A 143261-nucleotide genomic window follows, 5' to 3' on the forward strand; every position below is an offset into this window, starting at 1 on the left:
AATTCATAGAAAATTACAAACGCAATACTATTATACTCATTTGATTAGTGGTGTTTAACTTTAAACTATCTTAATCTTTTAATAAATCGATCTCAAATAGCGTATGGAAAATAAAACTTGTTAACTACAACCGGACTTGTATGTCACCCTCACACTATTTAATTTTATGTAATACTTAGGACCATGCAATATTTAAACAGGGTACCCATTTCATATCATCGAATATGAATCATTAAAACAATTTAAAAATATCAAGATATTATAAGAACATATGCATGCATGCATTATTGACAATTTGAAATTATTATACATGACAACAAGTTTTACTTGATTTCGAAAATAAAAACTTAATTACTCTTATCATTCCGATTAAAATGATGTAACATTGGTTCCGATAACAACTCGCCCGCACCCAAACAAACTTAGTCCGACCCAAAGACAAAACATAACGTGTGACATTCATGACACGCATAATTCAATATGTGCAATATGCACGTAGGCCTGTAAACGAACCGAACGTTCGGTGAACTGTTCGTGAATTGTTCGGCTGAAAGTTCGTTTATGTTTGTTTATTTAATAAACAAACGAACATGAACCAAAAGTTTGTGTTCGTTTAATTAAACGAATGAACATGAACACATGTTCTGTTCGTTCATTTATGTTCATGATCATTCGTTTATGTTCGATTTTGTCTGCTTATTTATGTTTGTTTATGTATTAATAAAAAAATAATTAAATATTATTTGGATAATTCATCTACTTAAAGTTTTATATTTGTTAATTTGTGTTCATTTATGTTTATTTATGTTTGTTTGTGTTCATATACTGTCACACCCTCAAAATCCACTAACGGAGTTTTACCGTCAGAGGGTGTGAACTAACAGGATCGGAATCATTAGTTATAATCAAACCATAAAACAAAATTTCAAAACCATGAAAACGTTTACGAGTAATTTAATGCGGAAGCGTAAAACCATAGCAAACAATGTTACGTCACGCAGGACGACTTAAAACCCAATGATAATAGTTTAAAATAAGTTTTTCATAATTAAAAATGTTTCAAGCAATGCATGTTCCTAAACCGCGCGCCCGCCTCGGCTACATGAGAATAACATACTAAAAGTGTCAACACAAGGTTGGTGAGTTCACAAGTTATATAAAAATAAAGCGTTTAGCGTTTGCGTTCAGCGGTTTGCGTTAAGCGTTTTGCGTTACAGCGTTTTGCGTTACCAGATAGTGTTATGTCAATTATATATCTATAGGTAGCTAGCCTATAAAACAAGTATCACTAAGTGTTCGACACCGAAGCTGACTGTTTATCATTTACCTTGCCACCAGGTCATCCAGACCATGGTATGTGTTTAGCCAAGATTACACCCACTCGACCTCCAGTCGAGTTTAGCGTTGGGTGGGGTTTGTCAAACCCAGTAGTACTACTCAACAGTGACTCGCTATTATCCAAATATTAACCGGTTCGATGTTATGAAGGACTTTAGTTATTGCGTTTGCCACTTAGTCTTTACAAGTGATATATAATCTATATTAACAAAATCTTAAATGCGTTCCGGAGTATGTTATCTCCCCCAAGTGAAAAGCGTTTAAAAAGTTTAAAAGAGGAAAGTGAAACTCACTGTTTGCGAAGAAATTCCCAAATTAAATCACCAAGATGCGCGTCACAGAAAAACTCTCTCTAGCGTTCTAAAACAACAAAGAGATTTCGCTAAGTGTCGGAATATTATCGAGTCTCTAGACCCGGCACATAATACCTATGCACATAACATGTTTCGTGTTTCGTTTGTGAATCGTGTGTGACTTTAACAAATGTATTTGTGATACGTTACATGTGTAAGCAATTATTTACGTGTCATGTATTCATAAAGTACATCACTAGCAATTACTCCCCGTAAGGGCAATTTGGTCAACACATAACAATTAACTAGCCATTATTCCCCATGAGGGCAATTTGGTCAAATCATGACAATTAACTAGCCATTATTCCCCGCAAGGGCAATTTGGTCAAAACATAACAATTATATAGCAAGTATCATGTATCATGCATTTTCACAAAACTCAGCAGTTAGTTTCACCGAGACAGAAATTCTACTTGAAAGATTGTACTATTCCACCGATCATAGCATCTCAATTAATTTACCAAAAATCATCACAAAAGAACATATGTCTTAGGTTTTCAGAACATATTTTATTATATTTTTATTCCACATAGGTTTCTCACAATCATCAAATCATTACAGCAAACTTATAACAGTCAAATTCATGCGCAACAGAATGTTATTTGAAATTCCCGTTAAACGAAAAATCCAATAAATGCAAGACCACTTGGGTTAGGTTCCTAACTCAATAAGTCAACTTCCAGAAGTGGAACCAACCCAATTGGTCTCGTAGTTCATGAGATATAACATTTACAAAACAACCTAACAGCAGGTCTAACAGCTCAGCTTTGCACAACGTTTTTGTAAAATCATAAAAGTTAACCTTTACTTGTCCAAAAATTACAAGTTTATATTCTTTAGAAACTAGACTCAACCTAGTTTACTGTAGTATCAATAATCTCAACCAATTTTCACATTTACACTTCGTTACAGTCAATTAAACATCAATAACACAATCTGTCCAGAAACTGTTTGCATCCAAACTCAACATATTAACTATCTATGAACCATAATTCATTCATATAACACTCTAGACTCCATAATCACTATCCATGCACATCAATTACACATTACATACATGATTAGGGTTTTTGTTTGAACTCAAATCAAAGACACAAGCAATTAACATGTAACAATATCCAATCTAGTTATCAAATCATCATCCAATCAACAACAATCATATTAACTACATATACACATAAAATCGGCTTTTAGAGTTTTCAATTAACCCATTAAACATCAAAATCAAGTATAAAGGATGCATAGGATAGTCGATTATACCTTCCTAGCACCTTAATCTTCAATCAAGAGCTTGAGATTGAGTGTATGTATGTGTGTGTATGTCGACGACAGCCAAGGAGCCAAGGGGAAAGTTCCGATCGGGATTTTGGAAGAGAAAGAAATAATGAGTTAGGGTTTTAGGTTTAGTATTATTTATAATAATATATGTTACACTCAAGTCCCTCAACTTTCAATTGTTGTTTTTCTAGCTTAATTAACTAGTTCTAGTACATTGAGTTAACGTTTATAACAACGTTATCACATAACACATAAGTCTAACACATAATTATCACATAATTACTGTTTTGACGTTTTTCGTTTATTCACCAATCGTTTGCGTCAACTCGTTTGCGTTTCGGTGCAATTCCCGAAAGACTACACATGTAGTAAGTGTTAAGCGTCATTTAAACCCTAGTTTAAATGTAACGAAGTGTGCGTTATAGATTCAGTGATCTTAAGTTTGAATTGACGGAGTTGAGTTAACGGAGTTAACCTGAAATTGACGATTGTCACATATATGTTCATTTATCTTTATTCAGTTATATTCGTGTCGATTTTAAACAAACGAACACAAATGTTCATTTTTTAAATAAACGAGCATGAACATAAATATTTGTTCGATTAAGTGTCCGTGTTCGTTTAAAGTTAAATGAACGAACATGAACATGCCCTTGTTCGTGTTCGTTCAATTCGCTTACATGCTTTCATTGTTCACATTAATAAATACATCAGTCTTAATCTCTAGGCTCTGCCGATTTTATTAGTGTTCGTGAACACATTAATTTCCTTAATGAACGAATACGAACATAAAATCTCATTCGGTAAGTGTTCGTGAACCGTTCGTGAACACATTATTTCCTTAATGAACGAACATGAACACGAACAAAGTCTTGTTTGTGTTCGTTCGGTTCGTTTACAGCCCTATATACGCGTATTTGTTATATTGCTATGTACATTCCTTCATTACTACTTGACAAAGCCATTATATGAGATGGAGGATTGTTCTCAATCCTTAAACTTAGCATAAACACATGCAATTTGAACCAATGAATGGGTCAAACAAAGTATTCCATAGAAACTTCAAACTACAACAAGTCCAAAAATAATAATGTAACACGGTTAGCATTTCTTCCTTAAATCCTGCACTAGCTTCACAACAATCTTCTACCAAATCAAATATGGTTCTACTATCGATCATCTCAATATTCATCATCATAATGTTCCTCATATTGGTCTACGTCGTCTCCAAACACTGTCGGCCATATGCGCGCCAGGAATCCAACAACCATGTCAATGAGCAAGGGGGCATGGACCGTACATTCTTGCAAACCATAAGGGTGGTACGGTTTGATCCTGGAAGGTTTAAAGACGGGTTACAATGTGCGGTTTGTTTGTGTGAGGTGAAGGAAGGAGAGAAAACTCGAGTTTTGCCCCAATGTGGCTATGGGTTTCACATGGAATGTATTGATATGTGGTTTTATTCGCACTCGACTTGTCCGATTTGTAGAAATCCCATGGTTGATCAGTTGGAAGGAGATGAAGGTGATAATATTCATCATAAGGGCTCAACTTCTGAACTAGATGTCTAGTACAAAGTTTAATCCCTTGAGTAAATGTATCGTTTTAGTATCATGTTATCCTAAAAAAGATAGTTTATTGGAATACTAACTAGTCAGTAATAGTTTTTAAGTGTCAAGTTATTCTATAAAGGGGAGCAAAAATGATAAGACTGAAAGATTGTAGTCACACAAAAAAAAAACCCTTAAAAAATTAAAAAAAAACTAATAAAAAAAATATAACTCAAAATTAAATAAAAAAACGAAAAAAGTAAAAACACAAAAATGTATTCACCGTCTTTATCGTTCTAAAAAAAGACACAAAGACACAATGGTGAGTGAAAAAGATCATTGTGTCATTTTGTTTATTCAAGTATTCTGTGTTTATTTTCATAATTGATTATGTCTTTTTTCCTTAATATTGTTTCTTTTTTTTCTTAATATTGTGTTATATTATTTAACATTGTGTTATATTTTGTTCGGCATTGTGTTATATTTTGCGATCTATTGTGTCTTTTTTAGTTATAATTGCGTCTCTTTTTAGTTATAATTGTGTCTTTTGTTCATTTTCGTCATTGTGTCTTTTCGTCAATTTTTTTTAAACGGGAATGACAAGGAAAACATTTTAGTTTTTAAAATTTTTTCGTTTTTTATTTATATTTTGAGTTATGATTTTTTTTAATTATTTTTTTGAATTTATTTTTAAAGGGTTTTTTATATAATCACACATCCTTCTAACATTTCTTATTTTTGTCTCTCTTTATATTTGAACTTTACCCTAGCTTTTAATAAGGACATACTCCTTGTGTCGACTAAATAGTGGTAACATCCTTGTACTTTTTGTTAATCTATGTTAAAAGTGTGTAAAGTGTTCATAAAATGATTATTCTACCGACTACTATTAAGCTTGAAAACACAAATTATACACTAAAATATAAATACCAAAGAAAATGTAGGCCAAAGATACAAGGACGATGAGTAAGTTGAGTAATTTCCTAATGATTAGTGAGTTCAAGTTTCATTGTAAATAAAATTATTTATGTAAAATTGTAAATTTTAAAGTAGATTAGAATTGTATAAGTTTGCTATTTAAAAGGAATTGAAAATATAAAAACTCAGCTATCCCACCCCACTCCTCTGCATTTCTTCTCCATCACACCTTTCCCGGTCACACCCTCCATTGTATTGGTAATTATGTTATTGACTCGTGCACAACACATGTATTTATTCTATAGTTTTCCTACATGGGACATACAGTCGCAACTGGATTCTCTCTTTTCTTTTAGGGCATTTGTAGCTGAGGGCTCAAGCAAAACGCCATTTTTCTCATGTCACCTCATTGTCACATAGGCAATAGTGTTTTTTTCCATTTTACCTCGTAGTGGCATGAAGCTTTTGTAATTATTACATAATACTTATTTTTTTTAACATTTATCTTTTTTTCAACTATAGAAACTAAAGTAATAAAATGACATTAAAATAAACTTATTAAAACGAAAATACAAAGAAACATAAGTAAGATTCGAATTGAATATATTTTGAGGGTTATTTGGACTGTTTTGTGGGTTATAGAATGGGTTGCTTGGGTTGTTTGGATTCATTGAACCACTTGCGAGATCAAAATACAATAAAGTTAGAGTGTAAAAAGTTGTTTATTAATAAAGAAAAAAAATAAATAAACTAAAATGTTTAAGTTAAATAAAAATAATATAAATATAAACATGAATTATTGTGATAGGTTTTAACTTTTAAGCCGGGTATTGGACATACTATTAGACTTGAATTAGGGGTGAGCAAATTAACCGTCATAACCACAAACTGAACCATAACCGAACCGATTTTAACCGATAACCAATATAACCAGTGGGTCAGTTTAATGAATTTTGAAAACTGCCAAATGTGCGGTTTTGGTTAATGTTAATTCCAAACCTGCCATAACCGAACCGCCCCATTTATGTAACTAGTAATCGATAAATAAGGGTTTGGAAATTAGAATTAGTGCATGAGTCAGATATTTTTACACTTATTGTCGTTATATATTAAAAATTATCCACACCAACTAGGATTTAGGTCAACAATATTGGTGATATTGGTTACCATATTCATTCCAATATTCCATAATTGTCAATTTCCATGATTCCATCCAAACTGCCATTTCAAATATTTAATATGTCAATTAGATATGTATATTCCATAAATTGCAGTAAAAAAGAGCATATATTTGAATTCCACAATATAGTTAGCGACTATTCAGTGTATCCAATCATATGAAAGGATTATTTATTGTTGTCACGGTTAACCGACCCATAACCGAGTCGTTATAACCGTTAAAACCAATTAACCGTAACCGCCATGACGGATCGATTATGGTTATGGTTATCTATTAACCGCTATATCGGTTACGGTTATGGTTTTGGCAAAAAAACCGCCACAAACCGACCCATGCACACCCCTAACTTGAATTATTGTCACCACATAAATAATCATAGTATTCACTATGATATTTAAAGAATAATACATCATAAAATCATTATGATATTTGAATAATAATACATCATAAAATCAGGAATAATAAAAAAGGAAGGTTCAACAATTTTTTACTAATTAGTAAAACTGGAGATGATTTATTCCTAATACATACAAGATTTTAATATTTGATAATAGACTGGAATTACCTAAACCCGTCCAATTACCATCCCACCATGACGGTGACATACAAGCCCAGTTGTAATAGAGTATATGAAATTATAAATTTAGCATCAACCATGCAATTTGGACCAACGAATGGGTCAAACAAAGTATACCATTCAAACTACCAAAAGTCTAAAAGAAAATGTAACAAAGTGAAGACCATAAACGACTATATATGATTCAAGTCCACAAGCTTCAACTAATCTTCTACCAAATCAAGTATGGCTCTGATGTTAATCTCGATATTCATCATAATAATCTTCCTCTTGTCGGTCTATGTCGCGTCCAAAAACTGTCGGCCACATGCTCGCCAAGACTCCAACAACAATGCCAGTGAGCAACGAGGCCAAGACCGTACATTCTTGCAAACCATAAGGGTGGTACGGTTTGATCCTGAAAGGTTTAAAGACGGGTTACAATGTGCGGTTTGTTTGTGTGAGGTAAAGGAAGGGGAGAAAACTCGAGTGTTGCCCGAATGTGAGCATGGGTTTCACATGGAATGTATTGATATGTGGTTTCATTCGCACTCGACTTGTCCCGTGTGTAGAAACCCCATGGTTGATCAGAAAGGAGATGAAGCCAGCCAACAAGTATCGACGTAAGTGTTCGATTTCTGTACTGGCTTCATCATCATCTTGAGAATACTGAATGGTTGTACTTGTACAAAGTTAAATACCTTTGAGGCTTGAGTCATGGCATTAGTAAAGTGTAGTTATTTTTAGTATCACATGTTATCCTAAAATAAGAAATTTGTTTATTGGAATATTAATTTGTTGTACATATGTTTAGACTAAATTATTGGCAAATTGGATTTTAATAATATTAATTTAATGTAGTTGGTCGATAATAATATCAACTGTAAAAATAGTTGTTACTGGTTTCAACTTTAAAAATAGTTGTTTTACTTTTAATTGAACCTCTGTTAAAAAAAACTTAATGGCGTTAAGTTTTTTTCAAATTTCAAACTAATATTTTAAGGATTTTGAGTGCAATGAAGATACGAGTTAACTGATGTAAAACTTACCTCCAAACGGTGGTCCAAACGACTGAAGGATGTTTCAATTCCGGTGTTTAAACTTTTACTTAGCAAAAATCAAGTTGTTTGAAGCGTCGTTTTCAGTTAGGTTTTATATTAATCAATTCGTATTCTCATTCCGGTCAAAAGCCCTAAAACATCAATTTGAAATTTGGAAAAAAACTTAACGTTGTTAAGTTTTTTTAACGGAGGTCTAATGAAAACAAATAGTGTGAAAGTTGAGACCAGTGATAATTATTTCAAAGTTAAGATTATTATCGGCCAACTAATTAAGTTAGGATTATTAAATCCAATTTCCTAAATTATAGGATGATTCTTGTGTTTACTCGATAGTGATAATTTTTGTTTCTTTTATTGACGTATGTTAAAAGGGTGCTAGTTTTTATAAAATGATAATTATATATTCCATTAAAATTAAAAAGCACAATATTCATTAAAATATAAAAACCGAAGAGGTTGTAGCCTAATGATATGAACGTGTTGAAAAAGTGTGGTTCTTTCCTCGCAAGTGGCGAGAAGTCAAGTCAACAAAAGTGTATAAATTTAGGAGTAGATTTAGGATTATGAGTTTATCGTTTAAAATAATAAAAATTGTATATAAATTAATTAATAAATAATAAACTAGAGCTAAAGTCGATTAATCGAGAGTATCAAGTCCATGCAAGGTACTGTTGTACACTAAAAAGTTAAATCATACAACTCACATGACCTCTTTTTTTATCACTTCTTACACTGTGTGACTGTGTGTGTTACTATGAGAATGTAACCATATTCCTTCAATGCACTTGGCCTTCTATTCCAATTGCATGGTGATTATAGTTAAAGCCTTGGGATCTTAAGGTCCAAGTTTGAAAATGGTGATCTCCTCTTTGATGGTGTTTTTGAACACTGGCGAAGTTTGGACGAAAACGTCGGGTACTTAAAATTTCAACCGGAAAATTTACATTACGTATAGAATTTTCGGGTGAAAAATGGGTTAATCTACACTATTGAGCAAAAAAGAAAGGAGGCGGGGCCACCCCTGACCCTCACTTCTCTTCGTTTATATTTTTGAGTGAATCAAGCCAAAAACGTTAAAATCAATATTGACCGTCAATAAACTTACCTAGATATTAGTGGTGGACTTACAACCAGTGTTTTGAAACCCGCCCGGCCGGTCGGACCGGTCCAACCGGACCCGGTCTCTGAATTGGACCGGGTCAGGGTATTTGGGTCGTTTTCTAGAACCCTGGCCGGGTTTTGCGGGTGGCGGTTCGCCCGGACGACCTGGCGGGTCAACCGGGAAACCCCATTTTTTCATTAAATCCAAAAGGACATGTGCATGACGAGATTCAAACTTGGGTTATTTCCTAGATACAAGCTTTAATAATTATTTATGAGCCAACCAACCAAGCTTCATTGATATCATTATTGATCAAATATAAATCTTATATATTCAAAAAACAATATATAAACCATAAATAAACATTAAAGTTTGTTACTATTATTATTTTGGTTATTATTATTTTCTATATGTATATGTTATATATATATATATATATTTAAATTAGTTATGACGTTATCCGTGTCAAACACCGGTCCATCGTTTCGGGTCAGTCAGACCTTTGACCCGGTAAAACGTTTGGATCAACGTCCGGACCGGGTCTAAAAACATCGGTTACAACAACTTAAAAAAACGTATTCCTTAGAATAAAATTAAAAGATAATATAGAATGGTGCCTCTATTCTTCCACACCAGTCTAGAAGAATGCCAGGTTCATCCAGAACATACTCTCAAAACCTTAAAACATTTCGTATAAATAAACACCCACAAATCTATTCAAACCATCAACCATTCTACAAAATCAAATTCTATAAAACCTTCATTGAGTGTTCCACTAATCAATGATGAACGATTTGTTTATCAGAAAACACTCCAAACACCACGTTCCACGTCATCAAAGACCAACTCCAAAACACGTACCAGTCCACTTCGTGTCACACGAACAACAACTAAAACATTCAGCAGCAGTCAAGATCCAAAAGGTGTTTAGAGGGTATACGGTGAGAAAGAATGTGAAGAAGATCGTTTCAGTTAGAACCGAGGTTTGTGAAGTCGAACGTAGGATTGAGGATGCCGAGGTTGTTGAGTTGATACGTAGGGATAGTAAGGAGAGATTGCGGGTTAATGAGACATTAATGTCTTTGCTTTTGAAGTTGGATTCGGTTCGTGGTGTTGAATTTGGAGTTAAGGAGTTGAGGAAGGTGGTGACTTGGAGAGTTATTGCTTTACAAGAGAAGGTGGACTCAATTGGTCAATAGTTTGTTTTTAAACGGTTACGTTATTGCGCTCTTTAATTTTGGAGAGTCTCGTTTGCTCAACTATAACCGGACTATATTTTAAAATGTAATTGTACTAGTGAGATCATTTTGTTTTGTGTAAATTATGATTTGGAATATTTGATAATAAGATTTTTTTTGGAAGTTTAGTAGTAAATTGTAAAGCATGGATGTTAAAGATAGGGCTAAATTTGTTACTTAATTTTTATCAAACCATAGTGACAATTTAAATTTAAATAACTTACTTTAAATGAATTATGCACGCGTTGTGTTAGGCTAGTAGTCGTATTCTGTTAATTTAGGTAAATTACAGAGTAGAGGTGGATCTTGATCACCCTCTTTCAAATTAATATTTAGTCTCAATGTTGCTTCTTAAGAAAAACTAAACATTTTTTATGTAAGGCTTTTGAATTTTTATGTATTAGTTTCACACTATGCTGCTTAGCTTTAGCTCCTTTAAAATACTATATAAGAGCTTGAGTCGAGCTTAGGCTAGTTTAAGATGTTTTTCAAATATATATATACAAGTTAATAAATAAAGAATTAGCGAGCCACACCCGAGCTCTTGTAAATCAAAGTGAACTGAGCTCGAGCCTAGTGAAGCTTGGGCTAGGCTCGTTAACACCCTACGCTGGCAGAAAAAAACATTTTTTTTATCTATGAACTATTATAAACACAACACCAACGACACACCCCACCACGCCCTGCCTTCGCAAGCCGGAGAGCGACACAACACCAAAAATAAATAAAACACACAAAATTACATGAAATCAAACTTACATCAATTTAACCAGTCAATCGATCTATTTTTAGATCTATTTCTAAACCATAGATAACTGAGACATTTGATATCTCCTCCACTTTCACCTTCTTTTCTTCGAACACCTCATTTCTCGCTTCTCACAATCTCCAACAAGAAAGAATGATGATGCCATGTAACGCCTCCTTTGCTATTTCCCCAATATTTATAGACTTATGTATCTCTGATAATCTCTAACCGAAATTATACCAGCGACTTATTTTTTTGTCGAACTGTGCACTTTCATAAACCAGCAAAATCAACTCAACCACGCCTTGCCTCCACAAGCTGGAGAGTAGCGCAAAACCACACAAGGAGAAACAATTACATGAAATTAAATTTACATCAATTTAACTAATCTATCGATTTATATTTGGATCTATTTCTAAACCATAGAAAACCGAGCGCTTTGATATCTCCGATTATCTCTTCCACTTTCACATCCTTCCCTTTGAACACCTTTTCATTTTTCGCTTTCCATATTCTCCAATATGCGACAATGATGATCCCGTGTAACGCCTCTTTCTCTATTTCCCCTAGTTTTTTTTTCTTATGAATCTCTAATAAATCTCTCATCGAAAGCCAAAAATAGGTGGTATTCTACACCAACGACTAATGTGGTCCCACACCACCGCCGCCACCATACAACCCGTACGTACTAACGTGATCAGCCGATTCCCTTCCCATCTCACATAAAATACTCACACTATCCGGAACCGTTAAATTCCTTTTTTAAGCACCTCATGAGTTGTGATTCTGTTAATCTCGGCCCTCCAAACATGTATAAACTATAAAATTTTAAAACAAACTGTAAAATTCATCTCGACCCTCCAAACGTGTATTCATCTCGGCCCTCTGGCGACTTATTAAACGGTAAAATTAACACAAGTGTTACTATTAAATACCTATAATAACAATTAATATGCAACCCAACGCTAATGTAGCTGAGTTGCTGACACAAGATGTCAACAAAGTAAAAAGAAAAGCATTGGGATCAAACAGACTCACTTCTCAATGCATCTCCACATTACCATTTTTTAAAAAATGTTTAAAAACACATGGAAAATATCTTAACAAATGAAAAAAACAGAGGCCGCAAAGGCACACCACCATTCCCAAAGTCTGAATCCTATATAATAATAATATTATTAGAACACTACCCACATGACAACCTTTTGAAACTGCAACAAATAATGTTGAATATCAACATGGTCAAAGATCCCATCCACAAGAACAAATGAACCATATAAATAAACATGCATATACTACATGTGTTAAAACTTAAAACACATCAAAATCTTGAATCATGAACCTTAAATCCAACATAATGTCTCTCATGTTTCTTGCCATGATCTTGCTAATGATTCTTGGTTCATGTTCTAATATTGTTCAAGGAAGATTAATGTCAAAAGGTGAAGGTGAAGGTTATTTAAAATCACAAACATTAAAAGGTTTGGAGGCTGGAGCAAATGAGTCTGCTAAGAAGTTGAAGTCAAGCTTTAGAAATATACCTCCAAGTAGATCAAATCCAATTCAGAATAAGTAGATTCATAAAAGTTTTGGATCAATGCAGTTATATGGAGCTTTGAGTCAAGTAGCATATTTAGCTTTTTGGTTTTGTATGTTTGGTTTAAAAGATTCTAGCTTTGTTGATCTTGAAGTGGTTCGTTTTCGATTTGAATGTAACGAGCAGTTTAGAAATGTGAATAGTCTATTACAATTTCGATTATTATAACTTAGTTTACATAAACACTTGAGTCCCTCTAGCATTAGTAGAACTCGGTTCATTCGTATAGACTGAGTTATACGATGCCCAATAGGGGCAAGTTTTATCCTAAATTTGAACAATGAAGCTCATGTCTTACTATGAAATGCTATCAAATTCAGGTCATGCATTTATGACCCCTTTTTGTTCAAAGATTTCGCAATACATAAGGTATGATCTGTTGAATAACTTATTCGATCAAGTGAATTAAGAAACCAAACACGATATTGCATAAACCTTATACGTACGACTCTTTTTCATTAATAATAAACTAGAACATAATAGTACTAAATGAAACAGTTTATTATAATCAGGGTCGTCTGTGACCACATACAGGCCCGGCCGACTTCTAGGGCATGGTCTCGATGAGCATGGAATTTTTTTAATTAAAAATGTTTTATACATAAATATAAATATTTTTTTTGTAATATTAATAAGCGAACTTGGCTGATAAGAAATACTAATAAAGCAATGGACTTGTAGATAATAACCAAATAATATGTTAGTTTATTGAGTTTTAATAATCTCTATTGAACATATTGGCCGATAATAATCCCTATTTATTTGATCGCTACTGGCGGTCCCAAATTTAAAAGGTTGCCTCGAGTGCCCTCCCCGTTAAAAAGGACTTAACGGCGTTATATATTTTTCTGAATTTCAAACTAATGTTTTAGGGCTTTTGATCGGAAGAATGATGCGAATCGATTGTGTAATACTTAGCTCGAAACGGTGATCCAAACGGCTTGATTTTTGTTAATTATAAGTTCGAACACTCGAATTGAAACATTATTTCGTCGTTTTGGAGCACCGTTTCGAACTAAGTTTACATCAGTCGGCTTGTATTCTCCTTCGAATCAAAAGTCCTAAAACATTAGTTTGAAAATCAGAAAAAAGTATAACGCCGTTAAGTTATTTTTAATGGGGGGACCATTGGGACCAACTTTATTAAATTTTGGACCACCAACGGCGATAAAATGAATAACGATTATCATCGGTCAATACCACTTAATAGGGATTATTAAAATCCAATAAACCTAATACGTTTTATTGGGAAAATTTTGGAGGCATCTATAATATATATAAACGAAGACATAAAAATCCTATGTGTCGCGATGTGGCCGCTCCCCTTTTTTGGAGTCACCAGATTTGCTTGATTTTTAAATGGAGGCTTCTCATGCATTTGACCCGAATTTATGGGTATGGGTCTTACCAAACCCAGATATTCCTTGAATGGGTTATAACATCTCATTAAATTAAAAATTATTCTCACCAAATTATTGATGTAAAAATCCTATAAAATAGAATATAATAAAAATTAATATCTTATTTATTTTAAAAAAGATATATATGTTATTTAAATTAAAAAACCAATTTGATAGTAAAAAAAATAAACGGGTCTTGGGTCTCATCAAACCATAAGTGTATTATTAATTTTCATAAATATTATTTATAATTAAAAAACCAATTTTATAGTAAAAAAATAAACGGGTCTTAGGTTTCATCAAAATCATATAGCTTTTAAACCGGGTTATAACATCTCATTTATTTGTGAAACAATTTATCATCAAACCATAAGTATATTATTAACTTTCATACAATAAAAAAAATATAAATTCAAAAAATAAATAAATATTAGATTAAACAATATAAAACAACCCCCGTAATACGGGGGATAAAAACTAGTTCTTTTATATATAAGGACATTTTCCTAGTACTCATCTTGTACTTTTAAAATTTTGGAGCACCCGCAATCCGAATTCTACTCAAAATAAGAAACAATTAATTATAATATAAGTAATAAATTATCTTTATCTTAAACATTAATTAAGATAAATAAAAAAAATTAGACTTCAAGAAATCTAACTTACCCCCTTCAACTTTAAATTTCCACCAAAATGTCCCTTGAGGGTGTGATGTTAACAATGCGTACTCCGAGTGTTGACTCTAGGGATGAGAAATTTGTCTCAAATACTCGTACTCATGCCCCTACACGTACATGTATCCGTACTGATTTAGCTTATTCGGTACGAGTATTGGTACTCATATTTGTTGAATTTTGGTACATATACAATCGGATACATTTGGCATTTTGTACCTGTTTGGAGTATATAAAAGTTTAATTGAGATTCTTCATATTTAATATATAAAATAAACTTTGCAATCATGTTATTATTGAACAAGTACCAAACGTTTCTTCGAAATTAATTAATATAACATCCAAGACTCGAACCAACAAACAAATCATTTAAACCCTACGACCGAATTAGGGTTATTCAATACTATCTTATCATTAAATTGACGGCCAATTTGGTACATGCACTAATTTTGTACCCGTAGTGTACTTGTGAAAGCACCGATACGCGGACTAATTCAGGTTGTTTGTTACTCGTACCAGTATCGGTTTCAAGATCGTTGAAGATTTGGAAATAAAAAAGCAAAGTGGTACAAAAACGGGTACCGTACCAAAATACCCGTATCATACCAAAAAAAATTGGTACAAGTATTGGTACTTGTTTTTATTGATTTTTGGCACGAGTACAATCGGGTACAGGCACAAATACGGATATAGGTACTGCCCCACGTTCAGCCCAAGTTGACTCTCATGCAAATAAAACACAATTGTTTAATTTGTTTTTTTATTAAATATTTTACTTTCTTAATTAAATAAAATTGACACAATGTTAAATATGGTTATTATTTCGTTGATGCACTCAATGGAAATCAGATTTTATTTATATAGCGGCCACATCACACACATAAACCCTAGAAATCCTTCCATAATCAGAAATCACAATGTCAGATAACATACCACTCGAAATCCAAGAGGAAATCATCAAAAGGCTTCCTGTCAAATTGTTGATTCAGTTCCGGTCGGTCTCCAAAACATGGAAGTCTCTCATCGACAGCACTGATTTTATTATTAAGCATTACAACGGCCACCACGCACAGGTGCATCATCTACTTTTAAAGTATGACCAACCTGAATATGAAAAAAATTATGCTTCACTTATTGATGATGACACTTTACACCAACAGAAAATAGTTTCACTAACTCTTCCTACGTTGGTTAAGACGCTTTTATGGCCTAAGATAGTCGGCTGCTCTGACGGCTTGGTCTGTTTGTACAGCCCCACCGATGGCTATACGAAGGGTGGTACGGTTGTTCTTTGGAATATTTCAATTAGAAAAGCTATTGCTATTGTTTTGCCTAATGTCATAGGACCTATATATGAAACTGCTATAGGTTTTGGGGTTTGTCGTAAGACTAATGACCTTAAGATTGTCAAGGTTACATATGTCGATCGCCACTTGATGAATGGTATGGAAACTGTAACTTGCAACCCTCCCGAGGTTGATGTTTTTACATTACGCACAGGGGTTTGGAGAAGGTCATATGGCAATCTCCCTCGTAAATCAATTCATTTTTTCCGACATCATGAGGTACTTACAGATGGAGTTTTTTATTGGCTTGCTACCGATAGGGGTCCCGAAGATGGAATGCTTCATTGTAATGTGATTATTTCATTTGATCTGACAAGTGAAGAGTTTAGAGAAATAATCTTTTCAGATAGTTTAGCAAACATTGTTTGGTCTTTGTCCATGTATAAGCAGGGGGAGTCTCTTGTTATTATGGGACAAGAAGATGAGTTTGATAATTCAGGTCTCGATGTATGGATGATGGGTGGTGGTGATTCTAAATCGTTTACAAAGCTATTCACTATTACACCTGAACTACAAGCTTCAGTAGCGGGGTTTCGGAGGAGTGGTGAACCTTTAATTGAAATTTCAAAAGGATATGACTGTGACCAACTTGCTGTTTACGAGCCCAACTCAAAACGGGTAGATAATCTTGGGACTGATGGATTAGGCCTTAGGGAGTGATTTTTCTGCGTATCCCTACATGGAAACACTGCTTTTGCTTGATCAGCCAGATCTTAAGGTTTATAACGGCGTTTTAAAGTGGGATGCTAAGCACAAAAGGCCTTGGATTGATACAAGCAAAGTATAAAGTTTGAGGTGCAATATAAGATGACCCTCAAATTTCAAGATGATCCGCTTTCATGACGTAAATCACTTGATATTTATGGTACGAACTTCATCACCCCGCGTTTTCGGAACTAAATTTATGTTTTTTTAATTTAATTTTAATGCGTGTGTTGCTTTAAACAGATTAATGCCTGTCTTTCTCGGAAGAATATATTCATGAATTTGATTTTAAATATGTTAAACTACTTTTAATGGCTTCTTGATGATGATTTTATTTATTTATTTAATCCAATCCAGAACAAGTAGAGTCATAAAATCTTTGGATCAATGCAGTTATGCGCAGCTTTGATTCAAGTAGCAGTATGTTTGGTAAAAACATTCTAGCTTTGTTGATCTTGAAGACATGAACACATGAGTCCCTCTAGCAGAGATCACATGTTCGAATCTAGCTTACGTTATTTTTCTGGCTTTAACCCCCTTGAAGACCAATGGTGGAGACTCGTAAGTTTTTTGAAAACAGGTTCTCACAGTTACCAAAATAATTTAGTAGAAGGAATGGAGAAAGAAATGAAAATGTGACTAACCTGACTATGCTTTCAAAACCAATATAGAGTCTAGAGATGCACAAAAAACTGACCCGAAAATAAAATCCTGGAACCGGGTTTTTACTATGCCCGGATTTTTACAGCCCGAACCCGTACTCGACCCTACCCATAGGGTATGCACTTCAGTACCAAAACCCGGAACCAGGCCCAATTTGTACCCGGTAATACCCGAAAACCGGAACCGGTTCAATACCCGATACCGGGTTTTTTCAATACCCGAAACAGGGTTTTTCAAATACCCGATCTATACCAGAAAAAAACTTAAAATATATCCCAAAAAAAGTGTAGCCCTTTAAAAACGATCTATAACCGAAAAAAGGCCCCAAAAAACCGAAAATAGGGTTTTAGAATACATGTTCTAAACCGACCCAAACCCGTTGTATAGGTATGATTTTTAGAGACAATACCCGGACTTGAACCCGACCCGGGTATTTCCGATACCCGATTTCCAATGCCCAGTCATACCCGAACCCGGTTCCATACCCTAAGTATTTGAAAAACCCGATTTGTACAGCAGAACAAACTGTAGTGGCCCATATGGATTGGAACCAGCAGAAGCAACATTTTATGCAAAATGACCAAACAAAATACTCACTTTAACCAAAAAAACATAAATTCAAAATAGTCCTTCCTTTTCTGGGGCTTTTTACCATTGAATCGGTCAACACCAAAATGAGCTTAGTTCACTAAAAAGAAACCTTCTTTGAATTAGTTTCGGAGCCTCTTGGTTAGATTTACAAACATGTTGAATGGAGCCTCTAAATCAATCAGCCTTTTTAATGGCTTAGGTGATGGGTTTAGAATAGCCCCTGAGCCTACCATATACTAGTTCTTTAATTTTAGCCAACTAGAAGACACCAGTCTTTTTTAACTGAGATGGCTAAGGCTTAGACGCCGCCTTTTGGCTTCAAAAATCATGAAAAGTATGGCGGGCCCACCATCCAAACAACCCGAGAGCGACACTTGTTAAAAATAGACATTAATTTTTACTCGTCTTCAAAAGTGCATGACCGAGCCTCTCTTTAAACAAAGCTACTAATTGAAGAAATTGGAAAATATTGGTTTGGCAAATGGCTCGTTAAAATAAAAGTAAATAATTAAACTTATTAATGTTTATGAACTGATTATAGGCATGAACTTGTTATGAAATGATACGTTTAGTTTTTTCGTAGGCGTGAGCGAGGAAAGAGACACTAAAACGACGCTTTGAGACTCAAAACATGTGAATACACATGAATTATTTCCAAAACTAAGATACATGTCATTTAAAACTCTTTTTGACGTGAAAACACTTGATGCATACATAGTAGTTTAACGAAGCAACATTCAAGCAATAAGTGCACGTATAACAAATTATCTATGTACTACCGATGATAATGCGGCTAAGTATTTCCAAGTTGTATGCACAAGTAAGACACGATTTTCTAGCTAGACTAGTGTGTATCAATATCATAGTTACACTTGGGACGCAATATGTTCCTTCGTACAACTTGTATAACGTTAAAGGCAGTAAAAACCAAGGTTACTCATATAGCGCGTATTTAAAATGTGTCAGATGCTCCTATACGACTCATATGGAACCTTATGAGTCAGCAAATAAATACCACACAAAATTTGTAGCAATTATTGCGAAAATAAAAACTTGTAAGCTTATGATAAAAACTTGTAAGCAATGAGAAGCCACGCAAAAAAACATGCACAAATACAAATATCCATCAATGCAAACAACCAAACACCTTTGGCTCCTATTACTATTCACAAGTACCTACACAAATTCATTCACTCCTTGGCTGGACCACACACAAAATTAGCAATGTTCAAGCAACTCATCTCCGGAGTAATGCCGGATTCCGACAAAAAGAAAAAGATCTTCTTAGCCGTTTTCGCTACATTCCTACTTGTCGCGGCAGTTATCAGCATTGTGGTTGGAGTTAATAACTCCAAATCCACTAACTCTACGTACGACAACTTAAGAGCATCAACGCTCACGCCATTGTGAAATCATCATGTAGTGTCACTCTCCATCCTGAGTTATGCTACTCCACGCTTTCTAGCGACCCTGACATTACTGAAAAGGTCAAAACGTCGAAAGATGTCATTGAACTAGCTCTTAATAAAACAAAAGAGACAATCCAAACAAACCACTTGATCATAAAGAATCTTACGGCTAGGACGAATCTCACGAAACGTGGGAAAATCGCTCTTTAGGATTGTCTGGAGATGGTGGCCGAAACGTTGGAAGAGCTTGACGAAGTCATAGGTTACTTGAAAACATATCATGTGAAAAAAGACATGTTGACGACATAATTACTCTTATGAGCACCACTATAACCAACCAAGTAAGTACAAAAATAAAACCATGACCTATGGTCTGGCAGTTTGGATTTATCTTTTCTGTAAAAACCAAACCGAACTTTACTTATGGTTTGGTTTTTGTTTTGCATATAATAAAAACCTTTATTTTTTATTTTAAATAATTTATAAGAATTGAATAAACGTGCAAGTCAAATAAATAATTACTTATTAAATTAACAAAATGATTTAGACACAAGTTCTTTATTTTCGGCTGAAAATTTTCTAGCTCGATTTACAAGAACGGGAAAACCAAAACTGAACTGAACTCAAACCGAAAGCCAAAAAACCAAAACCGAAATGTTTTAAAAATTCGGTTAGTTTTAATCTAAAAGTGGCCCAAAGTGAACTGTGCAACCCCTACGCAGTGGCGAAGCTTGGACGAGTTCGTCGGGGGGTGGGGGTGGGGGTGGGGGTCAAAATGTATTTAAAAAAAAAACCATAAACGAGGGGGGGGCCCCCTCAAAACTTGGGCCAAAAGCAGGTAAATTTACACTACGTATACAAATTTTCAGGCGAAAAAGGGTCAATTTACACTACTGCGTAAAAAAACTGGGGGGGGGGGGGGCTAAAGAAGCTTCGCCCATGCCCCTAGGTGGCGATTTAAGGGAGAAAAACTTCTTGTTAAAAAACTAAAAAGTTAATAATAATTAATATCATTATGTTTTTGCAATCTCTGCAAAGTACTAACCAATTCTACTATCAGGAAACATGCATTGATGGATTCTCCCACGACAAACACGGAAGGACCCTGCGCGAATCAATTATCGACAGCGAGATCAAAGCCGAGAAGATGTGCAGCAATTCTTTGGCCTTGATAAAAAACTTGACTGATACAGACATTGCAGACCAATTCACGACGAATACAAGAAAACTAATGAAGAAAACAATGCTGAAAACTGGCCCGAGTGGTTGTCTGCAGGAGATAGAAGATTGTTGCAGTCTGGGACTGTGAAACCTGACGTGACTGTGGCTGCGGACGGTAGTGGCAACTTTAGAACGATTTCTGCAGCCGTTGCGGCTGCTCCAACTAGAAGCTCGAAACGACATGTTATTGGGATAGCGGCAGGAGTGTATAGAGAAAATGTTGAGGTCCCGAGTAATAAGTGGAACTTGATGTTTTTGGGTGCTGGACAAAGTAGAACGATTGTCACGGCGAGTAGAAGCGTTGCGGGCGGTAGCACCACCTTCAATTCTGCTACTGTTGGTATGTAGTTTCTTAGCGTATAGCTATCTAATATTTAATCCTACACTGTTTAAAACAAAACCTTGCATAGTTTTGGTTGTCTATGGTTAGAATGGTCGTTTTAACTTGTAATTTTCAAAGTTTGACTCCCTTTATGGTTAGAACGGCCGTCTGGATACTATTGACGGTCATTCTAACCACTAATTATATATTATATGGCCATAGAAGAGTGAATTAAAATCTTGACCATTGAGCCTCCAACTTTCAATCTGAGCCGTACAAATTCACTCAAATGGCAGTTACCGGCGGTTCTTCTCCCTTTCATCCAATCTGCGGTTTTCACTTCTCCCTTTATTTTCTCTACCCACGTCGCCTCTCAGTTTACCGCTTTATTTAACCTCCTCCTCCTTCTTTTTTGAGGAATGCTTATGATGATATTAATTGATTATGTTTAGGAATTGGTTTTTGAGGGATGCTTATGATGATACTGGCACTAAAAGTTTATATCATGTGTTTAGCAATAAGAATCAGTTGATGCGTTCATGATCAGTATCACCAAAGCTGTAAGTTCCCTATTTTGTAATTTCACATAATCATTAATAAGTCAAAGATCGCTCACTTCTGGGATTGTAATATTTTCATGATTCAAGTGTAACCAGAAGGCAAAATGAGGAGGAGGAGTAGGGTTGGATGTGATTGAACTTATGTTTTTTGGAATGGACATGAACTCCAATCTGCTCAAGTAAGTGGAGTTTTTTTTTCTTCTTTTTTGAGTTAACAAAATACTTATTTTGGTAATGTCCACTATCCTAAGTTGCCTTCAAATAACCGGAACAAACATGAATATCCAAATTTTGAAAGTAAGGTTGAAAATTAATATTCAATCAAACATGGATCTTGAACTTTTGTGTTGTTATCTTTTGAAAAAATGGATACCTTGCTGTAACATGTGTTATCTATTTCGAAAAAAAAATAAAAAACTAAGTTTCTTTGACTTTGGCTTGATGGCTATGCATGTCTTTGTTTCTGGATATGGTTGGTTTGTTGTTCGATTCAGGTTTGTATATTAGTATTGTTTAGGGCTTATATTTTTTTGCCAGCTACCTTTTTTTCTCTGAGTTGAGTTTGCAATGGGGTTTTATTCTATTATGCTAATGAATCATACCTGTTATGTCGATTAAGTTTGTTACATGCTATTAGCTTTTGAAGCTGGTTTTATTGAGTCAATTCTTTTTAGGCTGATGAACCTTATTAGTGGTGGATCTTCATATGGTAATTCACACTTAGACCTTTAACTTTTACTTTGCCACTTTTGATTCATAATATAAAACTATAATTTTCGTTTCATGTAACAAATTTACAGAATGACAAGTATGTTGTTTAGTATGCCTGCTGTAGAAATGCAATTATCTTTCTAGTGCTCATCAAACAGTGGTGCTGCCACCAATTGTGAGATAGTGGGCACGAGTATGAATAAAATTAAAAACGTTTTTTTTCCAGATTTCTATATGCTTTTATAGATGGTTTATACCTTATGGATGCAAAGTTTAAATTAATTAATTAATGCAATTCTTATCCAGCAGGATGGACAGGAACCGAAGAGGCAGAAGAGAAGGCAGGTAATTAAAAGTCAACTAGGAGATCGAGAATGCGCAAGCAGGTAGTTATTAAGTGAATTCATTGTATTGTGTTTCATGTCTATTGTTTTCACAATGTTATTAATATGCCAAAAATCATCAATATATTATGTATTGTTAGGGCTATGCCTCATTCTGCCTAGGGCTTGAAGATTTCTATATTTGTCGCCTTTATATTCGCATTCAGGTTTGGTTAATGTGATTTTTAAAGTCATTTTGTAAATAAATACGATCAGTACCTTTCAGCAATGCAATTTGATTATATGCACCGCAGACCACATGTCAAATTAACATACAAAAATATAGTTCATTTATGTATTGCTTGTGCAGGGTACATGCACTAAACGATGCATGTGTTGGAAGAGATTCTATATCATGATCTGCATAGTTGGCCAGAAGATTGTTGCCATTGGTAATTTTTATTAATTTATTTTTTTCAATTAATTCAGTGGCTTTGATATATCTGCGTAGGCTGATACTTATTTGGATACATATGGTCGTGGGCTGCAAGGCCTCTTAGTGCGATTGGGAGTTGTAAGTTGTAACTAACATACACTGGTACATATATTAAATTTATTTTCAGGGTTACTAATGGGTTATTCTAACAAAAAATATATTAATGGAGCTTACGCTGAGCCAGTTGATAATGAGGCAGGTTTGAGTTACTCTGCATTCTTATTATCATTTCTTGAAATTTTGATTTGAAGTTTTATCATCACATAGTTTGCAATTTGTTGCTTACTCTGCGTACTTATTATTATGTTGTGATTAAGCATCCAATGGACTTTGCAATCATGAGGAAGAAGCTTGCAAAGGGACTGTAATTGCTATGTATTTGCTGATAAATCCCAAGTTTATAACTAACATGCTTACATGACACCACTTGAAGCAGGTCTGTTTCTTAATTCTCTTGGAGTAACTTAACACTTTGTTGTACCTTCTCTCTTGCAACTTACCATGCAATTTGACCCATTTGTTTTTTTATTTTTTCTTATTTATTTCAAAATGCAAATTTTATGTCATTTTTTCATCTTTTGATGCAGTGTGTATGGTTTTTTAGATGAGAGAGGAAATCAACTTTTCAAGTGTGATCCAGTTGGCCACTTATAATTACATGTTTATCCTTCTATGTTTTGCAATATCATATTTATCAATTTCATGGAAAACTAAAACGACTTCTAAATTTGTGTTTCTATAAACAAATAATTAGAAAACATACAATGTTATCTTCATGAATCATGATCTCAATGTATAATTTCTCTTCTTTATTTAGTGTAGCAGGTTGTTATTAGCAACTGATTGATTCTTTTTACGGTCAAATGGGTATGTATATATGGTAATTTTGAAACTTAGATATGCATCTTATAAAGTTTTATAAGGATGTATATGAAGTTATAAAGTTTTAAGAGACATGGAATTCCCTCTCCGTATACATTTTTAAACTATTTGAAGCTAGAATTTAGTAACACGTAAATTATATGAAGTTTTACTTTTGAACGTTTTTTTTTTTGCCGGCAACAAGTCCTAACAAAGAAAATGAAAGGTTTTCTTGAATTTTTCTTTGAGGAAGTAATGGTGTTCTGTTTTTGTTTTTGGAAAATAATTATTTTTTTAACTAATGATTAATTCTAATTCAATTATGGTTGTCATCAAAAAAATATTTAGATTGATTATCTACCATATCAATCGCAAATGATTTGTAAAATCATATTATATATTTTTTATATATAATATTCATTATCAGTATTTTTAATACAATTATGATCATTTTAGTATTATCATTATCATTGTTATTATATTATTATGATTATTCTAATTTTTATTGTTTTTTCAAAAAAGTCGGTAATCCTTTTTTACGTACAAGGGAAATAAGTTGTGCTTTTGTTTTAAACAAATACTTATTATTTCGTTTAAAATGCAAATAAAAATAGTTTTGTAATATAACATTAAACAACCCATTTTTATATACAAACCCAAAAGATATCATTTAAAAGATCAAAATACAACCATGCATACATTTATGGTTCTCTACAGTCTCAGTACAAACTCATTTGAACTTGCATGTGCTCTTTAATGTTAATGAATTAATGTAGTCGTCATATTACCGCGTTGATGTTCCCGTCCACCGGACGGGTAAACTACTAGTTTTCAAAGTTTGATTTATTTTTTATTTGTTTTTATCAAAACAACCGTATGATTTTATGATGTGAAATCAGATAATTTTCAAAGTTTAACTTTTTTTTATCAAAATGGTTGTCTGAGTGTTTTGTAGAATGTCTGGCTTTTTAGCCAAAACAACCGTCTATGGATGGTGTAGGCGGTTGTCGAAGCACGAAATGAATCTGACCTGATCCATGACGATGTTTCCACGGATTTCGAGATGAACGAACCACATCAGCATCTTCTCGTCCGGCTGCTGTGACCTGCAATAGCATTTTGGGGGTGTGGAGGTGACCGCTAAGATGATCTTGAAGATCTCTTGTTCACAGACACAAAAATATGGTGGTGGCTCTTACTGAGAAATGCCCCCAACCCTTGATAAGGAGGTGGAGACCTCCTTATATAGGGAGCCTCATGGCCACCATCATGGTACCCTAATGGGCCTAGCCCAGCTAGGGTTACCTCCACAAAACCCCCTCGGCCCAATAACAATGTATTAGTCCATGTAATGAAATAAGCCAAACGTAATAGATTTAGGGTCGTAGAACCGGGTTTTAGTACCATACCCCTACAAGCCCCCCAAGTCCAGTGTTGCTCCTGGGCGCGCAAGCGTCTAGGTGAAGCGCTGGACTTTATAAGGTGTGAGGCGGTTTTTCCCTTTTCTTTGGCCTTGTCTTTATTGTCTGAGTTTTGGGAGGTTTTCCCCATGATGATGACAAGCTGTAAAAATAATGAAGCCCGCGCGTGAGAGCGGCTTACGAGCTATAATAATAGAGCCTGCGCGAGTTGCGGCTTACGAGATGTAATAATAATGAAGCTTGCGCGTGAGGCGACTTGCGAGCTATGAATAATAAAGCCTGCGCTCGAAAGGCGTCTTATGAGCTTTGAGAATAATAATTAAGCTGGCGCGTGAGGCGGCTTACAAGATGTGAGTAATAAAGCTTGCGCGCGAGAGGCGTCTTATGTGCTTTGAGAATAATAAAAGCCTGCGCGCGAGAGGCGACTTACGAGCTAAGAATAATAAAGCTTGCGCGCGAAAGGCGTCTTATGAGCTTTGAGAATAATAAAGCCTGCGCGCGAGAGGCGTCTTACGAGCTAAGAATAATAAAGCCTGCGCGCGAGAGGCGTCTTATGAGCTTTGAGAATAATAATTGAGCTGGCGCGTGAGGCGGCTTACGAGCTGAGAATAATAAAGAAGCTGGCGCGCGAGGCGACTTACGAGCTTGTAGAATAATTAAGCTGGCGCGCAAGGCGACTTACGAGCTATAAGAATAATAACAGCTTGCGCGCGAGGCGTCTTACGAGCTTGTAGAATAATTAAGCTGGCGCGCAAGGCGTCTTATGAGTTGCATGAATAATAAAAAGCTTGCGCGCGAGGCGTCTTACGAGCTATAAGAATAATAACAGCTTGCGCGCGAGGCGTCTTATGAGCTGTGTGAATAATAAAGCCTGCGCGTGAGGCGACTTACGGGCTGTAAGAATAATAACAGCTTGCGCGCGAGGCGTCTTATGAGCTGCATGAATAATAAAAAGCTTGCGCGCGAGGCGTCTTACGAGCTATAAGAATAATAACAGCTTGCGCGCGAGGCGTCTTATGAGCTGTGTGAATAATAAAGCCTGCGCGTGAGGCGACTTACGGGCTGTAAGAATAATAACAGCTTGCGCGCGAGGCGTCTTATGAGCTGCATGAATAATAAAAAGCTTGCGCGCGAGGCGTCTTACGAGCTATAAGAATAATAACAGCTTGCGCGCGAGGCGTCTTATGAGCTGTGTGAATAATAAAGCCTGCGCGTGAGGCGACTTACGGGCCAAGAATAATAAAGCCTGCGCGCGAGAGGCGTCTTACGAGCTGTAATATGATGATAATGACTGGCCGACAAGGGCCTCTTCTGCGCAGGATGACTATCCCGGCTTGTTTTCAAAATAATAATGGAGGCACAAACGGCCAGATAATAATAATGATATCACAGGTGCTTGCGCGGCTCGTGGCCGAACCTTTTAGTATGGCGCGTAGCCATATGGGTTTATGAGTATTCCACCCTTGGCGCGAGGCCTGTGGGTCTATGAGTATTCCACCCTTGGCGCGAGGCCTGTGGGTTTATGAGTATTCCACCCTTGGCGCGAGGCCTGTGGGTCTGAGTATTCCACCCTTGGCGCGAGGCCTGTGGGTTTGAGCATTCCACCCTTGGCGCGAGGCCTGTGGGTTTATGAGGATTCCCAACTTTTAAGTTTGAGCTAAGGCTCATATTTTTGGGCTAAGGCCCTGACGTTTTAGAGTTAGACTCGTCAACGCGTTTGAGCTTGAAGCTCGCGCATGTATGTTTTACTTCGTTTTATTTTTAGTTTGATGTCAATACAATGTTGTCATATTGCTCAAATTAATAAAAGGAAGTGTGAAACATGTATGCAAAAACATGTATGCGGTGGCGCGAATGCAAAACCGCTGTGGCGAAGAGTGATCGCCGGGAGCGCGCATGCGGAATCCGAAGTTGATCCGCGGTGGCGCGCATGATCTAGAGATTTTGAATGCGTGAGCATCTGTGATGTGTGAGCATGCGTGATGCGTGAGCATGCTTGATGTTTGAGCATCGATGCGTGAGCATACTTAGATGTTTGAGCATGCTTGATGTTTGAGCATGCTTGATGCTTGAGCATCGATGCGTGAGGATGCTTGATGCTTGAGCATGCTTGATGCGTGAGCATCGATGCGTGAGCATGCAAATGTTTGAGCATGCTTGATGCTTGGGCATGCTTGAGCATGTGCTATGCGCCATGAGCATAGGTTTCGGCTGTGTCTTCATGACATCTTGATTTTACGCCTCGGTCTGTATCTTGTGGGTTGACCCTTCGCGCGCTCGGTGCCTGCGCGCATGTTTGAGCATGCTTGATGCGTGAGCACACTTGATGCTTGAGCACGCTTGATGTTTGAGCATCCGAAGTTGATCCGCGGTGGCGCGCATGATCTAGAGATTTTGAATGCGTGAGCGAACCCAGATCTGATTCAGCACAGATATGAGGGTTTTTCCCAAAATATCGGGTATTTCTTCCTGTGTATTTCCAGATCATTGTTCAGATCCGATAGTATTTCTTCCTGTGTATTTCTTCCAACAGATCTGATAGTATTTCCAGATCTGGAAATATTTTTTAGATCTACGGAAGAACATATCTGAGAGAAGAAATCGTAGATCTGAAATATCAATGAACAGATCTGGAATATTGATGAACAGATCTGGAATATTGATCCGTATATCTGAGATCTTGATGAACAGATCTGTAGATCTTGATGAACAGATCCGTAGATCTGATGAACAGATCCGTAGATCTGAGATGCTGATGCACAGATCGGAGGGCCGAAACGAGAAGCGAAGTGTGGTTCATTGCCGTCCCACGGATGGCGCCAATGTCGAAGCACGAAATGAATCTGACCTGATCCATGACGATGTTTCCACGGATTTCGAGATGAACGAACCACATCAGCATCTTCTCGTCCGGCTGCTGTGACCTGCAATAGCATTTTGGGGGTGTGGAGGTGACCGCTAAGATGATCTTGAAGATCTCTTGTTCACAGACACAAAAATATGGTGGTGGCTCTTACTGAGAAATGCCCCCAACCCTTGATAAGGAGGTGGAGACCTCCTTATATAGGGAGCCTCATGGCCACCATCATGGTACCCTAATGGGCCTAGCCCAGTTAGGGTTACCTCCACAAAACCCCCTCGGCCCAATAACAATGTATTAGTCCATGTAATGAAATAATCTGACCTGATCCATGACGATGTTTCCATGGATTTCGAGATGAACGAACCACATCAGCATCTTCTCGTCCGGCTGCTGTGACCTGCAATAGCATTTTGGGGGTGTGGAGGTGACCGCTAAGATGATCTTGAAGATCTCTTGTTCACAGACACAAAAATATGGTGGTGGCTCTTACTGAGAAATGCCCCCAACCCTTGATAAGGAGGTGGAGACCTCCTTATATAGGGAGCCTCATGGCCACCATCATGGTACCCTAATGGGCCTAGCCCAGTTAGGGTTACCTCCACAAAACCCCCTCGGCCCAATAACAATGTATTAGTCCATGTAATGAAATAAGCCAAACGTAATAGATTTAGGGTCGTAGAACCGGGTTTTAGTACCATACCCCTACAGCGGTATAGCTATAACACAAAGTTATGCTTAAATGTTTTTTTTATTAATCATAATTTTCAAAGTTAACTCTTATGGTCAGAATGGCTGTCCGGATTTTTTATCAGACGGTCATTTTAACCAATAATTTAACTTTTTAGCTTTTTTGTTAAAATGACCGTCTGATATTTTTATATGAAATTAGATAGGCTTTTGTTTTTGTCAAATTGCTCATCTGAGTATTTTGTGGAATGTCTAATATTTTTTGTTAAACTTTATTATTATTATTATTATTATTATTATTATTTTGCTTTTAAAACGACCTTATACTAATTAAATGGCTTTTTTTTCCAACCATAATTAGCAATAAAACATTGAAACCAAATAAAATGATTTCAGATTTAGTTAGCAATGATTTTTTTTATATTTTATTCTACATTTATTATATATTGATTGATGAAACATCATTGTCATACTAATGTCACCTAATAATATGTACAAGCAGCTGTTGTGGGTGAGGGATTCCTAGCACGTGACATAACCTTTGAAAACAAAGCAGGACCATCCGGTCACCAAGCGGAGGCCCTACGTGTCGGGTCAGACAAGTCAACATTCTACCGATGCGGTATGATAGCATACCAAGACACCCTTTATGTCCACACCAACTGTCAGTTTTACATCAACTGTTTCATAGCTGGCACAGTTAACTTCATTTTCGGCAATGCTGCAGCCGTTTTGCAAGATTGCGACATCCATGCCCGCAAACCTGGCCCAAAACAAAAGAATATGGTCACGGCTCAGGGTCGAACTGACCCTAACCAAAACAATGGGATTGTGATTCAAAAATCAAGGATTGGTGCCACGTCATATTCAAAACCGGTACAAAAGGACTTTCCAACGTACTTAGGGCGGCCGTGGAAGGAATATTCGAGAACGGTTGTAACGCAAACGTCGATAAGTGATGTGATACACCCCGAAGGATGGTTCCCTTGGGACGGGAACTTTGCGCTTAATACATTGTATTATGGTGAGTATCAGAATAATGGGGCTTGGGCGGGTACGTCAAAAAGAGTTAAGTGGAAGGGTTCAAGGTGATTACTAGTGCTTCGGAAGCTCGAGGTTTTACCCCCGGAAGCTTTATTGATGGTGGTAATTGGTTAAAGAACACGGGTTTTCCTTACTCTCTTGGGTTGTAAAGTGTAACGTTTTCGTTTGTGTCGAATAAGTTGTTTGAATTAATGTGACATTATGTTAATAAGCATTTGACATTATTTCATGGTTTATTGTTGAGTGTGGTATGTATATAGACTCTTTGCCAGGGGCGTCTATGATGGTGGGTGGGTGGGTGGGGGGGGGGGGTTGATGGTCCCGGGCCCGATCACCTAGATAGGCCCAAAAATTGTAATAAAGAAAATTTATATATTTATACATGTATATTTAAAAAAACATTGTTTTTTTAATATAATAAACACCAACCCATTTTTAATAAAAGAAATCACAATTATTATTGTATTATTTACTTTTTACATATAAATTATCGAATTTATATTTTACTTAAGGTTCAAATTTTTACTCGCCTTCAGCCTAACATTTTTTAGCAATTTTCGGGATGACCAATCTTTTTTCTTGTGGGCTCCTGCCAATTTATTGAAGCCCATAACTTTGTATCACGTCAGCCCATAATAAATAATAAATGCAACCCAACTTTCATTTGTTTTTAATGTCATCCGCTCCCAAAATAAATATCGGTTCAGTTTGGTTCATTAAGTAACAAATTATATGTCTAACTTGTTTAACATTTCAAAAATAGTATAATTAAAGTAAAGTGTTGTAGATTAAAATTAATTTACTTATAAATAATAAAATGTGAGTATAATGAAGGTGCCACTTTAGGTTCATAGTTGTTAAAACTTGATCTTGAGGTGATATACTTACTCCTTATATGATCTTTCTATCATTTCAAGAATTACGGATAATCTCCGCTTAAGTGAAATCGGATCCAACAATATGTTATATGAATAGTCAGATCTATTGATGATGCGATCAAAGACTCATAATTTCAATAACTGTGTAATGCGAGAAGCTTCAGAGCGAAAGAGTATATCCGAGGTAAAACCGAACTAACAAAATAGACAAACAAAGAAAACACTTTAGGATTTTAAAACTTAAACCAAATATTACTGGGAAAACCAAACAAAAAAACATGTTAAGCGCACTGGGTCAGCATACAACTACATTCTGATAATCGTCTGGAATTCATGCAATAACTTAGATAGCTAAGGTAAGTAAGGTATCATATCTAAAAGATCATGTGGTTTGTTAAAAAATTTGGTTTGGTTCGTTGATTTTTGTTAAAAAAAAGTGGTTTGGTACGTTGATTTTTGTTAAAAAAAAGTGGTTCGATTCGTTTATTTTTGTTAAAAAAGTTGTTTGGTTCGTTTAGTTTTGTTAAAAAAGGTGTTCCATTCGTTTAGTCTTGTTAAAAATTGTTTGGTTCGTTTATTTTTGTTAAAAAAATGGTTTGATTTGCTTATTTTGTTAAAAAAATGGCTTGGTTCGTTTATATTTGTTAGAAAAGTAGCTCGGTTCATTTATTTTGGTTTGAACATTTTAATTTAAAAAATACTTTTTTACCGAATAAGCAGTCCATGTCACTATTTTTGTCATATCCATCGTACATGACATCATCCACGTCATCAAAAACTAACTAAATCTAACCCAGCTAGTGAAAAGCTCGTTGACAGCCAATAGGTTGAAATCTGTGACTATTGAGACAAAATTTGAATTACTAAAATCCAATAACACTATAGAATAAAAATTCAAAGTATTTGTTAACTTATAATTAATGTTTTGCTTCTCAAATAATGTTCATAATGTGAAAATTATTTGCAGGCTTAATATAAAAATTTGTATGAATTATTGTGACAATGAAAAGTTGTAAGCTTTTGATAATAAGTTAAAAAGGTTATTATTGTTATGGATATTTTTCAATGATTCTAATTATAGTAGGTACAAGATGATCCACAAATAATAAAACATGTACAACTAAATATATACATAAGTGCAAACAGCCAAACTACTAGTGGTTGCATTGGTATTACTATACACAATTGCTCCCACAAGGCCACAAGTCCATTCACAATGATCAAGCAACTCTTCCTTGGAGTAATGCCTGAATCCGGCACGAAAAATTATATATTCTTCGTAGTTTTCGCTTCAATCCTACTTGTTGCGGCTGCTACATCCGACAACATAAGAGCATCAACGACTCATGACATCGTGAAATCATCGTGTAGTGTCACCCTCCACCCGGAATTATGCTACTCCACGCTTTCTAGCGTCCCTGATATTACTGGAAAACTTAGAACGTCGAAAGATGTGGTCGAACTGGCTATTAATCAAACGAAAGAGAGGGTCCAAAAGAACCACTTGATCATAAAGAATCTTACGGCTAGGACGAATCTCACGAAACGTGGGAAAATCGCTCTTCGGGATTGTTTGGAGATGGTGGCCGATACATTGGAAGAGCTCGACGAAGTCATGGGTTACTTGAAAACATATCATGGGAAAAATGGAAATCGTCGGCTTGTTGACGACATAATTACGCTTATGAGCACCACTATAACCAACCAGGTAAATACCAATACCAAAAGGGTTAGTTACAACATACAGTGTGACATCTAATCCCACATCGTTCAAATGGTCGTCTGGAACGATCGTTTTGACAGTCCATATTCTAACCAAGCATTCATTCTGACCAATGTTTACATAACCGGACCGGACGACCTACCGGTTCACCTGTTCAACCAGTCGGACCGGCCAAGCAATTTTGGTCAAAAAATGACGCGTCAGGCTGGAAAACGATTTTTTCAAAAAAAAATATTTTTTCCAATAGAAAACCAGTTCAACCGGTCCGACCAGTTCCCTGAAAGCCGTGCGGTCTATATAGAACCGGAACGGTCGGTGAACCGAATCCCAGTCAGACCGGTTCGACCGGCCGGCCTGGTCTCAACAACACTGTTCTGACCAATAGTTTTTAAAATTTGATCTCTATATAGAATATTGTTCAAATGACCGTTCTGGCCAATAATTTTCAAATTTAATTTTTTTTTTTCAAAATAGCCGTTTGAGTGTTTGGTGGAATATTGTCATTTGATGACGTGGAATCAGATGGGGGTAGTGTAGCTATATAGGCGTAACACAACCCGTCTTTTGATCAATTCTATCATCAGGAAACATGCATCGACGGGTTTTCCCACGGCAAACACGACAGAGACCTACGCGAATCAATCATCGACAGCGAGATCAATGCTGGAAAAATGTGTAGCAACTCTCTAGCATTAATAAAAAACATGACCGACACGGACACAACAAACAAATCAAATAACACAAACACAAGAAAACTAATGAATAAAAACAACTACGACGAAAAATGGCCCGAGTGGTTATCCGTTGGAGACCAAAGACTCTTGCAGTCAGGGAGTGTGACACCTGACGTGGTAGTGGCTGCGGATGGTACTGGTGACTTTACAACGGTGTCTGCAGCCGTTGCGGCCGCTCCAAATCGAAGTTCTACTAGATATGTGATTGGAATAAATGCAGGAGTGTATAGGGAAAATGTGGATGTTCCTAATAATAAACAGAACTTGATGTTTTTGGGTGCTGGAAGAAGTACAACGTTTATTACTGCTAATAGAAGTGTTGCTGGCAATAGTACTACGTTTAATTCTGCTACTGTTGGTAAGTGGTGTTTTAACTATTTATGGTTAAATAGTTTTGTTTACAAAGTATAGTTAATAGTAATAATGTTTTAAAAACCGGGTTTTAACTTTTAACTTATATTGGAATTAGTTAAAAAATGGTACAACTAATTGAGTCGTGATGTACCGGAAGTAGAGGTGGGAAAATAAACCAGTTAACCGAACCAACTCGAAAATCGAAATGGTTTGGAACCAATTGAAACCGTGGGTTCGGAACCGGTTGGTTATTTTCTTCACCAAAAACCAGTTCCAAACCGGGAAAAACCAGTCAAAACCTGAACCGAAACCGATTGTAACATGGTAAGAACCCGGTTTCAACCCGAACCGAAACCGATTATAAACCGGTTTTTACTTTTATTGACCAAACCGAACCGGTTTTGAGTTTTAAACCGGTTTGTGCACCTCTAACCGGAAGGTACAACTGGGTTAAATAATTTACCTTGTGATTTCAAACCGTAACATAAAAGTATATGCTTTCATAATAAAATATAATCCAAAAGTTAATCCGTAATAAAAAAATACAAAAAAACTCGTTTTTCAAATAATAATCCAAAAGTTTACTCGTTTCACTGATAATCGCTAGTTTAAAGGTAATTTTTACAAAATATGGGCCGCAAAATATAAAAATCTTTTGGGCTTAAAACCGGTATTTATAAAAAACGCTGGTTCGATGTACTAGCAAACCGCCCTGAAATATCAATTGAAAACATTGGCATGATATGCGAAACCCGGTATTATCAGTTCAGCTTTTAGATATGTTTTTAAAGCAATGACTAATAGTAATTTGGAATTTTTTTTTTGATTGGTTTGCTACCACTAGTGGAACTAAAGAAAGAATATTAAGTTTGCTTGGACAGTTGGATGGATACATTGAATCTTTGAAAATGTTTGCTACTTTGACTAACAAATCACATCAACTTGTGCATAATAAATCGTTCTCGATTAAAATTGAAAAGCAGATATTTTGTCGGCGGTGTGCAGTGGATGGACTACAAAATTAGACGCTTTGTGTTATGTGACGATGCTAGTAAAATGTGGGTTTTGTTTTATGGTGTAGTGGTGTTGTAGCTTAATATATATATACATGTGTGTGTGTGTATATACCACACACAACGCAATATAATAATAATCTTCAAAGGTTGGTGTGTGACAAAAACTCACCCCCCCCCCTAATCGCCCCATTTGTCGGCGGGGGGGTGGGGTGGGGGTGGGGGGGTGTTCCAAGCCAAAATCGCCCTCGTCGCCCTCCACTTTTCGCCCACTACACACGGTCTTAATCGGTTATAGTGCTACTGTCGGATCTGACGAATTAAAATGACTATTTTAGGTATTACGTGAAAACCATGGTTAAAGTTAGAAGAAGATGATCAAAATAGTTATTTTAGGATTTCCCTTAATATAAATATTAATTGATTTGTAATATAAAGTAAGTTAGCTATACTATTCTTTGATAGTTAAATGAATAAATTGTATATTGTTATGTTTAAGTTGATGTGATTTTGCAAGATTTCATGTCTTTATCCAAGTTGTTTGACACTTCATTGAAGAATAAGTTTGCTCACTAGGCCATGTGTTTTAGCAAAGGCAAGAGGGCGCTAATATAACCAATTATTTATCGTCATCTCACCATCACATTTCACATTTCATCTCACCATATCACATGTTTTGATGTGAAATGCTAAAGCCGTGATTGCTTATGTGAGGCACACGTAAAGAGTACGTGGTCATCGTATTCGGCACATAAACATATTAAATGACTTCGCTTCTATTAGTCGCGAGCTAACTAGTTATATAATTAGTTAGCGTAACTCTAAACCACCTATGAAAATCCAAAATTCCAAAGTAGTCAGTTTGGAATGAAGCAAATCAATTATATATATAAAAAAAATTATTTTTTCATTATGCATTTAAACCTTGACAAATCTTTCGTTTTCTCTATAAATAGTTTACTCATATTGTTAAAGCATCGTTATCGAAACACTAATCTCACACCTAATGTAATACCCGGTCTTTTCCAAACATATAACAATAGAACTAGAATTATTATTATCATCCGAGTTAGAGACAATTAAATTTAGATAATGTTAACTGTTTATATGTATTTTATAATAGTTATAGTCTTGCAATATGTTACTTTTGATGATCATTACTAAGGGATGAAACATTTATTTACATTCTCTAATTTTAAATAATAATACTATACTTTGAGTTAGTTTTGCATTTGAAATGTATTAAATGAAATTTGTTGTAGCAGTAGGAACGTTTACATCAAAATTGACATAAAAACTAATTTTTTTATTTAATTGTTTAAAGAGTAATATTTAATAAAGATGTGCATAATTTGAAGTCATCGGCTAAATAAAGAGATAAATGAAGGCTTTAAATTTTGAATTCAAGTAACCTACTACTTTTCCTATTATGATTTCCCTTTGGCTTTAAGAAACTGATATACATCTCTAAACTATTTAAGCACCGGCCATTCTTGTTTGATATCAAGCCTGCATCTCCCAAATACATATATCTCTAGCTATCTCGAATTCCGCTACCACTTGTTTATATATACAACCAACGATTTTTCCATCGCATCACACCATCACCGCCACCTCCACGTCAGTTGGAGCTATCGCCGCCCTTTGTCACCTTTCAAACGCCACTCAAATCCATCACCGCAACACCAGTCACATCCACCATGCCCGCCGTGTACCGCCACCCTTCTGACATCGCCGCCCCGTTAATAAACTGCCGCTATTCTTCTTCGGCTCCGTTGCACCGCCAGCCTCCGTTCGCGACTGAGTTTAACCCCACCATCGTCCCACAACGTGTCGGAAGCTACCGCCACCGCTATTGATTGCTGTCGGAGACGACTATCATCAGCCCGCACGCGTTCTTGAGTTACGCCGCTGCCGTCTCAGTCCTCTTATTCGCTTCGCTAAACCATTGAGCTTTGTTTTACAAAGGAGAAGTAAGGTCACGCTCTACACGTCTGGTAATCCGCCGCCTTGCACCGTTGATGTTGCTTCTTACCACCTGACTTCTCGCTCCGACGCATCCGTGTTCGATTTTGATACGTTCGGTCTCGCGGCTATTGAGGTTTTCTTTGTTGTTAAATGGCGAGTTGAGTTGTTTTGCTTTCCGTGCTAAACCAAGGTACGGATTCTGGTTTCTGTCACTCATAGTATAAATTTTATTTTGTTACTTTGTAGTACGGTTTCTGTTTTTGTTCACTTTTAGTATTGACTCTATTCCGTTACTTTGTAGTACGGATTTTCGTTACGCGTCGGTTATATTTTGAGTTCAGTTATTTTATATAATATATTTTAGTTATACGACTTTAGTTCAGTACTCTGTTACCCGAGCATTTCTGACTTGTCGTTGGGGCGTCAACGACATGGCACTTATCGTGACAGTGCGTAATCAAAGTTCACGGCGTCTCTGAAAGTACTCATGTAGTACCTTGGCCACTTAGAGGCGTATAGATCGATCTTAGCTCCGACTCCTGACTCCTGACATGGCACTTATCGTGACAGTGCGTAATCAAAGTTCACGGCGTCTCTGAAAGTACTCATGTAGTACCTTGGCCACTTAGAGGCGTATAGATCGATCTTAGCTCCGACTCCTGACTCCTGACTCCTGACTTCTGTTTGAGATGGAACAATGTGTGCACGCCACCCACACCGTCTCCTTGGTGGATGGACTAGCTAGCTGTGTACCCCTCTGTTTAGGCTCTGGGTGCTTCCGTATTACACGACCTATTTATTTTAACGTCATCGTCGTGTATTTTAGTAATTATATTTTGTTTCGCTATATTTCTGGTCCGTTTTGATATGTGTATACGCATTTGGTTAAATTTGAGTATATTCAGATTACGTCCCGATCGTGTATCGGATTATGTTTCGCATTTAATTATAGTTCAGTTAAATGTTACACGTTATATGTTACACGTCAAACATTATATGTTACAAGTTATATGTTTCTGGCTCTGGGTGTTTTTGTTATAGTCCTGATATATTTCCGCATGCGTTTGACCATGTTCTGGCCAAGTGTCGGATCATACATCCGAATTTTATTAAGTATATGTTTAGGTATAAAGGGTTGGTTTCGAGTTTGAATTGAAGTTCGTATATTTATTCTCTTACGTCTGTCCTTACCTATACTATTGTTCTTTCCGTTACTGGGCAATTTTTGGCTCAGCCGTGTTTTCTTGTTTTGTTTTTCTTATTTTGTTTTCAGGTAATCCGGGATTCTGGGAATTTAGTGATGAGAGATAAAAAAAAATGAAGTTCAAGCTTCTTAAAGTTAATTCATTTTGTTTAATAATATGACGTAGGTTGCATTAATTTTTGTTGTATTTGGATTGTGGCGTTGATTTGATATCTGTAATAGTAACACGTTAGCCCGTTCCGAGTTGGGGTGTTACACCTAACCATGTTGTCTATATGCAGCCGCGGTGAGCTCTGGATTCCTAGCCCACGATATAACCTTTCAAAACATTGCAGAGCCGAACGGGCAACAAGCAGTGGCCCTACGAGTCGGGTCAGATCTCTCAGCATTCTACCAATGTGGCATGATAGCATACCAAGACACCCTTTATGTCCACTCAAACCGTCAGTTTTATGTCAACTGTTATATAGCAGGCACAGTTGACTTCATTTTCGGCAATGCTGCAGCCGTTTTGCAAAACTGTGACCGTGCTCGTAGACCGAACCCACGCCAAAGGAACATGGTCACGGCTCAGGGCCGAAGTGACCCAAACCAAAACACGGGGATTGTGATTCAAAAATAAAAAATTGGGGCCACTTCCGATTTACAAGCGGTGCAAGCAAACTTTTCGTCGTACCTAGGGCGGCCGTGACGTAACTTTTCGAGAACCGTTGTGATGCAAACGGAAATAAGTGATGTGATAAACCCCGCGGGTTGGTTCCCATGGGACGGTGATTTTGCACTTGCTACATTGTATTATGGTGAGTATCAGAATACTGGGGAGGGGGCGAATACGACGAGTAGAGTGACGTGGCCTGGGTACCGGGTTATTACGAATGTTTCGGAAGCTCAAGGATTTACTGTTGGGAATTTTATTTCCGGTGGTGATTGGTTAGGGAGTACAGGTTTCCTTTCTCCCTTGGGTTGTGATTTTTGATCATGTCAAACAATTGTTGTTACATTGTGATAATAAACATTTGACATTAATTTATGGATTATTGTTAAGTACTTAGTGTGTTGTATGCATAGGAAAAATGTTTTTTGCCTCCATCTTGTGTTATCAAATGTGCAATAAGTGTGTAACAATATGTTTGTAATAAGATACATAAACTTAATTCATATAATAATACTAAGTTTCACCGTATTTTATAATTATTTGAGTTATATTTTAGACTGTTTACTTTTTACCGGTATTTATTTTGCATTGATGTTCGTGAATAAAGTACATAAATACTAGTGGTGATAACTTTTGAAACAACAAGAACATGATACAATGGTAATCAGATTTTTGGTTGGTTTATCTCGTCTATTTAAAAAACAGGTTATGTTTAGGTTGACTTGCTATATTAAACATGTCATATTCAGGTTGATCTGTTTAACTAGTTTAAACAAAGTAATTCATTAACTTGTTTAGTTAAACAAAACAACCCACTAACCAGTTCATAAAGGATGATATTATATTTTGGGTTGATCTATGTCATTTATATAGTTCCTAGAAGTAGAATACCCGTTCGAAGGTAGTGGGACGCTTAATAGTTACGGGGAAAATATCTACATTTTTTTGGATATTCCCTTAAAGTTTGTAAGTAGGTACAAAGGTTTTCTCCATGTTGAAACCCGTTTCCCGTCCAACATGTTTCACACGATCCATCAGCACTGAACCTGTAAATCACAAAGCAACTTGAAAACAAGTTTTCATACATTTTTCCCTTGTAAAGTTGTATTTCATCTCCTCCCGGATACACAATGACTACCATGCCCTCTAAAGCCTGAAATCTACGAAGGTCCAGGCCAAAAGTGTAGACTTGTTGTCAAATGACGACTCCATAATTCTTCGAATTTAAAATCAATCAACGCTAGTGCGTGCGTGAATTGCTTCCGATTGTGTCTTCATCTCCAACCATAGTAGAAGACGATGGCTAAAGTCTGATGAAAATCAAGAGTCTTATTTTACTGAATTGTTATGTAATAATATATCTATTACAAAAAAATGAATATATAGAGAAACATAAACATGTAAACTCCTAAATTTAAGGAACTATATAAAGGAAATAGATCAACCCAATATGTTAATATTCTTTCTCTCATTATAACTCGTTTAACCCTTTTTTCTACATGAGTAACATATGTTTATAATTTAATTATCACATGCTAACTTGTTTGACATGTTTAGATGAATATGTAGCTTGTGTATAGTGAAATTTGGAGTAACGGGGTTTGAAAACAAGTCAAAAAGATATGTTTTTATTTATTTAGTAAGAAGTATGAAGTTAAATAATAATAAAAAAAGATATATGTTATCTTTATTTGTTTAGCAAGAAGTAGAAAAAACAAATCAAACGTATCTTAAAATTAAGCTAGTTTAATCATTTATTTAATAAATAATACAAAATGCTAGTTCTGACTTCTGAGTACAATAATTTTAAAATGTATCTTTTAAATATTATAATGGTTTAAAATTTATTTCTGGTTGGTTTTTTTCTTCACCGGAGTTCCAAATCACGTGCCTTGCTTTCCAAGTTCACACTTTACATCTGCAAAAGAAAACCACATGGGGTTGTGGAAGATGTTCCACATGTTACCATGGGCTTTTTTAACTTGTCATTTGTTTTGGGAAAGATAGTTTGCCAAAGGGAACTGGGTCTTATAGTTTAAGTTTCGAAACCTGATTTTATGGATTTTTTACGGTGACGAAATTTCTTTTTGATAGTGTTTCTGGATAAGTCAGGTTTTAAACGTCAAAATCAATATAACAGTTGACATCTCGTCTCAAAAAGGCTCATTTAAATATTGAGAGTAGTTTATAATGTTGTTCAAAGAGAATGCTTGCCGATATAAATAATACAATAGTCAATAGACATACTAATTAGAAAACTTATAGCACAAAATCCAGATCACAGAAGCAAAATGTAACATGTTTGCCAAAATTTTAAACAATAAAACAAATACAATTTCAAAAAATAAAATCATTAATATTCGATCTTTTATAGAAGTGATATTGGTTTTTAATACTCTTAACTTTCACTCGTTGGTGGATAACACTCCAAACTAACGATTTGTCTCCCACCACTCCCAACTTGTAACTTTTTTTCTTTTGTCACTCCCGAACTTAACGGACCCTAACCCTGTTAGTTTTTTTTGCTGACGTGACATTTTTTTGCTTATGTGGCATGCCATGTGGAAAATAACTTATTAAAAAAACTAACAAAACAACAAATAATACACACACATTCCACTACAAAAACCACCAACATTCACGTCGACCTCCACAACCTTCGGGTTCTGCCACAACCTTCATCACAATTGCTAGCCTCTAGTGCCTTCACCCTCACCATCAGCCTTCACCACCACCACTATCGTAAGCAGCCACATCAACAGCCAAACCCTAGACCAACCCAATTTACTTTGCTAAAATTCAATTTTCTTGCTTACAATCCGAATACATTAGCATAGGGCTTTTGATCTGAATAAGGAATCGAGTAGAATGTAATGTTTATTACCTCGAATCGTTGTTTTATAATTAACGGCGGGCTCGCCGGAAAAACGCGGCGGCGGCAGTGAAGGAGTCGGTGGAGGCTACCGGTGGTGGTGAAGGCAGTGAATCTAGTGGCGATGGTGAAGGTGGTGATAGAGGCTGGAAGTGGCAGTGGTGGTGGTGGTGGTGGTGGTGGTGGTGGTGTCATGTCTGTATGTGTGTGTGTTTGTATATATGTATATATATTATTGTTTTATTAGGTTTTTCTTTATTTTAATAAGTTATTTTCCACATGGCATGCCACATAAGCCAAAAAATGCCACGTTAGCAAAAAACTAACGGGGTTAGGGTCCGTTAAGTTCGGGAGTGACAAAAGAAAAGAAGTTACAAGTTGGGAGTTGTGGGAGACAAATCGTTAATTAGGAGTGTTATCCACCAACGAGTGAAAGTTTGGAGTATTAAAAACCAATATCCCTTTATAGAATTACCAACATCTTTCAAATTTATTTTCAAATTACATTGTAAGGGCACTAGTCCTCGCATGTCCTTGAAACCGAACAAGCCGAGTGCCAACTAACATTCATCTTCGATTTTATTCATTCCCCGAATGAATCCAGGTCACATGCCGCAAAAACCAATTTTTAAAACCCTCACATTTCACACTCAGATACCAAAACCAGAAACTAAAAATTGACTGCACCACCTGATGAAATGACACTGGTCCAACCAAAGGAGCCAAAATACACTACCAGAGTGTGCCCCGAATACACTAAGAAACAAACACCCTCAAATTAATGGTGTTTATAATTATCAAATCAGATTCAAGTTGTGAAGCTTTTAATAAACAAAAGGGAGACTTATGTCAAAAGAAACATAGATCGGGCTAGTCTATAAACATTAAACATATTCATCTTTGGCGTGCTTCAAAACCTGAAAGAATCCCGAACACATGCCACATAAGTCAATTTTGGATACCCACATTTCTCACTCGGGTACTAAACTCGATACTAAAAACCAATCACACCACCCGGGATTACCTCAAGTTCAAATTCAAACTCAAATTTATTCCAATTTCATCATCATCATCATCATCATCATCGTACTAGTGTATCACACAAATAGCAAAGCTATGGTAAGGTCTGAGGAGGGTAAGATGTAGACAGCCTTACCTTTACCCCATAAGAATAGACAGACTGCTTCCGGTGAGACCCCTGGCTCGATAGTAGTTTTGCATCAAGCATTGGACATAAGGCACATAACACTCAACCATCAGGACACCGGCTGATTGGTGCATGTACCCTTGTCTTTCGGCTATCAACGCCACCACATGAAGCCTGATTAACCTTCCGCCACTTTTAACGTTATTAGATTAGTAAATAACGTAACATTAATGCAATTTTACCTTTGCCCACCCGAGGGTTCATACATTATATGTGTGCACCGCAAGCAAGCGGGACGAAAAATATATTCCAATTTAACACCTGAATAAACAAAAAGGGCATATCATGTTACTAAACCCATAAACAAAGGGCAAATCTTTAAACCTTTAAACATATCTCTTCTCTGCAAATCGTGTCCGAATTTTGATTTTGGTTTTCCTTTTTGATTTCGTGCGAATACGAACCTTCTTATTGGACGCCCATCTTTATAAACCAAAACCAAAACCAAAACCAAAAACCAGCAAGCATGCGGAAATTAGTCGCCCACAGAGCCAAAACTCTGCTCACTAATTCTCTTCTAAATCCACACCGTCCATCACCATCTTCATCTTCTCCTAATTATTATTATTATAGGCTTGCTCGATTCTTAACGTCAGTACCGTCTGATACGTCTATGGCTTCCGATCACTCTACTCCACCTCTCACCGTTGATTCACTTAACCCTAAGGTCTGTTTAGTTACTATTATTATTATTATTATTATTATTATTATTATTATTGTTTAGCTTGATTATTAAGTAAAAATGTTGTTTGTTTTAGTTCGGTGACTTTATTTTTAGTTAGTTAGGGTTTTTAATTGAGTTTTGAGTTTGTGTTAATTTGTACTATTGAGTTAATTGATTTATACTTTAATGAGATGTGTATTGAATTGGATCTGTAAACACTTCAATGCAGTAAGTAAATTGATTTTTTTTTTTTTTGAAAATTGATTATTAAGTTAATGTTATTTGTTTTAGTTTATTAACTTGATTTTTAGTTATCTAAAGGGTTTTTGTTTGTGTTTTTAATTATAGTTAATTTGTACTTAAATGAGATGTGTATTAAATTCGATTCATATACACTTTAAATGCATGAAGAAAATTGGGGAAAACGAGTAGGTTTTATGTATTCACAGTCAATGACAATCTCACCATAATATTGAAATTAAGAGTGAGCAAAAACCAAACCGTTACCTGAACAAAACTGATGGCTATGGTTAAGTGAATCTGATTAACCGACTGTTCGGTTATGGTTACAGTTAATGTGTATTTGTTTACCTACTTCAACCGAATCCGAACTAAACTAGATATTGTATGTTTGTGTTTATCTAAGTTTTATACCTATATTTTCATAATTTATGCTTATGTTTCTAACCTCAAACATTTAAATGTATGCTGCAACTGTTTGTAAGTTGTAACCTAGCTTGGAACTGGCATGTTTCAGCTTTGAAACATCATAATTGAGCTTGGAACACCCTAACCGAACCATTTTCAACTTGAAGAAAGTAAAAAAGTACAAAGGGAATGCATTGGTGACTTGATTTTTAGTTATTTAGGGTTTTTATTTGTGTTTCTAGTTTCTGTTAGTTTGTAAACTCTAATGCTTTGATCTATAATTTGTGCTCAAATAATTTGATGTTTGAAGGAAAACCAGTTAATCTAAACAGATAATTGAAAGCATTATTAATGTTTGAATAAGCAATCTTAGTTACTTGTGTATTAATTTCTGCTCTTATTTTTTTAGGTTTTGAAATGTGAGTATGCTGTTCGTGGTGAAATCGTGTCACTGGCTCAGGTAATTAAGTGCATTGGTACTGCTAAAATCTCTAGTTTAACCAATCATGATTAACATATATGTATAAATTGCCTCGGCTCGGTAATAAACTGAGCTGGCTCGACTTGGCTCTATTTTAAACTAAGCTGAAAATTTAAGCTCGGGCTTGGCTTGGGTTTTAAAAAGATTTTAACAAATACATTTTAAGTTACCATTTAATAGTTCAAAATTATCAAAACATACACACGTGTGCACACACAAACACACACACATGTGTGTGTGTGTTTGTGTGTTTAATATTTTATTGGTAAATAATGCAAGCCAAGCTAATGCGCCAACCAGAGCGAGGCCACCCCGAGCCCGTTAAACAGAGTCAATTTGAGCGAGCTTTTTTCCCATCTATTTCCTGAGCAAGCTCTGAACCATGAGCTTTTTTGGAGAGCCCTAGAAAAGTTACTAAGTTAGTTGGATGATCAATCTGTTACAGAAATTACAGCAAGATTTGCAAGCAAATCCAGGATCTCATCCGTTTGAGGAGGTATTGTTTTCTATGTGTGTTTTGTTAATATTCTTTTAGGAAGTCACATGTTCTGATTCACGGGTGGTGTGCTTAAAACATTTGCAGATCATTTACTGTAACATTGGAAATCCGCAGTCGCTTGGTCAACAGCCGATCACTTTCTTCAGAGAGGTTTACATTCTGCAATTCTGCTTATTGTTGCTTTTGTATGTAGTTGTTCCTTATGATTGTGTGTTGTGTAATTATAGGTTCTCGCATTATGTGATCATCCCTCCATTTTGGATAGGAGTGAAACACAGGGTTTGTTTAGGTAAATACATATAAACTAGTGTTAGTTACGAACTTTTTCATAACTTCCTGTATGAATTCAAGTAACCTTAACATGCATCATTAAACTTACAGTGCGGATTCAATTGAGCGAGCTTGGCAGATCCTAGATCAAATTCCTGGTAGAGCCACTGGTGCATATAGTCACAGTCAGGTAAAAAAGCTGTATTTTGATCTCTGAAAAACATATATGAGCTTAGTTCTGTAGTATGACTTATTTTTTGTAACTGGCATCAGGGTGTTAAGGGATTGCGTGACACTATTGCTGCTGGAATTGAAGCTCGTGATGGTTTTCCTGCTGATCCGAATGATATCTTCTTGACCGATGGTGCAAGTCCAGCGGTATAAAGATTTATTTTGTTTATTTTTCTTTTTTCATTTGTTGTGCTTTTATTGTGTGTGTGTGTGTTACAACATATTTTAAAACTAGTGGAAAACATCAAATTGATGACAAATTGTATAATCTCTGTACCAGGTGCATATGATGATGCAGTTACTAATAAGATCTGAAAATGATGGAATTTTCTGTCCAATTCCTCAGTACCCTCTTTACTCTGCTTCAATTGCTCTTCATGGCGGCACTCTTGTATGTACTTTTGTTACCGGTTTAACTATGTTTTTACTGTTTCAAGAGTTAGTTTTTAAAGTTAAATAAATTACATATGAAGAAGCATATAATAGAGCAATACAACATGATGTTTCAGGTTCCTTACTATCTTGATGAAGCAACAGGCTGGGGACTTGAGATCTCTGAACTTAAGAAGCAACTCGACGCTGCTAGACAAAAGGGAATCACTGTTAGAGCTTTGGTTGTGATTAATCCAGGAAACCCGACAGGCCAGGTAAATAAATAATTTATTAGAAAAGGAGAGTGATTTGGCAGGTTTATTTTAAAACTAATAAATTATTATTATTGTTGTTAGTTTTTAAAAACAGACCTAGCAGTTCATTCTCTCATTTTCTAATAAATTGTTCTCAAAAATATATATGCAGGTTCTTGCTGAGGAGAACCAACGTGATATTGTCGAATTCTGCAAGAAAGAAGGTTTGGTTCTTCTAGCAGATGAGGTAAATAATTTCTACAAATTAGCCAAAACATTAAATATGAAAACATTTATGTACCGTATATATTATGGACGTTACGCAGGTATACCAAGAAAATATCTATGTCCCGGAGAAGCAGTTTCACTCTTTTAAAAAAGTAGCTCGTTCAATGGGATACGGTGACAAGGATATCCCCTTGGTTTCTTTCCAATCCGTGTCTAAAGGTCCTTTCATTTTACCTTTTTGGAATAATAACACTCGTCACGCAAGATTTTGAATCCGACTAAAAAGTTACTGTTTTTTTATTTTCCAGGGTATTATGGTGAGTGCGGGAAAAGAGGTGGTTATATGGAGGTGGTTGGTTTTAGTCCGGAGGTTAGGGAACAAATTTACAAGGTGGCATCTGTGAATCTGTGCTCAAATATTTCCGGTCAAATTCTTGCTAGCCTTGTTATGAGCCCACCAAAGGTATGTTTGGTTTTGTTACACGAAGCATTTAATACATTATGATTATAAGTTACTTAATTATTCAATATGTGCGTCATGTATGCAGGTTGGAGATGAATCATGTGAATCCTACTCTGCTGAAAAGGATGGCATCTTACAATCACTGGCGAGGCGTGCAAAGGTCGGTAATCGGTTTAAGTTTAGTAACACTCTTTATAAATTATGATTTTGTTTTTTGATATATTTTTGTTATCAAACTATAGACATTGGAAGATGCACTGAACAGCTTAGAGGGTGTTACTTGCAACAAAGCCGAAGGCGCAATGTATCTTTTCCCGCGCATTATGTTACCTAACAAAGCAATTAAAGAAGCAGAATCACTTAAAAAGGCGCCTGATGCATATTACGCCTCCCGTCTTCTTAATGCCACTGGTATAGTTGTGGTTCCTGGTTCTGGTTTTGGTCAGGTAAGAAATTAGGTTTATTAAATTTATTTGCTCAGATTAATTTTTTATAAACGTCGGTTGGCGGTTTAATGATCTTAAAATGTTGTTTTGCTTGGTTTACTATAGGTTCCTGGGACATGGCATTTTAGGTGCACAATATTGCCACAGGAAGAAAAGATTCCAGCCATAGTTACACAGTTGACTGAATTTCACAAAAAGTTCATGGATGAGTTCCGTGATTGAACGGGTACGCGTGCATTGGGGAGATTTGAAATAAAAAGGTCAAATAAATTGTTTTACAGTTTTGCTAAATGTTTTGTTGGTTGCGCGTGGAACGTTTAACGTTGTAAAAGGGGAAGTTTATGACCGGGATTCCTGACGAGTGAGACTTTTTGTTTTGTGTTGATTTATGTCGAGAACATGTTTAGTACTAGCAACGTCATCTTAAGCCATTATTAAAAGCTCATTTAATAAAAGAACTTGAAATTTTGATTATAACATCAGGATGTTGTCAATTAATCTTGAAACAATGTATTCAAACTCACTTATGAAATGTCACTTGGATACATAAACTCTACTTAAAAAAACATTAGTACCAAACATGTGAAAATAAAACATAGATATAAAATTTTCCTGCTTTTATCTAACTATTGCTCTAGTTATATTTCTTGAAATGTATAGGAGAGGGTTTGTATGGCACTTAAGATTAGGAAAGAAACGGCGAAAAGAGGGTCGATGTACGTGGAGCTATAGACGAGGTCCATAATAAGTTGTGTACGGATTAAACGGTTGCTTCATGTGTTTAATTATTTTTATCGTTTGTTAGGAAAGAAACGGCGAAAAGAGGGTTGATGTACGTGGAGCTATAGACGAGGTCCATAATAAGTTGTGTATGGATTAAACGGTTGCTTCATGTGTTTAATTATTTTTATCGTTTGTTAGTAACAAGTACTAGACGTACTAGTGTTTGAAAAACACCGGACCAAATCGCTAATATCTGAAAAGGAGTAATATAATAGACCATATAGATTATCCGGGCAATTAACTATTTTGATTATGTATAAGACCACTCCCATCAACAAACCATCAACGGTTTGTTTCACTATTTGGAAAAAAAGAAAACTAAAAAGTAAAAAAAAAATAAAAATTGACCAAACCGTTTGATGCGGCAAACCAATTCGCAAACCCATCCAATACGACTTGTCAACATTTTATTGTTTCAATGGATGTTTTTAATTTCTTTTTTTCTTTTTCTTTCATACTTACTAGTTTTAACTATAATATTGTTTTTTTCTAATAACTTTCAATAATTAAGTTTCAAAAAATATATAAAAACATAATCTTGTTCAGTCTTTTTTTTAACACATCGCTATAAATTTTATTAAAAACAGAGTTTGTAAAAAAATATGTATTTTAATATTAAATAAATATTAAGTATATTTGATGACCATAAATATAGTTTTATTTTTTAAATTAAATATATTGTTAATTATGAAATAAAGTTATTATTTTTTATATTACTAGTCATTTTTAATAACAAAAACAATAATTATAAATAATATATATATAACAAAAAAAAGTAGTGTAGGTTGGGTTGCAAATAAGTGAAAATTTTGGTTTATTTAGATTAGGTAGGTGAAAGTGAGTGAAATTAGTTTGGATTGGTTTGTGTACGTTGATAGTCTAAAAATCAACTATAAAATATAAAAAACAATTAATAAGTACCTTGTAGTAGAATTCCTTCTTATACCATTTGAAAAGGAATTCATTATATTAGTACTGTTTAATTTGTGATGATATATTTATTAAATATATGTATAATTTATGATTTTATGTTACATCAAGATGAAGAGTAAAAAAGTTGAAGAAAAAACGACTTTTTCTTTTTTGACTTTTTAGACTTAACACAAGCTAAACTAATTACTAAACTGTAATTGATCCACAAGTGGATATTATTGAAACGATTATTAATTTATAGCCACTAGATTAATTTTATGATATTTAAAACTAGTGTTTTAAATTAAAAACATCAACATCAACATCAACATTGTGAAGATAAGCCACCCTACCCCACCCATTATTATTCTTAATTAATCACTAATACTATTTCCCATCCAATAATTCAACTTATTTCTCTTGTACTGCCTACTTTTGTTAATTATGCCCATAAAAAAATAAAAAAGCTAATCCTTGTATTCATCCACTCATGCATATCGAATTAGTTCTATGCTTGCTTTGATTATTCCAATCTCTTTTTTATATTGGGATCTTTTGAAGGTAGATCGAATTCGAACGTGACTAGAATTCGAAATAATGGTTCGATTCATGTTAAAAAAAACCGAATTAGAAGGTGGTCAACTTTAACCAGAATCATATATAACTGGTGAACTTAAGCCGATATTGACTTTAAAAAATAATACACAATTCGTATTTCTATAATATTAAAGAACAAATATAACTTTCTTAATTAATGATTGGTAATTCTTAGAATAATTTATTATTTAAAAATGTATTTCTTTTTTTTATATTGATATTCACCTATTTTGTTATAAACATTAGCAAGTTTATGATATTTGACATATATATAATATCAAAAAATTAATTTTCTTTAAATTTACCATGTCCGAATACTCCCTGAGTACTCCGAGTACACCTAACTCCCCAGTCGGCAGCCTATGTCCCACCTAACGATTTTTGCAACCATGGCTCGGAATGAGATTATTTTTGGTCAACCCAATGATAACAAAGACACCCTGTTTGATTCGATTGTTTCAGTGTCGTATTTGTGGTTATCATCTCGTAATTGTAAGTTTTATTTGAACTGGGTGGCGTGACTCAAAAACCCGTTACTTAGCATGTAATTTTTGTTTTATGCCTGATTAAGTTTTTCTTTTCGAATATAGTTTTTATTTCAAGCTTGTCTTTTAAAAATATATATTTATATAACAATACATGATAATCATGTGCGAAGTAATTTTATACAAATAAATCTTCTCTCCCTCACCCCACCATAACCTTAAATAAAGATGCTTAATATAAAACTTATGTTAATCAACAACTATAAATCCTCCAATCCTAGAAACCTATTCTAATGATGGCAAAACACTAAAAATGAATATGAAGACTATTTATTTTCTAATTTTCTAATATATAGCAGAAGCCCAACACTATCTTTATTTCAAAACTTTCATAACAACATCAAATTATGGCTACAAGTATCATTTCATCACCTTTATTCCTATTTCATCCTAACCTTAATCCCATTGTAGGGGTATGGTACTAAACCCGGTTTTACGACCTTTAAGTTTATTATGTTTGGCTTATTTTATTATACGGACTAATACAATGTTATTGGGCTGAGGGGGTTTCGTGGAGGTAACCCTAACTAGGCTAGGCCCATTAGGGTACCATGATGGTGGCCATGAGGCTCTCTATATAAGGAGGTCTTCACCTCCTTATTAGGGGGGATGCTCAGTAAGAGCTGCCATCATATATTTTTGTGTCTGTAAACAAGAGATCCTGGAGATTTTTTAGCAGTCACCTCCACACCCCCAAAAAGCCATTGCAGATCTCAAGCAACCGGAGAAGAAGATAAAGGCGTGGTTCGTTCATCTCAAAATCCGTGGAAACATCGTCATGGATCAGGTCAGATTCATTTCATGCTTCGACATTGGCGCCATCCGTGGGACGGCAACGAACTACCCTTCGATTTTCGTCTCGGTCCTCAGATCTCTCCCAAGAAAAACCCAGATCTGGAAGTTTACAGAAAGAGGCTTCAAGACTTGTTCTATTAAAGCTCAAAAAGATCCATAGATCTAAAAGAGGCTTCCAGATCTGTGCAAAAATGAAGCTGAAAAGGATTTGTAGATCCAAAAAAGAAACTACCTGATTCGGATGATCAAACATCCGGATCTGTGATGGTTTTAAATTCTCTCCGCTCCGAGCTTCAGATCTATCTAGATCTGATTTACAGATCTAGATCTGGATTACAGACCTGGATTTTAGGTTTAAAATTACAATCTAGATTACGGAGACTCCCGCCGCCATGCACGCGCGCCAGCGAATTCTCACTCCGCGGAAACCACCATGTGGGTTTTGCGCAAAAGACTCGCCGCCATACATGCGCGCCCGCGAGTCACCGCTCCGCCGCCATGCATGCGCGTTGCCAAGGAGCAAGCTTCGCCACCATGCATGCTCGCCCGCGAGTCACGACTCCGCCGCCATGCATGTGCAAGCCTGATTTTGATCTTTGCATACATGTTTCACACTTCCTTTTATTAATTTGAGCAATATGACAACATTATATTGACATCAAACTAAAAATAAAACGAAGTAAAACATACATGCGCGAGCTTCAAGCTCAAACACGTTGACGAGTTCTAACTCTAAAACGTCAGGGCCTTAGCCCAATAATATGAGCCTTAGCTCAAATTACTCATAGCATCCATCCCGCGTATTGCGCGGCTCGACCATAACATACCTAAGCACAACTAAGGCAAAGCACATGCCAAAACACAGTTGTTGAGGTTTCAGGTCGGGGCCGCGCATGGGATTATAATGGATGCGCCAAATATAGACGCGCAAAGGCTAAAGAACTCATTCATAATTCCCTATAATAAATGCACGATAACGTCGCGCAAAAGAGGAATAACGAAATGCCAAGACACGTGTCAGCATATTCAAAATATCGCAAAATAGCCTGAAATATGACAACTATTAAGGAGTACTTAATAAATTCCTTACAACCTTGTTCAAATTTCAACGTGTAAGCATACCTTATATTCAACAAGCACACGCGCGCGCCATCGTGCATGCGCCACCATGATTCGATGTACCGCCATCACGCATGCGCCGCCGCGATTCAATACATCGCCACCACGCATGCGCCACCACGATTCAATACATCGCCATGACGCAGCAGCGCGCCGTCACTCATGCGCGCTAGCGCCGAGCACCGCACCACCGCGATCCAACACCAACCAACCACGTGCATTGACGATTCGTTTTCACCAGAGGGATGGAATCACGCGCAACGCGCGTGCAAGAAAAGAAAAAGAAAAAACAGGCCCTATTGAAAAAGCAAACTTGTCTAATATCTATCTTATCTCGCTCGCGCGAGACAAGACACATTAGACTGGGGGGCTTGAAGGGGGTATGCACCCGCCCTACATCGAGTGAGGCGGGTCAACCCACAAAATATAGACGAGGCTTAAAATCAGGATGTCATGAAGACACAAAGCCAAAACCTACACGTATGCTCACGCATATGCTCACGCATCACGTATGGTCACGCATATGCTCACGCATCACGTATGCTCACGCATACGCTCACGCATATCACATCCGCGCATGAAACATCTGCGCATGGCGCATATCACATACGCGCCAAACTTAAAGGTTGGGAATCCTCATAAACCCATAGGCCACGCGCCAAACTTAAAGGTTGAGAATCCTCATAAACCCATAGGCCACGCGCCAAACTTAAAGGTTGGGAATCCTCATAAACCCACAGGCCGCGCGCCAAACCAAAAGGTTGGGAATCCCCAAACCCATACGGCTACACACCATATTCAAAGGTTGGGAATCCTTATAAACCCATATGGCCACGCGCCAAACTTAAAGGTCGGGAGCCTAATAATATCCCACATGGCTACGCGCCAGCTTAATTATTCTTATAGCTCGTAAGTCGCCTCGCGCGTAAGCTTTATTATTTTATAGCTCGTAAGTCGCCTCACGCGCCAGCTTAATTATTCTTATAGCTCGTAAGTCGCCTCGCGCGCAAGCTTTATTATTTTATAGCTCGTAAGTCGCCTCGCGCGCAAGCTTTATTATTTTATAGCTCGTAAGTCGCCTCACGCGCCAGCTTAATTATTCTTATAGCTCGTAAGTCGCCTCGCGCGCAAGCTTTATTATTTTATAGCTCATAAGTCGCCTCACGCGCCAGCTTATAGCTCGTAAGTCGCCTCGCGCGCAAGCTTTATTATTTTATAGCTCGTAGGTCGCCTCACGCGCCAGCTTAATTATTCTTATAGCTCGTAAGTCGCCTCGCGCGCAAGCTTTATTATTTTATAGCTCGTAGGTCGCCTCACGCGCCAGCTTAATTATTCTTATAGCTCGTAAGTCGCCTCGCGCGCAAGCTTTATTATTTTATAGCTCGTAGGTCGCGTCACGCGTCAGCTTAATTATTCTTATAGCTCGTAGGTCGCGTCACGCGTCAGCTTAATTATTCTTATAGCTCGTAAGTCGCCTCGCGCGCAAGCTTTATTATTTTATAGCTCGTAGGTCGCCTCACGCGCAAGCTTAATTATTCTTATAGCTCGTAAGTCGCCTCGCGTGCAAGCTTTATTATTTTATAGCTCGTAAGTCGCCTCACGCGCCAGCTTAATTATTCTTATAGCTCGTAAGTCGCCTCGCGGGCAAGCTTTATTATTTTATAGCTCGTAAGTCGCCTCACGCGCAAGCTTAATTATTTTTATAACTCGTAAGCTGCCTCGCGCGCAAGTTACATTACATTATTATCGAGACGCGCACTCTATCTTTTATCAGGCCCCGCGCCACTATTGTTATGATGCGTGCTATATCTTATTCATGCTAGTGCACCATCATTATCATAAGGACCACAACATGTCACCATCATGGAGAAAACCTCCCAAAACTCAAAGACAATAAAGACAAGGCCGAAGAAAAGGGAAAAAACCGCCTCACGTCCTAACACACCTTATAAAGTCCAGCACTCCACCTAAACGCTTGCACGCCTAGGAGCAACACTGGACTTGGGGGGCTTGTAGGGGTATGGTACTAAACCCGGTTTTACGACCTTTAAGTTTATTATGTTTGGCTTATTTTATTATACGGACTAATACAATGTTATTGGGCTGAGGGGGTTTTGTGGAGGTAACCCTAACTGGGCTAGGCCCATTAGGGTACCATGATGGTGGCCATGAGGCTCTCTATATAAGGAGGTCTTCACCTCCTTATTAGGGGGGATGCTCAGTAAGAGCTGCCATCATATATTTTTGTGTCTGTAAACAAGAGATCCTGGAGATTTCTTAGCAGTCACCTCCACACCCCCAAAAAGCCATTGCAAATCTCAAGCAACCGGAGAAGAAGATAAAGGCGTGGTTCGTTCATCTCAAAATCCGTGAAAACATCGTCATGGATCAGGTCAGATTCATTTCATGCTTCGACACTATAAAAGACCTGAATTGACCCATAAGCAAACGGGCGGTGTTCGTCGATTTGGACTCTTATAAAGTTAGCAAGTTTTATAAAGACCAATTTTTTCACGTTGTATAATTTAGGTCGAATTAAATTGACATGTCAGTATATCTAAATTGACATGTTATATAACTTTAGCAAACCTTAAAGGCTTAAATAACCCATAAGAAAAAAAAGGTGGTGTTAGCATATTTGAACCTTTTTTAAGTTATGTTTTATAAGACGCATCTTCGACACGTTATATAATTTTACTAGATCCGAATAACCCGTAAGCAAAATCTTTTTACCATATCAATTTCTCGATAAACGGGTCATAATTGTCACTAATGTTTTTTAGGATTTTATATGAACTTAAATTTGCAGAGGTAAACAAGATATTGTTCATCTTCTTGAAAGAAGTCTGCTTCAAGTTAGAGATGGTGATAAAGTCAACTGACCATAATTTACGTCTTATGAAGAGATGGTAGGATAAACCATCTTAGCCGTTAAATAATTGATCTGACATGAAACAACCTTGTACATAGTTATGTAGACAAAACATGTCCAAAGGCATTTATATGTATGTGTGTAAGTGTTTGGGCATTGTGTCAATGAATAATGAAACATTAGTTAGATACTTAGATATGTTTTGATTGTTTGCAACTAAGATAAAGAAAAGTAGTCGAGTAAGAAACTAGATTGGACGATACATTTGAACATCATATTATTTAACAAAAGTTTCGAGTTCCCTAACTTCAAATTCTCGAAATCCATAGCTTCAGGACCATCTGACATCTTAACGGTCACTTGGGAGACGTGAAAAGAGAATACATCAGCAAAAACCGGTGAATACAATTACAATTAATAGACACGTTATATTAGTTATTACGTATTAAACCAATCGACTTGAACATTTTAATCAATCATTTAATAACCTGATTAGCCAACAAATGTTGTATTTACACTAGATTGCACAAATAAGTTACCCAAAACTATTATACGTACAAGATAAGTGTTGTCATTTGTGTACAACTAGCTCGAATGTCTATTACTTATGTATTTATGCATCAAGTGATTCGGTCCATAAAACATTAAAAATAACATGCTTCTCGGTTTCAGAGAGTAGTTAAAGTGTATTCGCCTGTTTCAGGGTCTCAGATTTTGGTCTCTCTCGCCATTCAAGGTTACAATGTTGGCCCTATTCCTATAATCAAATTTCGAGTTTTAGGATTCTAGATCTTAACCGGAATCATTTTGGTTGGTAAACACACGGACCGTATAAAGGTTCATAAATTCATCACACGGTCCGTGCGATTATGTTCCTATAATCAAATTTCGAGTTTAAGGGTTCTAGATCCTAACCGGAATCATTTTGGTTGGTAGACACACGGACCGTATAAGGGTTCATAAAATCATCACACGGTCCGTGTGATTAAATCATCACAGAAAGAATTACAAACCGACTCTATAAAATGACTCACAAATGCAAGTACATGATTAGAAGAGAGAAACACGTTTACATAAACTTAATCAATAAGGAAGTAGTCACGGACCATTAAATATAAAATAATTTGCTTTTAGTTTGTACTTTGTAGAGCTCAATTGTTGCTAAAATAGGTAAGTATAAAGTACATTGGTTGAAAATAGAACCGGAAATTAAGTTTCTATTTTGCTTAGAACTTTGCTAAAAACAGAAAAAACATAAATTCGTTATATTTCATGCAATTGTTATGTATTTATAGATTTTTTTTTTTTTTGGAAATTGACTTTCATTAAACACCAAACACAAAAAAAACTCATTATTTCCAAGACGAAAATAGAGAGTCAAGAACCACAAAAAACATACATAATTACATCACATCGAAAGAACACCAACGATCCCAATCCACCACCCCTCCTTTAAATCTATGTTTATACCACAGAAATCCCAAAGTCTTGATGTCCGCAATCATCTCTACTACGTTCGGCTCCTTACTCGAAAATATCTTTTCATTCCTAGCCCTCCACATCCTCCAGCACGCAATGATAATAATCCCGTGAAGGATTGTCTTTTTATTGCCCGAAACTCTGCAGTGATCGTGCATACTCACCAAATCATTAACATGAAACAAAATCATCCCTGGCACCTTACACCATGTAGAAACACCATTCCAAATACCCGCTGAGATGCTACATCCAGTAAGGATATGTTCGATCGATTCTTCATTGTTGTTGCACCAAACACACAGCTGGTTATCAACCGGTATGTTTCTTCGACCTAGTGCTGTCTTTGTAGGAAGACGATCCAGAACTGCTCTCCACATAAAAATGTTACATTTATTTGGAATCCATTTACTCCAAGAAAAACCAAAGTTATCACCATTTGTTCCGGTCCCACGTAACCACTTTTTAACCGTAGCCACTTTGAACCCATCGTTACTATCATCACACCATACCCATGTATCGCCCCTATCGTTAAGATGTACCGCTTGGAGTAAGTTCTCTAAATCATGTTTGGATGTTGATTCCTCTTGTCTATTCGGAGCACGTCTCCAGTCCCAAACCATAATTCGATTCGTTCCAATAGACCGTATCCGTCCGGCCACGCAGATTGTCTTATCCTTCTCTAACGAGAATAGCGACGGAATTTGTCTTTCAATGGCTTGTCACCTAGCCACATATCTAACCAGAACCGTATTTGATTCCCGTCCCCTATTCTCCCTCGTATTTTACAATTGAAACCAACTCCTTCAACCTTATATCTATTCCACAACATTACCAAGTTTTTCCAAGTCCCCGTTATAGATGAATTAACCGGGGCGACTCCCCATTTTCGACTTGTCCCATGTATTGCTACAATCACTCTTCGCCACATGGAATTTTTCTCTTCGTGAAACCTCCATAACCATTTGCTGATCAACGCAATATTGTTCAAATCAAGTTTTGCAATACCCAAGCCTCCATCTTTGATGGCTTTCGTTACCACCTCCCACGAAACCCAATTCATTTTTTGGGCATCATCCGTCCCTCCCCATAGAAACCGCCTTATTAAACTTTCCAGGATATTGATAATCTTCCTTGGCGCTTTGAAAAGAGAAAAATAGTACGTGGGCAAGCTATCAAGAACAGATTTTATTAAAGTCAAACGACCACCAATCGACAATGTTTTAGCTTTCCATTTTGACAACCTATTCTTAAAAGTCTGTACGACCGGCTCCCAATTGGTGATTCTATTCATATTTGCTCCAACCTTAATTCCCAAATATAAAAACGGAATCTCCCCAGCTTTACATCCCATCATACCGGCTTCCCTCTTAATTTCTTCGATATCGACCCCAACTCCAAACAATACCGATTTATGAAGATTGATCTTCAAGCCGGAACACAAAAAGAATAACCGGAGAATCCTTTTCATATTCACAAAATTGAAAGAAGACCATTCCCCCATCAACATTGCGTCATCCGCATACAGCAAATGAGATAGGACCGGACCATCATTAGGAAGCCTAAGACCATCAAAGGCTCCTATGTCACACGCCTTGTTCATCAAACCTGAAAACGCCTCCATCAAAACAATAAAAAGAAAGGGTGATATAGGGTCACCTTGACGAATTCCTTTCTGGCAACCAAACTCAAAGGTAGGAGATCCATTCACCAAAACCGCCGACCTAGCCGAGACCAAGACACCTCGAATCCATTCACACCAAGCCGTAGGGAAATCCATCTGTTCAAGAACCGACAATAAGAATTCCCAATTGACGTTATCGTAAGCTTTGTCAAAATCAATTTTGAACAAAAACATCTTCTTTCCTCGCTTCTTTGCCCACGCAAGCACTTCGTTTGCCATTAACGGCCCATCAAGTATGTACCTGCCTGTCAAAAACGCCGATTGATTTTCCGAGACCACTTTACTCATAACCATCTTCATCCTGTTCGCCAATACTTTTGACACAACCTTACTTATGCTCCCGATGAGGTTTATCGGTCTAAAGTCTCCAAGACGTACCGGGTCACCCACCTTAGGAATGAGCGTGATAAAAGATGAACCGACCCCCGAGCTCAAACGGCCCACTCGATGATAATGTAGCATGATATCCACAAAATCTTTTTGGAACAAATCCCAAAAAGTCTTGATGAATCTAAAGTTGAATCCATCTGGACCGGGCGCTTTATCCGCTCCACATTGGAACACCACCTGCTTAATCTCCTCACCCGCAAATGGACTTACTAAACTTTCGGCATCTACTTGTTGTAATTTCTTTAAACCATGGACTTTGAGCTTTGGTCTCCGAATCATCTTTTCTTTAAACTTTTCGCGGAAAAAAACCATAACCTCCTTTTTTATCACATTCGGTTTTGTCTCCCAAACATCACAAACCATCAAACCTGGCAATTGATTCGCAACCTTTCTTTTATTAATGCATCCATGAAAGTATCGGGAGTTGTCATCTCCATAAGACGCCCATTTGCTACGAGCTTTATAGATAACAAGATATACTATTTTATCTTCACATGACATAAGGCTATGCAATGCATCATATGATATATCATCTTCCATCATTCATCTAATATTTTTTCAAACAATTTCATTAATTTTCTGATACCGATTCCATGATAATACTTAAATGGCTCAAGAATGAAATGATTAATTCATAGACTTCATCAAACCAAAAGGTTAAAGACGAACCTAAAGATTCAAAAACAATGTTATTTACAAAAACTATCTATTCCCATGGACCTAGACATTCTTAAATAATAAAGCCGGTTATACATGAAAAGGAAACAGATAAATGCTAGCCAAAATTAAGGGAATTTTATTTTAAATAAATCTATAATAGCTCCATATTTTTACGGGTCACCCATCGAGTCAGGTCCTAATGTTGTATAGGATGCTTTTTATCATTATGGTAGCGTTTGTTATGCAGTAATGACATGCGGAATAGAATAACTCATTACGTGAGAATGAAATAAGAGGTGTTTGGTTGCACAATGGAATGGAATCATCCATTACACATGGAATCCCATTCCATCAAAACCATTTCTTCCTACCCCCTTCTTTTTTTTCATTTCATTCATCCTTCAACCTATTTTCTCAACAACACCATCATCTAACAACAACCACCGCCACCACCACCACCACCATAGCCACCACCATCATCTGACCACCACCGCCACCGTCACCACCACCACCACCACCTCCGCCGCCACCACCACCGTCGCCGCCACCACCACCTGACCGCCACCGTCGCCATCACCACCTACACCACCACCACCTTACCACCCAAGCTACCACCGCCAGCATCGTCGCCATAACCACAACAACCATTGTCACCGTCGCCACCCGACCATAACCGCCACCACCACTATCACTGCCTGGCCACCACCACTGTCATCACCACCCTACCACCGCCATCACTACTAATGCTACCATCGCTTGACCACCACCACCACCACCACCACCACAACCACCACCCCCGCCGCCTGACCGCCACCACCACCACCACTACCATAGCCACCACCATCATCTGACCACCACCGCCACTGTCACCACCACCACCACCTCCGCCGCCACCACCTGACCGCCACCGTCGCCATTACCACCACAACCACCACCACCACCTTACCACCCAAGCTACCACCGCCACCATCGTCGTCATAACCACAACAAACATTGTCACCGTCGCCACCCGACCATAATCGCCACCACCACTATCACTGCCTGGCCACCCTCACCGTCATCACCACCCTACCACCGCCATCACTACTAATGCTACCATCGCTTGACCCCCCCCCCCCCCCTCGCCTGACCTCCACCACCACCACTGTCGCCACCGCCACCACCATTTTCATCTCCAGAGCTACCACCATCGTCGTCATTTCAGGGTTTTTTTTTGTTTTTTTTTTGTAAAAAATTTATATATTTTGAGATAGGAATATTTTAATTATTTTTATTTCATTCATAAAATTTTTTTCGGATACCAAACAACATAACGTAATTATTCATTTCATTTTCATATATTAACCAAACAAGACAAAGGAATGGTAATGATCCATTTCATTCCTTTGTCCATTCCATTCCTTCTCCCATTCCATTCCCCCTTCATTCCATTCCTTTCAACCAAACATACCCGTGACTTTCACTTCTTAGATTTTATATCATCTTCACATTTTATATGTATTTTTAGCATCACTTTAATGGCCTGACCAGGGTTGGCCACGATATAAAGGACCCACAGTTTTATAGGGTAACAATATAACCTATGTTTTTAAGAAAAAATTATTTTTGATAATTTAATATACGTTTTATGTAAATGATGGAAAAAAATGTTAAATGAGGATTTATGGGGTTGATGATTGAGAAACGGTAACAAAAAGGGAATTGGTATTAGGAATTCCTCATTACCTTAAAAAAATATAGGTTGTAGTAATATAATCTACATAATTAAGGTATTAATTCATCGAGTCGGTTTACGGTTTATTCGAATTTAAAACTATGACTAGTTGAAAACTGAATTCAAATTATAAAAATATTTAAAAACTATTTTGAATAACCGGCAATAGTTGGTCAGTTTTTATACTAGCCAAAATCGAACCGAACCAAACCAATATATGTATTTTTTAAATATTATTAATTATTAGTATTTCAAGTCCAAATTTCCCGCCCCAAATAGTGCAGGTTTTATTTTTTTTTCGAGTTATTCTTAGCTAGGCTCAAATTCAGGGTTAACTAACCCATAAACGACTAACCATAGCATTTAAAATTGATTAACCAAAATAGTCATTACCGACAAGTTATGGCTATCCATTAGCTTACACTTACTTTATTATGGTTATGATTTTAAAGCAAAACCGATCCAAGCCGACCAATACAGATCCCAAGTCCACACCCTCAAATTAGGGGTGTAAACGAGTCAAGCGACTTGAGATCGACTCGTAAAAAAGCTCGATCGAGCTGAGCTTAAACGACCTCGAGCCTAAAAGTATGCTCTTTCAGTAAACGCCCCCGAGCGCGAGCTAGCTCGGGAGCCTAAACAAGTCTGTCATTTGAATAATTTTTGCAATATAACAACATATATATATATACACTGTAAATATATATATATATATATATATATATATATGTTAAACTTACATATAATAATAATATTGAAAAAAAAAATACTCAAGAATCAAGCTCGAGTTTTAGTCATAAAGATAGAAACGAGCTGAGCTCGACAGTTTGCACCCCTCCCTCAAATCATGCAAATTCGGTTTGTAGATTCGGCAGTCGGCACATAACTTTCATAACCCGAGATAATTAATCGGATCGCCCGCTTAAAACCCATGGGCGTAGGCCGTTAAAACCATAACAATAATAACAACTTAACAGCACACCTTTTTATTCATTTCATTATATTATTATCATTATTATTATCTGCACACAGTCGCCGTATAGTTATCTCGTTTTCTGATCTACAACACAGCGTTGAATCATTTGTTCTGTGTATTATATTGTTATTATTATTATAATTCAGCTTTTAGTTCAGCGAATAATAATATGTACAGAGTACCAAAATTAGGGTTTACTGCCGCCTAATTTCGCGCTAAGTTAGGGTTTCTGACGGAACAATGACGTCAGAGATTGATCAGCTGGATTGGATCACGGAGGTTCCAAAAGTTAGAAATGATTATTTGCAGAAATTCAGACTCTACGAAACTCGCTCTGTATGATTACTATATATATATTGCTTTAATTATAATATTATATGATGTTATGCTTTGAATTATATAAGTTTGTTGAAGTTAGGTTACATGTAATTGAGTATATACTAGTTGGTATAATGATGTATACAGATCAATTGAGACTCTACGAAACTCGTTCTGTATGATTACTATATATATATATATATTGCTTTAGTTATAATATTATATGATGTTATGCTTTGAATTATATAAGTCTGTTGAAATTAGGTTACATGTAATTGAGTATATACTAGTTGATATAATGATGCATACAGATCAATTGAGACTCTATGAAACTGCTTGAATTATATGATGCTATGCTTTTTATTATAGACTTGTTAGAATTAGGTTACGTGTAATTAAGCTAATATTAGTTTGCATTAAAAAGTATGCAGATCAATTGAGCGTAAAATAAGTTTATGATTACGCGTGAGAATAGCCTTTATGTGATTGATTAGGGAGGTTAACGATGACTATTTGCAGAACTTCAGACTCTACGAAACTCGCTCTGTATTGATTGAATTATATGATTTTATGTTTTGTGTTATAGAGTTGTTAGAATTAGGTTACATGTAATTGAGTATATAATATATATTAGTTGACATAAGGATATATGCAGATCAGTTGAGCCTAAAACTAGTTTTAGGTTTTATTCTTTTGCTGCTATTATTTTTTGTACTTTTAAGACCTCATTTCGATAGGAGTATGTTTGTTGATGAACTATTGTGGTTTATATGCCTACTTGGTGTTAGGTTTAGATCACATGAATAACCGAGAACAATATAGGAAAAGAACATGAGAGATTTAACGTGGTTCGGATGTTCGGTTCGGAGTGACCTACTTTCACAGGTGGGCAGGCGGCAACTAGGGTTCATATTTTGTTGATTGATAATATTTTACAAGTACAATGATCGATTTTAGGTCACATAATTAGGGCTAGTATCTTGGTAACTTAATTAGTAAGATAATCAACTGGGCTCGAGGCTTGCTAGGGCCGGCCAAACCTGCCCCTGCCCGCGTCCTCCTTCTAATCAGCTTAACCCATAGGGGGGACGAGGCCTGTATCCCAACACTTGGTGCACTGTTATTTCTAGTTAATACACGTGTATGCACGAGGTAGTAGTGAAAAACCTTGATCTACGAGTAGTAGTGAAAAACCTTGATCTACCTTAAGTCATTAAGGTTTTATTGGGCCTCTAACTTGAGGTTTCATTGCTTGAACTGTGTCAGACAGAGATATTGGCATCCCTTGAGTGATCGTAAGGTGCTTGTGAGAAATGTATGCTTATACAATGTATCAATGAATTTGAATAGCAATCCAAATTGTTAAGCGTAGTTACATTTTAACAGTCAGTGCATGGGTTCATGTAATACGCCCTGCCTTTGCAGCTCTAATGTAGCTCGGGGTCATTTTTTAGTTCAGAAATTCCTTCTAAGTTCAGTAATGTTATTTTGATTTTATTGCCATACCACTCCCTTTAATTTGTCACATACCCTATTATTTATCACTGTATGCCAAAATAATTATTTCCAAAATGATATGAATTTTTCTTCATAATTCCATCTTTTGTTCAAACTAGATAACATTATTAAGTGATGACTGATTGGTAGGCACATTGCTGACCACTAACAAACTTTTGCATCTTTTACAGAACTTTTATATGATTGGAAGCAGTAAGGATAGATCAGTTTGGAGGGTGTTAAAAATTGACAGGTCGGAACCTACTGAGCTAAATATTACTGAAGATCCCACGACATACACTGAAATTGAATATTGTGATCTTCTAAAGCGTGTACATGATGGAAATAAGTCTACAGGAGGGCTTAGATTAGTTTGCACTTGTTACGGAATTGTTGGTATGCTCTATTTTGATGTTTTAAAAGGATGAACATTTACTACAATAGTTGATTCTCACAATTTTATTGTTGCTATTCTGATTTTAGGATTCGTAAAGCTTTTGGGACCTTATTACATGCTGCTTATTACAGAAAGACGGAAAATTGGTGTAATATGTGGTCATGCAATTTATGCAATTACCAAGAGCGAGGTCTTACCAATTCCCAATTCTACTGTTCAACCAAGTGTGGCTTACTCTAAGAATGAAAACAGGTTTTTGTCAATTCTGCATGTAAATGTAAAATGTACTTTTGGTATTATTAAGTCAGAACTACTTTTTATTCAATATTCATATGTATCCTTAATTCCTTTTACATAAGATTGTTAATGACAGATTTATGTGACATATTTAGTTCTTGCTTTTATGATTCTTCTCTAGCATTATGGTTGTTGTGTTGTTAATTTGAATTGTTGTTGTTAGGGTTTTAATGTGAATGTATTTTCTACATTACAGGTTGGCAATTTTTGTTTTATTTATTTTCTACACATTCATTTATAATAATTGTTGACTTTGAGATGATGTTTTGACTAGATATAAAAAGCTCCTGTGCTCGGTGGATCTTACAAAGGACTTCTATTTCAGCTACTCGTACCGTATTATGCATAGTTTTCAAAATAATTTATCCACCCACAAGACAGGAAATGAAACTATGTTTGTTTGGAATGAGTTTTTAACTAGCACGATTCACAATCAGCTGGGGAATAATCTTTGGACAGTGCAACTAGTTTATGGCTTCTTCAAACAGGTATTTTTAGGATTTATTGTTTCATTAAATAAAAATAGTATATAATGCTAGCATACTTTTAAAGCCAAGTATAATCATGTAACTGATATATGAATTTTCCCCACCAAAATTCAGGTCAAAGTTTCAATAGGTGAAAAAGATTTCAAGCTGACCCTCATTGCTAGGCGGTCTCGCCATTATGCTGGAACCAGGTTTGATGATACTATTGATGAGACTATTACCATTGATTTATGAAGCGAAAATTAGATACTTTTTTTGCTAATAAATTTTAATATCTACTGTTTTTTAGATATTTAAAACGAGGGGTAAATGAGAAGGGTCGTGTTGCCAATGATGTTGAAACAGAACAGATTGTATTTGAAGATGTACCTGAAGGATGTCCTGTGCAAATAAGCTCTGTTGTTCAGAACAGGGGTTCAATACCCTTGTTTTGGTCCCAAGAAACTTCAAAAATAAATGTTAAGCCTGACATAATATGTAAGACAATATATAATGAATTGTTTGATTGGAATTTTCTAGTTCATTTGGTTAACCATTGCTTATCCTTGTAGTGTCAAAGAAGGACCCCAAGTATGAGGCCACCAGACTTCACTTTGAGAATCTTACCAAAAGATACGGAAATCCCATAATAATTTTGAATCTGATAAAGGTAAATATGTTTCAGTTATCTGCAGTGTGTTTCTTATTAATATCTAATCATTGTGTGGTTTTGTAGACTAAAGAAAAGAAACCCCAGGAATCTCTTCTTCGTGAGGAATTTGCTCACGCTATTGAGTTGATTAATAAAGATTTGCCCGAGGAAAAGCGTTTAAAGTTTCTTCATTGGGATTTAAGCAAGCATTCTAGAAAGTATGTTGTACTCTGCGCCTATTATGTTTTCTGGAATTAATCTGGTGTTGACTTTTTTTTTAATCCTTGATTTTTCAGCAAATCTACAAATGTGTTGGCACTTTTAGGGAAAGTAGCTACTTATGCATTGAATCTAACTGGCTTCTTTTATTGTCAAGTAATCCCAAATTCAGGGTCCCGAGAGCTGTTAAACTGTTCGAGGTAAAGCCAAATGTAAACTCAACTATGCAGATATTAGTTTATGTTATTGTACTACTTGAAAACTTAATTGGACTTCAACTTAACTGTTTTTAGATGTTTCTTCTAATCCCTTTATTTAACTGAAAATTTTTGGCAAGCTTTCGACTCTCACATTTATTTTCAGCCTTTACAACCAATGGTTTTTACTGTCATTGAGTAAAATTGTTGTTAATAATTCTACGAAGTTTTCTAAGTCATCAACATGCATACTTGGCTCTTAGCTATGACGTATACTAATAAAGGACAATCTATTGTCATTTCCCGTGTTTTACACACTGCCAAATGATAAAAAGAATTGATAACTTTATTGTGTTTAGAGGCGAGCTTACTTGATAAATGCACCTTATCTTTTTACATTGCTTTAATAATCTTTGGAACGTAGCTTGATTGGGCTGAAGTTCTAGCTATAGAATTGTACCTTTTAACCGTTAGTTTTCTTTTATATTCTAAATGACTGTTTACTGTTGTTGCTCCTTTCTGGAGTTGTAAATTCATTTAAACTAAAACGTTTGTTCTCAGTTTCAATATTACAAATGAAAAATCTTGTTGTTTTACATAAAGACTCAATTCAATATCCAAATAATTAAATACACTATCTTTATGTAGTACATTAATTTACTAATTCAATAAACACTGCAATCAGCCACCTAGTTTATTTTAATTTTAATTTTCTTTTTGAGTCTGCAAGTGTCATTAATGCCTAGAGTCATGTTCCAGGGATGATAATGGTGACCATCACAGTGTCCAGACTAAAAACAAAGATGCTGTCAACTTTAGTTTCAAGCCTCCTAAATATCAAACGGGAGTCTTAAGAACAAACTGCATAGATTGTTTGGATCGTACAAATGTTGCTCAATTTGCATATGGTTGGGTTGCGCTTGGTCATCAATTGCATAGTATCGGTTATATAGATACCCCTGATATTGAGCTGGACTCCACTTTAGCAGATGGTTTAATGAGAATTTATGAAAAAATGGGTGACACTCTAGCACTACAATATGGTGGTTCTGCAGCTCACAATAAGGTAATGCATTATAATAATATTGATTTAGATATCAAGAAAATGTTCATGCTCAAAGTGCTAATTGCATAAAGTTATAGCAAGTTTTTTAGTAATATTTCTGTTTCGGGTAACCAACTTATTTTACGCCAGAAAATAATTTTCATCAAAGTTCCGTTTTCTTGGTTTGTGGTAATTTACCTAAGATAAATGGTTTTCAAGTGCCATGTTAGCATAAAGTCAACATGTCAAACGTTACCTTCATGCCACTTCATCATTTTGACATTTAACTTGATATGCAATTAGCCCATCAGAAAAAGTTGAAGCAAATCTATGATCTATTCATAGTTTATGATTCTTGAATTGACAACTATGCTTTTGTAATCACTTTTTGTATTATAATTTACACTTTAAAGCTGTGTAATCAATTAGTAATTAAGTTATTTAATGTTTTATTATATTTTTTTATATAGATATTTTGTCAAAGAAGAGGTCAATGGAAGGCTGCAACTCAGTCACAGGAATTCCTTAGAACTCTACAACGTTACTACAGTAATGCATACATGGATGCTGAAAAGCAAGATGCTATTAATTTGTAAGTGAAATAAATATCATATATTTACTCATGACATTCTCCATAATCTTGAACCGGGTCAATGTATAAACAGGTTCTTAGGTCACTATCAGCCACAAATTGGGAGACCTGCACTGTGGGAATTGGATTCAGATCAACATTACAATGTTGGTAGCCAAGGTTCTAACTTTTCAGTCGAAAGAGCTAGGTACTGTTTTGTGATATCTATCATCAAGAAAATTAATTGATTAATAAATAAATAAAGATATTCGAAGATACTTTTATCATTTTTAAGTGACAGTGTGATAAGAGGAATAAAAAAAAAACTTTCTTCCACACAAAATCTGACTAAGCGAATGTTTTATGTATATGCAGGCTTATTAAAAGATCATTGTCGGTTGGCAACAGGCTTTGTGATGACAACATTCTCTGTGATAGAACTTCTATTGGAACTGCTAAAAAGAATGAAGAATCTGAAAGTGATCCGTCTCATCAAAGGTCAGATATTTTTTTTCTTAATTTTGTACCATGAATTTTAAAGTTGTGAGTAAAAAGTTGTAAAATATGTGAGAAATTGTGCAGGCATACAAACTCAATGTCTTCTGAAGAGTGCACCGACAGTGCTCGAATGTTTTACAATAAAGATTCCTTCAACTACTCAAATTTTCTTGATATTGATTGGCTTTCATCATCTGGAAATTCATGTGAAGACGAAACATATGAAAGGTAATTTATGATGTGTTGTATCTACGGTTGTCAATCGTGTTGGCTGGTCGACTTGTGGGTCAACCTGTTTAGGTAAATGTGTAAGAGTGGGTCAACCCGAACATGACCCGTTTATTAAACAGGTTAGGTATAACAAACCTGATTATTTTCATGGTTGTGTTCCGGATTATGTTCACCCCTAGCTATCTATATATAATTTGTCACTTGTAAACCCTATGCTAACTTTGTCATCACTTACTGGCTGCAGGTCAACAGTTGTAGGCTCCCCAATGGGCGGTCGGTCATCTGATAATGTTGTAAATGAAATTTGCACTGTCGCTGGTGATTCCGAGATATGTACTAATTTAAAGGTTGGTTCTCTTTTCACCGAATTCTTATATTTTATTTTTTTTCTTTTACCAAAGTCACGGGCCTCATCAATACCCTGCTAAGTACTAACCATTGGGACCAGTGACCTTCAAGGGGTTTTTCTTATCTCACCAAATTGTTATTTGTCGATTTATGTTTAGCGTTTTATATCTTATTATTATTATTAACTTGGGTGCAGGATGGTAGGAACCCAATAGTGGGCGGGTTTTCAGATAGATTTGCCGAATGGGTGACCCATGGGGATATTGTGTTCCCTTGATCAGTTTTGTCAACGAAACCTAACAAGTAACAACCAACGACTTACTTACCCGTGGGCCATTGAATTGAGTCATCCCCTACAAAGGTTGTGGGCTGCAAAGGAGAAATAAATGGCGAGATGATAACATTAGAGAAAAGTAATTGATGCATATTTAAATTGATATAGAACCAGCCGAGCCGCTATAGAAGTAAAGTATGCTAACCGTGAAAAAAAATGTCGAAAAACATGGATGAGAGGATTAGAACCCTAGTGCAAGTACAAAGGAGTAAAGCTACAGATTCTTTTTCATAATTTGAATCTCTGTAAATAGTTTTGGTTAAATTAATTTTAAGTTCTGACAGTTTGGTTTCAAATTCTTATTTGACGCATATTTAAGTTGTGTATATAGTTTTCAGAAATGGTTTATTAGTATCGTTTATTGACCCGAATATTTCGTATTGAAATGCAAGTAGCATTTGTATATTTTACAGTTTTCAGTTTAAAAGGTTCTACAAATCTATAAAGTTCATATATATTTGCTCACTTCTAACATGCTCCCCAAAGATGTTCTCGATGTCCAATACGGCTTCCACAGGCCTGTCATATAGGAGTAGTTTTGCTTCAAAGAAAAAACAAAAAATCAGTCTTTTATTAAGAAAAGAACAGGTGCAATATTAAGGAGGCTAATCCACAATAAACAATAGAGAGGTGTATGGATCCAATGTGTTTATGCCTTTGCTCCATTACGGTATTTATGCCTCGGCATTTGTAACTAATTGTGTTGGTGCTTTTTGTTTATTATTCGGCATTTTATGGTTAACATGGGGTTTCGAATTTCATGATTTATTCCAGATATTCAATAACTTGAATTCTAATAATGAAGTCGATGTTGTATTTTCGTACTTGTTACTTTGTGCGTTGTTCTATTATCTACGAGTGTGATTGCTAAATTTAAACAATTTCCCCTTCATGTATGGTTTAACCTGATGCAATGGAAGGGTTGTTCACTTGTTCTATTATTTACGAGTGCGTTTGCTAAATCTGCACAATTTCCCCTTCATGTATGGTTTCCTGATGCAATGAAAGAGCCGACTCCTATTTTGGCCCTTATACATTGCAGAACATTGGTTCATCCCCTTCTAGGCCTTATTGGGTAATATGTTAGCTTTGCCTTCTGGTTTGACCACGGACGGCACCTCACGCTTCTGTCTGTTCTAGACTTTGTCTGACTCGAGACCTTGACAATGTACGATTTTTTTCTAAAACTTCAGATTTTAATAATTCAAACTATGACTTGTTAACATATAACAATCCATATTAGAACTTTTCGTCATCATAACACTCACTTTCGTTGGCATGCAATCTCAGGTAGAACCATAGAAGTATAGACTATTATTAGCCGTCAAATAAAAAGACATGGTTCATTCGGTTAACTAACTTCTTTTAATGAATCCGTAATAATTATCACCAAACAAAACACAGTTGTAAGCTTCAAAACAGTAGAAGAAAAACGAAAATAAGCGAAAGTTGTGTTTTCCACAAAATTATAGAAACTAACACATCCAATTCAATAAAACATGATAAATCCCAGTACCAAAAAACAACAAAAATTTTAAACTTATCCTCATCCTTTAAAACATTGTACTCTGACCTTAGAATAAAATTTCAAAAATAACATAAAGCTGATAAGATTAACTTCATTCCCAACCGGTAGCAGCAGCAGCAGCGCCTTCAGCTGCCGGTACAGGTGCAGCCACAGCTTCCCATCCATCACCCGCTGCAACTGGAGCTGAAAAAAACAAAAACAAATACAAAATTGATTACATTTGAATAATTGTAACAAAACAATATACGCATTATACAAGTTCCTATTTTCTTACCATCAGCATCAGCCCAACTGCCTGCAGCTGCTGGAGCACCAGCAATTGGTGGTTGTGCCACATCAGCAGACCATTGTGCATCTGGAATCTGGGATGACCATTGATCATCAAGTCCCATGGCACCGGCTCCGTAATCCTTGTAGTCGGCAACAGCCAATTCATCCTCTTCTTCCTTAGCCTCTTCTGGTTCCCTGTAGAAAAACAAGTCAACCTGCAAAAACAAGTTAATTTAAATCAAAATAGTTAAATCAAAAAAATATAAAAATTCAAAAAAACCGAAGTTTTTATATTTATACCATAACATCCCACTTATGCCCTTGGTTGATCACACCACGCATCTGCAAAACCATCCTTGCTAGAAGCCAAAACAAACAACCGATGCTGTGTTTGCCCTTGTTGTTAGCCGGGATACCAATGTCAACGTATCTCATCGGTGAATCAGTGTCACAGAAAGCAATGGTGGGAATGTTTCCTAAAGCGGCTTCCTTGATAGGCTGTGAAAATACAATAATAATGTCATAAATATCAACAATGATGTCATAAACAGAATACAGCATATAAAAACACATAGCAATAAATGGTTGTAAAAATCGCGCCTAGGCGCCGAGTACTCAACGAGTAATCCCCGAGTAATCCCCGCCTAGGCCGAGTTCTCGGTGAGCCATCCCGAGTACTCACCGACTAAGGCCGAGTACTCCCAACTCCCCAGTCGACCACCTAGGGTCCGCCTAGCGACTTTTGCAACCTTGGCAATAATACAAACCTGGTGATCGGTACGTGGGTCGGTCAAAATGAGAAGGCGTGGCTCGCTGAAAGAGGTTTGAAGCTGGTTGGTGAAGGTACAGGAGTGTGGCGTCCGGCAATGGCATGGGCCCCGGTGTACTGGGCAAACTTGAGCACAGCTCACTGACTGTATGGTATAGCAGATTGTACAATAATGTCCTGTGGGTTCTCAATGGTAACAATTGACCTAGCAGCCAGGTGCAGCTTCTCCCAGGTCTTCGCAAGGTTGATAATGTGAATTCCTAAATGAAAACAGCAATATAATTGACAGCGTACGATACAAACATCAGTAAAACAAGCGCAAAACTAAAAAAAATATTGTTAATAAAATTACAACTTCGATTCAAAGTGGTGTAAAAATATCAATAAAAACACGCGCAAAATTGAATTCATTGATTCAAACCACTCAAAACGTCACAAAACAACATTGAGTTCATACTGGAATTACCATATTTCAATTCAACATGATGTAAATATCAATACCACAGGTGCAAAAAAAAACTCACTGATTAAAACTACTCAAAATGTCAATAAACACGAAACTCGAGTAACTTGTGTCAATACTATAATTATCAAATTTCAATCCAACATGATGCATTCTTAAAGTCTCCTCTATACGAGCAACATAATAGCAAAAACTTCCACTTAAGTATTTTGAAGCATCAAAATCTGATCGTTTTGACTTACGAAAGCTCAAGTTCGAACTCCGCTAAATTCAAGCTCTTACTTTTAAAGCTCGAACACAGCTCGTGAGTTGATTTTTCAAGCTCGAACTCAGCTCGTTTAATACATATTATTAATATTATTAATTATTAATTAAATTTATATACGTTTATAACTATTTTTATTAATTTGAGAAAAACTTACACAAGCCAGCTCGGTTCAATCAAGGCTGTTCAATACAAATATACTATATAAAAATACAAAAAAAGGTAAATCTTTTTTAAAAAAACACACACACAAGGCTCGATAAGTAAACAAGCTTTATTTGAGGCGCGATATGGACTCGAGCTCTCGAGAAGCTCATAATCATCGTTTGCACCCCAAATTCTAAAATATAATATAACAAATCTGTGTAGAAAACACACGTGGATCTGCATCTATTCAAACTCAAAATTCTAATACATTTGATTGGTTAAAACAATTGCGTTTAGACCATATAATTACTAATGTATTAATGCAAATAACAGCTCGTTCGCAAAAAAATAATAATAATAATCCGATTTAAACAAAAAGAAATTATTAAGAGTAATAATAATCATAACCTAACAAACAATTATTTAACAGAAAGCTAAGAGATTATTATTATTATTATTATTATTATTATTATATACCGTCGTTACGGCGTTTGAAGACGTAACGTTCCATTTGGAAGTCGCAGTTTTTGGTGCCGAGGTGGACTTCGGCGGACAACATCATCTGTATGTCTGCTTCTTTGGCAGACAAAGCTTTCGGTTGCGCCATTGTTGGTTGCTGTTAACGGTGGTTTGTGACGTTTGCCGGCAAAGAGTGAGTGAAAGCTTATTTTATTCAGAGTGGGCGGTTTTACGGCCGCACGATTAATATTATTTAGAGGCACTCGTAATAAACCCTAGCTGTGTTGGTTTTACCAAAATGCCCCTTTGTGATGTTGTTAGTTGAGTCTAGGGACGGCAACGGGCCGGGTATTGGAAATCACATGTTCATACCCGTTTGTAAAACCGTGTTCCATACCCGGCTCGTTACCCGTTGGGTATCGGACATACCCGTTGGGACTTTTAAGTACAATTTTTTTAATCATTATAATTATTTTATACATTTTATTCATACAACAATTATTACAAAGTTAAATATAATGCACCCTATATATAGAAGCATGACAATAAATAAATGATATCATTATAAATTTTTATATATATGTTAAACAATCTATGAAATACAAAGAATTTTTAGTGTATATAATTCGGGTAAAATGATATGTGTTTTCGGGTAATCAGGTTGGGTATCATCTAATCCCATACCCGGCCCGTATCCGCGAAAATGTATAAATCTTAATCACATACCGGCCCATACCCATCGGGTTTCGGTTATACCCGTCAGGCTCAGGCTTTTTTGTCATCCCTAGTCGAGTCCCTTTATTATATCTTATTTACTACGAGTATTAACAACACCCGCTTCATCGTGAGAGTGTAAAACCGTGTATTTAGTATTTACACCTCCAATTCACTTGGAAGCATTAAGTTACTAGTTTACTACCACAACTGTTACCGCCTTCGGTTACCATTCCCTCACTCGTGGCCCGTAACTTTCGTTAACCGCTAAGAGAACCGAACAAAAGCAGACGTGAAAACGTTGAACCACACACGCTCGTTGCGTAGTGTTAACGCACAAAAATTAAACTGAAATGTCAAATATAGAAAAAATAACAAAGTCAACTTAATATCTACGTGTTGCGATGAGATTATTAAATGGGAAAATTAGACATAAAAATGTTGAACCACACGCATGCGTTGCAGAGTGTTAACTCGTTAAATTTAGACCGAAACGTTAAACAAAAATTTTGTAAAAAATGAAAAGTATATAAGACCAAAATTGAATGTTGAAAAATGTTGGGGGTTAAAACTTAAAAATAATTTATGACATATTTATAAACTATGAAAAAATGTTGTGGTCAAAAGTTAAAAACAAATAATAAAAAAGAAATTAAAAAATAAAGAAAATCACTAAAGCATAAAGTATATGTGGTAAAACCATGGTGTAAAACATGATGAAGTATAAATCTCCCACTATTATATATATAAAAATTAGACCCATGATGATTTACATATGTGATAAACTTTGTGGAGTGCATGTTACATGATCATCAATAGGATATTCAATTACTACTATAAATGTGATGATGTTGAGGTATACCAGTTACGACATGTGATTCAGGTCATTCACTCACTACTCTCTCATTTGCTCACTCACTGTCTCTTTGTGTCTCTTGTTATTCACTCACTAATATCTCCCTCTCTCACTGTCTCGTTGCGTCTCTCAGGTGGTCATAAGAAAACTTCTCTTCCTGTTGCGAGACTAACGGAGTCCCGTTTTGTAGAATTGATCGATGGGATTGATCCAAAAGTGCATAGGGTTCGTCTTTGTTAAAATATGTATCTGGTCTGGTAGTTGATGGATATATGCTTATGCATTTGCGTCATACGCGTTTCCAAACAAGCATCCATGTTTAAGTTCTTTCGAGCATAATGGCAAATGTCACTAGAATCTCATATAGCAACGAGACTGCAGCGAGGGCGATGGACTCGATGACTAAAAGTTCTCCTTATTCCTAACTCAACTGAGGTTTCCCCAAATTAATCGAGCATTATGGCAAATGTCGTTACTTCCTTTCATTTTGGTTGCACATGTAGTAATAATCTAGTGGTGGGTGATGCTTATCATTATATACAAACTTGAAGTGACACACAACTTCAGTTGAAAAATATACGTTGTGTGGTCTCCTTTCACTCAACTATGAATATATGGACGCATTTACATGTGTAATTGGATGTTGGAGAACATGTTTGCTAATGAGTCATGATTTTGTGATGTAATATAATATCATATTGTTATATGATTGATTATGCTCATAAGGTGGTCGCTCAAGACTCGAGACAATTTCAAAAGATGTATTTGGTGAATGTTTTAAGTTAATACAGTTAAATCAATTGAAATCCCTAGCAATACCTAGATACTATAAACCATAATAGTCTTGAACGAATATCTAATCTATACCTTACAACTACTATATGTTTCATATTTATTCAAATAGATATCAATCATTAAAATGATTTGATAACACTAAAACCAACTCAAACTCATATTGGACTACCCTTTCTAGGGTAACGCCTTTGCTACATCACAACCATTTTAACCAATAGTCATCTGTCAAATCACAACACCACTGTCACCAAAGGGCGTTAGCCACTTTGGTGTTTGTTGGTTAGCACCCGCCCACACTTTGAATAGGTTGGGTCCACATGTCTTCACCAATCACATACAAACACACATGAAAATGTAAATACACACATTCAAATTTCTCATGTTATTGAAATTCCAGATAAAGGAATAGATTAGTCAAAGCAATAAAGCCTAATAACATGATCTAGAGTTATACATTTTCTTTTGAACTTCCATGTAATAATTCTGCAACGCACAATCAAGCTTGAGTCGAGTTTTGACTCATTTAAGGTACCACACACGCTTAATCCAAGCTTAGGTTCGTTGGAAGTTTTTTCTCAAAATATATAAAAATGCATATAAATTAATTATTAGACAATAAACAAGCCGAGTCCAATTTTAAGAAAATAACTCACAAACCGAGCTTTAGAAAAAAAAAACCCAAAAGCATGCCAAACTCAAGCTCAAAATCTCATAAGTCAAAACAAACCAAACTCAACCTTAATCAAGCTCAAGCTTATGCTCGACTCAGTTCGGCGCATCTCATTTACACTTAGGGGATGTTTGGTACAGAGAATGGAATTGCAGAGAAATGGAATAGAGAAATGGAATTGCAGAGAAAGGGAATTGGTCTGGAGAATGAGAATTGACTGTTCTGTTTGGTAGTACAGAGATTTCAGTAGAGAAATATAGCTGAGAATCATTTCTCTTGTTTGGTACATAGGAAATAAACAGAGAATTATATCAACTTTATCATTAGCACAAGTATTTTTTTCATAACAAATATTTATTAAAAAATAAAAAACATATAAAAAGATGCATAAATTCCAACCAAAATATGCATTGATCAAACCAATTCACATACAAAACATAGTTTTTAAGCAAAAAACATCAACCATAGTTAAAACCAATTCACATACAAAACATACTTCAACCATACACAACTATCCCATTGAACCATCGGTATACAACTCGACCATCTCAATTTTCTCTTCTATTGTCAACGCAAGAAAAGAACGTCCTAGATCCACATCTTTACCAATCAAATGAGCTGCTTTGAACCGTTTTTTCGTAGTGATACCTGGTAAAGCTTTCAACTCATCACTAACCTTTTCATAGATTTCACGAGCCTCCATACCTTCTTTGCTAAGTTGTTCACCCACCATCTCCCCAAATCGAAGCAAAACTTCCTTGATATCTTTGCAAGACTCTCGATATATCTCATCTGCATCCGTGCTTCTACCTCTTTTGCGCTTGCTTGTTACACTTCATGTTTGTCCTTCAGATCTATCAACATTTGGAACGGCTTCATCAACAAAATCAAAGTCTTCAATATCAACAGGTGAGCTTTTTTGCGTCTCTTGAACAACATCTTCTTCTCCAAGGTCAACTGCTTTACTACCAGTAGCTCTATCCTTACCGAATATGGTACACAATTTGTCATAGAAAGGAAATGACTTGTCACGAAAATTCACAGCACCTTTGTGAGACTACAAGACAATTACAAATAAATTAGACTAAAATTTTAAAATCTAAAAAATATAGTTTTTAGAATATACCTTCACGTATTCATTCCAAACACTATCATCGGCAATAATACAACATTTTTGTTCATCCTGTCATATAATTCTCAAAATTTAACAAAAATGTTAAAATATATTTTTAACATTTTTGTTAAATTTTCAAAAGTTAATAGAGTCGCATGTCGGGTTGGTTTTTGAGTTAGTTTTCACTTAAACGGGTTACCAAACGCCAACAAGTTTGGCTTCGGTTTTAAGGGCTGCACGTTGTAAGTTTTAAGAGGTTCATAGTCTAATTTTTCTGTTATAAACTTATACTTTTTTTTTCAAACTTGTAAGTTTATACCCAACTCACTTTATTACCGAAAATGCCCTTTGCCTTTTTATATATGTTTAGAAATTGGTTTTAGTTGCGAAACATGTCGGGACCTGTTAAAATACGTGGTAATAATTTACAAAAAAAGTTTAATACCGATATTAGGCTGCCCGGAACCGAAATATGGCTTTGTTTCGGTTTAGGCCCGTTAGCACATTTATGGTGCATTTCTAACAAAACTCATCTTTGGTTAACAAGTGTGTTACGACCTGTATTAGTACATAAAAATAAGTTGTTTTACATTACGTAGGTTTTAAAAATATTTTAAAGCTGCACTAACGAGTACGAGTCCGGTTTTTGGCCCGTTCGGGTTCTAGTTTGGCTTTAATACGATGTTTCACTTAGAGTAGTTTTAGATCAGATTATATATAATCAAAATAGTATATTTAAGGCTGCAAAAATATGTCATAATATCATGTAGGCTGCAGGTGTCGTTTCTTATTAAAACGGGTTACCAAAGTGCCGGTTCGGATGCTTTTTAACACACGGTTTATAGGTATCTTTCAGGGCTGATTTATACCAAGTTCAGGGTTCAAAATAAACACGTTTAACTTACAGCTTTCTGTTTTAAAATCAATATTTTCTGTTTTGTAGTTTTAGTTATATACCTGTCATATTTTTATTCCAAGAATGCCCTTTGCCACATTTATTGACTAAAACTGGTTCCTCACCACAACACGGTCCTGGGCCAGTTATAATATATTGCAAATGACTTAATAAAAGTTTCATACTGATAATAGGGTTCTCGGAACCTTAATAGTGGCTTTGGTTCGTTTGGGCCCGTTAGGCCTTTTGTTCGGTTTTAAAATGTATGTTTTCACATCAAACAAGTTCGGGTCAGATTATATGTTTAAAATAATATATGTGGGCTGTTAAAATGATATCATAACGGTACTTAGACTATAGGGTTCAGTTCTTGATCAAACGAGCCACTTAACTGTCGTTTCAGGGTATTTTAAGGCGCGGTTTTTATAATACTTTTATAGCTTCGTCAAAATACTTTTATACAAACAAAAAAGGATACCTAGTTGCTGGAAAATATGTGATAAAGTTCCAGGGTTCAATGGTTGCAAGACGAGTTGTTTTTCAAACTATTTCACATGGAAAATATTAACCGATTGGCCATGAGAGTGGCCACTGTTTTGAGGGCTGTTATAATACGAACTTAGCACATTAATATTCTTGATTATATCAGCATTTAGACTGTATATTTCTTGGTTAGTTCATGATTTTGTTTAGGTTACAATGATGTAACCGGTTTTTAAGCTTTATTTCATTAGGTAGTTGTTAGGATACCGGTTTGGGCTGTTAACACACGGGTTCGGGCCTTGGATTTGTTAACATGTAATGAGCATAAAAAAACGAATTGATACCTTCAATATGCAGACTCACACAAGATCAGAGGAGTAGAGAAAGTGAGCGTACCAGAGAAGGGGTGCCTTGGATTGGATTGGGATTCCAGTGGAGGTCAGAAGAGGCTGGAGAAAGAAGATGATTCCAGTGGAGGTATGCGATCGTTGAAGAGGCTAGAGAAATGGGAGAAATGAAAAGGAGGAAAATGGAGAAATGAAACCCTAGAGAAATCAATTCTCCGCTTTTTTTAGAGAAAAGGAAATGGAGAAATGGAAATGGTTTATTTCCATTTCTCACATCTTTCTTTCGTAAACAAACAAGAGAATTATTTCCATTTCCATTTCCATTTCTATTTCTCACCCTCCAATTCTCTGTACAAAACACCCCTTAGTAGATACAACAATAATAATAATAATAATAATAATTAACCAGCTTCAAACTCAAAACGGCCTTAAACCCTAAAACACACCTTCAGTGTTTTCTGCCGCCACCACCACCACCACCACTACCACCACTCGCCGGAAAACATGGCAATCAAGAAGAAACCATCACCATCTAATCCCACCGCCACCACCACCACCACCACCGACACCAACCTCCAATCAGAAATCGCCAATTTCGCATCTTCACTCGGCCTCTCTTCCTCCACTCCTTCCTCCGGCTTCAACGATATCGACTTCCGTAAGCCTACAAAAGCACGACCGGCAAATAATAATAATAGTAATAGTAGTAGTAATAATAATAATAATAAAGCACGTCCGATTAAACCTAGGGCTCAACCACAACCACAATTACCTGCTGTTGACAATTCAATTTCAAAAGCATTCGATAAATACAAGCATTTAGAGAAACTGCCTTTAATGAAGGCTAACACATTAGGCGTGTGGTACGATGACGCGGCGAAACTGGAAGATACGATACTCGGAACCGGTGCGAGTCGGAAGAAGGCGGAGGCGAAGGACGTGAAAGAGTGGGAGAGGTTGGTGGCGAGTAAGAAGGAGTTAGGTGAGAGGTTGTTGGCGCAGTATGCGAATGATTACGAGCAGTCGAGAGGACAGAGTGGGGATATTAAGATGGTGTTGGCCACGATGAGGTCGGGCACGGTCACGGATAAGGTGTCCGCGCATTCGGTTTTGGTTGGGGATAATCCGATCGCGAATGTTAAGTCGATTGATTCGCTGTTAGGTATATTTTGTTTAGTTGAAGTAATTGTTTTTTTTTATTTTAATTGAGTTATTTAGTGATGTGATAGATTCATAGATAACACGTGTTTTGCGTAATGCGCGATAAATTACTTGTAGTTTATACGTAAACATAGAGTTAAGAATTTTTTTTGATTATGCGTAAACATAGTTTTTTTTAACTTATGAATTTAAACTCTTATTTTTTAGTGTTTAAAAGTTAACAGATTAAAGTCATAATCATCGTACTCAGTAAATCTCACTAGTAGCAAAGCTATGGTAGGGTCTGAGTAATTTTCAATTTATTTGCTTTTAGGTCCATTTAGTTGATTGAAATAACCTAGAAGAGCGATAACTCGTGTTTTGCATAATGCATGATGTGGTCTGATGAGCGATAAATTACTTGTAGCTTATACATAGACTACTTGTACACACTGAGTTAAAAAGGACTTTTTTTGGTTATACATAATGCATGATGCGGTCTGATGAGCGATAAATTACTTGTAGCTTATACATAGACTACTTGTACACATCAAGTTAAAAAGGACTTTTTTCGGTTATACATAAGACCTTTTTGGTGGTACTATAGTTTTAATTTGAACTTATGAATTAAAACTTTGATTTTTTAGTGTTTAAAAGATAACAAATTAAAGTATTATTTATAAATAGTTTTTTCTGGTATCAAACCCCGTCGGAGCGGATCACACATTTTAAAACCAAGGTTCTGATGTTGGACGAAGATTGATTTTGGTATAAAGAAAGTTGATTTGAATATGGATTTGTTATTGTGAATTGTAGGTATGGTGACATCGAAAGTTGGGAAGCGGTATGCTTTTACGGGATTTGAAGCATTGAAGGAAATGTTCATATCATGGTTGGCATCTACCTGCTAAATTTTTATCCAGTAGAAGTTATTTTCTATTGTTGAATTTCATGATCTATGAGTAGTAGGATCAAGAGTGAGCATGGCTAGGATTGATCGACTATAGGTTAAAATTGAACAAGTTATATATTGGTTCAAATAAAGAATTAGCAATCCTTAATAAGCGACAACCAGTATGTTCAACAAAGCTTTTCTGACATATAAGTGTATAACTTGTTAGATATTAAAACAAGTGTGTAAAGGTTGGCTATAAATTTATAATGTCGGTTCAGTTAATTTGGTTGTTTATGCACACATAACCATAACCAAAGTACCAAACCATCAGTTTTTCAATTGGTTAGTTCTGGTATGTGGCTTTTCTGTTCACCTTTATCTGTAGTTGCATCAATCCTATGATCACCAATTGATTCTGGCTTAACCTTTCTCTGGGGTGTTTTTATATTAGATTTCCAACTTATGCAGTTCTTAGCTAGTTCTTTCAGAAGTTGTCCTTGTATTATTTGTGAAATAATATGATACTGTAACCTCATTATCTCTGTAATAACTAGTTAGTTTTCTTTGTTTTTACCAGTTTATTACCTGATCGTAAGCTGAAGAGGCTTTTTCAACAACCTTTGAATCACCTTTCCGAATCAAAGGATAGCAACTCCCTTCTTTTATTCTGGCATTGGGAAGAATGCTTAAAAGAAAGGTACATCAAACACCGTTTCGAAAGTATTTCACCAAGTTACATTTATAGATGATTCCAATAGCAGTATAAAGAAAATTAATATAATGAAGAAAAGCAAAGGAACTCAATATATTCATTTAATATGTTTTTTGTGTTTGAATTCAGATACAAGCGCTATATAGAAGCACTTGAAGAAGCTTCTAAAGATGTACTGGCCACACTTAAGGATAAATCATTAAAGGTTTGTTTACCGTTACGTTTTTGTGCTTTACCTGGACATTTATTTGCAATAAACTCTATGCATGCAAGCTTTAATAACCTGGGATTTTTTTATATAATACTTGCAGACTATTTATGCATTGCTGAGGAGCAAGTCAGAACAAGAACACAAATTGCTCGTTGCACTTGTGAATAAGGTTTATATGTTGACATCTCATTTATAAAAAGACAATAGTTTAATAATTAATGCTGGACGTCACTGCATTTTTGTGGTTATGGAATTGAATTTTATTATTTTGGTTTCTTGTCTGCAGCTTGGGGACCCTGAAAATAAGGCTGCATCTAATGCGGATTATTTATTGTCAAAGCTTTTGTCAGATCATCCAAATATGAAGGTATACAATTCTGTACTACAAAATATTATAATATTTGATTTTATTGATGTTTCTTAACTCTTACAGGCGGTTGTGATTCATGAAGTGGATCAATTTCTTTTCAGACGTCATTTGGTGATGCGAGCCAAATACCATGCTGTATGTTTTAAAATTCAAACACTTCAAAAGTTAATTTCTCGATCATCAAATTAGCATCTGATGCATACTGTTTATTATGAGCAGGTTAACTTTTTGAGCCAGGTTCGCCTGAGTCACCATGGTGACGGGCCCAAAGTGGCAAAACGGTTAGTAGAGGTGTATTTTGCTTTATTCAAGGTAATGTGTGAAAAAAAATTAAATATTTGAACAAATTTTTTTAGCTTTGACTGTATGTAAATAATGCAATAACACCAAGTTAAATTTCATCGTTTCAGTTGCTTATCTCTGAAGCTGGTGGAAATAATAAGCAGAAAAAGGACAAAGAAGAAATTAAGAAAACATCCAGCTCTTCCAAGGACAAAGATTCTAAAAGTGATACAGATTCTCATGTTGAAATGGATTCACGATTGTTATCAGCTCTTTTAACAGTTAGTATATGTATTCTTTCGGTTTACGTGTGTAATATAAAATCATTTCAACATGATTTAATGATTTATTTTTTTTATTCAACAGGGGGTTAACAGGGCTTTTCCTTATGTCTCAAGCAGCGAAGCAGATGACATTGTTGAAGCTCAGACTCCAATGCTCTTTCAGCTGGTAATGTCATTAATAAATTTGATTCTTTTCTTTAGGCGTCTATTTTTGTTAAGTCGTACTTTTACTTGTTTAATTGCAGGTTCATTCTAAGAACTTTAATGTTGGAGTTCAAGCATTAATGCTTCTTGATAAAATTTCATCAAAAAATCAAGTTGTTAGTGATCGGTTTTATCGCGCATTATACTCGAAACTCTTACTTCCTTCTGCAATGAACACTTCCAAGGTAAGTTACCTTGTTTAAGATCTTAATTTAACATGTTACCATCATGGATATCACAAATATTTACCTAAATTATTATGAATACGGATCTGTTTTAGGAAGAACTGTTCATTGGTCTTCTTTTACGAGCTATGAAAAACGATCTTAATTTAAAGAGGGTTGCTGCATTTGCAAAACGTTTGTTGCAGGTAAGTTATCAAACTTTACATGCACGTATATAATATATTTGACTTGACTATTCAAGTATTTACTGTTTAAGATATTGTACAGATTTCCCTTCAGCAGCCGCCTCAGTATGCTTGTGCATGTCTCTTTCTTCTTTCTGAAGTTCTCAAGTCAAGACCTCCTCTGTGGTAAGGCTCTTTAATTTTATCATTTTTTGATTAATATATGACTGTTAGAATTAATAAATTAATTTATATATTTATTAACTCTTGCTGTGCAGGAACATGGTACTTCAGAACGAGATGGCCGATGAAGAAATTGAGCATTTTGAAGACATAATTGAAGAAACGGATCCAGATAAAGCAGCAGGTGGTTCTGGTGAAGACGTTCGTCTTAAAGACGGTGTTGATGATAACGAAGATGATGTTGAGGATGACGGTGGGTCCCCACCTCCTAGTTCTGATGACGAGTTTTCAGATAAAGAAGACGATGGCGACTTGCTAGAGTTTGAAGGTTTGACTAATCTTCAGGAGACTAAAAAGAAATCTGGTCAAACCGCAAGTCAACCACAAGTACGAGATGCAAAGTCTTCATTGCCCGGAGGATACGACCCTCGTCATAGAGAACCTAACTATTGGTATTTTTATCTACTAATAAATTATTATTTATAGTTTTTCACTTTTTAACTGTATATATTTTTATTATTTTGAATTTTTGGTGATTATGACAGCAATGCAGACCGTACGAGTTGGTGGGAATTGATGGTGCTAGCTTCACACGTGCATCCTTCGGTTTCAACCATGGCTAAAACCCTTCTGTCTGGAGCCACCATCGTCTACAACGGAAACCCATTAATTGATCTTTCACTTGTCGCTTTCTTAGACAAGTTCATGGAGAAAAAACCGAAAGAAAGAAATTGGCACGGTGGGTCCAGCATCGAACCCGCCAAACAGGTCAGTTTGTAACCACCTTACTTTTTTATTAGATCCTATCTTTCTGATAACAATATAATTGAATAATGTATTGTTGGTATACAGCTTGATATGAACAAGCCATTGATCGGGGCGGATATTCTTCAGTTAGATGAAACGGATGTAGCACCGGAAGATGTTATGTTCCACAGGTTTTACATGAACAAAATGAATTCCTCAAAGAAACCCAAAAAGAAAAAGAAAAAGTCGGGAGATGACGAGGCGGCTGACTTTGACTTAGTAGGCGAGGAGGGTGAAGACGACGAAAGTGACAATGAAGAAATTGACGCCATCTTGGATTCCACAAACACCGCTCTGGATGCTGACGGTGATTATGATTACGATGACCTGGTTAAAATTGCGGACGATGATGATAATGACCTAGTGGGGAATGCTAGTGATGATGACGGTATGGAGTTTCCAGAGGATATGTCGGAAGATGATGAGGTGGTGGGCAATGACGATGACGACGACGATGATGATGACGTCAATATTGGTGATGCGCAAGACGGAAGTGATGACGAGGATGACGTGTTTGAGATTAAGCCGTCGAGGAAGAGGAAGACCCGAGGGAAGACAGGCGCGTCTCCGTTTGCAAGCATTGAAGATTATGAGCACTTGATGGAGGATAATGATGATGAGAATGAAAATGCGAAAAGCCCGAAGAAAGATAAGAAGTCTAAGAGGAGTAAAAAGTCCAAGTCCAAATCCAAAAAGAAGGGTTCCAAAGATTAAGGTTTGATGTTTATTGTGTTCGGGCCGTTCGGCTGTGTTTTAACTCGAATCTGTTTAAAGTCGTAAGGAACAAATGATCTGGAAATAGCAAGGAGACGGTGAACGAGTAAGCCGTTTGAGCTTTCTTTTTGTTCTCAAACTCTCGCTTGGATAACATACAATAGTATTGTTGTTTTATGAGAAAATATTCAATTTTGGTTACTTTTTTATACATTCTTGTATGTTACTGTTGAGTTAGTTTGAGCAATTTCTTAAATGATACTGCATGGTATTCGTTAATACGATTTTGTTCGGTCATTCATAACTTTGTACTTGTCTTGTGATTTTCGAGTTAGGCAAGTGTGTGTTTAGTAGCATGATATTCGTTAGTACGATTTTGTTCTGTCATTCATAACTTTGTACTTGTAAATTTCGTGTTTGGCAAGTCTATGTTTAGTATGGGGTAATAGAATTTCATTTACACTTTTAATGGAATTGGGTTGACCACTACACCAGGCCACACTAATCTATTGCGACAATGTAAGTGTCATATTTGTATGAAACCCCCCCAACCAACATAAAAAAACCAAACACATTAAACTAGACATTTATTTTGTTCGTGAACAAGTATGTCAACTTCCATCAAGAGTAGCTTGATCTCATAACGAGCCTAACAATTTAAATTGGCGAGTTCAAATAACCAATTAAGCACTCAATACGCAGGATATTCATGAACATAAAGAATCTCTTCAATATATTCACATTTTTTTATAATATACATAAAACTAATACTTCGAGTTATATTTCCCATCTGGAAACACGCATTAAAGACGTTTCAAATTATCATTGCGCGTTAGCATATACCAACTTTAATATCACATGGACTGTTATTTCATACTCATTTCAGTTAGGTGAAGATTTCCTAAATTGGAACAACATCATAAAGTGTTTAATTCGTTGAAGATTTGCCAACCCAACAACTATATAACCCACTTACTTCCAAGAATATGACCCAGTTCGATCTTCGGGAGATTTGACGCATTTATCGAGAAAATTAACTATTATTATATTATTCTTTATTTAATTAATTATAATTATATATTATAAAATAATAAAATATAGCTTTCCTATCGTGACAAAATCAACGTTAACTAAACTATTAATCCCTTTTGTACCCATCCTCAAACATGAGGGACTGAAATTGTAAACTAATAATATAACCCAATTTCTTATCTGGATCATTCTAATCGGGTTTTAATTGTACCCGAAGCTAATAAGCACCAAATTAGGTCAGCAAATGTTTGTGTAATTGAAGTTTTGATCTCGTAATCAAATTTGTTGGATTGATTACGAGCAGTCGAGAGGACAGAGTGTGGATATTAAGTCGATTGATTCGCTGTTAGGTATATTTTGTTTAGTTGAAGGAATTGTTTTTATTTTTTAAATTGAGTTATTTAGTGATGTGATAGATTCATAGATAACACATGTTTGGGATTGAGGGGGTGCTTGGCCTTGCTTTTATTTTTTGACTTATGCTTATATATTTTAAAGTAGCTTATAACTTATTTTTTATTATTTGATAAGCTCTATTTAAGTGTTTGGATTAACTTATTTTCAACAAGTTGATAAGTGTCTTAATAAGTTGTTAAATCCACTATTCTTTAATTTTTTATTACTTATTAAGTTGCTTAAATAATTATTAATCCACCAGCATTTGAGAGCAAATGAGCAACTTACACCCTTGCACAAATAAGCTTCTTCAAATAAGCTAATAAGCATAAACTTAAAAAAGCTATAACACCAAGTTAAGCTTATTTTGTAAAAAAAAGCTAAAAAAATCATAAGCTTTGTTAAAATAGCTAGGCCAAACACCCCTTGAGTTTGATAAATGCTTGTTGGTGTTTTCAAAAAGACGTTTTGAAAAGCCATGATTTGTGACTTTTAGAAAAATGTTTTTAACCCTATAAAAAAACTAAAATAAAAAAGGATTTTCGTGATTGCAAACACATTTTAGCTTATTGGTATTTTGAAAACAACAATAAGCCAATAAGCATATTTCAAACTCAATCTCAAACAGACTCTTATTTTGGTTATGCATATAACTTTTTTGGTGGTATTATAGTTTTTTTTGAACTTATGAATTTTAGTGTTTAAAAGTTAACAGATTAAAGTCATAATCATCGTACTCAATAAATCTCACCAGTAGCAAAGCTATGGTAGGGTATGAGTGAACAAATTAAGTCGATTTATTCGCTTTTAGGTACATTTGGTTGATTGAAATAAGCTAGAAGAGTAATAACCTGGAAGAGCAATAACACGTGTTTTGCATAATGCATGATGCGGTCTGATGAGCGATAAATTACTTGTAGCTTATACATGTACTACTTGTACACATCGAGTTAAAAAGGATTTTTTTCGGTTATACATAAGACCTTTTTGGTGGTACTATAGTTTTTTTTTGAACTTATGAATTGAAACTTTGATTTTTTAGTGTTTAAAAGATAACTAATTAAAGTATTATTTATAAATTTTTTTTGGTATCTAACCGCATCGGAGCGCATCACACATTTGAAAACCAAGGTTTTGATGTTGGTCAAAGATTGATTTTGGTATAAAGAGAGTTGATTTGAATATGGACTTGTTTTTCCGGTAAGTTTTTCCGTTCATGTGTTATACCTATAACAATGGTTGTTTTATATTTATTTTGGTTGTTCTGATGACGACGACGATGATGATGATGTCAACATTGGTGATGCGCAAGACGGAAGTGATGACGAGGATGACGTGTTTGAGATTAAGCCATTGAGGAAGAGGAAGACTCGAGGGAAGTCGGGCGCGTCTCCGTTTGCAAGCATTGAAGATTATGAGCATTTGATGAATGATAATGATGATGAGAATGAAAATGAAGATGAAGATGAAGATGAAAATGCGAAAAGCCCTAAGAAATACAAGTCTAAGAGGAGTAAAAAGTCCAAGTCCAAATCCAAAAAGAAGGGTTCCAAATATTAAGGTTTGATGCTATTTTGTTCGGTTGTGTTCTTAATCGAATCTGTTTATTGCAAGTCGTATGAAACAAATGATGCCCCGGAAATAGCAAGGAGACGGTGAACAAGTAAGCGGTTTGAGCATTCTTAGATAAAATGCAGTAGTATTGTTTTGTGAGAAATATTCAATTTTGGTTACTTTATTAGTTTATTATACATTCTTGTATGTTACTGTCGAGTTCGTTGTAGCGTTTTCTTAAATGATGCCGCATGATATTCGTTAATACGATTTTGTTCTGTCATTTATAACTTTGTACTTGTCTTGTGATTTTAGTGTTAGGCAAATGTGTGTTTAGTATTACACTTAAATAGTTATAGAACTTATTTTAACTTTTAACTCCCAGAGGGTGCTCAAAACCGAATGTCTCGAAAATTGGAAATTAAACTAGTAGGTCTTGTTTCTTTTGCACCTTGGAGTTCAATTTTCATACAAGTTTAAAGGTAATGCAAATTTATGCAAAATAAAAAAAGGGTAATTATTTGGTTAGTTACAATCTTCTATTTTAAAATTCCTAATAATTATTTTTTTCTTCAAAGTACACCCCTAACAATATCTAACAATATGAAAAGTATCATACAAAACTGTCAAGAGAAATAACGCCAAGGCAAAGTCACACTTTTAAGTGTCTTTAAAGCGTTTTGACATGTTTTAAGCTTGACTAAGTCTCACGTTTTTAGATGTTTTTTAAAACGTTTTTGACATGTTTTTATAAGAGCATATCCAATGGTGCTGATTTGACCATCGTTTGAATTACAAAGGAGACATACAAACCGATATACCATTGAAGTTGGCCACATCGAGATAGAAAGAGAGCAAACCGCCCATCCAAGACGATCTAAAGTATTTTAAGACGATTCATAGTCAAAACTAAATAACTGTTGACATTTTATGCATGTAACACCCAGCATTTTAAAGTTTTATAAAAAAACAAGTGCCCCAGGCGTTTTAGCCCTAAATGCCACTGTCTGAGTAAAGCAACAAAAACTACATTACATGGTTTGACCAAAACAACAATAAGTCTACATACTGCATTCTAAAATATGACCATCTTACAGTCACCACCATAATAGCATCGTAATAGTAGCAAGCCACACTAGAACAACCTAACAACAAACATCCCAACTATCATAAATAAACATTGACATAAATTTATGAAATTTTAACTTCAACGGTTTTGGACTTGGGTGCTGGAGGTATCTTCTCCACCACCACAGTCAACACTCCGTTTTCGCACTTGGCTGTGATCGCTGACACGTTACAGTTTTCGGGCAGCCGAAATTTCCTTATCATTTTCCCAGTCCTCCTTTCCAGTCTTAGGTACTTAAACCCTTCTTCCTCTTCGTTTTCCTCGCGCTTTCGCTTCCCGTTGCTCCTTACTACCAACAAGTTTTCTTCCTCCACCGTCACCTACAACAATATTATATCAAGGATTCACATATGTAAGGGTGTTAAACAGGTCGTGTTCGTGGTTTGTATTGTCCAACCACACACACCCCAACCCAAAAAAAAATCACCTATTAATTTTAGTTTTTTTTATAACAAATTAAAAATTTATGATAACATTTACAATTTTAACTAAACAAATATTATGTTAATTTTAGGATACCCAACCAATTTAATTTATTAAATAAAACACGTTTTTAAATAATTAAATAAAATACGTTTTAAAATAATAAAATATTTTATAACAAATTATAAATTTATTATAACATGTACATTTTAACTAAACAAATATTATGTTAATTTTAGGATACCCAACCAATTTAATTTTTTAAATAAAATACAATTTATTAAATAAAACACGTTTTAAAATAATAATTAGGATACCCAACCAACTTAATTTTTTAAATAAAACACAATTTATTAAATAAAACACGTTTTATAATAATAAAATAGAAAATAAATACTTTAAAATACAAATATTATGTTAATTTTACGATACCAATCAATTTAATTTATTAAATAAAACACATCTTAAAATTTTGAAACTGAAAAAAAATACATTAAACAGGTCATGGGCCCATCAGGTTGATCTGAACATGACCCGTTTAGCTAAATGGGTTTTCGTGACACAAAACAGACCCAAACCCATTATATACCAAACACAAAACCGCGAAATTCATATTAGATTCGTGTCAGGTTAAAAATTCACACCCCTACAAACGTTATCATCAAGGAATTTAAGTCTAAACCTTAATTGCACTTAACCTGTGTCCGATTGTTCATAATGTCTAACCATCACTCACTTTATATACACCACACATATCTTGTAACTTGCTAGCCAATACGTTACCAAATTTTAAATAAAATTTAATTAGTAAACTTAACTAACTCACCGACTTATGAATACATGTTCAGTCTCTTTATTCATTTTCCGTTGCGAATTTATAAATTTTATATTAGTTTAGTTGAATCAATTACCTGAATGTCGGATTTGGACAAACCAGGGACATCCATGTACATAACCAACTCCTTTGGTGTTTCCACAATATCAACCGGAATGTTTCCTCCTTTCGATTCCTCGCCATTTCGGGTTTCGTGGTGAGACCGAGTAGAAGGGAACATCAGCTTCTCGATAACACTAGGATGTTGTTCGAGTAAGTGGCTCACTAGACCACCGAAATCAACATCACCTACGGATGAAACTGCTACCCTGCTCATGCTTTTGGTTGGTTGTTAGATGAATAATTGAGTAGAAAGATGGAAGATAACTGAAAGTTGAGGTTTTAATGGAGATGAAGAAGGTTCTTGTTGTTATGGGACATGTCTGTATGTTGCTGTCGTGTCACTTAGTTGCTAAACTGTAATTTGCCACGTGTCCAGGAGTTGCTAGGAAATATTTATAACGTTCACCATGATAATACACAACAAATTGTATCTTTAATGCATATTTAATTCACTAAATTAAGCAAATAACGTATACTAATTATTAGTTGTTAATTGAAAAAGTTTTTTATTACTTAAAATGAATTCATCAAGTGTTGTATCATATACTTTAAAATTTATAAAACTCTTAACACTAACTGACGTTTGACCCGACTTGTCATAAACACGGATTATATTTAGATATTATTATTTAAATAATAGTAATTATTACTTTTATTCAATTTGTATTATTACATGTATTTAATGTAAATATGCACTAATAAATAAAATTAACTATGATTTATTATTATAATACACAAAGTTGTATTTATTAATGCATATTTAATTCGCTACATTAAGTATTTATTACTTAAAATTTTGTTAACTGAAAAGTTTTTTATTACTTAAAATGAACGCATCAAATGTGATATTATATACATCAAAATTTATAAAACTCTTAACATTTAAAATTTCTTAATATACGAGCCTTTCTCAAATGTATTATAATATATATATATATATATAAGTATAAATATAGATAATAATATACGTTTCTTTATTTTAAAACTACAAAAGGTTATGTAAAGATCACGTGATTAACTTGTTATGACATATGATTAAGCTTTAAATAAAATTAACTGAATCGTATAAGAACTTACATCGCAAACACTTCTATCATATGTTCTATATTTAATGTTAATTACCGCGTTTCTGTTTACAACCGATATCTTTTTAGTTAAAGTACGTTACTTATAAAATATAAAAAAAAATGCAATAATTTTATATAAAACTATCTTTAGTTATTTATTTTGTTCATTATTTAAAGATCAAGTTTCATTTTAATGTTTTTGTCTTTTTAATTGGTTACATAGAAGAAAAAACAAAATTGCTAACAATGATCCAACATGTTGACTCATTTGTCTGATTCTCCTATGTGATTCACTTCCCAAAACAAACTCACCCAACTTTTGCATACAACCTTTCTCACTCTCACACAGGATCAATACCAATTAAAAGGTATGGTTGTATTATTAATTCATTGAACAACAAGTATGCTAAAACCCATCATGTTTTTGCTGTTAGCTTGTCTATGTTTTAGTGTTTGTTATTGTACTAGTGAATTGCTTGATCCTTGAACACATGATTATTTGCAATTTGAATGGTTGTCTCATTATTACATGACAAGTTCATTGATTTAGACTCACCAAACTTAATCTCTCCTAATATGTTATGTAGCCATATAAGTTCACTTATGCTAGGGGTGTTCATAAGCAGTGGCGAAGCTTGGACATAGTGACAAACACGTCGAGGGGGCCGGACTCGGTATGTATAAAAATATTCATAGACTAGAGGGGGGCGGGCTCAAAATTTCGGTCGGAAACGGGTGAATTTACATCATGTATAAAAATTTTCAGCTGAAAACGATAAATTTACACTGCCGAGCGAAAAAACGGAGGAGGCTGGGCTCAAAATTTAGGTCGGAAACGAGTAAATTTACACTATGTATAAAAATATTTCGGGCAAAAAAGAATAAATTTACACTACCGGGCAAAAAACCGAGGGGGCCGGGCTCAAAATTTCGGTCGGAAACGAGTAAATTTACACTATGTATCAAACATTTCGGCTGAAAAAGGATAACTTTACACTACCAAGCGAAAAAACGGAGGGGGCCGGGGCCACCCCTGGGCCCTGGCCCCAACTAAGCTACGCCCTTGTTCATAAGTCGTTGAAATCAGCCGAACTGCTTAAACCGAAGCAAATAAGCTGGTTCAGCCGGTTTGAGATAATTAGGTTCAGTTGAAAAACCGAGTTCGATAGTTTCGGGTCATGGTTTAGAACGTGGAACCAACCGTGTAAACCAAATCACATGTATGATATTTATTAACCATCATTAGTATAATATTTATTAACCATATTTATCATTTCTAAAATTTTAATACAGACCAGCAGTTTTGATAAAGAAAATAAAAAAGGCGGTTCAAACCGCCCAAACTGAACCGTTTTGGCTGGCTCATCCAACCCAAGTAGACCGTGTGATTTGTTTTGCTGTTTATTTTAAGTAAACCCTTATGATGGTTTTTGAAAGTTGGATGATTTTAGTTATGTTTCCTCATACTGCATAAACTAAAACTAGAAGTGAAGTAAATGCATAATTCTGTTTATCTCAATTTGATATTTTAAAAAAAAAATTATTAAGCCTTTACTTCTACTTTTAAGGTAATCTATGTAATATGAGGGATCGATGGCATTCCGGGTCGTATACTCATATTGAACTAGAAATGTGTCATTTATGATAAATACAGTTAACACTAGAAACAAAAGTCAGAATGGGTGATGAACCGGTCAATGTGAAGGAATATCAGGCATTGGCGAAACAAGCACTACCGAAAATGTATTATGACTACTTTGCTGGAGGATCCGAGGATGAACACACACTCAGAGAAAATAACAATGCATTTCAAAGAATTATGTAAAATGCTAAATTTATTATGATTTTATTATCATATGCATTCATTAATTTTAACAACATTTTATTGACAGTATTTGGCCGAGAATACTTATAGATGTAAGCAAAATAGATATGTCAACAACCATATTGGGTTACAAAACTTCAGCACCGATTATGATCGCTCCAACTGCTATGCATAAACTAGCACATCCTGAAGGTAGTTGATTTATATAATTTAACATCCAGTATATTTGTTTATGCTATAACTTAGGGGTGTGCGTGGTGCTGTTCGGTGCGGTTTTCAGCTAACACCAAACCGAAAACCAAAACTTCGGTTTTTGGAGTTTTTGAAACCGTTCGGTTTCGGTTTTTTCGGTTTTTGCCATTTGAGCTTGAAAATTTTAGGCCGAATTAAAAGGGGGCAAAAAATAATGAATTTAGGTATTAATATTTTTTTAATTGTAAAATAATAGACTATTATATATTTGACCAAAAATATTTGAGTTACATATTTATTAAATTTTTAAAAATTACTTAATATAAAAAAGGGAAATTTTAGGAATTCAGTTCAGTTTTTACATAAATCCAAACCATCGGTTTTGAGTTACATAAAACCAAACCATCGGTTTTGTTTTGGTTCGGTTTTTTTGGTTTGGATTTTTCAGTTTTTTCGGTTTCGAATCGGTTTTTTTGGTTTCTTGCACACCCCTAACTGTTACTTTGTGTGATTCAGGAGAGATAGCAACAGCCAAAGCAGCGGCCGCGTGTAATGTCATAATGGTAATTTTATTGCCACTGCTGCAACTCAGTAAACTACTTTCTATATTATAATTATTTTTTATTTTTATTTTGTTTTTCTCAGGGGTTATCTTTCATGTCGACGTGCACGATTGAAGAAGTTGCTTCTAGTTGCAATGCCGTTCGATTCTTTCAGTTATATGTATGCAATTCTTATGACTCCATAGTTTTCTTTGGTGACCACGAGAACTCGTTAGGGAAAACTCACGGGCCCACCAATACAGTTAAGGTAGTGTGAAATATTATGTTGTTTTGTATGTGTTTGTAGGTCTACAAGAGACGTGAAATATCCGCTTTAATGGTGAAACGAGCTGAAACAAATGGATTTAAAGCTGTTCGTCTTACTGCTGATACTCCTAAACTCGGTCGTAGGGAAGCCGACATAAAAAACAAGTAAAAATCATCCCAAAAAATAATATATTTTTCATTTTTTTTAATTTTATTCTTTTTCTACATATATGTTTAATCTCCTTTTTATGCGACTCTCGGACTCTGCAACATTTTATGTAGAATGATCGCGCCTCAGCTGAAGAACTTTGAAGGTCTCGTGTCAACTGAAGTTGATGATGCAAGTGATATGACCGTCTCTTGTTTTTTCTATTTTGAATTCTTTATTATGCATTAATTTAAATATTGATTATACATGTTTTGCAGAGTGATGGTTCAAATCTTGAAGCTTTTGCATCTAGAAGCTTTGATCCTTCGTTTTCTTGGAAGGTATAAACCGTTAATTAGGGGTGGCAAATGTGACCCATTGGGTTGAATGAGTTGTAATAAAATGTATATAATGGGTCAGACTAAAAAAAGAAAATGATTGAAACGAGTCAAAACGGGTTGACATTTTTTTTAATTGAACGAGAAAAACGGAAGAAACTTTTTAGTACTTTTACTTTTTTAGTTTTTGATTTATATTTCGAGTTATGATTTTTTAATTATTTTTTTTGAATTTTTTAATGAGGGGTTTTTTAAATGGGTCAAAACGGGTTGAGGTTTCAGAAATCCCTCATTAAAAAATTCAAAAAAAAAATCATAACTCGAAATACAAATCAAAAACTAAAAATGTATAAATACTAAAAAGTTTCCTCCGTTTTTCTCGTTCCATAAAAAAAACACTAGAGAAATGTCAACCTGTTTTGACCCGTTTCAATCAATTTCTTTTTTTAGTTTGACCCATTTTGACCCATTATATACATTTTATTACAACCCAATGGGTCACATTTGCCACCCCTACCGTTAATGCACGAAAGGAACCATAATTTTAATCTCTGAGGTCTTTATATATATTGTTTTTATAGTTCACTAGAAATAGTTATCAGTTACACCTTATATGTATTGCAGGACATTGCATGGTTAAAGTCCATTACAAAGTTGCCAATTTTGATCAAGGGTGTACTCACCCGCGAGGACGGTAAGACCCGTTTGACCCATTATCCAACCTACCCGACCCGTCCATCGTGCCACCTTTAATCTTGTATATGTTTCTTGGCAGCCATTAAAGCTTTGGAAGTAGGAGTTGATGGAGTCATAGTCTCTAACCACGGAGCTCGCCAGCTAGATTATGTTCCCGCCACCATTTCTGTTCTTGAAGAGGTAGTTAATACTTATCAATTATCATCACTAACCGCGTATAAATAACCCAAAAGTAGTAATCTTTAGTAACAATAACTACGTTTGTACCCGTCGCATTGGGCGGTGTATTAACGTGCATTCGATTGGTATGGGTTAAGTTTGTTCAATACCGACACTAAATTGAAAAAACTTAATTTTGTCAATGCAGAAAAAACAGCGGCACTCGTATAGCTTATAAAAAAAATTTAACATATTAAAAAGAACAAATACAGCTTATGATCAAAGTGACACGAAGTCGGTTGGTATCTGTTAGCTTCGTTACGGTACTGCCATATACACAAATAATAAATTAGTAAACGCCCACAGTACTCGTATAACTTATGATACATAGAATTATCAAATTTAAAACAACGTTTATTTTACGGTAGTTTCACTAAAACAAATTTCCTTTTTACATATTCATAGCAAACAACAACAACAACAACAACAATAATAATAATAATAATATTGTGTCGCACGTGTTGGTGTTGCCGCGCGACCCAGCAAGGGTTTTGCGGCACCAAGCATTAGCGTTTATCTTTTATGTGTGTGTGTGTGTATGTATATGTGAGAACTATTTTGAGATTGAGAACTTTAAGAACCATTTTGGACCCACAAAAAAAACTCTTCTAAAAAAATTATAAAACAAAAAAAACGCAAAAATAAAAAAAGTAAAAAAACCAAAAAAATTTATTTTTCATCCCGGTTTCAAAGAATAAAAAAAATTAAAAAAACTATATCGGTTTAGCAAAATTATACACATATTTATCATACTTATTTTTTAATTTTATACATGTTATTCTTTATGCACATATGCACAATTAAGATAAATGATAATGTACATATGTGTACATTATGTAAATCGAGACTAAATAAAAATATACATGTGTATAATTAGTTTGGTTTTATTTTTATGAAACCGGGATAAAAAATAAAAAATTCTAGTTTTTTTACTTTTTTAAAAATTTCATTTTTTTCGTTTTATAACTTTTTTTAAGATTTTTTTTGTGGCTCAAAATGGTTCTCAAAGTTCTCGTTTTCAAAAAGTCCTCTTTGAATCCTCACCCTATATAATATGGTATAATGGTTGCAGGTGGTGGGTGCAGTTCAACGAAGAATACCGGTTCTGTTTGATGGAGGAATAAGGCGAGGGACGGATGTATTCAAAGCTTTAGCTGTCGGTGCAAACGCAGTTATGGTAAAACTTGTTATAAATATATAATCATCCTCATGATATATTATCATATAATATAATATAATAATATTGCAGATTGGAAGACCAGTTGTGTATGGGTTGGCAGCAAAGGGAGAGTATGGAGTTAAAAGAATAATTGAAATGTTGAAGGATGAACTTGAGCTCACTATGGCTCTTGCTGGCTGCACCACAGTTAATAATATTACTAGGAACCATGTTAGAACCCATATTGATGTTCACCATTGTAGACTCTAGTTGTTGGTCATAGCGTTGGGCCGTTGGGGTTCGAAATAATGGCTAAAGTGAAGCGTAAACGATAGTCGAAACGGTAACTTATTGTTTCAATGTGAGTGATCTTGTTGGACTTAATTCCCGTCCTTGAGTCAATGAGGCGATTCATGTTCTGCCGATTTCGAGTTATGGAATTGGGTTAATTAATTAAATCATTTGGAGATAAATTAAATGTGTTGTATTTAATTTAATGTATTTTAATGTATAATAGTATTAGATTATTAAATAAACATGTTGGTTTTATTTATTATTTAGTTAGGAGTTCAAGTCCATCTTTATTTGTACCGAGTCATGTAATCAGTTTTAGAGTTATATTTTCCTAGTTTATAGAATTGAAGAGTTTATTCCAAAACTAATCGTTTTACTCAAATACGTTTATATTAAGTCACCACCGCGAGATCTCTATCCTTATAACAATTTTGCTCCTACCAAATACGTTTAATTTATTACTTAAGAAAGTTGGTTCAAGAGTTTTTAGTTTTTAAATGGTTGTTTTCAAAAGGTTCTAAATTTTAATTTAAGTAGCTCTTTTGGTATAAAATGACTGAAATGATGAAAACAGTTAAAAAGGATGTAATATATTGTCGTAGTTAAAAACTAGAAAAGTAAACTTGATATTGACATAGTTAAAACTTTTTATAAATAAATTTAAAGACAGATGAATGGATGAATGACGTCTATTATATGTTTTCTTTAAGAATTTAAAATGATTGTTGTAATTCCAAATAACCAACCATTTGTTAACCAAGTGACCAATACTTAACCGGTACATTACTTTTTCTAGGAAATGTTGTCGGTTCGAATATCTTTTGTGAAAACATGTAGTGGGCCTTGGGAGGTGAAAAATGTAATGCCAAGTCAAAAGCTTTGTCTGCGATCACGAGTGCAAGTGACCATTGGCGAATCTTGAATGAAAATGCTGAGGAAGGCGCATACTCATATTGTATGAAACTGTTCATAAACGAGGGGGGCCCGGCCTCAAATACAAATTGACTAAACCATTCCATACATTATTATTATTATTATTATTATTATTATTATTATTATAATAATAATAATAATAATAATAGCTATTATATCAATGTTTTAAAAACCGGTAATTTACTTGTACTGGATTGGGTTAAAAAATGGTACAGCCGGTTGAACCGGGTTATACCGGATGGTTCAACCGGTTGAATAATTTACCTTATAATTTCCAATAAATGTAACTTAAATCCAAAAATAACCCAAAAGTAAATGATTTCTTAACAAAGATAAACCAAAAGTTAATCCATATTAAAAAATCATGCAAAAGCACTCAATTTAAAAAAAAAAAAACAGTCCTAGGTTGAATGTTAATTGTTGGGTTAAAAGTAATTTTGAAAAAATATGGGCCGCACATATCAAAAAATTTCCGGACATAAAATCGGTTTACGGGTAAAAACCGGTATTTTAGACAAAAACCGCCGGTACGATGTTCTAGCAAACCGGCCAATAATACCGGACTTAAAATACCGGTCTGCTGTGTGAAATCCGGTTTAACCGGTTCAACCGGCCGGTTTGAACCGGTTTTTAAAACACTGTATTATATAGAATGTTATGAAAATATTGCTAAACAATATATATTATGTTATATATAAAATTATAATTGAAAAAGAATATATAAAAATTAATTAATAAATAGTAAACGAGTCAATCCCGAGCCGAGCTCGAGCCTAGTAAAGCTCGGGCTTGCCTCATCTCGTTTGCATCCATACTTTAAATACATAAAAATAATTAAAAATGTGTATATTTAATTTTTAACTAACAAATAAAAAACGAGCCTAGCTCGATCTCGAGAAGTCAGAACGAGCCGAGGTCGAGCCTAGTAGAGCTCGGGCTTGCCTCAGCTCGTTTGCATCCATACTTTTAATACATAAAAGTAATTAAAAATGTGTATATTTTAAATTTTTAACTAACAAATAAAAAACGAGCCTAGCTCGATCTCGAGAAGTCAAAACGAGCCAAGGTCGAGCTCGGGCTTGGCTCGTGTACACCTCTAGCATATTCTGGACATGCATATTTTCTTTTCTCTAATTTATCATATGTCGTTTTGAGCTTTTTATCGATCCGTGCTCGAGCGGCTCAGTTTGTTTGCAAGTAATTGCAACACTAAACATAACATCTCTACAGTTGTCTTGAGTTGAATGTCATGTAAAACTAAAACTGTTTTAATTTTGAACCTTAAAGCTCTACTGCAACATCTCTTAATATTATTTGTTATTTTAAAGATAATATAATCTGATAAATTTTCATATCATTATAGGAAGTGCAGGTATTCAGAACCTTGTTATTATCTTCTAAGAAACATTGGTTAGATGAGGCAGATGAAGTTAACAACGCTTTTCGAAACCACAAGCTTTAACACTGACAGTAGCGGTAATAGTAATAATAATCCTAGTGTAGTAGGAAACGTGACGGATTTAGGAAACGAAGTCATGGGAGTATTTTAATTATCTTGACAAAAACCTGCCATGGATCCGACCAAGTGTTCATGTCTTCGGTAAAGCTCATGTTCAGGTAGTCAGTCTCATTGCTTTAAAGTTTGATCAAAGTCATCAAACAATGTCATAGAGGTGTAAACGAGTGGAGCCTCAGCTCGAGCTCGGTACATTTATTATTTAATAAATAATTGATGTATGTATATTTATTTGTATATATACTTTTTAGTTGTAATTTTATGTATAACATAATATATATCATAATAGCTATTAAATAAATATATATTAAATATATTAATAAAAGTTATACAAATAACATGCTTGTTTAGGCTCGAGAGCTTGTTTGAGAAGTGAAGCTCAAGCTCAGCTCATTTATTAAACAAGCTTTTTTTAGACTCGAGCTCGGCTCATTTATTAAACAACCTTGTTTTTAGGCTCGAGCTCAACTTATTTATTAAACAAGCTTGTTTTTAGGCTCGAGCTCAACTTATTTATTAGACAAGCTTGTTTTTAGGCTCGAGCTCGGCTCATTTACTAAACAACCTTGTTTTTAGGCTCGAGCTCGGCTCATTTACTAAACAACCTTGTTTTTAGGCTCGAGCTCGGCTCATTTATTAAACAACCTTGTTTTTAGGCTCGAGCTCGGCTCATTTATTAAACAACCTTGTTTTTAGGCTCGAGCTCGGCTCATTTATTAAACAACTAAACAACCTTGTTTTCTTGGCTCGAGCTCGGCTCATTTATTAAACAACCTTGTTTTTTGGCTCGAGCTCGGCTCATTTATTAAACAACCTTGTTTTTTGGCTCGAGCTCAGCTCATTTATTAAACAACCTTGTTATTTGGCTCGAGCTCGGCTCATTTATTTAACAACCTTGTTTTTAGGCTCGAGCTCGGCTCATTTAATAAACAACCTTGTTTTTAGGCTCGAGCTCAGCGCATTTATTAAACAAGCTTGTTTTTAGGCTCGAGGTCGTTTAAACTCGGGTCAATTTGAGTTTTTTCCGAGCCGATCTCTAGTCACGTGCTGTTTGGCTCATTCACACTCTTAAAACAATGTCACATTGCATCTTTTATGTGTTTGAACTTTGATGTTATTGGTTGTTTTCAGCCGAGAGATGTATGCTACTTTGCAACTAAAGGATTTAGTTTACAGCGGGTATACACCAAAAGCGTATTCTTGGGATGATTATCCGCCTTTGAAGGAGATTCTAGACGAGGTATCTAATCCCGAACCTCGCTTCATTTGATTTGTTTTGGTATTACTAAGACATGTTGGATTTTAAATAGATACACTGATGGTAATGACTATGTTGGTTGGCATTCTGATAACGAGACGCTTTATGGACCCACTCCCGAAATTGCATCCATTTCTTTCGGTTGCAAACGTGACTTTTTCTTGAAAAAGAAAACTCAAGGTATGACCTGTGTTATCATTAGGATTAGTTTCATATATACCCAATCAAAACTAAAAATACCATATAACATTTATACCCTTTTCATTATATCCGTTTATTTTTTACGTAATGACTACTCTACCCTTTTCATTATATCCGTTCAAACCCTATTTTTTAGTTTGATTTTAGTCGACATCGATGATAAGCAAGCGAACCGAACCGTTGTATCTCTTTTTTTGTTTGCTTGACGACACGTAATCAAACAATCAGATCAGTACTTAGAATCAGATAATCAAACCAGGTATTATCGCATGATACTCGAGTGATAAGCAATCTAATACTTTGAGAAAACTGTTGTTTATGAACAAAACTATAAAGTTTAAAGCTAAAAAGATTTTAAAATAAGTTTAAGCTAAAAATGGTTAAATAAATTTTTTTTGAAGTTCATGAAATTTTAGAAAAAACTAAGGGTAAAATGGTCATTTTAGAATTGTTAACAATAAATTGGGTACATTTGATATGTTAACTACTTTGTAAGGACATATACGATATTTTTTGCTTATTGTAAATTTGTAATTAGTACTAGTTTAGCCAATGGGCTCATTCTAATGTTGAGTAACTACAACATTCGGATATATCATGTTTTAGGTGAAGTGGGAAGCAAACGAGGAAGGCTGACTAATGAAGAGAAACATTGTTTTAAGTTAAAGCACGGGTCACTGCTCGTTATGAGAGGCTATACACAAAGGGACTGGCTTCATTCAGTGCCTAAACGAGCAAAAGCCGAGTCAGCACGAATTAGTCTCACGTTCAGGCGAGTCTTGGAGATGGCACAGCCTGAGCTGGTTGTGTAAACAATGTTACATTTTCACGAGGTTTTGGATCAACTCTGCTATCTATTCGTATTACACTAACGTGTATTAGTTATATTTTGAATATCTAAAAACTTAGAAATGATGTTACTTTTGCCGTCAAGCGGGTAGATTTTGGTAAGAATTGATGATTATATGATTATATGATGCAGATGTTTGGAGTTTTTTCGTTTTGCCTTACTGGTTTTGATTGGCGATTAGGATTTAGTTTTGTTATTAATACACTCGAGATGGGTTACTTGATAAATAGGTTTATGTGTGTAAAACAAACGCGAGATTATGGAGTTTCTGGTTGTAGATAAAGCTTGTTTGATCGTATATAGATGCGTGCGTCACATAAGTGACGCTCAGTTTGTGCCTCAGCTTTTGGGACCAAAATGGAAGCCTAGAGGTGCAAACGAGCTTAGCTGCTCGCAAGCTACTCGAGATCGGCTTGTTAAAGGGCTCGATCGAGCCGAGCTTGAGCTTAAATATAAGCTCGTTTAATAAACGAGCCCGGGCCCGAAGTTCACTTATTGAACTCGAGCCGGCTTGCGAGCCTAAATGAGCCTGTCATTTATATAATATCTTTAAAATATATATTTAGAAGTTATTAATTAATATAGATAATGTTATGAAAAAGTAAATAAAAATAACTAAATAATATATATTATTTTATACATAAAAATTTTAATAGAAAAAATATATAAAATTAATAATTAAAATTATATAAAAAATAATTGATAAATAGTAAACAAGTCGAGCTCGGGCTGGCTGCACCCCTATGGAAGCCCTCTCTTTTCTAAACTAAGTTATCAAGTATCATCTGATGATAATATAAATGGTTATTTACAGTTTATTAAAGCACTATGTGTGTATGCTGGTTTCTTTAATACATGACCAATGTAGTCATGTATTAAAGAAAAATAAACAAATATATGAAAATTAAGACAAATCCCTTGTTCATCGACCACACGTCTCCGAAGGGTCGAATTATCAAAGCATGATTATGCTTGTCAGGACAAGATCACTTTCGTAAATATTATAGATAATTAGACCATAAGTGGGCATTAGACCATAAACTGTCCCAGGTACTAACATATGTACATTTATCTTCCCAAAAACTATTGCCCATCACCACCAGTTTAGAAAATACAAGATAACGAAAAGAAAAACAAAAAAAAAACATACGAATCGGGCTAGCTACTCTGATTGACACCCTGCATATCCATTGGCGAGTTAACCATACTACCGACAGACCCCATGGTCTGCGAGCTCAACTGTGGGCTTGCAGGACCATTAGTCTCTTGGTTACCTGCACTCATAGGCGGTTGCATGGTTCCAGAACTCAACTGCGGACTCATTGGGGTTCGCTGGCTCATTTGCTGAGGGCTAGCCTGTTGTTGCTGTGGTAGTCCTATTGGTGGTGAACCCACTTGCTGAGGTGGCGAAAGAACCGCCTGTAACGGTGATGTTGACTCTTGTTGCTGCTGTTGTGGTAATTGCTGTTGCTGATTCATGCCTGATAACATTTTAGGAGGGGCCATAGCGGTCCGTTGCATTGGTTGCATAGGGTTCATGGTGTTAGCTCGGTTAATAGCGGGACCCTGCATCGAGTAGTTACTGGGCCCGGAATGCACCTGCCGATTAGCTCCCAGCAACCCAGTGATATTACCAGATTGCCCCCCCCGGCCCCACCTAATATATTTCTGTTCTGTGACATTCTAAGCCTTGTAGTCATAATAGCAGCCTGAGCTGGCGATATCATCCCAGATCTAAGCTGCTGGCTTATTAAATTACTAAAATTTGCAGCCTGGCTCACACTAATCGGACTCTGACCCATATTATTTCCCATCCCCGAAATTGCCCCCGTTATTGGTGGCGAAATTCCACGAATGCTCCCCATACCTTGAAGACCAGCCATATTATTCCCGGTATTACCTCCGATTCCGACACTTCCGAATCCCGTCATCATTTTCCTCCGCATTTGAAGCGGTTGCGGTTGCTGTTGTTGTAGCATTTGAAGCTGTTGCGGGGTCGCTTTATTTAACATATGACCTACTTGTTGGATGTTTGAATTCTGTCCCATTGCGTTTAAATGTGGTAATGGACTTGATGTGTGCATCATGGCTGATGATCTTTGCAGCATATGACCTACTTGTTGGTTTTGCTGGAATGACGGTTGTGAATCCGGTTGCATCGGGTGTGCTGGAGGCAATAAACCGCCCTGAGAAACTTGCAGCGGTTGAGAATTTGCAGATGGGTGCATTCTTGCACCTGATGAATTTACTAATCCGTTATCATTATTACTTGGTACATTGTCGGACGGTTTTGCAATTTCATTAGATGGCTGGCCCAAAACTGATTCTGGGATTTCAGCATTGGGAGATATTGCAGATGCGTTGTTATTCTTAATGTTAGTTGACTTTGGATGAATATAATCGCCTTCAACACGATAACCTTCACGGGATATCTGCATACACCAAAAATAATTAGTGTATTTCTATTTTCATACAAAATAAACTAAAAAAAAAATATAATCTTTTAAGTAAATTCAACTTTAAAGGTCATACCAATGTGCAGAACTGGTCTGCAAGCAAGTCAGCAACATGCTGTAACACCAATTCAAATCACAAGTCAGAAATTCTCAAATACAGTAGTTGCTACATTCAAGTAGAAAAAATTATATATTATATAACTAAAATAAAAACTCATACAGTATTTGGAAGAGTCGGAAGGTATTCTTCTACTGCTGAGTAATCATAATCATCTAACTCTCCATAAAGCATTGCAACAGTGCCATCATCTTGTTTTTCCGACAGTATCATTCTTCGTATTGTGGGCACAACTAAAAGAGAATTTCCTGAAAAGTCAATGGTGAGCAATCAGTCAAAGTCAACGTTCACGTAAACTAAACTTTTCATCTTTTTTAATTAACCTTGGAGTACACGTTCAGTCGGCATAATATCCAGAATTCTGGCCTTGCAAACATTCATGTTCCCACCAACAAGCGATTTAGACAGAGGTGTTTTGCAGTCTTCATCTTTTGGGTTTTCATTATTGTGATCATTAAAGAGAAAATGATTCAATTGTTGAGTAGAAAATGTTGTTGTATCTCTATACTCGTCAACCTTAATCTTCTTCATGTTCAATTTATACCTACCATAAAAATATTATTTAAGCACATGAAACACAATATTGGTAACTTAAAACTATACAACGAAAAGGTATTGTATATTTATATTTATACCTGAGAGTTAACATTTCGATTTTGGAAATTTTATCAAGCATGCTTTGATCAAAATCTTTTCCAGCAAGAGAACTTGTGACATTAAGGGGGGCACCAATGTTACCATTTGTTCTCCTGGTTGCCATTTGAGCACTAGAAGTCAAAGATCCGGGCCCACCAACAGCAAGAACTGAAGTCACTGCTGACTTGTCCCTTTGGGATGATCCAAGTGGCGCAGGCGCACCGTACTGCCCGCCATGAGACCCACTGGAAAACTCCCCTGATTTTGACGACAGTGGAGATTGAGGCAACGCACCAGAAGATACACGTGGACTTTGTGCTGACTTTCGTCTCTGAAACTGTTCCTCTTTTCTAGAATTATCCAGATTATTGTTATTAGTCCATGGAGTTGGCGGGAAGTTGGATCTTGATAACTGCTGAGTCAGCCTCTGATGTTGCTCAGAGTCAACGGGTTCTTGTTTTAAATTGTATCTGATTCCTGGTTGACCCATTGTAAATGGATCCTGATTAAAACTTCCTTCAAACGGATACTTTTGGTTTACGGTATTAGTAGGTAACTGTAACTGAACCCCTCTCCCGATTGACTGATGCCGTTGCTGCTGCATGAGCGAGTCAAATACATCCATTTGCGGTTGTTGACTTCCGTTAAGACCCATTGAGTTTGACCTAGCTCTTTTAGGCAACCCTGTCAAAGGAGACAGGTGACCATCTTGGTTTTCCCGCTTACCAAGATTCGAATTCCTATTATCGGTATATGAATTCGTCATGTCTTGAACCGCGCCTAATCCATGATCCTGCATAAGCCTAGGGTTTCCAACAGTTATTTGATAATTAGATTGACAAGATAATGAAGGCGATGCAGGAACTGTGTTTTGGATGGTCTGGTTAACAAGATCAGGTGGCTGAACCATTGGGCCTGGATTTGAGTTTTCTTGGCCTCGGTCCATGCAAACCTTCTTCACGTGGACCAGATTGTCAGAGCCCGACATCTGCCTCAACCTCTTCCGCCTAAGTTCCCGTATATTCAACTTCAACTGCAATAAAACCATATTAAAATAGCAAATAAAAAAATTATCCACGCCATCAAGATAATTAGGTTTATACTTACATTTGTGGAAGTTGGAGGTTTGCAGAGTTTATCTACATTGGGAGACGGGTCAAGATCAAGCTTCGGGTGTAAGGCTTTCACTATACGGGCCTCTGCTTCCTACAAGCCCATTTACCAAAAGTAAGATTGTTGTATAATGCATATTTACATCTGGTTATAACTATATTCAATAATACTAACCATTAAGTCACCATAAGTCCAAGAACTATTAGAAATCAGAGACAAATCTTTCACCACATTCTCCAACGACATTTTAAGACGTATTTTTAAAGTAATAGGGGATAACGAATCTGTAGTAGAACCATTAATTCCTGCTTCAATCCCACATTTTCTGTAATCTCTAACCTGCAATGTTCGCCACATCAGAAATGGTGGTTGAAGTTTTAGTTCTACTTAATGTGATTACTTACCGCGCAAGCAACTGCTCCATTGATAAATTTGCATGGTATATCATCCAAGAAATCAGCAGGCAACAAGCCACGCTCAATTGCCTTCAAATACAAAAAACAAGACAGTTGATAAAAGGAAGACTCGTGTTGACCGTTATTATGAAGGAAAAAAATTACTACATTAACTATTCAAATACTAAGATATAAGATTTATAATTTAGGAGGTTGGATGCCCTAATATTAAATTTTGGGTCACTTTTAGCCCGTTTAACCAGTTTCATTTTAAGCTAAAGGTTGCTTTTTTTACCTGTTTTAGATAAAAATACAACCTAAATAGACTCGTTCATAAGTACAACGGTCAAAATTGCCATTTCCTGACATAAAGATTAACACTTACCGAGAATAGGCTTTCTGAAGTCCGATCATACGGGTGCAATAACTTTGGATCAACTTGTACAGCCTGATTAACTCGATTCTAGAAGCGAGTGCAAACAAGTTAGCTAAAATCAAAGGTAGTGACTTTAAAACCAAATCAGAAATCTAACGTGATGTAACTTGTAACAAACCTCAGAGGGGTTTCTAATCGAGTATCCATCCGGAAAGAGGTTTATAAAGAAAGAAATGTCCGCGTCTGAAACAAAACAAATCTGAAAATTAATAAACAAAAAATAAAGAAACCACAACAGAAGTGTATGGGTTAATGTTTCTTAGAAAGATACCTGAAATTTCAGCTTCGTCTTTATTGTTTTCAGTGACATCCTCCTATAGTATCAGCAAGCAATCAGTTAAAATGAGTTAGGGGTGTGCATGGAACCGAAAAAACCGATAACCATAACAAAAAGAGACGTGTGGTTTTATGTTTTCGTAGAAACCGAACTTCTGCTTTGGCTTTGGTTTTGCATATACAAATAACTGAAAAAAACGAACCAAACCGAATTTATCAATGTTACTTTTACATTTATAAACTTTAAGTAATTTATAAGATATAAGAGATTAATAGATATGTAGCCCATATGTGTAATAATCAATTAGTTATTAACCAACCAAATGTCAATTTCATTGTTTTGAGCCAATTCTCAGGCCCCAAAATTTCAAACTCAAATGGCAAAACCGAAGAAACATGAACAGAACCAAACGGTTTTCAAAAACACAAATCGATGTTACAAACATTTTTTTATTATTATTATTTAAAACATAAGTAATATATGTTAATTATATTTATACCAAAAAGCAAGTTTAAAAACTATGCAGCTTTTTTTAACAGAGTTTGGAACCACCCCAATACCCGAGTTAGACAAGATGTAAACCGTCCATACTGATTTTGACACTCCAACTAAACTCACGGAAACCAACCAACCATTATGGACAACCCCCTTGAGTCAGGTTTCGAGCCAGACACCTCAACACGTCAATGCCATTGAGCCAAAAGGCCAAATGCCAAAAAATATTTATATGCAGCTAATTGTTATATATGTGTTACACATTTTTTATACTAAATGAATTAAGGTTCATTTTAACAACAAAAAACCAGAAACTGTAACTCAATTTCAATAAAGCAAGACGAAATGAAGCAATTAACGCAACAATTAGACGTAACAAAATGAACCAGATGCATACCCAAAAAACCCGAAAAAACATATATTAAACATAAGCAATATATGTTACTACAATTAATAAGTACAAAAAAATTAATTATGCAGCTAAGCTAATTGTTATATATGTGTTACACATTGTTTACATTTAATGAACTAGGGTTCATTTTAGCAATAAAAAAACCAGAGACTGTAACTCATTTTCAATAAAGCAAGACGAAATGAAGCAATTAACGCAACAATTAGACGTAACAAAATGAACAAGATGCTTACCGAAAAAACCGAAAAAACATATATTAAACATAAGCAATATATGTTATTACAATTAATAGGTACAAAAAGTTAATTATGCAGCTAAGCTAGTTGTTATATAATAATGTGTTACACATTTTATATATGAAATGAATTAGGGCTCATTTTAGCAACAAAAAACCAGAACAAACACATAACATTAAAACATTATGTTATTACAATTAACGCAACAATTAGACGTAACAAAATCGAACCAGATGCATACCGTAAAAATATATATTAAACATAAGCAATATATATCATTACAATTAATAAATAAATAAGTTAATTATGCAGCTAAGCTAATTGTTATATAATAATGTGTTACACATTTTATATATGAAATGAATTAGAGTTCATTATAGCAACAAAAAAACAGAAACTGTAACTCAATTCCGACAAAGTAAGACGAAATGAAGCAATTGACGCAACAATTAGACGTAACAAAATCGAACCAGATGCATACCGGAAAAAAACCGAAAAAAACATATATTAATATACGTTATTATGCAGCTAAGCTAAATGTTATATAATGTGTGCGCATTTTATATATGAAATAAAAAACCAGAAACTGAAACTCAATTTGGATAAACGAACACGAAATGAAGCAATTAACGCAACAATTAGACGTAACAAAATCGAACCAGATGCATAACGAAAAAAAATATATTAAGCATAAGCAGTATATGTTATTATGCAGCTAAGCTAATTGTTAAATAATGTGTTACGCATTTAATATATGAAATGAATTAGAGTTCAATTTAGCAATAAAAAACCAGAAACTGAAACTCAATTTGGATAAACGAACACGAAATGAAGCAATTAACGCAACAATTAGAAGTAACAAAATCGTACCGATAGTTTTGGAAGAACAATAAAGGTTTGAATGTTGTTGTCAATTTGAGCTTCTTCTTCTTCGTGTTGTGGAATTGTAGGTTTAGGTTTTGGGCGAAATCGAGTGCCTTTGTTTGAGACCTTGAAAGAAACCCCCATTGAAATTGAATTGAATTGAATTGAATTGAATGAATATTATTATTATTATGGACAGGGTGGTGGTTGTTTATATAGTGCGGTGGATGTGGGACCAATTGGATTTGGGTTATGAGTTTATATTATGTTGTTCCTTTTGGCGGCAGGTCTTGTTTTGTTCCAGCTGAAGATGGACAAACCCGGTATTTTTAAGAACCGGAACTGTATAGGCCCGGTTTTAAGTATGGTCAATAAAAGTCAATACCGGGTTCGGGTATAGTCGGGTATTTGATCGGGTTTCGGTAGGGTTAGGTTTTGATCAGGTATTGGTTGAACCGGTTCCAGGGAGAAACCCAAAGCCCGGTCCGTACCGTTGGTAGGGTAGGGTCGGGTCGGGTCGGGTCCGGTTCCGGGTAGGAACCACCAGGTCGGGTTTGAAACCTGTTTTTTTGTGCACCTTTAGTTCCACCAAACACCAGCTCGTGTTTATTATTATTATTATTATTATTATTATTATTATATGGTTGTTGCAGAGTGGTTTTAAAGCTCAAAGTTAAAGCGTTACTTCACGTTAAAACAACGTCGATTCAACATCGTCTTGTGGTTTATGTCTATTGATCACTTTAAAGTTTTACTCCTTTGGCATTTGGGTTTCACCGTGTGTTGCAAATATACTTTTGCCGTTCAGTAACATGTTGATGCACCTCCCTTACCACCCCGGGGTAGTGTGTGGGCTTTAAGGCCACGCCACATCAACTTTTGAAGCCCAAAACCCACAACAACTGATTTTGAGTGAGCGGGTGAAAGTTGAAATGTATGAAGACTAAAGATTTAAGAGACATTGTTAGCCTACCACTGGAACATAAGAGTAAATTACATTGTTGAGAGAATTTAATAAGAAGTTAATAAATCAAATCTGGTTATTGTGTGGTATTTATAATGGTGCAAATGGTGGAAGTTAGGACATGAATTGTTCATGATATTAAGGACATGTTTGGTGTCATGGCTTTCCACTGACAGCCGCTAGTCAGTGAATGGTATATGTGATATAAATACCGTTCATGCAAAATTAAAACATATAATTGTTGGTTCGAAGTATATTTTGTTGAAGCAAATATGATTCTTGTTCCGGACTATACGCCTGGTTGTTTACTTGGTTATAACAAACGATATGGGTTAGATGTTATCAATTAGTTTATGACATAGTTTGATGTTATCAGTTAGTAATTAAATTAGTTAACTTGAATTTGAGTCTCTTAGTTTACATCAACCAACATGAATATGACATCATGTTGTGGTCTATCCTATTGTTTATTTTAATTTACCAATTCGAGTTAAGATGGCATTAATGTCACGTTGAAAACCAATATAAATCGCAATGTAGTCATAGTAATTCTATATTTTATACCGAGTTGCATAATGCATCATAACAAGTTCTTTTATGGCACTGCTCAAAACCATACATGAAGTTAAGGAACAACAAGCACCTCTTTACCCATCTAAGAAAGAAAATTAATGAGACGAACAATTCACAATACTTGAACTTCAATGAATTGTAATCTAAATTTCATTATTCAGCCCAATGTTTTATAAAAACCAAGTTTGAAACTTAGATTTGGCTCAAAAATAGTACAACCGGTTGTATAGTATAGATCGGTTCAACTAGATTGACTAACAAACCCCATACTTTTATAAAAATATAAGCTCAGCTCAAAAAAGAATTCAAAGGTACACGAAAGGGCACTAAGTTAAAACTAATCGATACAATGGCATAATAAAAGCTGCAACATTAAAACTTTTAAACGCAAGTAATTATGAGCCACTAGAAGTCTTTGGTCTAAAGTTTAAACAATATAATTACCTTAGCTTTAAATCGATAAGTCAAACCGGTAATAAAGACGATTCAAATTACAAACCAGTCGCCTAATTTAGCCGGTTTTAGTTGGAAAATAAATGAACCTACAAATTTCAGACCAAGCAGAAAACCAAAGGCACATGTTACCAGAACAAACACATAACATTAAAACAAACATACATCATATGTAACCATACTCATGGCAAGCATCTAAAAGCAGGACAACATTGGGGTAAATAAGTAAAAATAAGAACAAAACATAAAAAAAACACCATAAAAGCCTCCTAGAAACTCAGAAAAACAACAGAAACAACGCACGCAATAACGCCACGTAATCACTCACTCACTGATAATACATGAGTTGTTGGGCGGCTGCAACATTCGGGAAACCGTCATAAATAGCTTGGCTAGCCCCCACGGCCCCCATACTCATACCACCCGTTGGTGGTTTAAGAGGAAACTGCCCTTGAGCATGCATGAGCCCGTGGACCCCACCCATCTTGCTTAATGCTAATTCTCTCTCATATGCTAATAAGTCAGCAGTTGACAGCATCGGTGCAGGCACGGGTGGCGGAAGCGGGTTTGAGGTTGTTCCTGGTGGAGTCGGCTTACTGCCCCAGGAGCACTGCATCGCGTACAAAACAAATAAGTCAGGCTATGCAAATATCAACATAGTTGCAAATTATATACATTACAAAATGGTTTCGATGAATAGTAATTTTCCAAATCAAAACTCGGCACGTTGCTTTAGGTTTCGTAAACTATTTCCACACGTGCTTTGATAGGTCAGATTGTAGATCTATACACTTGAAAAAAATTCCCAGTGTTACATTTTGTTAAATTTTTAAAAAAAATCTAAATACACAGATATTTTTAACTTTTTTCCTTAACATTCCGATATACATTTTATCGAAAACGGAGTTGTATTCAAAACAAGGTATTTTTTGGTATCGTAAACGACTTTTGCACCCGCTTTGATAGGTCAGTTTATAAATATACATGTACAAAATTTTCCCACCGCATATTATGGATTAGTCTACCTTCATGTCTGGTTGTTACATAACTTCATAAAAAATTAAGATTTAGTTTTAAAAAAATTAAAGAAACTAAAATATATCAATGCACTATCAAACAAGTATACGGTAAAAACTAAACACTTAGTTATTTATGGAAAATAAATAAATGTACGCACCTTTATTTGTTTACCGTAAAGAATGGATTGGGTATTTCCCATTTGAATAGCCAAAGCAGCTTCAGCATGATTATTGTATCTTACAAAACCAAACCCTTTGTCAGGCTGAACCCGAACTTCCTCGATTACTCCAGCACCAAGGGAATGAAAGTGGCGATGGAGTTCAAGCTGAGTAACCTAAAAATAAAATAATTCAATTAACAAATTGAGTTGAAAAAATATAAGCTATCTGAGCTGAAGAAATATGATTTCTTACTTCTGGAGCAAGATTGCCAACATAAACAGTAGTGTACTGTGGGTTATTCTCAGGAGCATCACTATTAACAGGTTCCTTACTATCCTCTGTAAAAACATAAGATATGCATGTTTAATAAAGTGATAATCAAAATTACATATTTTGTAATTTTTATTTCTACTGCATACCTGAAGACCCATTTGTTAGCTCCACCACATTTTTTGAGTCCGAGGCCTGTTTTTCATCACTAGTGCCAGCACCTTTGGTAGCCCAATTGCAGCGGATCTGCCTACTGCCAAGCCATTTCCCTGATAAGATAAGAACAAATAATGATGGAAATATTACATACACTGGTTTTATAGGCTCTTTTAAGATTCAGGAAATAAACAAATAAAATAATATTATAACGAATATTATAACGAAACTCTTACCAGTTAAGTCATTTATAGCATTTTGCGCATCCTGAACAATAAATTAACTATGTAAGATTCTAGTTAAAAGATAGTATGATAACATGCATGGAGAACAGTAGAAATAACAATTTCATTCTGTTGATCATTTTCCTAGCTAACAGGTCAAAACAGATTTAAGGTTGAAACAGGTAAGGATTAAGATGAGCTGGCAGTGTATGAATAATTCAAGCGGTAATTATGATTCAAAAAATACTGTTGCAAGATAATTTATATGTTTGAATAAACTTATTTTTCAGGCTGTGTGCAATGCACTATAAATAGATAAGACATTTTTCAATCAATTTGATATGTTCAACTTTTAGCTAAAAATGTGTTTGACCCGTTTTACAATTCGAATCAATCCATTTATAAGTTGTGTTAAAAAACTGCCAAAGCTATTTATATCTCTCTGCCTGTGTTAAGAAAAGACAAATGTGTGCCACCATTTTCTCCATAAGTAAAGTTAAAATTAAAAAAAATGGCAGTCATCAAAAGTATAAACCTGTTGATTGCGGAAAGAAACAAACCCAAAACCTCGTGAACGCCCAGTTTTCTGATCCCACATAACCCTTGCGTCCCTACAACAGAGCAACAGTCATGAAAAAAAGTTCATGAGCTACAAAATGTGTGTGTGCGCGCACGTGTGTACGTAAATAAGAGAAAAAAGAAATGTACTCACGAACAACTAGAATAAACAGAGAAGCATGCATACAACATAGCATCAGTAACCTCAGGGCTAAGATCACCGACAAATATGTTGTAATGACCTGCAAACCAGAAATAAAAATGCCATGACATCAAATTACCATCAAAATATAACACCTGATGGAACGTACTTATTTATCCGGGTCCAAAAAAAACATAAACACCACATAAAGCCTACCTGATGTGTCCTCCCTCTGTCCACTGGCATATGCCCAGTTAACTTTGATAGGCTGTCCAAACCTGAAAATAACATTGATAAATATGTGGTAAAGTAGGATAAAACAAGTACATAACTCCCTTAATATGATTGTTTAACCTTATAATTCAAACAAACTTACAAATGCCTCCCATTTAGAGATAATATAGCAAGTGCAGCTGATCTACGATCAAAATAGTGAATGAATCCATAAGATGACTGCACATAAAAAAGAAGAATAAAAAAGTGATAATCAGGGTAGTAACATGCAACTTGATAAAGAAACTTTCAATCTGTTTAATAAAAATTAGCTACCTTCTCTTTTCTTATAAGTTTGCAGCCTTCAACAGGACCAGTACTTGCAAAAACCTCTTGAAGAAGTGGTTCAGTCACTTGTATATGAATGTTACCCGCATACCTGTCATATCTCAAACATAAAAGACCGGTTTTAAAAAAATAAAAATATAAAAAACTTTAGCTAAAGAATATATCCCAGTTTCCAGTACACATAAAAATAAATAATCATCCTACAATTGACACCTAGCATACAACAACTACAAAACTCAGTATTTGTATGTATTGGTGGGTGAGAAAAACTAACTTATAAATATGTCAAATTAACAAACACATAGATGATTAAGAAGCAGGTAAAGGCTTTTGGCATGCTTGTGCATGCAAAGAAAAAAAGAAACTAGAAAAATCATCTGAAAACCACTCACACACTGCGGCATGTATTTGGATCAAAGCCAGGAGGCAGATTTCCACTTGGGATTGGCTCAATCTGCAAAATAAAAAAGTGAAAAAAAAGAAAAAAAAAAACTAAAAGAATAACAAACTAAAAGTAAAAAAGATACAGAGCCCCACTAACCAGAGTAAATCAGGCCCAGCGAAGAACGGGTAAAAAAGTAAAGTGTACACAAAATCTCCTATATATCGACTACTAAACTAGACATCAGACACCAAAGAAGCACAACAACAAAACAAATGTACACACGAATCTCCTATATAAGCCTGATATGTAAATGGACAAGAAAAAATCCAATGTACACAGAAATCTCCTATATAAGCTTAACATGTAAAATAAGAAAAAAAATCAAATGTACGCACAAATCTCCTAAATAAGCCTTCAACTGCAATGACTAGTAACTTAGCAAAACAAAACTAGCTTCAGATTACAGGTCTGATGCATCTCTTAACTCAAAATAAGTTCTAACTGACTCGATTCTTAACAAAAGCATTCACAATTCTAGACATCTAAACAGCACTGAGGCCAACTATTAAATAACAGCATCCTCTGCCACAAAACAGCATTAGCGTGCTTTTGCTGTCTACCCAACAATTTTGAAACCGTATCTAAATGAATGCTTTGAAATTTTGTCTATTCCGTGCATAGCTGATGACAGCAAGAGCATCAGAAAAATCTCACAAGGATAATTCTTTAATAAAAAAAAGCTAATAAACAGCGAAGCAAACGAGACTCATGAACAAGGTTTTCAACAAAACGCTAAATTATGAAACTGAATAGCAAAAGCTTAAAAGAAACATTTAGACACTCATCATGTCCATAAAAGATGAATAGTAGCAACAGTTTCCCCAGGGCGCCGACATTCTAAACTTACGAAAAAATATTAATGACCATACATGATATAGACTATTAGAAATTTAATAATGATAGTTTCAAACAAGTAACAAAATCCAAATTAGATCTTCTAGTTTCAAAAGTAATCCATAAAGATTGAAAAGATAAAAACTTTAAAAAAAACTTTATTATAAACGGTGAGAGTGAACTAAACTTGAAAAATAATATAATCAAAATCCTGTGGCTTCGACAGCACCGCAACATAATCGTCAAATTCAATTACGACAGACGATCACCGACGTTACATTTCACATATAAATAAGCAAAAAATATTAATAAAATCCACGAAAATTATAGCAGCTGACTTAATTTACAGACATGGCTATCATAATCAAACAATTAATCAACAAAACCAAACCCTAAGCTCGTAAATAATCATAATCACACACACGGCGATCATAATAACACAATTCATCTACAAATTCATATCCCTAACCCTAAGCTCGCGAAATGATAAAATTTGATAAAATAACCACACAAATTCACGAATATTTACACGCAAATTGACGAATACATTACGTAATCAAAGCAATTGATGCGTGAATACCTGTGGAGGTGCTAAGAGGCCAGGATGATAGAGCGATTGTTGTTGAAGGAGAGCTTGCTGCATCAAAGCTTGTTGTTGTTGTTGTAGCTTGAGCCTCTGGTGTTGATTTTCCATTATTGATTGTTATTATGAGATCGAATTGATGGATTTGTGTGGTTCAATTTGGGGGTTAGGGTTTCAATTTGGAGAAAATGATCGAGAGATGAAATGAAATGAGAATAATAATACGAGGAGAAAGAGCGCGTACCGAAATGAGCTAATGGGTTTGGTAATGTGACATTAATAGTCCCTCGATTATGTCGAACGAAAACGGAAATTTTGTGTTCGTGTTCGTTTGTTAAGTAGACGGATGTGTCTGTGTTGGTTTGTTTTTGTTTGTTGGTATTCTAATCGAACACTACCAGACATATACTAACACGAACGAGAATACGCAACAGACACCAATGAAAGTACAAACGATAAATTTACTCTAGGTACAGTCATCATCATATGATTCAATAATATTTGGCATATTTGTGGCGGATGAATGTGAATGAAAGAATGTAAACGAATAAAATGTAAGTGAAGGTAAATGGATGAACATAGATGAACGAGTGGCGGTTGACCAACCGATGGATGTCGAATGGCATCCACTGACCTTTTTATTTTCTCGCTAGCGATTTAATATATATGCTCGTGCAAAGGAATGTTAAATCAAAAAATGAAGGTGGTGCGGTGGTAAGATGTTGGGTTGCAACTATTGGGGTGCAAGTCCACCCTTGGGGGGCTGATTTTGATGTCTTTAAAGAATAGAAATGGTCAAATAACACGCCTAAACTTTATACTAGTTTATATTGTTGTCCATAAATTGTACCGTTATGATTTGCTTATTCTTATTTACCTTTGAAATTCAAAATAACAAATGACACCTACGACACAACACACATCTACTAGTTACAAATAAATAAAAAATGGATTATAACTAAAAAAATAGGCACATTATATTTTAAAATTTAAATTTATGCATGAATACTACAGACTACTTGAACTTTTGTTACATTTATCGAATTTGAAAAAGAGTAAGAAGAGATGGTTCAATCCTCGGAGTATTTTTTTTTTCTCGAACTGAGAGAGAAAGGTATATTAACCACCATAACATATATTATATTTTCTGTTTACTCTCCACTAATGTTTTATGGGTGTTGATAAAAATAAATACATAAAAATTTTGGACTGTTGCTTAGGTTTAAGTTTTATATATTGTACATAATTTGTTTTCATTGGTGTCGTTTGATACGTGACAGTTTATATAAGTCAAGCATGACTCATCTAGGCTCCGACTTGTATAAGTCTTGTACTCCCTCCGTCCCATTTTAAATGTCAATTTTTCCATTTTTGGTTGTCTCAATTTAAATGTAATTTCTATACATATAAATTCAATTTCCAATTGTGCACTTACTATTACATATACTAGATGTTTTAGCCAAGGAAGAAAAATGGTTTTTAGCCATAATAACTTAAAGGACATTATTGTTAGCTAATAAAATAAAATGATCAAACATTTATTAATTTGTGTGTTTTAGGTCCCATGACATTTAAAATGAGACGAAGGGGTATAAACTAGTTCGATACAAACTTTAAATGAATCGATCTCAAATAATTAATTATAGACTGACCAACATCCATAATTAAATTAAAATTCATCCATTAGAATTTGTTGATCTTTTAAGCTATAAATGTGGGGCACATCACACATCATGTGAAGGCTCACGAACCATAGCAAAGTACACATCACACATGTGCCATAATTATGTACTTTGTGACTTGTAACGTCTTACGTCCTACAAGATTTGAAAACATTTTCAAGCTTAAAAGTCTAATAAATATCATCAACAAAAAGCCACAATTTTTTTTTTAAATATCAATATGACAATCTTTAAGCTAAACACATTATCAGTCGTTCGGTTACAAAAAACGTTACATAACACTAATAAAGTTGCCATTAGGCCTTTCTGGCCAGAGGATTTCCCCCTTTTGGGGTTTCCTCATGGAAAGGTATCAGGTTCGAATTTTTGAAGCGTCAGACTAATGACTGACGGTTTTCAAAGCTTAAACTCAGGTGTTGATAATTGGTAGACTTAATGGGTTATCCATAGTCAGAAGTCAGAACTAGGGGTGTGAATGGATCGGTTTGGCACGGTTTTGGGTCATACCCATAACATAAGTGACATGTCGGCTAATGGAAAACCATAACCATAACCATAACCAATCCATTGTGGTGGTTTTGGTTAATCGGTATTGAATGTTATAACGAGCCGGTTATGGATCAGTTAACCATAACCAAAACAATATAAAACGGGCCTAAAATTTTGATACCAAATATATTAATAAAATAACATGACATAATACAACAAAATATATAATTCATAGTATTAAGCTATATTAATATCAAATATAAAAAAGGCTTTATATAATCCAACAACTAAATTCAAGTTAAACCGATAACAAGCGTTGAACCAAAAACATCAAAATGGTATAATCTAACAATATGTTTGGTGCAGGTTAATCCCAAACATAATTGTTGGTTAAATAAATGAGCCGGTTAACAAAAACCAACCAACATATGACGCTTTTCAAAAATTCATTAAACTGACCTTCCGGTTATGTCAGTTATCAGTTAAAATCAGTTCGGTTATGATTTAATTAACGGTTATAACAAACACTAGTGAAGTAGTTAATGATAAAAATGAACTGAGTATCCATCAATAAACAAAACTAGAGCTACAAACATAATGCTGCAATATCATGAGGCTACAAATTCAGATCAAACTTATGATTCAAACTCAAACTCGAATCCACCATTAACCGATTCGGCAACTGGTACGGAGCTCTTTCGCTCGCTCGCTCCTTCCTCTTCGCCAAGAACTTATGCAGCGACGATCGTCTCGCTATTGGCAAATCCGAACCGTTCATTTCGAAAGCCTCATAGGGAGAATGTGAGTTCTGGTAACCGCTCGCGGTTAAAATAATATCTCTGGCTTTATCTGCAGATACATTATCAAACACTGCAACTTGTCCTTTGTAGAATATAGTCATTGGACCTGTGCTGGATTCTGGTGTTGAATCAGATGGAGTACGGAAGGAGTCTACGGTAACGAGTTGAGGAAGGAGTGTAACAGTAACGGATTTCGGTGTTGTGTTAACTGGAGTTTCAATTTTGCTTAAGAAATCGATAGTTGTCTTGTTCGTGTTCGTTGCAGGTGAATATAGATTTTGTTTTGCTGTAATGAAGTCAGGTGAAAAAATGTTAGATTATTTGAAATTTCAGTGATTTGGATTTGAATTCGATCGAAATTGTGTAAAATGCTGATCAGCCAGAAGTTCGTTTATTTAAATTTGTTCATTTAATTAAATGAATTAACGTGAACACATGTTTTGCTTGTTCGGTTCGTTTACAGTCTTAGAAAAGTTACTCGGAAATACACAAATTTACGCTTGTAAACAAATTGAATGTTCGTTTATTCAACATGAACAAAAATTCACGTTCATTTAGTTAAATGAACAACTAGGGTAGGCCTGTAAACGAACCGGTCGTTTATGAACACTTCAGCTAGAAGTTTGTTTATTTAATTTTGTTCATTTAATTAAACGAATTAACATGAATACATGTTTTGCTTGTTCGGTTCGTTTAAAGGCTTGGAAAAATTGCTCGGAAATACTGAAATCTATGCTTGTAAACGAACCGAATATGTGTTTATTCAACATGAATAAAAATTTTCGTTCATTTAATTTAATTAAATGAACAAATATGAACGCACGCTTTTGGTTCATTCAGTTCGTTTATAGTGCCTAGAAAAAAATAACAAATAGTTAACTCTATTCCTGTAAACGAACCGAATGTGTGTTTATTCAACATGAACAAAAAAATTTGTTCGTTTAATTTAATTAAATGAACAAACACTTTTGTTCACTCAGTTCGTTTATAGGCCTAAAAAAATAATAAATAGTCAACTCTATTCCTATAAACGAACCGAATGTGTGTTTATTCAACATGAACAAAAAATTTTGTTCGTTTAATTTAGGTGCTGTTTGTTTTTGCAGACATAAACTGTCTGCAAGCTGATTTCATCTGTTTTCATGTCTGCAACTGAAGATGTGGTCTGAAGATCTGCAAGCTGAAAATATAAGACTGTTTGTTTTTATAAGCTGATACTGTCTGCATAACTGTCAAACTTATCTCACAAGATAGAAGTCATTTATTCAAGTTACATAGAAAATATAATAATAAAACCAAGTTTAAAAACACAAATAGTGAAATAAACTCAAAGTACATTATTTTGCATTAATTCTTGTGCTATCTGATCTCGAAGTTGACTCATGAATTCACGGTCCGCTGCACTTCCATGTCGATCTACTTCTTCTTCACCACCATCTACCTATCCTCCCTATTTCTTCAAGACATGTTTCTAATAAGCATTTAACAGCCTCATCCGTCCATTGTTGTCGACCATCATTAGTTTCCATCTAGAATTAAATCACACTTAACATACAAGACAAACTGCTCTAATAAACAACACAAAACAGCTCAAAAAACTGCACAAAACATGCAGCAAAACTGCTCTAATAAACAGCACAAAATATGAATGAAAGGGAAACCATCAGGTAAGACGACTAAAGTTTCAAGCTTTAATGCTTAATTAAGTTACCAAGAAAAGGTCTTTAAGGCAATATGAATGATACTATGATAACAACTGATAACTAGTATATTAGTATATTACAAATATGTAGAGGACCTACCTCTTTAGACATTCTCAAAACATATACATAAAGGCAAAGGACGATTGCAATTCTGAAGAGGTTTTACTTGATTAAAGTCATGAGCATTGACTTTAATCATTGTGTGTTTAATTGGAGATAACTAAATTCAGTGGATGTCAAAGTCAATGAAAAATGCAGGATTGCATGGCTGTTTAATAAGCAAGTAATTTTCTGTCTTCAATACTCATTGTGTGTTTAGCACAAAAAATACAAAGACCAATTCTTAAATTTAGTTATCTCCCAAAAGAACTTAAAATGTCACGAAACCTACCCAAAATTAGAGATGAGCCCGGGATGGTACCGGTACCGATCCCGAAAACTTGAAATATTATTAAGATGATGAGAAATGGACTCATCCTAAGATACTAAATGTACCAAATTACCCTGCCACCACTTCAGTTTGGGTATCGTCTAATAACCGAACCGAATCGTGCTCGGCCATCAACCTAAGATACTAAATGTACCAAATTACCCTGCCACCACTTTAAACTGAAATATACTTTTAACAAAAACCAGATTGAAATTGAAAGAAATAACTCAGATAACAGCCCAAAAAATATATTAAGTTTAAACAAAAATGAATAAACTTTATAAATGATATCATATGTGTTTTAAATTATTTGTTAAGCATTAGTTAGTAACTTTATTTTGACCAAATTCAACCACATAATCAAGCAAGTCTCACACAGGCATTTCATCGAGCACTTGGTATGCATTTCTTAAAAAACAATGCAAACATATTCTTTCAGCCCCATAATAACAAATTTAATCAACAATCATCATATTAAGCACTCATGGTTATAAGTTATCACATAAGAGTTTAGTACCTGCAAGTGGATGACCAGTGAGTGATTCAATTGATAAGAAATTGTGGATTCGGTGGGTTTTAGCAGATATTCTAAACACAGAAGGACACTCAATTTTCAAAATATGAAGCTTTTATCAAAATATGAGAATGATTCAATGGTTCAATCTTCGTGATCGCTAGGAATTTCTCAATTTAAACTGTTGTAATATTATACCTAAACCCGACCCCCCCTAGTTTAGGGTTTTGTTTTTCAATCAACACCATGGGAGGGGCTGGTCGGAGGAGAAGAGGGAGGTACCTGGCCGGAGGAGAAGAGGGCGGTCACCGGAAAAATGATCGGAGGAGGAGCGCCTGATGTTGTGTGCGTACCTGGTTGGAGGAGAAGAGGGAGTAGGGTTTTGTGAAGATGTTATAAGAATGAGATCCCTGTCTTATTTTTGAAGAGGAAATAAGATGTGTTCAGATCTGTTTAAAAAAAAAAAACAAACAGTCTTCAAGGGAGACGTCTGCGCGCCTGCAGACATAAGCTCCCTTGAAGATGTTTGAAGAAAAAACAAACACCCCCTTAATTAAATGAACAAATATGAACAAACACTTTTGTTCATTCGGTTTGTTTACGGGCCTAGAAAAAATAATAAATAGTCATGTCTATTCCTATAAACGAACCGAATGTGTGTTTATTTAACATGAACAAAAATTTCGTTCATTTAATTTAATTAAATGAACAAATATGAACACACGCTTGGTTCATTGGTTTATTCGGTTCGTTTATAGTGCTAGAAAAATAATAAATAGTCAAGTCTATTCCTGTAAACGAACCGAAAGTTCATGAACAGTTCATTAAACAAACGTGAACAAAACTAACCGAACGTTCGATTCGTTTACAAATCAAGAAGGAAAAGAACCTCAGATGCATACCTTTAACAACGTCGAAATTCGCATTGATTCCAATATCTATTAAACTGCCTTTCTCTTTGAGAAACAAACTTAACCGGTTGCACGTCATCGCAAAGGTGGACCTATTATCTTTGCCGGTGCCTGAATAATAATATTTGTTAGCTGTGGACATATTGTATTGATCGGAATATTGATATTAATATTATAGAAAAGATAATGTGATGAGAATATGATATGAGATGAGAGAGGTTTGAGGTTTTATATTAAAGGCAGTTAGTTGTTGAAGAGAGAGAAATAAAAGAAAAAAACACGTGTTAATTGTGTTCAAGAAGAAAAGTGTATAAAATATTACTATGATTTTCGGCTGGGAAATAGCGGGAGAATCAAACACGAGATTTACTCTGAGTCGACATTAGGCGACAAGTTTTTATTTTATTTTTAAATTATTTGTTAAAAGTCATTATATTTTATTAAATATAGCATGTTAGGGTTTGCAATTCAGAAAGGGGTGGCGGCGCAGCTTGTTGCCCGCCTACCTGCTATGTTGTTGTAATATCTATGTTTTTATATAATGAAAAGTTTGTTTTAAAATATATATATATATATATATATATATATATATATAGATGCCTAACTTGAACTATTGAGTATTGAGCTACTAGAATTAGGGATGACAATGAGTCAGGTTTAGGTATTTCCAAACTCATATCCGATTATTAAAGTCCGTCTCAAACCCGTCGGGTTTTAATCGAGTAATTACCTGTCGGGTTTCGGGTTTACTCGTCGGGTTTCGGGTTACGGGTTACTTATCGCGTTTTGACAAAATACCCATATGGTATATTCGACCAAAAAATTTGTCGGCTTTTTATTGGATTTTGAACAAATATAACTAATCAATAACAAACAATGATTACCGTAAAAATAAAATGTCTCAAATAGTTGTTATAAACAAGTTTTGACAAAAAATATATGTAGAATATACTATATATAATTATATATAATATACAAAAAGTTATGTCGGGTACATCGGGTATATAATCGGGTAAATGGGTAAATGTTATCGGGTAATCGGGTATTCTACAAATCCCAAACCCACAAAAAATTTCGAAATTAACCCAAACTCATCCCAAACCCTAATGGATCGAGTATTACTCATCCCATTTATGTCCGGTTTTGGATTTTATCATCGGATTCGGGTTTCATTATCAACCCTAATTAGAAGTAATCATTTGTGATTTTGTTTTAACTTAGAGATTTACTCTGAGTCGATATTAAGCAACAAATTTTATTTTATTTTATTTGTTAAAGTCTTTATATTATATTATTATTAAATATAGATACCTAACTTGAACTATCGAGTATTGAACTACTAGAAGTCTAGAAGTAACCATTTGTGATTTTGTTTTCACTAAGAGATTTTGCTAACTCACGCATTGTGGTGGAAATTTGATAGGTATCAATTGTTGTGGTAATTTTTATTGAAATTAATTATTACTAGTTTGTTAATAATTAAAGTTAATTGTTATTATTATTTAATATTTAATTCAAATTTGTGAGTGATTTAACTATCATGTTTTTCCATATGTTTAAATGTAAAAACTGGTACAGGAAATACAAACTTTAAAATTGTAATGTTAATTTAGGTTTATAATTCCATTGTTCGCCTCACTTAATTTCTAACTCGGTAACTTGCATGTATTTGTTAAGAAATATGTATATTACATGATTATCGTAATTCTTTACCTAGTACGCTGCCTTTGTTTTTTAACAGCTCTCTAACTAGTCTTTACATTTTTTAAACAAATTACAAAAAAGGTTTCGATAATTCAATTTATGGTATTACGATAAATCAAGTAAAAGTTTGGTTAGCTTTAAAAGGTTGAGTTTTTCTGCTAGGTTGTATTACACTTAATTCAATTTATGGTTCCATATTTGCTCACACATAATCTTCACTAACATAAATATCTTCTACATACTTTATATCATAGTTTTGAAAAATATTTTCCTGTCTTTACATTTTACTATTCACAAATTACGAAAAAAAAGTAAGATGTATATAACATTACAACGGAACAAAGATGGAATAGTACAAGTTTATCATTCTATAAAAACTTTACTACTCTTAATTAACAAAACAAAAACAATGATATAATTAAATATTACTTTAGTATTTTATGAATTCATTACTCTTAATTAAAATGTCTAAGAGCTAACAATAATACGAATAGAAAACAAACACAATGATATAATTAAATATTACTTTAGTACTTTATGAATTCAAATAGAAAAAAAAGCACATTTGGTTCCCATGCAAAAAACGTGACCGGTGCCACCACAGAAACAGATGTATAATATTAAAATTCATTTTTTAGTATTATTATTATTATTATTATTATTATTATTATTATACCGACATAAACAAAATGCAACGTGAAACCCGACATACCGAACGTTTTGAAATAAATAATACATATACAATTATCAAACAATACATACAAGAAAAATATAGATCAAAGTTTCTTTTATGTAAAAAAACGATTAAAACGTTGTACGGAAAATGATCTTTGAAAGTTACAATTTAGCAACTTGCTAATTGTCGATAACCACTTGGTTACGAAATTCAGTAGTAAACTAAGGGGGCTGTTTGTTACATCTGAATGGAATCATTTAGATATAATTAAATATTACTTTAGTACTTTATGAATTCAAATTCAGATATAAACATCTAATTCATTTAGACTTCAGACTGTTTGGTTTCAAATAGAAAAAAATCTGAATGGTTAAAATTATGTCTGAATCATTCAGACTTATTGTTGTTGCTGAATGAGACAGAGGTTCATTCAGATCTGGCTCATTCAAATCTGAATGAACCAAACAACCCCTTATTAATAGCAACTTTGTCTATTGACAAACAAGCCAAACTTAGGTCACAATTAAGATGCAACAATATCTTGTACTTAGGTAATATCTTAGAAATTCGGGTTTTAGGTTGTTCATTTTGTAGCGCGCTAAAATTTTAACTTGGTATACAAACAAAAAAAATCCATAGCCAATACATGTAATTCGGTTCCTTAGTTTTAGTCGAATTGAATTTTCTAGAATCGTATTTAAAGTTGACAAAACCGAGCTGAAAATTAAATTCCATTCCGGTTCAATATTAAGGTCTCAAACCGAAATCTTGGATTTTAGTAAGATGGGTTTTCATCGTTTTTAACCCTTTCAAAAAGCTAAAATATAAGAAATTTTTGTGATTGTCAAACACCATTTAACTTATTGGCTTTATGAATAAGCCAATAAGGTGTTTTCAAACTCAATCCCAAACATGCTCTAAGACGGATGTTCATCGGTTCGACTTGGGATTCCTCAATTTTGTGAGTGTGATATTAAGCATGTAGTTAGTTATTAGGGTTATGGGTCTTGATCGAATTGAGTATTTTAGAACCCAAAAACGATTAGCTAATGCGGGTTCGGTTTAAACCGAAGCCAACATCGAATATGTTATACAATTCGGTCTAAACAGTTTATGTTTAATCAGTTTGAAAATGAATATTAAACGCTCTTCACGGTCAGACTATGTGTGTGGGGCTTCGTTGTGTGGCTTTAACAGGGGGCAAGGGAGGCTCGGAGGGTGTGCGAGCCGCACAATCGGTCGGGGCACATAAGTTTCGGGGCCACAAACTTTTTTATAAGTATTACATATATATGTTTTTTGGTGTTAAAAATAATGTTATGGTTTATGAGATAATTACATGCTCAGAATGAAATCTGCTTATAATAAATCGGTCGATAAAAGTTTTATCCATGTACATTAGCGAATAAAAAATTTTCGTCATGGCGTACGGGCCTTTTTATTTTGGCTTGGTCGAGGTATTAAAATTCTCGGAGACGGCCCTGATAGGGGGCTTCAGCCATGTCACTCGCAAACACCATAACACCTGCTAACGGTCAGGACTCAGGGACTTCAACAGGGGGTTTCATCCCACTCACGGTCACTAAGGGAGGTTGGAGGGGAAGGTTTGGTCATTTATGGCTAGCCAGCAAAGGCTTTATCTAAAGCCTAGTCAGCGCCCAGTCAACAAGATGTGACGTAATATCAGAGGATCAATCCGGGGCCAGCGTCCGGTCATAATATTTCTTTTTTTTTTTTCGTTTTTCTTTTTGATTACCTTCTTTTTTTTTCGTAACAAAAATTGTTGATCATCAATGAGTTTGCACAAAATGTGGTCATAAAAGTGCATATTTTGCAATTTGTTGCCTTTGTTTTTTTTAAAAATCTTGTAAATATGCAATTTGTTCTCTCCCACATAACGGAAATAACGGTTACCAATTCATAATAATATAGGCTTTAAACACATCATATTCACAAACACACCAAATTTTCAGCTCAAAATATATTAATTTCTAATGGAAAAAACAACCCTTGTTTCTTTTAATTTTCTTTATTATTTTGGCTAAGTAAATGGCCATTTTTTTGGTTCAAAAACCATTATTCTTGAATATATTCTTGAATATTGTCATGATCATAATGTTTCCAATGATGGTGAAGCCATACTTGACAGATGTAGATGCATTGCTTAGAATCAAGCACTCGTTAAACAATCCCGCGTCTCTTGATTCATGGAAACTTGGAACGTTTCCCTGCGACGACGTGTTAACATGGGCAGGCGTTGTATGCAACGACGGGATTGTTTCAAATCTTCATCTTCAATCCATGGGTCTTTCGGGTAATCTAGATGTTATAGCCCTTTCACAAATGGCGGGCTTGCGAATCATTTCACTCGAAAATAATTCATTTTCAGGCCCGATACCTGAATTCAATAGGCTCGGGTCGTTAAAGGGGTTGTACTTATCGATGAATCAGTATTCCGGGAAGATCCCGAATGGTTATTTTACGGAAATGACATCTATGAAAAAGATCTGGTTTGATGGTAATAAGTTCACAGGTGAAATCCCGGGCTCGATTGCAGAGCTACCGAATCTAGTGGAATTACATTTAGAAGATAATCAGTTTACGGGTAAAATACCCGGGATTGGTCAAAGGAGTTTGAACTCGGTCAACTTTTCGTATAATAATTTGACCGGTGAAGTGCCACCGGGTTTGGCTAAATTTGATGCAGCATCTTTTGAAGGGAATCCCGGGCTTTGTGGAGCGAGATTCGGTAGAGTATGTAATGACAAAAATCCCGAGACACGTAGACCAGTTGAGAAAGCGACGAAAAAGGCGTTAAGGATCGAGTATATATTAATGGGAGTGACTTTGTTGATATTAATATTAATGGTTGCTGGAATATGTGTTTTGAGAAATAGGAAGAAACAGAAATCAGAAACAGTTGGAATTATGGAAAATAATATTGAAGGTTCGGTCGGTTTAACGATTTGTAATATTAGCAAACCGGAGGCTATACCGGGCCAGAATAGTTTTGGGACGGGTCAGCATACGTTGATGAATAAAAGAAAGGCGACAGGCGTTGACTTAATGTTGTTGAATAATAGTAAAGGTGTGTTTAGATTATCGGATGTGATGAAAGCAGCCGCGGAAGTGCTTGGAAATGGGATGTTGGGGTCGTCGTATAAAGCGACAATGTCGAATGGGATGGTTGTGGTCGTTAAGCGGTTAAGGGAAATGAGTTTGATTGATAAAAACGGGTTTGAAGCTGAGATGATGAGGCTAGGGAGGCTTAGCCACCCGAATATCTTGACACCGCTCGCCTGTCATTACCGCAAAGAGGAAAAACTTGTGGTTTATGATTATGTTCCTGGTGGCAGCCTAGTGCATATACTGCATGGCAAGTATTAAATCTGTTAACTGTTAAGTTATATCAGATAGTGTTTAAACATAAATAATCAGATAACCAGAACCGGTCTTAGGTACCGCTGGTTAGAGGTGTAAACGAGCCGACCTGAGCCTGAGTTAGACTTGCTTAATTTACAGAGAGCTCGAGCTTGGCTCATTTAGAGCTCTATTTATAAAGCTTAAAATCGGCTCATGGGTAATTTTTCAAACTCGAGTTCTGCTTGTTTCCCCTTTTTTTAAATGGCCGAATAATATTAAAACCAAACCGGGAACCTCCTAACTAGTAGCTCGTTTCCTATTTATTAATTATTTTTTATATATATTTGTAATTGTTTGTCAGAATATATATATATAAAATAATTATATATGTAAATATATAATGTTAGTTAATTTTTTAATAATTTTATATAAAATTACAATTATTAAATAAAAGTTATATAAGTAATAGACTCTTTTAGACTCGCCAGCTGGATCGAGCTCGACTAGAAAACCTCGGGCTCGTTTACTAAACAAGCTTATTTTTAGGCTCAAGCTCAGGCTTGCTTATTTTTTAGGCTCGAGCACGAGCTCGACTTGTTTATGGTTGGCTTGTTTACAGTTTTAAGTACTGCTGGTTGGAGGTGTAAACGAGCCAGCTGGTTAGAGGTGTGAACCGAGCTCGTTTACACCTCTAACCAGTAATTATTTATTGCTCGAGCTCGGTTCTTTTTCTAATAATAAATTACATTTTTTATATCTATAATTAACTATAAATAATATATATATTTATAATATAAACTTATACAAAAAAATATACATCATTTAGTTATTATATCATAATTTTTTTTATATAATAATAGCTATTAAAATATATACTAAATAAAAATTGTATAATTAATAGGCTCGTTTAGTCTCGTGAGCCGGCTTGAACCCAGGCTCGTTTATTAGACAACCTTAGTTTTAGGCTCAAGCTCGGGCTTCCTTATATAATGATGGCTCAAATATTTCAGGTGATCAGGTAAAGAGGCACGCGGAGCTCAACTGGCACGCGCGATTAAATATTATTAAAGGCATTGCACAAGGATTAGGATACCTTCACACAGAACTCGCTAACTTACAGTTACCGCACGGCAATTTAAAATCAAGCAATGTCCTCCTAAGTCACAATTTGCAGCCACTTATTGTCGATTTCGGTTTAAACCACATGATCAATCCAAACCAAGTTGCAAACGCGTTAGTAGCGTACAAGTCACCCGAATCAGCTAAAACGCAAGAAGTGTCACACAAATGCGACGTTTATTGTCTAGGAATAATAATATTGGAACTCCTTACAGGAAAATATCCTTCGCAGTATGTTAGCAACGGGCAAGGTGGGACGGATGTGGTGCAATGGGTTAAGTCTGCGTTGCATGAACAACGAGAAGTGGAGTTGTTGGATCCAGATATTAGCGGGTCTAGTAAGTACATTGGTGATATGAAAAAGGTTATGCATATTGGTGCAAGGTGTACTGAGAGTGATCCTGCAGCTCGGTTAGATATTAAGGAAGTAGTTAGTAGTGTAGAGAGTATTCAAGGTGGAGATGAGATGACAATTTCGTTTGGAGATGGGTACGATGATGCTGCGAGTACATTAACGGATGGTTCGTATGTGTCATTGGTTGCTAACAATGATCAGGCGCAACGGAATAATAACGAGAGTTATGGATTTCGTGTGTCGTGATCAGTTATGTGAAGTTAAAAGTTGAAAGTTGAAAGGTGTATTTTGCGTGAAGCGTTGTAAACTGTAAATACGTGGACTTTATGGATATTTATTCATTAAAGAGCAGTGTTTACATCGAAGTAGAAGACAGACAGACGGGCAACAAGATAAGACGTTATTCAGCTAAGTTGTGGCATCCTTCTAGTTTTCGAGAAACAATGGGCCCCGCCATAGTTAATCGCCAGATGTGGCTCGGGTGAAGACCGACCGGCTCGGGTGTTTAGTTTTGTAAGTAGTGAAAGTTGAAACAACATGTTATAGCTTTGAAATTACAAGATTGAGTTAGTGTTGCATTTTCGACTTTTCGTAATTACATGAATAGTGTAATCACGCTACATTTTTTTCAACTTGCGTGGCGGACCTATGTGTTAGGTTGGGGGCGGCCGTCCAACTTATTTTTTTTAATGTTATTTGTATCTGAAAATCTCGATCGCCCCCTTAATATTAGTGTTAAGTCCTGATGCCGCCTCCCTAAGAAAATAATTTCTGGGTTCGTCACTGCTTGCATGATAAAATTGTGCTACAAACATTTAGAACCCTTGTTGTTGGGCATAAAACCCGGTTTCGGACCCGACCCAACGTAGCTGACTTGTGGGTACGAACCAAGTTTCAGTTTCTCCTTGGAACCTTACCTGGACTTGGAACTTATCCCAACCCGCCGGAACCGATTCCACATCTATTCGGTCAAAACCTGGACCCGACCCGAACCAATAAAAACCCGGCAAACCGGTAAAAAACTCAACCATACTCGAAACTGGTTCCTACAGGACCTGGTGTTTTAAATTTTGTTAATCATACCCAGAACTGATTGCTGAAAAAAACCCGATTTACCCATCTCTACTCGTAGTCATGTTTTAGTATGTTGGTTGTGGTATAGGTGCCGAATATGTGTATGTGCCAAAATTCTGAGCCCACGGTTACGAAAATATTGAATTTAGGGGAGCGTTTAGGAGGGCCCAAGGATTTTAAAAGATATCATGGCAATAATTTGGAGACTTTGCAAGCACCGAAATGATAAAAATTTCTAGTTTTTTTTAACGTCCAACGAATCCTCTAAATACACTACTGGTTAAATTCATCACATTAGGTACACTTGTCTTTCAATTCGAGGAAAACCCTCACCCAAGGCCAACGCCGTGAACACTTCCCCGAAGGCAGTGAGATAAAACTCGTTCGGTTCAATGATCCAACTAGTAAACGTCACATACTCGTCTAGTCTCTGATCATCACCTTGTGCTGTTGAAACTAAATGATGGGGCAGAAATCGCACATGAGTCATATGGAACATCAAGTCTCCTTCTTACCATTCCAGCACAAGTAGGCCTATGAATGAACACGAACATGGCGTTCATTTAACTTTAAACGAACACGGACACTTAATCAAACACATATTTTGTGTTTGTTTTATTTAAATATGAATGTGTCTGTGTTCGTTTATGTTCGTCTGTTTAAGTTCTAAGCGAACAATTCCCAAACATAAACGGACATAATTGAACAAAGATAAACAGACATAAATGAACAAACGTAAATGAACACAAACAAATATACACAAACATACATGAACAAATATAAAATCATTAAGTAGATAACTTTTCAAGATAATATTTAATTATTTTCTATTAATATAAAACGAACACAACTAAACAAGCATAAACGAACGTTCACGAACATAAATAAACGAACGAAACATGTATTCATGTTCGTTCGTTTATTAAATAAACAAACATAAATGAACTTTCCGCCAAACAATTCACGAATAGTTCACCAAACGTTTAATTCTTTTACCTGCCTAACCACAAACTCATCACTCATCACTCATCACCAACATAATTCATGCATATCCCAGTTTGTGTTTGATATGGTTAGCAGCCGACAACAACACAAAACAAAACAAAACAGTGTTTGGATCTATGTATGTGACAAAACAGCCTGTTGCCTTCTCACACCAGCCAAAGGCTGCTCTTGTGAACCGTGCCTAATGATGACGATTTAACACCTTTAATTCACACGTGAACTGCTTCTTTTCATACTCTTGAATTCCGTACGACGTTTTTAACTAATTAATAGATAATAGATAATTCATTTGTTTAAGCCCAACTAGATGTTAATGTATTGTAGCCCAATTTGCTATAATTGCTAGATGTTATGTAGATATTTAGTAAAAACCCGGTCTAGGCCTGATAAACCGGTTTCTGAATCGGACTACTTCATAAAAACCGGCTTTGGGACCGACCCAATTCGAAAAACATGCAAAATAATAATAATTGTATTTTGCTTCAAACTGGTTTATAACTCGAACCGAACCAATTTAATAGGTTCGACTATTTTTCCACCTAAACCGGTTTATAACCCGAACGGTTTTTACGAATCGATTTTTATAATATGATAATCGGTTTTTGCACAAAAAAACAAAACAACAAAATTTTTTAGCTTTGTATACACCTCTAGATCCATGCACACACTCGGGTATTGGGTGGGTTCGAAACCTGATTAAAAGGGGTTTTTCATAGTGAAAGGTTCCCTCCTTAATGATGTTTTTGGGTGAGTCATACTAGAAGGTCTCTCAGGAAAGCGCACTCACGTACTGAAGTTGGTCCCCACGTTGTAAAAAAAAGAGCTTAACAGACACCTTAATTCTTAAGTTTATTGAATTGTTCATCCACATACGTGTAAGAAATTTTAAATAACTTCTCATTTCAAAATCCAAAACACTGTCTTAAGTATCGATATCTCATTTACTCTAATCCGAAGTTAAACACAATTTAACTCGTTTCAATACTCCTATAATAAATAACAAGAATATATAAAAATAACTATTTATCTTTGATTATAATCTTTTTGCTAATCTTTTAAATAATAATAAAAAAGCCCGGGTCAGTGTTTTACTGTTTTACATTCGTAGTATACAACGGTTGAAAGAAGTTAAAAGTATTTTCTTTCAACTAGTGAATAAAGTCCGGCTATCGGGGACAACCCAATAGTCAAAGAGGACCTCATTCGTCTGTCATTGCAGACAACATTTAGTAGTAGCCCACCATCCCATTCCAGGGAGAACTCACCAATTTAAGACTCATTACGACAAAACCCAGTTATGATTTGACTTAAACTTCAGTCTTTACAGTCTACAACTCAAATTTTCACTTCCCCTCTAATACCAGTTAAGCTAAAGCGTATTTACAATAAAGTTAAAACATAATTGTAACTACCTTAGGTTCGTTTTGTGATGTGATAAAGACTATGATGAACCGACACATAACACCTTTATAATTTTGCAAAAAATAATTAGATGATAACATAAATAAATAGTGGTTAGAATAAGTGATGATGAAAAGGATTGCAATATATATGCTATGCAAGCAGCTGTACATCACACGTGCACAGCGGATTCAGAGAGATACTGTTCATGGCCTCGTGGGGTAGCAGAATCTAAACTGAACACTAATTAATTTGACAACTAATACACTCGATAACCTATGTTTACATTCATGTGGGGACCCTTAATAATATTATAATTATCATCAAAACAGTTAACAATTCCACGTTATTTATATTTTTTTTATAACAAATAATGCTAATTTCGAGTATCATAAGTTCACTTGTTAGGTTGATAAAATAACCATGATTGATCAAAAGACAGTTGTTTTTGAGTTTTGATGTTTAGTTGTTAAGTTGGGATGAAGAAACGTTCAAAGATATTAAATCGGGATCATTCTCACAGCTTGTTGGTGCATTTGGAAGACTAAAAACGAAGTCATCTTCTCAAACAAGACGGCTTGCTTCGCCAAAACGGTGAAAGATATTAAATCGTTGGGATTTCTTTGGATAAAAATCGTTCGTCTTTCAAAAACTTGATGTGGAAACATTGGTGTAATTTTATATTGTAAAATTGTTTTCTTTTGTTCGGTTTTTAGCTTCTTGCTAGTTGTTTTAATGAAATTTGCAGTTCTAAAAAAAAAGAAACGTTCATAGATGTTTAATCTTCAAGTTGCAACTTGCAATAGTACATGTTACACGATTTAGCAGCGATGGGTCGAGGGTTTACAATTTTTTAAAGAGATACCAGTAGGCAAAAGAGAACTAGAGTTGTTTGATTGTTTATGTATGCTTTTTGAACTAGAAAAAAGTTGTGTTAAAAAAACGTTGCTTCCAACAATGGATCGAATTGATTACCTATAACGACACTAGGCCATTTTTCTCTAATTGTATGAGGTTACTAGACTTTATAACCTATAATGCACATACAAAAATATGGGTTTTTACAAAAGGCCAACTTCATTAAAAAAAAAAAAAAGATGACTTGTAATAAGCGAGAAGCCCAAACGTACAAAATAGGAATACAAGACAAATTACAAAGAGAAACTACAAAGTTGAACTTACACTATTTCTCCTACACAAAGCCTGAACATGTGCACTGATGTTTAAACCATAAGAAAGATGTGAATTTGACGTGCATGTCTTTTCTACCCTGTTCCACCCTTGATAGAGACGGTGGCGACGACGACGTGTATGATAACAACCGTTGTTGACAATGAGATACTGTCATTTCTTTGATTGTATTGTTTATAAACCTGAAAACAAAATTCAACTTATTTATTACCGTTATTTCTTTGTAGAATAGGCTTTGCGATTCAAAAGGGGATAGCGGCGCAGCTTGTTGTTCGCTTACCCGTTATCAAAATGTAGCTCGGTTTGTGTTATGTATAAAATGATCAACTTGTGATAAAAAAAAATTATTACTTGAAATTCTTTTATGAAATTGATTCATTCTTTTAACAATAATTTATTTTTTAAATTCAGATTTCAGTTTAAGTAACTATTTTCTTATAACAAAATAAAATGTAAATCTTAGATTTAAAAAAAAAAACGCTTAGCTGTAAATTACCACCACATCACATGGTAACATTTTAAAACAATATAACATTTCATTAAAAAACCAATATAAAATCATAACTAATTCCCTATACCAATTATTTAATCCACAACACTTTGTATTCTAGTCATTATTTTAATCCCCTCCCATCAAAGACAAATTATACATTTTCCCATAAAAAGATCCAAACCTTTCACATATTATAACCTTCCAATCACAACCATGCAACCACCACCACCACCACCGGCGAATGACGTCACCGCCGCCGAACAAATCATCCTCCGGTGGGACTCCACGGCGTCCGGAATGTTATTCGAAGGCGACCGTGACGAAATCAAACGATACGTACAAGCAGTAGATCAAATGTTATTATCTATTAAGGCGAATAATACACTTACGGATGACCAGTCAACAAAAGTCAATAATTTAATCCAGATCGCTATGGCGCGTCTGGAGGACGAGTTTCGTAACATTCTTATTACGAACTCGACTCCTATCGAGACCGAGTCGATCCACGAATCGAACTCGGTCTCGCTCACTCCGCGAACCACTCCGAGAACCAGCAGTTGCCGGAGCGAGTCACCAGAAAAGAACAAAGAAATTAACAACCACAACAACGAGTCAACAACAAACATAGCTAGAATAAGTTCAGCGTCGTTCACGGATCGTAACGAACGAAGCGTAACGTTCGCAAGCATTAGATCCATGAATTGCATACGTGAGCAAGATCTGTTACCGCAAGACTGCGTTAACGATCTACGTACAATAGCTGAACGTATGATCGCAGCTGGTTATCACAGAGAGTGTGTGCAAGTGTACGGTAGCGTACGCAAGTCCGTCGTAGACGGAACGTTTAAAAAGCTCGGTGTGGAAAAACTGAGCATTGGCGATATCCAACGTCTCGAATGGGAGACGTTAAACGCCAAAATCGGACGTTGGATACGCGCTGCTAAAGTGTGCATTCGAGTGCTTTTCGCTAGCGAAAAGAAGTTATGTAAGCAGATATTTGAAGATCTGGTAACTGATTTAACAGACTTAACCGATCCCGGATCGGTTAAGTCTGTTAAATCAGTTAAGTCAGTTAAGTGTCCGGAGGTTGATGATTTGTGTTTTATGGAAACGGTTAAGTCTCCGGCGAATCAGTTGTTTAATTTCGCCGAAGCGATTAGTATTAGTCGCAGGTCGCCGGAGAAGCTGTTCAAAATATTAGATCTATATGATTCGTTACAAGATTTGTTACCTGATATTGATGATGTGTTTGACTCGAAATTAGCTGAGTCGGTTAGGGTTCAGGCGCCGGAGATATTATCGAGGTTAGCCGAGGCGGCGAGAGGAATGATCTCCGAGTTTGAAAATGCGGTGCTCAGAGAGCCGTCTAGGGTTCCGGTACCCGGAGGTACGATTCATCCGTTGACGAGATATGTAATGAATTATATAAGCTTGATTTCGGATTATAAGCAGACGCTTGGGGAGTTGATAGTTTCGAAACCTGTAACTGGAGCGCGGCATTGTGATGCCGCAGCTCCAGATATGGATTTCACGGAGTACGAAGGGCGGGCGCAGATTGTGTCGCCCTTCGTGCTCCATTTGATATGGATAATTACGTTACTACAATATAATTTGGAAGGGAAGTCGAAGCATTATAAGGATAACTCGTTAGCGCATTTGTTTGTGATGAATAATGTGCATTATATTGTGCAAAAGATTAAAGGGTCGGCGGAGTTGAGGGAGATGATCGGGGATCATTTTCTCAGGACGCTTACGAGGGTGTTTCAGCAAGCGGCAACGAACCACCAGCGAGCGACGTGGATAGGTGTGTTGCATTGTCTGAGAGACGAAGGGTTGCATTCGACTGGGAGTTTTTCATCTGGAGTTTCGAAGAGTGCGTTGAGAGCGAGGTTTAAGTCGTTTAATGTGATTTTTGATGAAGTGCATAGGACGCAAGCGTTATGGTTGATACCGGATGAACAGCTTCGTGAGGAGCTAAGGATTTCGATATTGGAGAAGTTGATACCCGCTTATCGATCGTTTCTTGGGAGATTCAGGAATCATATCTCGGATAATTATATTAAGTATACCGTCGAAGATCTTGAGAATGCTGTGTTGGATTTATTTGAAGATAATACGGTTTCTCAGCACTCTAGGAGAAAATCACATTGAAAGAGTTAAAAGTCAAGTCTTTGTAGGATATCACACGGGTGCTCGTTGAATACATATTCAATTTTAAGTATAGAACTGTGAGAACCGCATAATAAATTTATATGAATTACTTTGCTTATTTAGTGGGAGGGGGAAACAGAGTGAGATAGGTGGTTACATAATTGTCTTATGAGCTACGATTAAAGCAAATGTATATGCGGTTTTTACAGTTTTTTATTTAGTGTTGTTTTTTATTTTTGTGTATTGGAAGGCTACCATACAATATCATTCTTTGATTATTCTTTCTTGGTAATATTGTCTTGATATGGTGTTTATAGAATTCATATCTTAAATTAGCCTATTTTTGGAAAAAACATGTAATACAGGATGTTCCTCTTTTGTTAAAACATATGGTTCAGTCATGCTTTCACTATGCCCTTAATTTGTTTCCTTTTCGTCGACCCAAATGTTGTAAACTAGTGTTTTTTCCGGCGCGTTACGCTAGGCAGGTTTGTAAAATTCGGGCGATGGTAAAACTCATAAGTCGACGCGAGTTAAGTCGGTTTCGGTTACGTGTGTTATTGTACTGGAACTAAGACAAAAAAAATATAAGTATTGGGGTGGACCAATGGCGTGGCATCGCTCGGTAAAACTCGACCAATGGTGGGCCGCTATCAATCCTGGACGTTAAAGCGGAGAGTCTACGCTAATTCGGTCGGTTTCCGTCATGTTCGTTACGCTACCGGAACTAAAAAAAACAAATAAACAAAATCAGCATTCGGTCAGTTTTCGTTATAGTACCGGAACTAAAGCAAAACACGGTGAATCTACGCGAATTCGGTCGGTGGTTGTCACGTTCGCCACGGTGCCGTAACTAAAACAAAATAATAAAAAAAGAACAAAACCAAAATTGACATTTGGTCATTTTCATTACGTTCATTAAATATTGAAACTAAAAAAAAAAAAACACCCACCAATACGGTGCCGCAAGGTGACCAATAGGGACTTTGCGACACAAAACTTCTAAATTGTTATATATAATAATAAGTCATAAAATTATACTAAAAAAACTTTATCTACGATATCACGTCACATTTATAGTATTCATCAAGGCTTTGGTCCGTCAAGCTAAGGCTTTATTTACGTCATCTGCAAACGCATGTTCTAAAAGCCCGACGCTCGTCCTCTTTCCTTCTATTCATATCACACAAGTATTTGGAGAACGGACACGAGATTGATGTACACGTTTTAGGTTGTGATCGCGCACGGGTTCAGCAACTTTTCTGCCTGTTGCCCCCCCCTGTTGCTACTGGTATTACCATCACGGCAACACCCGTTTATGAACTCCACGAGTGACATACATGGACGAGACTGAGAGTGAAGGAAGCGGAAGATATTGAGAGCTCACGGAAAATAACGGGCGGTTCGTAAGCCTTCATTGAAGATGCTCTGGGCATTATTTGTGAGTATGTTGTCTACACTTCAAATCAACATGGTCAACTTACTAGAGTAATAATAAGACGAGGTTTTCACTTGGTGAAAAATATGGTGTTTCACTAACTTTGAACATAATTAATATAATAATTATTTACTCGTTTCCGTTTTTGATGAGGGCTTCACAACAAATCAAAATGTATCCATAACAGAGCTAAGATAAATCAGATATTGATATCTAAAGTTGTGTGTCTTGCTCGATCTGTTCCATTGCGACCTTATAATGCAATCACATTCTCTGGTCCAATTGCCGTTTTTGTTTATGTATTCCTGATTTATCCACTAGGTCAGTCTGGTTGGTTCTTTGCGCCTAGTTTGGTGTAGCAGCTATATTTCGATATATCCTCTTATTTCAAGGATTTCATAACTGGACATTGAACCCATTTCATATGATGGGAGTTGCCGGTGTGAAATGTAACGTTTAGATGGTACACTTTGTACTCAGTGGTACAGTAGTATGACTGAGCAGTCGAAAGTTACTATTAGAATGTATCATAAACATTAATATAATCGAAAGATCTTTTCTATTGTTTGTTTCGAGTGCTCGTGTCTTTCCGATACTGTCGTACCTTATAAACAAACATGTTTTCTAAGGGTAGACACGCAACGTTTTTTCAGTGCCTTGTGTTGAACATGAATCAACTGCGCGCCACCAAGCATTGAAATTGTAAGTTATTTTAAGAACGTTTTACGTTTAATTTTGCGAAAGGTACCAGTCCTCAAATACAAATACCATAGAACACCATGATCATTAAGTTCAGACTTACAAATTAAACAAACCAGTAATATAATCAACACAAAGAATGCTGTGAACATGAAATTACAATGTCTAGTTAACCAGTTCCACCAAGAACACCCTTAAGCGCCTTCACGGTTGCATCATCAAGGAAAGTAGTCGCCTCCACCAATTTCGATGGCAAATCATTCGCAAACAACGCAAAATCAAGAATCTGCAGGCCAGGTTCCGCACTACTAAAGCTCGCATACGCAACAGCCGTAACACCACCAGCATCACTTAAAAATGCAACAACCCTTGTGGAAACACCATTAAATCACCCTTCTTCAACGTCTTCACATAAACCGTATTAGCCGACGAGATAAAACCCGCCTGAATAAACCCTTGTGTCACCAAAAGGAGCTCGGACCCACCCGGGTGCGTGTGCATTGGGACCACACCGCCTGGTTGTATGTCCAACCGGGCAATGGAGATCCCAAGGCCGTTCACTCCAGGCAGTTGCTCCGCAAATGCTGGAGTGACTGCGGCTTTGATTATGTTGGAAGTGTTTCCAGCATACCGCAAACCTGTTGACACAAAGTCATCTACTGTGACTGTGGTAACAGGTTTGCAAAAATAGCCTGATGGGTTTTGCAGACCATTCAGGTCCGCAACACAAAAGTCTTGCACCGCGGCATGAAAAGGTGAACAAAGAACATAGGATAAAAAGAATGTGAATCATTTTTTATGAGAGTTGTGGGAATTTGAGGTGATGTTATGTAAGGTTATATAGTGAAGATATGATGAGTGTGGTTTAGGTTAAGTTATAAGGAGAACCATGCAAAGCAAGTACAGCCATTGGATTAGAATAATAAGATTTAACTAAAAAGGGAAAATGCAAGCTGGTTTGGTAGTGACCACCATGTTCCAATATAGACAAGAACAGAATAATAACTTTTTTTTTGTTGAAGAGAGTTTGTAGGAAAAGACAACATTTAATATTTTTTGCTATGATTTTGCATGAATTCTGGACTGTTTAGCAAACTAGTCTATGTGGTTCTTGTAAACAGCTCTTATGACTTATGACTTATGAGATCGGTTTTTTACAACAACACAACAATCATACAACATATCTCACATATAGCTAAAGTTATTTGTAGGGTTCGGGAATGGTGGGATGTAGAGAGATCTTATCTCTATCCATAGGGTTGAGAGGTTGCTTCCTGTGAAACCCCAGTTAAAAATAAATAAATAAATATAATAATAATAAATAAATAAAAACTGTTATAAAATATAAGAAAATAGTAGAATAGAATTCGTTTTTGATTTTGATTTTGATGATTTTTCCTAGCGATTTTAACGCTTTTGACTTATTTCTAGCTTGCTTACTTTTAATGATTTTGATTCGTTTCTAGCTTGCTTACTTTAATGTCCAGTCATACAATTTGAAAATCCTGATAATAAAAGTAAGAAAGCTAGCAAACCTAAATTTTGACGGTTTTCCCTTTTAACTATTTTGATTTACTTCGTTTTAACTATCATGTGAAATTTATCCATTTTGTCCTTAAAAGAGGTTCTCGTTTGTGGCTGCATCCTACTTGCGCCAATTTGTATCGGTCATGATGCAGTGATGCACGTTTATCTTTCGGTCTTAGCTAACCATCATATTGTTGATCAATTATGTGATTAGAAGATGAAGAACACATGATTCACATGTACAAGATTAATATAACTTGTGAGAATAATATCTGTGCATAAACATTCCCTTGATCTCTTTCATATATTTATAGGTTAATTAGTTACAATTATTTCAACTATATCTCTTATTTAGAAATAAGATAAATGAATTGTAAACTAATGCAAATTCCTAATATATATCCAACTATTTACATATGTCTGGTCTATTACACATCCATAGTCGAAGCGAGAGGAGACCATATGCTTAGACTTGAGCGAAAATCATAACAAAATCTTCGGCAAGCCTTTTGTAAAGATGCCAACAGTCTGGTACCGGGACGGGACATGTAGAATTTGAATATTACTACATTGAACTTGTTCGCGAACAAAATGAATATTCGACTCAATGTGTTTAGTGCGTTGATGTTTTGTCACAATAAAATCAAATAATTACCATTATAGGATATTAAAATTTGATCATTATAACTGAATAAATAATCGTGAAGGCCATATAATAGATTAATATAAATATTAATCTTTCACTTATTAATTAATGCATGCAAATATACTAACAAACTATAATTATTTGTTTTGATAATGACAATAATAAAAATAATGACTAGTTTTTTAAGGTAAGGTTTTTATAATGTTCCTAGTTCTCTAAGGTAACAATATTATTGGAGAAGATAAGGTATCAGTGGTTACAACTTTTCTTCCTGCACTAAATTTCTATATGGGCACAACTGTCCTCTGAACTAAATGTCTTGAGTTATATTAGGGTTGACATATCGTGTATACCCGTACATGATAAGACACGGACATGGAATGCGTATACCTGTACATGACATGAAAACTTACCGTGGTCCTGTATCTCAAACACGAACACGAACCTGTTAAAACCTGGTATACACGATAATACATGATAAGAGCTGTTTAGAAACGCATATTTGACAACCTGTTTAGTTAAACAAAAGTCGGAGAGTGAAGGTTCGTGAGTGGTGACGGCTGAGAAAAATAGAGTGAGAATGTTTTAAGAATTTATGGTTTAGGATAACTTATAGTTATATATATATATATATTTAATTATAAAAATCTAACCGGGTACTTAACATGTAAACAGGTATTTTACCTATTTAGACACGAAAATTAACAGGTAATTTCGTGTCTACCTGTTAAGTACACGAAACCTGTTAAGGCCTTACCTGCTACCTGTTATAGTCGTGTAGGTACGTGTCGTGTATTCGTGTGTCGTGTATAAATTGTCAGCCCTAAGTTAAACTGTGATGTATCCAATTCATAGCATGTTATAAATGCTAACAATGTGAGTGGATTCATAACTAAAACTAGTAATGTGTGTAACAAAATAAGTGGATTTGTAAATTATATTTAAACTTATACTTCAATGTCTTATAAGTTACTGAGACTTCTTACACGATGGTCTAACCACCGCAAAGAAGCGAGCAACTAAAGGCAGTCAAGTATGCACTTCACACCTTCTAACACAAAATATCAACATAATTTCTAAGTGATACTGTGGTCCTCAAAAAGTGCACATGGCAATGGAGTTGAAAGTTCATAAGAAGACATAATGAGACAGCTAATTACTAATAAGAGACTATGATTTTAGTCTCTCTACATTAATGTATGGCCATATCTAGTTCCCCTAAGGGTAAGATGATCAATCAAAGACAAAAATGGTCTACTTTTCCACTTGGTGTTTGTTGACATCTCGAAAGATCTTAGAATATTCGTCTATGAAATGTGATTTACGGAGCGTATAACATACGCATTTTGAGATATTGATGTTCGAAGCAAGCGATTTTTAAGCAAAAGTAAATGAATGAATAGTAGACATCAGTACTGTGTTATGTAACACGGGTCAAGAAACTATTTTATATGTACTTTATATATATATGGTTGAGTGACATCGTATATTTTTAGACGCCAAAAAAAGTAGATTGTCAGAAAGTTAACATAAGTGTTATCCAGGGCCGTCTCCGAGAATTGTTAAAATATTTTGGGCCACAGATAAAATGACTATTTTGTTGGGTTTAAACAATTGAATTTTAAAATGAGC

General features: G+C 35.4%; 12 protein-coding genes and 6 pseudogenes across 20 annotated transcripts; 11 read left to right on the plus strand and 7 right to left on the minus strand.

Moving 5' to 3' along the window:
* Positions 1-4129: 4129 nt before the first annotated feature.
* On the plus strand, positions 4130-4540 carry LOC143572472 (RING-H2 finger protein ATL60-like). The gene has a single exon (XM_077057628.1). The coding sequence runs from the start codon at positions 4130-4132 to the stop codon at positions 4538-4540; it is 411 nt and encodes a 136-aa protein (XP_076913743.1).
* Positions 4541-15910: 11370 nt separating this feature from the next.
* On the plus strand, positions 15911-16999 carry LOC143572473 (F-box protein CPR1-like). Its single transcript, XM_077057630.1, has one exon. It carries the CDS (start codon positions 15911-15913, stop codon positions 16997-16999), a length of 1089 nt encoding a protein of 362 aa, XP_076913745.1.
* A 2463-nt stretch (positions 17000-19462) lies between these two features.
* LOC143572455 (pectinesterase-like) lies at positions 19463-30467 on the plus strand (annotated as a pseudogene). Its single transcript, XR_013142259.1, has 3 exons — positions 19463-20048; positions 20768-21268; positions 29675-30467. The product of XR_013142259.1 is annotated as a pectinesterase-like (transcript).
* A 1843-nt stretch (positions 30468-32310) lies between these two features.
* On the plus strand, positions 32311-39134 carry LOC143572456 (pectinesterase-like; annotated as a pseudogene). The gene is made up of 3 exons (XR_013142260.1): positions 32311-32802; positions 33402-33909; positions 38372-39134. The product of XR_013142260.1 is annotated as a pectinesterase-like (transcript).
* Positions 39135-43277: 4143 nt separating this feature from the next.
* Positions 43278-47812, plus strand: LOC143572457 (alanine aminotransferase 2-like). The gene is made up of 15 exons (XM_077057616.1): positions 43278-43491; positions 44546-44596; positions 45063-45113; positions 45201-45266; positions 45344-45405; positions 45498-45576; positions 45660-45764; positions 45898-46008; positions 46127-46264; positions 46416-46490; positions 46570-46690; positions 46780-46934; positions 47020-47094; positions 47177-47380; positions 47486-47812. Exons 1-15 carry the CDS (start codon positions 43291-43293, stop codon positions 47600-47602), a joined length of 1611 nt encoding a protein of 536 aa, XP_076913731.1. The 5' UTR covers positions 43278-43290; the 3' UTR covers positions 47603-47812.
* An 8594-nt stretch (positions 47813-56406) lies between these two features.
* Positions 56407-57102, minus strand: LOC143572474 (uncharacterized). Its single transcript, XM_077057631.1, has one exon. The coding sequence runs from the start codon at positions 57100-57102 to the stop codon at positions 56407-56409; it is 696 nt and encodes a 231-aa protein (XP_076913746.1).
* Positions 57103-61825: 4723 nt separating this feature from the next.
* Positions 61826-69343, plus strand: LOC143572458 (phosphoinositide phosphatase SAC2-like). 3 transcript variants are annotated; one of them, XM_077057617.1, is made up of 16 exons: positions 61826-62239; positions 63910-64114; positions 64202-64367; positions 64687-64900; positions 65015-65091; positions 65190-65377; positions 65452-65549; positions 65616-65749; positions 65828-65950; positions 66707-67013; positions 67463-67584; positions 67658-67771; positions 67939-68061; positions 68146-68289; positions 68537-68639; positions 68837-69336. In XM_077057617.1, the coding sequence occupies exons 1-16, from the start codon at positions 62144-62146 to the stop codon at positions 68915-68917; spliced, it is 2295 nt and encodes a 764-aa protein (XP_076913732.1). In that variant the 5' UTR covers positions 61826-62143; the 3' UTR covers positions 68918-69336. The 3 variants fall into 3 exon arrangements, with proteins under 3 accessions (XP_076913732.1, XP_076913733.1, XP_076913734.1); XM_077057618.1 differs by lacking the exon at positions 61826-62239 and adding an exon at positions 62577-62767 and having other exon boundaries at positions 68837-69339; XM_077057619.1 differs by lacking the exons at positions 61826-62239; positions 63910-64114 and adding an exon at positions 64576-64608 and having other exon boundaries at positions 64244-64367; positions 68837-69343.
* A 1108-nt stretch (positions 69344-70451) lies between these two features.
* Positions 70452-73079, minus strand: LOC143572460 (small ribosomal subunit protein uS2-like; annotated as a pseudogene). The gene is made up of 5 exons (XR_013142261.1): positions 72894-73079; positions 71540-71801; positions 71073-71270; positions 70777-70987; positions 70452-70685 (listed from the first exon to the last, which is right to left on the minus strand). The product of XR_013142261.1 is annotated as a small ribosomal subunit protein uS2-like (transcript).
* A 6408-nt stretch (positions 73080-79487) lies between these two features.
* LOC143572461 (protein SLOW WALKER 2-like) lies at positions 79488-85130 on the plus strand. The gene is made up of 16 exons (XM_077057620.1): positions 79488-79911; positions 80706-80781; positions 81362-81481; positions 81626-81701; positions 81808-81876; positions 81994-82074; positions 82141-82212; positions 82297-82389; positions 82488-82640; positions 82726-82809; positions 82889-83032; positions 83128-83217; positions 83300-83382; positions 83475-83831; positions 83925-84147; positions 84232-85130. Exons 1-16 carry the CDS (start codon positions 79587-79589, stop codon positions 84898-84900), a joined length of 2715 nt encoding a protein of 904 aa, XP_076913735.1. The 5' UTR covers positions 79488-79586; the 3' UTR covers positions 84901-85130.
* Positions 85131-88894: 3764 nt separating this feature from the next.
* On the minus strand, positions 88895-90617 carry LOC143572446 (17.4 kDa class III heat shock protein-like). Its single transcript, XM_077057610.1, has 2 exons — positions 90346-90617; positions 88895-89331 (listed from the first exon to the last, which is right to left on the minus strand). Exons 1-2 carry the CDS (start codon positions 90583-90585, stop codon positions 89074-89076), a joined length of 498 nt encoding a protein of 165 aa, XP_076913725.1. The 5' UTR covers positions 90586-90617; the 3' UTR covers positions 88895-89073.
* A 1074-nt stretch (positions 90618-91691) lies between these two features.
* LOC143572447 (peroxisomal (S)-2-hydroxyacid oxidase GLO4-like) lies at positions 91692-97190 on the plus strand. 2 transcript variants are annotated; one of them, XM_077057611.1, is made up of 12 exons: positions 91692-91806; positions 93093-93259; positions 93331-93455; positions 93972-94018; positions 94101-94178; positions 94305-94429; positions 94547-94604; positions 94691-94753; positions 95375-95444; positions 95526-95626; positions 96738-96842; positions 96915-97190. In XM_077057611.1, exons 2-12 carry the CDS (start codon positions 93117-93119, stop codon positions 97092-97094), a joined length of 1095 nt encoding a protein of 364 aa, XP_076913726.1. In that variant the 5' UTR covers positions 91692-91806; positions 93093-93116; the 3' UTR covers positions 97095-97190. The 2 variants fall into 2 exon arrangements, with proteins under 2 accessions (XP_076913726.1, XP_076913727.1); XM_077057612.1 differs by having other exon boundaries at positions 91710-91806; positions 93103-93259.
* Positions 97191-97670: 480 nt separating this feature from the next.
* On the plus strand, positions 97671-101854 carry LOC143572475 (DNA oxidative demethylase ALKBH2-like; annotated as a pseudogene). The gene is made up of 5 exons (XR_013142263.1): positions 97671-97703; positions 99415-99423; positions 99576-99668; positions 100699-101005; positions 101633-101854. The product of XR_013142263.1 is annotated as a DNA oxidative demethylase ALKBH2-like (transcript).
* Positions 101855-102770: 916 nt separating this feature from the next.
* Positions 102771-109484, minus strand: LOC143572462 (protein PHYTOCHROME-DEPENDENT LATE-FLOWERING-like; annotated as a pseudogene). Its single transcript, XR_013142262.1, has 12 exons — positions 109321-109484; positions 107302-107344; positions 107149-107213; positions 106980-107057; positions 106604-106684; positions 106374-106538; positions 106194-106292; positions 105086-106119; positions 104774-104994; positions 104553-104698; positions 104409-104447; positions 102771-104308 (listed from the first exon to the last, which is right to left on the minus strand). The product of XR_013142262.1 is annotated as a protein PHYTOCHROME-DEPENDENT LATE-FLOWERING-like (transcript).
* A 1948-nt stretch (positions 109485-111432) lies between these two features.
* LOC143572463 (oligouridylate-binding protein 1B-like) lies at positions 111433-116467 on the minus strand. Its single transcript, XM_077057622.1, has 12 exons — positions 116256-116467; positions 114789-114850; positions 114385-114487; positions 114212-114288; positions 114052-114113; positions 113848-113935; positions 113671-113746; positions 113148-113178; positions 112905-113024; positions 112738-112823; positions 112482-112658; positions 111433-111914 (listed from the first exon to the last, which is right to left on the minus strand). The coding sequence occupies exons 1-12, from the start codon at positions 116367-116369 to the stop codon at positions 111633-111635; spliced, it is 1278 nt and encodes a 425-aa protein (XP_076913737.1). The 5' UTR covers positions 116370-116467; the 3' UTR covers positions 111433-111632.
* Positions 116468-118989: 2522 nt separating this feature from the next.
* LOC143572448 (protein TIFY 10A-like) lies at positions 118990-123000 on the minus strand. The gene is made up of 2 exons (XM_077057613.1): positions 122779-123000; positions 118990-119515 (listed from the first exon to the last, which is right to left on the minus strand). The coding sequence occupies exons 1-2, from the start codon at positions 122927-122929 to the stop codon at positions 119046-119048; spliced, it is 621 nt and encodes a 206-aa protein (XP_076913728.1). The 5' UTR covers positions 122930-123000; the 3' UTR covers positions 118990-119045.
* Positions 123001-127216: 4216 nt separating this feature from the next.
* LOC143572450 (pollen receptor-like kinase 3) lies at positions 127217-130275 on the plus strand. Its single transcript, XM_077057614.1, has 2 exons — positions 127217-128543; positions 129541-130275. The coding sequence occupies exons 1-2, from the start codon at positions 127217-127219 to the stop codon at positions 130248-130250; spliced, it is 2037 nt and encodes a 678-aa protein (XP_076913729.1). The 3' UTR covers positions 130251-130275.
* A 4868-nt stretch (positions 130276-135143) lies between these two features.
* Positions 135144-137508, plus strand: LOC143572451 (exocyst complex component EXO70A1-like). Its single transcript, XM_077057615.1, has one exon. The coding sequence runs from the start codon at positions 135382-135384 to the stop codon at positions 137317-137319; it is 1938 nt and encodes a 645-aa protein (XP_076913730.1). The 5' UTR covers positions 135144-135381; the 3' UTR covers positions 137320-137508.
* A 2068-nt stretch (positions 137509-139576) lies between these two features.
* Positions 139577-140315, minus strand: LOC143572452 (germin-like protein subfamily 3 member 3; annotated as a pseudogene).
* Positions 140316-143261: the final 2946 nt, after the last annotated feature.

This window comes from Bidens hawaiensis, unplaced genomic scaffold (assembly GCF_021521415.1).
Source record: "Bidens hawaiensis isolate Kalapana, Puna unplaced genomic scaffold, B.hawaiensis_p1.1 tig00025860_1, whole genome shotgun sequence".
Classification (NCBI taxonomy): Eukaryota; Viridiplantae; Streptophyta; class Magnoliopsida; order Asterales; family Asteraceae; genus Bidens; species Bidens hawaiensis.

Bases quoted from the DNA above. Each gene is read 5' to 3' on its own strand.
- LOC143572447 (XM_077057611.1), top strand. From the start codon at position 93,117: ATGGGTGATGAACCGGTCAATGTGAAGGAATATCAGGCATTGGCGAAA. The intron at 93,456-93,971 runs GTAGTTGATTTA...TGTGTGATTCAG, and splicing joins TAAACTAGCACATCCTGAAG to GAGAGATAGCAACAGCCAAA. The intron at 94,754-95,374 runs GTATAAACCGTT...TATGTATTGCAG, and splicing joins ATCCTTCGTTTTCTTGGAAG to GACATTGCATGGTTAAAGTC.
- LOC143572472 (XM_077057628.1), top strand. From the start codon at position 4,130: ATGGTTCTACTATCGATCATCTCAATATTCATCATCATAATGTTCCTC.
- LOC143572463 (XM_077057622.1), bottom strand. From the start codon at position 116,369: ATGGAAAATCAACACCAGAGGCTCAAGCTACAACAACAACAACAAGCT. The intron at 113,179-113,670 runs GTTTATACTTTT...TTTATTGTTCAG, and splicing joins TTTCTTTCCGCAATCAACAG to GATGCGCAAAATGCTATAAA. The intron at 113,025-113,147 runs GTAAGAGTTTCG...TTATCTTATCAG, and splicing joins TGCTATAAATGACTTAACTG to GGAAATGGCTTGGCAGTAGG.
- LOC143572457 (XM_077057616.1), top strand. From the start codon at position 43,291: ATGCGGAAATTAGTCGCCCACAGAGCCAAAACTCTGCTCACTAATTCT. The intron at 46,265-46,415 runs GTAAATAAATAA...ATATATATGCAG, and splicing joins CAGGAAACCCGACAGGCCAG to GTTCTTGCTGAGGAGAACCA. The intron at 46,491-46,569 runs GTAAATAATTTC...GACGTTACGCAG, and splicing joins TGGTTCTTCTAGCAGATGAG to GTATACCAAGAAAATATCTA.
- LOC143572448 (XM_077057613.1), bottom strand. From the start codon at position 122,929: ATGTCCACAGCTAACAAATATTATTATTCAGGCACCGGCAAAGATAAT. The intron at 119,516-122,778 runs GTATGCATCTGA...ACTTCATTACAG, and splicing joins GAATTTCGACGTTGTTAAAG to CAAAACAAAATCTATATTCA.
- LOC143572474 (XM_077057631.1), bottom strand. From the start codon at position 57,102: ATGGTTTGGGACTGGAGACGTGCTCCGAATAGACAAGAGGAATCAACA.
- LOC143572451 (XM_077057615.1), top strand. From the start codon at position 135,382: ATGCAACCACCACCACCACCACCGGCGAATGACGTCACCGCCGCCGAA.
- LOC143572446 (XM_077057610.1), bottom strand. From the start codon at position 90,585: ATGAGCAGGGTAGCAGTTTCATCCGTAGGTGATGTTGATTTCGGTGGT. The intron at 89,332-90,345 runs GTAATTGATTCA...ATATTGTTGTAG, and splicing joins TGTCCAAATCCGACATTCAG to GTGACGGTGGAGGAAGAAAA.
- LOC143572461 (XM_077057620.1), top strand. From the start codon at position 79,587: ATGAAGGCTAACACATTAGGCGTGTGGTACGATGACGCGGCGAAACTG. The intron at 82,641-82,725 runs GTTAGTATATGT...TTTATTCAACAG, and splicing joins TGTTATCAGCTCTTTTAACA to GGGGTTAACAGGGCTTTTCC. The intron at 83,383-83,474 runs GTAAGGCTCTTT...CTTGCTGTGCAG, and splicing joins AAGTCAAGACCTCCTCTGTG to GAACATGGTACTTCAGAACG.
- LOC143572473 (XM_077057630.1), top strand. From the start codon at position 15,911: ATGTCAGATAACATACCACTCGAAATCCAAGAGGAAATCATCAAAAGG.
- LOC143572458 (XM_077057617.1), top strand. From the start codon at position 62,144: ATGACGTCAGAGATTGATCAGCTGGATTGGATCACGGAGGTTCCAAAA. The intron at 64,115-64,201 runs GTATGCTCTATT...TTCTGATTTTAG, and splicing joins CACTTGTTACGGAATTGTTG to GATTCGTAAAGCTTTTGGGA. The intron at 67,772-67,938 runs GTACTGTTTTGT...ATGTATATGCAG, and splicing joins TTTTCAGTCGAAAGAGCTAG to GCTTATTAAAAGATCATTGT.
- LOC143572450 (XM_077057614.1), top strand. From the start codon at position 127,217: ATGGCCATTTTTTTGGTTCAAAAACCATTATTCTTGAATATATTCTTG. The intron at 128,544-129,540 runs GCAAGTATTAAA...CAAATATTTCAG, and splicing joins CCTAGTGCATATACTGCATG to GTGATCAGGTAAAGAGGCAC.